The 144,179-nt window shown below is 41.2% G+C and overlaps 2 protein-coding genes and 2 pseudogenes across 15 annotated transcripts; 1 reads left to right on the forward strand and 3 right to left on the reverse strand.

The window, feature by feature from the left end:
- Positions 1–2,432: 2,432 nt before the first annotated feature.
- On the reverse strand, positions 2,433–11,755 carry LOC100056976 (TRPM8 channel-associated factor 2-like; annotated as a pseudogene).
- An 11,584-nt stretch (positions 11,756–23,339) lies between these two features.
- On the reverse strand, positions 23,340–47,271 carry LOC100057014 (TRPM8 channel-associated factor 2). 3 transcript variants are annotated; one of them, XR_011438010.1, is made up of 8 exons: positions 47,132–47,271; positions 44,083–44,719; positions 31,509–32,500; positions 30,873–30,970; positions 29,659–29,872; positions 29,122–29,361; positions 26,214–28,234; positions 23,340–25,859 (listed from the first exon to the last, which is right to left on the reverse strand). XR_011438010.1 is itself a non-coding variant. In XM_005609470.4 (8 exons), the coding sequence occupies exons 2-8, from the start codon at positions 44,703–44,705 to the stop codon at positions 25,605–25,607; spliced, it is 2,760 nt and encodes a 919-aa protein (XP_005609527.3). In that variant the 5' UTR covers positions 44,706–44,719; positions 47,132–47,271; the 3' UTR covers positions 23,340–25,604. The 3 variants fall into 3 exon arrangements, 2 of the variants coding, with proteins under 2 accessions (XP_005609527.3, XP_023495650.2); XM_005609470.4 differs by having other exon boundaries at positions 27,897–28,234; XM_023639882.2 differs by having other exon boundaries at positions 27,897–28,234; positions 44,083–44,716; positions 47,132–47,266.
- An 11,125-nt stretch (positions 47,272–58,396) lies between these two features.
- On the reverse strand, positions 58,397–106,322 carry TCAF1 (TRPM8 channel associated factor 1). 12 transcript variants are annotated; one of them, XM_023639885.2, is made up of 10 exons: positions 106,119–106,281; positions 88,011–88,078; positions 83,364–83,997; positions 69,058–70,052; positions 68,670–68,767; positions 67,391–67,604; positions 66,847–67,086; positions 65,232–65,569; positions 63,496–63,746; positions 58,397–60,878 (listed from the first exon to the last, which is right to left on the reverse strand). In XM_023639885.2, exons 3-10 carry the CDS (start codon positions 83,981–83,983, stop codon positions 60,869–60,871), a joined length of 2,766 nt encoding a protein of 921 aa, XP_023495653.1. In that variant the 5' UTR covers positions 83,984–83,997; positions 88,011–88,078; positions 106,119–106,281; the 3' UTR covers positions 58,397–60,868. The 12 variants fall into 12 exon arrangements, with proteins under 12 accessions (XP_023495653.1, XP_070121230.1, XP_070121225.1 ...); XM_070265129.1 differs by having other exon boundaries at positions 63,470–63,746; positions 106,119–106,259; XM_070265124.1 differs by lacking the exon at positions 106,119–106,281 and adding an exon at positions 93,047–93,235.
- OR2F1FP (olfactory receptor family 2 subfamily F member 1F, pseudogene) lies at positions 138,660–139,613 on the forward strand (annotated as a pseudogene).

Genomic DNA, 144,179 nt, shown 5'->3' on the forward strand with positions numbered 1-144,179 from the left:
TCTTCACCCATAAATTCATCTTGCCACTGTTGTCTTTGGGGATGCCAGACAGGGTCTGGTACTCAGCAAAGAGCTGCATGAATGGCTCCCACCCAAAGACCTCTTGGAGCTTGAGAGGGAAAGTAGGGACAGAATGAGGTATTTAGTCTACAAAATCCACCCATTCACACACACAATAAATTGCTTGCTAATGTTTAGTTATAAGGCACTTTTTAACACATTTAATTCTCATCAGTGGTTCTCTCCTTCTCCATTCCCTTATAATCTTCATTCCAGTGACTGGTGTCATACCTTACTCTGCCTCACTCTAGTCTCAGAGATGGAATCTATGCTTACACATTATTTGGTCCATAATAGGTTCTCAAGAAATGGTATTTACTTTGGTATTATTATTTCTCTCACTCCTAAGCTTAGTGGTAGATAAAGATTTCAATCTGATCTAGTGAGGATATCCTCTCATCTCAAAAGTGGAAGCCTACCATTTGAAAATACCCACACCATCCAGATGTAACGAAATTTTTATTCTTTGTTGAAGATTTGACTCCTAGTAATTCTGCCAAATTGCCTTCTGGAGACGGGCAGATATGTAAGAAGAATGCATTCTTTGTGGGTAGAGCTAGGAGAGACTCAGACAGTAGGGAGAGATGGGTGCTCAGAGGCAGGTCCTGGAAGGCCCCTCCAATGGATCATCAGGATTGTAGAACTTTAGAGCTACAAAGGACATACTCCTGGTTCATCACGTAAGAATCTATGACCCTGGAGGATCACAGCCTTGAAGACAAGTTGAAGTAGAATGTCTCAGCCAGCACCACTGTCATTCTTTCATCATTGCTCAGCTGCGATATCATGTATCCATTAGATCATTAGGAGATATCTAATAGTAATTATAATCAACCATTTATTGAACATCTACAGTGTACCAGGAGCTGTGCTGAACACTAGGGTCACAAAGATGAAAAAGGAGAAAACTCTCCTATACTGGCCTCCGATAAGAGAGAGAAGTGCTTAAGCAAATAACTGACAACGTCGTGTCATTAGAACACAAAAAGTAATGCAGGAGAGCAAGTAAATAATGTCTCAAAGGAATGTATTCAGGGAAGGTTTCCTGGAAAGGGTGACAAATGAGTTGATTTTGAAAGATGAACAGGAGTTTTCCTGGTATATAAAGAAGACAAAACCATTTTAGGGAGACAGAGCAGTGTTTGTAAATGCACAGAAACATGGAATACAGTGATGTGTTCTGAAAACTATAAACAGTTTGGATTTGCTGGCGAATGAGTAAGAGGGTGTGAGCCTGGAACTCAAGGCAGGAAGATAAGGCAGAGCCAGATAATGAAGAGTTTGGCGTTCTACCTGAAGGCAATAGGGAGTCACTAAAGGGTTTTTAGCTGAAATGTGCAGTTTATTCAGCAGTGCAGACGTAAGTCTGTTGGGATTGTAGCTAGAAGTAGAGAGACTAGTGAAGAGGCTGCTGGAATAGTTCAGATGAGAGATGCTTGGGCCTTGGGTTTTGACCATAGTGGTGGGAATGAAAGGTGGGGAGTCAGGGAGTGGCTGCCTGGCCTGGACTTGAGTCTCAGACCCCAGAGCCACAGAAGTCTAGGAGGAGAGCAGTGAAGGGAGTCTGCCCCCAGAGGCTTTGAAGTGAATTTGTATGTCAAGCTTCTGGCTAAGACTATGACTCTTTCATGCAGATGGGCAAACAGATTAGTTACTATTAAGGACAATGGTATAATCCAAAGCTATTTTGCTGCCGGAAGTAATCTCACACTCTTTGGAATTATGGAGACTGAAAATCCAGAGACAGAGTGCTGTAGTGCCCAGAATGGGCAACTGGAGTCAGGACACCGAACTTGAGTTCTAGGTCTGTCCCTTCCTATTAATTATAAGGTCAATGGCAAACTGCTTATGCTCTTTAAACTTCAGTTTCTGCCCCTGTACAATGAAGATCACGACAAGACTTCTGCAGTGTATTTCATGCAGCTGGCAAGGATAAGATGAGAAAAATGGGAGAGGTTTTTGAAAAGCTACAAAACACTGCACATGTGGTATTCTTTTATAATGAAACCAGAAGTCTTCCACATTAGGGGTTTGAGGAGGAAGATACCGTCTTGAGAAACTTGCTACCAGGTCACTCTCCCCAAAATATATCCCTGTAATGCATTGATAAAGTGAAGTAATGTCATCGTCTTTTGAGCTATAAAGATGACTCAGAAGAAACAATTGGATCTTGTATTTGACAAAGCTGAGGTTCTGCTTCAAGGTTGTCTGGCCAGAGCTGTGTTATAATTACTTTTCGCAATGACTCCACCCACTTTCATTTATTTCCCAAAAATTCTGAGGCCGAGGATTGGAGTGAGACTTGTATCGTTACCCACTGTAGACGTGTAAAACCTGAGCCACAGAGAGAAACCACCAGTCTACCAGGTCCAGGGGAAATCATGGGCCCATGGCTGGTGCGGGTGAGGAAGGAATTGTAGGGCTCCTGGGGTCACAGCTGTGGGTCCCTACCTCCCTCCATTTCTGCTCAATACCTGAGGATATGTTTCCAGAGCCATCCACATCTTCCAGGCATTCAGGGGGGTTCCCTTGTCCATGTGCATTTTGATCCTCTGCTCCCGATTTTGAGGTCCCAGAGCAGAGTGGGCCTGAGCCCTGGGAATTAGTTCAGGACCATCTCATTCACGTAGGCTGGCCAGAGGTTGCACATGGCCTCAGTGGTATGGGGATGGATAGTCCATCCGGATAGCTGCTGGTTGTGGCCCAGCTCGTGGAAGGGAGCTTAAATGCCTTTGGACCTTATGATCCCCTCATCAAGGAACTCAGGCACTGGTTGCACATGGCATGTGGTGGGGTACCCAGAAGGCATCCAACCTGAAGAAAGCGATAAGGAAGAAGAGACGAGGTGATGGATGATATTCTTTGCAGATCATATCTCCCCCACGATCCCAGAAGACCCAGAACATTTTGAGTAATCCCAGATTAAACAGAAAAGCATCTGACTTTACCTCCCTGTCCAAGTTTCTTTGCAACCTAGCTGGCATCCTTCCCAGTTTCTTAGAGTTTTACATTCTCCTCCCTACTTGACCTGAAAGTTACATGTATATGGAATGTGACTATTCATGTCATCAGTCTTTTTTTATTTTTTCATTTTTGTGTGGGTGACTGTTGGCACCTGTTTTTATGTGGGTGGTGTGCAGTGTCTGGATTTGGGACTCTGAGAGAAAACAGTATGTTTCTCCCTTCTAGAAATTAGTCTTAATCCATTTTGTGGAATCATTTTGAGAGGCTGAGGATGGCAATCAGGCTTCCTCATTTTTCTATAAATACCTACATTTTCTCCAGGTTTCTCAAGACTCAACAAGGCCTCCTTTACTCTGCTCTAAGTACCGTCCTCTGCTTCTTTTCATTGCCAGCTCTGTCTCCACTCATTTCTTACATGTTTCATGAAGCCATATGTGACTTATTTTTTCTCCATTCTTACTAGCCTGTGACTCCTTGTCTTGAAGATTTAAATAATTTATCTTTTTCACGAGAACGTGGTTTGCAGGACACTAAGTGTTATGCATCATTTCCTCTACTGATCCCAGCAAAATTTTGCTTTGTAATTTAAATTACATTTGTTCAATTGGAAAATAAATTTTCAGAGAATTCCCCCAGAGCACCCACCAGCTGAGATCTTTACGTCAGCAGCTATCCTTTCAGGATGAAGAAGAGGAAATTGTCTAGCTCCCAGCTTGGCTAGAGCCTGCATCATCTCATCCCAGAGGCAGAGTAAAGGTTCTGGGTCCTCCACAGCCCAGAGGTTTGCAGTTGGCACTGTCAAGATGATGTTCTCTGTTGCCAACTCTCCCAGGTTGCCAGGTCTCCTGGATACAGCCTCTCCACTCCTCCAGGGATGTCTTACCTAAGAAATAAGTCTGCCCACATCACTTTTCCTGGTTTTATATTACAGAACTTTGACCACAGAGAGAGACAACCTGGTAATTAATAAAGTCTTTCCTTGCCATAAAAGGAAACACAAACCCCTGTCCCTTTCCCCATCCCTCTCTCAGGTCTCCAAGGATCATGTGTCCATATTGTCCAGCCCACTTTCTGCCCTCAAGACTCACTCCCCTTTTTTCCATCACTCAGGCCCCTGTTCTCTCTTACAGCCAGCCCACTCTCCACCTCCAGACTCGCCTCTATTCTGGGACCTAAGCTGAATCCAAATCCCCCGCTCACCCAGCTTGAAGTATGGAGCAGACACAGCTCCACTGATGGTTACAGGCACAGAGCCCAGTTTAAAACCGCTGGGCACAATGATGTAGAGGAGGCCCCCCCCCCAGAGCCAGGAGATGGACATCTTTGTTGTTTCCCAGCTGCACTGGTGCATCATCACAGGGTACCGGTAGTAAGTCTCTGCTAGACTTAGGTTATTGGAGCAGCAGTTGATCAGTACCTGTCAGAGTAAGCATCCATCAGGGGAGACAAGGGAGTCATTATGGGGATGTTTGAATAGCTGTGTGTGTGGGTTTGAGTGCAGACAGGATTCCGACCTGCCTTGTCCTGAGCAGGAGTGAGAAGAGGAGCATGCCTGAGTGGTAGGTCTCACCTGGATAAGGGCAGGATGGCTTCTATTTAGCCTCTTTCTTCAGGGCACCCCTTTCTGGTCATAATGATTCTTTGCTCTCTATGGAGTTTGGGGATTTTTTTTCTTTTGTTTAAGCAAATCCAGCCCCATGTTAAATACTGACTCAGAGAAGACAGTGACTCTCTCTGGTATTTCCTGTGGGTCTCAGCTAGGAGAGGGCAGGATCTGCACCCATGTAAGTGTCTATGGAAGTGATCCCTTTATTTAGGATGGGGCTGGAGCTTGGACAGCCCATAAGGTTTGAGATGTTAGGGGAAAGAATAAAGGTCAGAAAGTGTTTGATACCGGGCAAAAGAGGAGGAGGAGATAAAGAACCTTTTGTGATTCCTTGTTCTCACCAGAACCTTGGGCTTTTCCATGATGGCTTTCCTCGTTTGTAAAGTGAGGGTGGTACCTGCCCTGTACGCCCGGTGGGGTTGTTGAGAGAATCTAAAACATTACTGAGAGAAGAAGTAAAAGTGCTAAGGAAGTGTCAGAAGTTCACTTCGTGTGGAGGTGGGCTCAGAATGCTCTACCTTCAAGTCAGCAGAGACAGCATCATCAGACAGCGTAACTTCCGCAATTTGTCCTTGAGGTAAGTAGAGTCCAGTACCCACCCAGGAACTACTGTTGTCGGAGAAGAACTGTGGAGAAGGTTGAGGTCTTCCCATCACCATGGCTCCAGCTTCACACAGGATCCCCACAGTCCCTCCCAAAGATTTTGCACCTCCTGCGCACACCTGAACTCGCCTATGCTGCCATGACTCATGTGTCCCATATCTCACTTAGAATCCCTAAACCCTACCTTCTTAAAGGTTCATGGAAAGAATGGAGGTGGCCTTCCTGAGGGGGAAGGTCCTTTGAATGCTGCTGAAGTCACCCAGTCCACCATCTCCCTATTCCTGCACCATCCTAACCCCTCTCTTCATTCCATACCTGAACTGATCTCAATGGTGATGGGAGATTCTGTGGGACATAGAAAGGACAGAGTCTGATCACAGAGCAACAGAAAGCAGTCAGTTCCCAATTTGGCCAGGTCTCTGGCCAAGGATATCGGGACAGCCTCAGAGCTGCCCCTAGTAATTGGGTTTTCCTTATTCACGAGTGGTAAGCCCTTTTGTCGGATCATTTCCGGGATGGTTTTGTGCACAGACTCATAGATGGGAATTCCCTTATATGGGATTTGAAACATGTAGGCACAGTCTTTCATTAGCCTTTCTAGCCAGCTCTGGTCTATGCCTCTTCTTTCATTGCACAGCATGGACTTGAATTGAGAGAGAGCTCTGCGGATGCGGTAGGTTATCACCCCGGGATTGTGGACTGGGAAGCAACCTGTACTGCTTTGCTGATCTGAGATGCCAAGGCCAAAGCGTGTAAGGAGCTTGTTCTTCGGACACTAAGACATACAGTTAGAATTTGGGTGTTTGTAGCCCTGCCACCAGGCCTGGCCACCAATCTGCAACCTTCCGCCTTCTGCAATAAATTCCTCCACCTTCTTGACATCCATGTTGCCGAGTGATTCACAGCAAAAGACACTCAAGTCACTGGTCAGAAGGTCTGCCCTTCTCCACTCCAGGTTATTTTTTGATAACATAGTGCCCAGTGCTTGCATTTTTTAGCTCAATCCAATTATCTCTTTCTGGTTCCTCACTAGCCAGTGCAGAGCATTGACTACAAATGGGCCCATCCTGTGATCAAGGATCAAACTCTTATGGCCACCAAGCACCACACGACCACAGCCATAATGGGCAGCTGCAAGAAAGCAGCCTAATGAGCTGTCTAGTCCCAGGGGAAAGGCCAGGGCTCCATGAACCAGCAGTTGGGTGTGTTTTCTCTCTCCACTGATGTCCAGCTCTGAGATCCCTTCCGGGAGCTGCTGCTGATCCTGACTGTGGGCCTCCCCACACCTGGAGAAGGGGCATTTCCCACCCTCCCCCCCATTAGCACCTGCAAGACAGGTGAGCGTAAAAATAGGTCAGAAGATAACACCCAAGACCTGAGGCCTTTGGGAACAAAACCTTTAAGAGGAAAGAGAGGGGACTGCTATTTTAATCTTGCGGTCTTCAAATCAGTTTTGATTATGAGTAATTAGCATCATAAAACTGTGAGATTCTACTTTAAAGACTTAATATATCTTGAAATAAAAATATAAATTCTCCCAGTGAAATTTTCCAGCATGAACTGCTGTCTCAGTCAACAATCCATTGACTATTCTGAATTATACATTGTTTATTTGAATAAAAATAGTTTAGAAAACAGCCTATCATTCCCATAGAGAGAAGACCTGCTTATAAATTTGGAAGGCTTATATTCTACAAAATGTGCTCACATACACATGCATAAATAAAAAAGGCCGTGAAATTCCCCAAATTCTCAAATTATCTTTATCAGAGCTCTAGGCTGTCTTTTGTTCTGCTTACTTTTTGCAGTTTTTAAATAAAACCTCTGGAATTATTACATAGAGGAAAACATTTATTCCATCATTTTTTATCAATTAAATCAGGTAAGAAAACATCACCATTTTTTTAAACTAGCAGATAAAATATTTCAATGTTGTATTAAATTGTATTCTACTTAGCTGTCCAAAACTTGGAGGTTGAGTAAATAGATTTTGGCATAGGTATAGTTACGATAAAAGGCAGCAATTAAAAATGAGTGAAAAAACTGAACTTACAAAAACAGTGTGTACAGGAAGATCCAAAATAATATTGAAAATATTATTGAAAGTACAGAAAAATTACTAGAAGGGTATATATTAGAATGTTATTGCAGTTAGCTCTAGGTAGGATCACTTTGGATGATTTTTGTTTCCTTTTATACTTTTTCACATGTTCTGAATTTATCTTCATAATCAGAAAAAAATAATTTCTATATATTTTTAAATGTTCATTTACTGATTTTATCAAATACTGTGAAATAACTGCTGTAAGTTATTTCTTAATTCATTTTCCACATAAAATTGAGAAAATACTTCGACAGTTTTTTGTCTTGTTCTCAAATCAACATGTAGCATTTTAGTTAAAGTATTCATTCTGCCTATAGATTTCTCTATCTGTGCAGACGTTTCACAACTGATTTTCAGGTTGGTGTCTTTGAAATAGAAAACTTACAAAAACTCCTTATAGTTGAGATTTTCTGTGAGTAAACACACATTACTACTGATACTATGAAAAAACAGATCAAGTGACATTATCAAGAGGAAGGGGTGTTGTAGTTAACAAAATATTAAGTCTAAATGATGCTCAAACCAAACTATCCCTTTCATTTCAACTCTTGATTTTTCGGGAGAGGGAGAGGCTTCCAAAATAGATAATATAGCTCAATGGTTAGGAGTTCTGACTCTGACTCTGAACAAATGTGGAGCAGAGCACTAATAAATTAGAGGTCAACTTTCTCATTCCTATTGATGTCAAGAAAGCTTTTGATAAAATTTATTCCTGATTTTAAAAAATAAAACAAAATTAAAAACTAAGTTGTAAGTTGAGGAAAACTTGCTTGTCTGAATAAAATGTAGCCATTAGAATATGCAACATCAAAACATTAGAAGCACTTCTGTTAAACCAGGAAAAAAAAACCAAGGTTTCCCTCTATTACTGCTGCTATTCATAATTTTAAGGGATGTCCTAGCTAATGAATGAAAGAAAGAAATATTATAATGAAATGAGTAAAAAATTCCATTATTTGCTACTAGATTCCATCTACCAGAAGATTTAGGAGAATCAACTGACAAACTATTATAACTAATGAAAGAGTGTTTGAATTCAATATAGACACAAAACTCAATAATTAAATCAGGAACAGATAATTATACAATGGATAATTTCATAATTCATAATGGCCAAAAAAATATAAAAGTACCAAGAATAATCCTACTACTAAGAAATGTGAAAAGACTTTCTAGTGAAATCTATAAAACTTGACAAAGAATATACAGGAACACCTGAATGACTGAAGAGACATACTTTGATGCTAGATGAATAGTTCCAATTTTTCAAGATGTTAATTATCCCTAAATAATCTCTAAATTGAGTCTAATCTTGCCCAAAGTCTCAATATATTTTAAAGGAACTTGATAAATTGGTTCTATAGTTTAATTTGCAAGAATAAATGTCCAAAAGCAAACAGGAAATTTTTGAAATTGCTGAGCAATGTAATATGGGGATATGGAGAAGAGTTTGTTTTCCTAGATGTCAAAATTCACTTCAGAGCTGGAGTAACAAAAGCAATATGGTTGGTGCAGAGTCAGACAAATAGGTCAGAGGTCCAGGGGAGATAGCTGAAGAACAGATTCATACTCATATGGAAGCATATTATACAAAAAAGTAACCTTTAAAATCAGTGAACAAAATCCTGACTTTTCAACAAATTGTACTGTCAGAATTGGCCATATGTTGAGAAAAAATATGTATGATATAATACAAAAAAATCTATATGGATTAAAGATCTAAATGTAAAATATAAAACCATAAAAGTACTAGAAGAAAATAGAGGGAGGTATTTTCACACATTTATAATGGGAAAAGACTTTTTAACAATAAAAGGTGCTATGAAGGAAAAAGACTGATAGATGTGACCACATACAAATATAAAACATGCATATAACTCCCAAAACAAATTAAAAAACAAATGGTAGAAAGAAGTATTTGCAGCATGTAACATAGACAAAAACTTACCATGTGTACTATAGAAAAAAACACTTAGTAATCAATAAGACAAAGACAAAAACCAAATAGAAAAAAATAAAAGTTGTGAACAGACAATTCAAAGAAGAAATACAAATGACCATAAACATAAAAAGAATCCTCTCCATTTGTAATCAGAGAAATACAAATTAAAATAAGAACATTTGTCACATTCCATACTGGTAAGAATGTCAAACAAAAATTAATAACACCCAGTAGTAGCGATCGTCTGGGACACTATTTTTGTTATATGTGTAAATTGATATAGCCTTTTAAAATGGCAATTTGTCAGTTTCTATTAACATCTCAAATACAAATATTTTTTAATTAGCTATTCACCTTTTTTGGACTGTATACCAAAAAACACTTGCAGTTGTATACAATGACATATAAGGATATTCATCTTGAAACTTTGAATAATAGCAGATATTAGATCCCATCAATATTTCCATGGGTATATAAGTTACACTATGGCCACCACATGGAATACTATTCATCTGTGCCAAAGAATGAGGTAGATTTATATATCCAGGGGATGTAGGCAACTGAGGAAGAACTTTGACCTATCTACTTCTTGGGATTCAAATCATAGGACCATTATAGCTCGTTCGAGTCAACCTTATGATTATGAGAAACCACATCACTTGTTCAATTTCTAAAAGATAGAAAGAATCCTACTCCACTGTAGAAGGAGGTGTCACAGGGCTGCCCCTGGTTTCATAACCACGCTGCTACTCTACTTTCATCAACTCAGAGATAATTGCATTGCCCCATTCCACTCCTGGGGAAAGAAGTATCTTAATGCAAGGATTAGACTGTGACATGTTCTCCCTGCTGTCCCTGAAGTACATTGACCCTCAATTTCATTCATTCCTTCATTCAATGTTTATTTAGTACCTACTATATGCCAGGTAGGGTACTATGTGCTAGTGATATAACTCAAACAGGCATGATTCTTCTCTCTCTTGAACTTTATAGATGTTTTCTCTACTTACAGCCATCTCTTTCTAACTGGTCAAAATTCGGGGGCACAATAGTAAATAAAACAGAAAAACATCCTGGCTTCAAGACATTTAATACCCAGTCCATAGGAGAGAACAGAGAGGATTGTTGGTGTCGCAATCCAATGTACACATCAGGATAGATGCTAAGAGGGCTGATGGCCACTGTGAGTTTATTATAACCAGCGTTTTAATATATACATAACTTACATCTGTTAAACATACACAGGTGTTCTGGATGAAGTAATTAGCGAATGCCAAGAATTCTTAGTGATTTCTCAAGGAGCCCTCCCTCGGCCTCTGTTTTGATATTATCATGTTATTGCTGTGCTTGTATATTTTTATCTCGGAGCAGGCAAGTTCTCCAAGGCAACAGCTCCTCGTGCTCCCAATATCAATATCGTGTCTCCATCTGTGCCCCCAGGCGACTGTGCCTGTCTTAGGTTGCCCCGCCCTGGGGGGTCTTACCCTTCATTGGCTGACTGGCCTTCTCACCTCTGGGTCACAGTTTGTTGGCAAGCCTTTTCCGGTGATTATTAACCCTTCCTGCGTCAGGGGCGGCTACAAGGATATTGTCCCTTATCCACCAAAGGTCATTTGTATAGTTACACTAGTAATTTGCAATGATTCTCTTCCATACCAACAAATTTCTCCTCTGCTAGACTGAAAAAAGGGGGAAATGGGGCTGCTATTTAACACAGATCAGACTCCACATAGGGACACTTACCTCATGTGGAGTGGGATCTTGGGCACGTTCTCAGAGACCTTGAACTGGCCTCTTTCTCCACAGGTGTTGGTGAAGTACACTCCAGCCACGCTGGTCACCTGGTTCCCGGGGAACCTGGACAACACCTTGTCACGGCCGTGCTGACTGGCCCAATACCAGGCCTGGCCCCCAGTGAGCAAGCCCCCTCCACGTTTCACAAACTGGGTCAGCTCTGGAGTCATGCTGTCATTGTAGGCACTGATGCAGTAAACCCCCAGGGCATCTCCCAGTTCTGGCTGACTCTGTGCCTCAACCCCAGAGCCCTGCAGGATGTTTACTAGTGATGCCAAGGACGGTTCACTCCAATGGGAGCCCCAGGGGAGGGAAAGAGCCAGCCTACTGCATTAAGAAGAAATGGGGCCAAGCCAGCATCCAGCAGGTAGCCCTCACGGGACACAACCACGAGGCGGCCTTGGCCATAGGAGGAGGGAACAATGAGGACCTGGCCCTTGACAGTCACAATCACTGGGAAGGCAGCCTCTCCAGTAAGAAGGAGTTCACTGGGGATGGGGCCTTTGGGGACATCCCAGCTTGTTACTCCATCCATGAGGGCCTTGAAAGCAGCAGTGGGAGTTGTCCCCATAGTTCTATTAGCTGCTGCAGAGGAAAGCAAAGATTCAGTATAGTAAATGAATGAACAAAAAAAGAAATCTATAGTTCCATCTGTGCAAATGTTAGCACAGTCAAAAAAGGAAAATAAAATCTTAGTATTATTATGAAAAATAGAAAAAGATAAAGGCAACAGTTACCTTCTTTCTCATAGTGTCCTGTTCAACAGAACCTATAGCTGTACTCAGGTACTTTCAAGTAGCTACCTCTCTGTTGATTTCCCAGGCTCTACAACTCTTCATATATATGATTTCTAAGGAGCTCCGCTCTCTCAATTTATTTTCATTACCCAGACATTTCTAAGGAGCTTCACTCTCTTGATTTATTTTCATTAGTCAGACATTATCTATCCCTCCTTATCTCCCAGATGTTCTCTTGGCTCTGTCCCCTGCTGGCCCAGTCTCCTCTCTTCCAGGCCCATTTTGCCCATCAGAAATTACGTTTACAGTAATTCTTCATTATGACAGCTATAAATGATCCCTATCGTTTATCCTTGGCCTGCATTTCTGTAATGAACATAAATCTTTATTTTTAATCAGCATATGGAACATTACAGTCATCTCCCCAAAGTCTGTATACAGGAAATTTAATTCATCTCTATCTTCTCAACAGTTACCTTTAGATCAAATGCGTAAGATTGTCTCTCCCATCTGCATAGGGAAGATAATATGGACCTTGAGGGGTTTTGATCTGAAGATCGATGTCAATGGTTTGCTGAGAGCCTGGCACATTATGCAACTAACAGTAAATTTCTGTGATTTTATCACTCTTTCTGGCTTCTGAAAATGATGGGAGACACCGCAGCCTCAATCATGATCACCTTCTTCCTCCCTCCTCCTTGACCATCCAGTTAGTCACCAAGCTTTGTCAAGTGTCTATCACTTTGGTCTCCATTCATATTGCCACTAACCTGCTTCAGGTTCTTAGTACTTCAGGCTTTGGTCAAACTGATCTGGAATCTTTGATTCTCATCCACTCCCGTGATAAGAAATTCTCAAGTCTTCACCACAGGTAAACTATGATCGCTTCTTTCAAACTGGTAGAGAAGGCTGCCGGAATCTCGCCTCCTCATGTTTTTTCAGCTTTATCTTCCACTACTTTCCCCAATAAAGACTCTGGTGCACATGGAAAATGTGAACATGGCCTGTGATTTCTAGTCTCTGTCCTGTAGAATCTCATTCCCTCCCTCCTTTCCCTTTTCTTTCGCCAACACTCATTATAAGAATTTAAATTACCGGAAGAAGGCAAGTGAAAAAGTTTCTGTATTTTTTCTGAGAATAAAGGCTTTTTCACAGAAGGCACTTGCCAGGGGGTCTTTAGACCCATGAGACATGGTTTGGTCCATTTTGAAGGCTGGATACGAGCAAGGGCATGGTTGAGGAGCAGGCTCTGCTGACTGCCCAGCCTGACTAAATGCCACCCTTCCCCCAGCTTCTTCCAAGTACTGAGACTGGTGAAGCGAGTTGCGGAGGAAAATTTTGATCATTTTGAGAAGCCAGTAAGTTTGGCAAAGTGTTTCAGTTTCAACACTAGCCTGGAATCTGTGAGTGACAGTAGGTGATTGCTTTTCAAAGTTAAAAGATCTGGTTGCTCCTTTGCAAGTTTAAGGAAAACCAGGAGTTTTCCATGGGATCCTTGAGTGCCTGGCATCTAGATTAGTGAATACCCTGCCCAAGCGATGCATCCTTTGATGCGTTACCAATGAGGCAGCCAGAGGCATGTGCAAAGATACTTTTATTTGGATGAGGTAATCAATTTTTTTGCCTAACAAATCCTGGAAGAGTTCAGCCTCAAAAAGAAATATTTCAGAGACAATAGTTAAGTCTTTAGACAGCTTGAGAATAAGCTGAGTTGTGCTTGGCTGGAGGAGGTCTTGGGAAAACAGAGAGGTACAGAGTAAAAGAGACATTGTGATTTCATCAGAGATTTTAGGTAAAATTGGCATCTACTTCCCTTTCATCCCAGAAGACCAGGATCCATAAAGGGAGAGAGAAAGATGCTATATCACCAATCTGGTGATGGATACCAGGTGGGGACAGGACCACTACTCCTGGTCCTATCCTCCCACTCAATATACTAGCCTGAGCTCATGAGATTAGGGGAGCAGGGGCAAGGACTCTCAACATGAACGGGCACGACTGGAGATTCAGGTTGGAGGAACAGCATATATTCCTGTTCAAAAGTAAATCATAATGTGAGTGTCTTAAAGCCAAGTAGAAGATTTTGTTACAAAGCCAAAAAATGATATTGTCTACAGACAGCCCCCATCCCGGGTATTTTCTGAAAGTTTGAGGTCACCAGTGGTTGGGGGAGGGAGAGACATGAGTGACTTTAAAAGAGGGTGGATGATGGAAGCAGTGAGACTGAAGAGGGAGATGACCTGAGACTGAGAAGATAAAGGGGCTCTGTGGGTCCCATGGGAATAGGAGCCTGTGGACAGCCTTTGGGAAGGACCTCCAGGGAGGTGGAAGGATCTGGGGCCAGGGGGTTCAGGGGACAAGAGAGGAAGGGTTTGGGTGCTATGTCTAGAGAAAATGGACACATTCACTGGGGATCCCAGTCTCTGTGAAGATGTCTTAGCTCAATGAAGCCCCAGAACCACTGCAGAGACCATGGAGTTTTAAAGAGTGTACATCTCAGCTGTGGCCATTGCAGACCAAGGACCAGAGGTGCCTTCCTGAATGTTTTTGCTTAAGTACTGAGCTAGAATTGAGAGATCCCCAGTGCTTAACAGACAGTGAATTTCCTACTAGTCTAGGAGAAAGTAGGCTTGGAGTAGAATCTAATTTGATTAAAAGAAGATACAGTATCTGACATTTCTTCTCCTTTTGAGATTGCAGAGTAAGGATCATGTGAACAAGAACAGATTGTGACCTGCCACTACCTGCGTGACACTCTGAACCAGATGAAGAATGTTAGAGCCTAAAGCACTGGCTGGATGGTGGTGCGGCCTTTGCACACTCCACATGTAATAAAAAACCAAACCACACACTAAAATATAAAAGAAAAGCAAACAAAACTCTGATTTTCCCTTGGGTGACCACTTCAAATGTTTTTCCCAAATTAAATGTGACAATTCTTTCACATTTGCAACATTTTTTGTTTTTCGATGCCTCTTCTTTGCGGCTGCCACAGCCCACCCACTGGATCCCACAGTGCTGGCAACAGAGAGCATGTCCTTTCACCTCTCCAGCCATAGTTGCTCACCCACAGTGTAACATGGCAGGGTCTCTAAATCCTTGTCAGCCCTGATGCTCTGCCTGCCTATGGCAGCCAAACAGAAAATTGGACTCTTGTCTGCTAAGACCCAAGAAGGATAAATATGGCATGAACAAAAGAAGGAGAATCAGGGCACAAAGAAAATCAGAAACAGAAAACAGACCAAGAGCAAGGAAACTCCTCTCATGAGCTTTGGACACCTGGGGGCTCCAGTTCAAACCCACACATTTACGTCTTTCACTTATACAAAAGTCCAATAGCTCCCCTCCTCTCAGTGGTACCACAAGCCCTAGGCACACAACGTCCAGGTCCAATACACAGGAAAGAACCTCAGTAACCCCTCCCTCCCCACGTGCCTGCATAGCGGGAACATTCACATTGCAGAGACCGTCAGAGAAGCTCACCTGGTCATTTTGCGACTGTAGCTCAGGCCTAGCGTGAAGGAGAAGAGTCGTCTGTGTAGAAGTGATGAGTGGATAGTCTGGAGATGCTATATATAGGGAAGAAGGTGTGATTATCTTCCAGAATATCTTTCTTCCTGCTTCCTTTTGGGAGAGTGGTGCTTGGCTGGGCACCTTCACTGAATACCTGAGTGACATTTAAGTGGTTCTCCTTGCCAGTCTCTGGGTCACTTCTCTCTGGGTCTGGGTTTGTAAAGGCAACTGAAATAATGTAGGCGCTGAGATTGTCCTAGCCTCTTCAAAGTGCCCTCTAGATGTCACCATCATGCTCTGTATGATAATAGTTCCCTGTGGTAAGCAAGGAGGGCTCTGCAAAGCTTCTGTACTGGTTATAAGAAACATGGACCAAAAAATGACAGGACGTGGAGGCAGGCTGAGGAAAGATTTTAACAAAATGAGTGAAAGCAATGAGGCCAGCAACCGTTCTGGGAGTGTCCCGTTAGAGAGTTTCCTTGAAGGAGGCTCATTCTTGAGTTTTCAAGAATTTTATTTTTTTATTATTTGCTCTTTGGACCCTGGTTAGGAAATTGGAATGGCACTACTGACCAGACGGGGCCAGACTAGACATTCTGCGTTGGGCGACTGCCCTCTAGTGAGAGGCAAAGGCAATGCACTCTGGTGCTTGGCATGGTCAATCCCTGCTGAGAAGCCTCGCAGGCCACCTGGGATCAGCGTTGATGACTTGGGAAGAGCCACAGTGCTGAAAGCCCATTCACCAGGGGCTCATCTTTGAACCTCCATTCACTGGAAGCTAGGGTGCCTCATCACTAATTTGCTGAATTTATTTGTTCCTTTTTGCTATTTGTATAGGGTGGAGCATTTCATGCCAAATGAGGGTGGGTTTTAATAGATCATGAAGAAGCCTGTCTTGTTTAAGTTTTACCTAGTTTTGGGGCCGGCCAGGTGGCACAGAGGTTAAGTGCACATGTTCTGCTTCGGCGGCCATGAGTTCACTGGTTTGGATCCAGGTGTAGACATGGCACCGCTTGGCATGCCATGCTGTGGTAGGCGTCCCACATATAAAGTAGAGGAAGATGGGCATGGATGTTAGCTCAGGGCCAGTCTTCCTCAGCGAAAAGAAGAGGATTGACAGCAGTTAGCTCAGGGCTAATCTTCCTCAAAAAAAAAGTTTGGGCTAGTTTTTATTTTATTTTATGACTGCGTCTGAAAGAATTTTTAATTCTCCTTTTTGCCAAAGTCTTGCTACTGTAGCCGGAGGGAGACGGGACAGAGAGAATGAACTCTCTGCTTGGCAAAAGATGGAGAGCAAAGTGACCACTGAGACATGTATGTCCTTAACAGTTAATATAAGAAAAAAGAATGAACACAAACTGAACTAAGCATCATCCTAGGAAGTTAGAAAATCACACTAAAATAATGCCTCCTCCAAGAAGCAGGAGAAAAGGAAAAATAAAACTGAGAGTAGATATCATTTAAGTAGAAGCAAAGAAGAAATAAACTCAAAGTTGGTTTTTTGAAAAGACAAATTTCTGGTGAGACTGATGAAGGGAAACAGAGGAGTGAGAGCAAGCACAAATAACAAACGTCAGGAGTGAGAAAGGAACAAGACGAGAGATGACGCAGTGATTAAATAATCACACAAGGGTGTTACACACAACTTGAAGCCAACACATTGGGAAAGGTCGGTAAGCAAACTATTGAAAAGCATAACTTTCAAAACTGAATTGAGAAAAAGGGTAACAATAATTCTGTAACCATCAAGGAAATTTTATCAGTAGATAAAAACTTCCTGTAAAGGAAATTCCGGACACAATGTCTGGTGAGTTCTTTCACATATTTAAGGAACACATAATTTTAATCTTATGAAACCCTTCCAAAATAAGCAAAAGAGGGGAACATTCAGTAACTTATTTTATGAAGAAGGATGTAACTTTAATATGAAAACATGTCAGGGACACTAAAAAAGGAAAATTGTATGCTAATCTAATCTGTAAATATAGATGTAAGAATCTTAAGAACAATATTAAGCTTATAAATAATAACTTACACATATCATAATGCATGTGACTAGTTGGTTTAACACCAGGATGCAACATTGGTTTAACATTAGAAAATCAATTAATGAATCCACCTGTGTTAACAGATGAAAAAAAGAAAATATGTGATTATTTCAGCAGTTGAACAAATACTTTTTATTAAACTCAAAGGTCATTCAATAAAATCTCATAGAAAATAAGGAATAAGAACAAACTTTCCTAACCTGATAACGGATATGTACAAAAACCTATGTTAAACATTACAGTGAAATGATGAAACATTGAAATATTTCCCTTTGCGATAAGGATAAAATAAGGGTACACTGTTACCATTTTTATTCAGCATTGTATTAAAGGTCCTTGCCAGCAGAGAACAATAAGAAAAAAATAAATGCAATAACAAATAAATAAACAAAGAAGCAAATAAAAAAGTGTTATAAGGGTTGGAAATAAATTTCTAAAAATTTAGCATTCACTGGTGATATGAGTATGTATGCGGGAAAAATGAAAAAGTTCTCAAAGTTTGAGAACTACAGGGTTTAGCAGTATGGCTGAAATTAATATAAAAATATTAATATTTAGCAATATTGCTGGAGTTAATATACAAAGTTAACTGCAATCCTGTACTAACAATTTACCAGTTGTGAAATGGATATATTATTTCTTTGGAATAATGGAAAAATCCACTTATATTAAAAAATATGAATGATTCAAGAATAAAGTAACATATCTAGAAGATGTTCTACATATTATGGGAGAAATTACAAACGTGTACAAAGAACCACTGGAGAGTACCAAACTAGATGTAGAGGTATGATGTTATCACAGACTGCAAAACTAACTTTTTAGAAGATGTCAATTCTCCATAAATTGATTTATATTCTTAAAAATCACTTCAAATCAAATCCCACCAGGGCTTCTTGTTGTCGTCATTGTTTGCCTACTTGTTTCAATGGAACACAATGAGCTGATCTTAAAATTTAAATGGAGGGGCTGGCTCTGTGGCCCAGTGGTCAAGTTCCCGCGCTCCGCTGCAGGAGCCCAGGGTTTGGATCCTGGGCGCCGACATGGCACCGCTCGTCAGGCCACGTAGAGGCGGCATCCCACATCCCACAACTAGAAGGACCTGCAACTAAGATATACAACTGTGTACAGGGGGAGTTTGGGGAGATAAAGCAGAAAAAAAAAAAAAAAAAGATTGGCAACAGTTGTTAGCCCAGGTGCCAATCTTTAAAAAATTTAAATGGAAGCAACAAAGAGACAATAGTTGAGTGTTCATGAAGAAAAACAAGGAAGAGCAAACATAAAGATTTATTCTTAAAATATTACAATATTGTAGCATTGGCAAAGAGATAGAAAAATAAATCAATAGGAAAAAAATAGAGAGCCTCCAAGAAGACCCCCAGACGCAGACAGTGGCCCTGCAGATGATGAGAAGGGTGAACTCCATGAACCGTGCTGTGACAACCAGGAGCCCATGTGTGCAAAAACTGAAACTGTGTTCCTAATTCACACCAGACACAAAGCTCGTTTAAATACCTAAACCTGAAAGGAAAATTATAAAACTCTTAGAAGCTAATGTAGAAAAATATCTATGGCATTTGGGTAAATAAAAAATTTAAATCGAGAGACAAATAGCAAGCAGTGATGAGGCACATGTGTGTGGTGATGGATGGTAATTAGTCTTTCGGTGGTGAACACATTGTAATCTACACAAAAATCAAAATATATGACGATGTGCACCTGAAATTTATATAACATTACAAACCAATATTACTACAATTTAAAAAACCCTTTTTTTTTCCCCAAAGCCCTCTAGTACCTAGTTGTATATTCTAGTTGTGAGTGTCTCTGTTTGTGCTCTGAGGGACGCTGCCTTAATATGACCTGAGAAGCAGTGCCATGTCCGCGCCCGGGATCCAAACCAGCAAAACGCTGGGCCGCCGAAGCAGAACACCTGGCTACTGGTTACTCAGCCACAGGGCTGGCTCCAAAAAACTTTTTTTAAAGATACAAATAGCATTAACCATGAGGAAAAGATTAATAACTTTGACTTGTAATGTTTATCAAAAATATCAGAAGAAGAATGAAAGGTCAACCCAGAGTGGGAGAAGCTATGGGCAACACACGTAACTAACCATGGTCATACATACAAAATACCATGACAGATAGGAAATGCAGTAGAAAAATGCTCAAGAAAAAAACAAATAACAAAATCTAACTGTTTAGTGAATATATGCAAAACTGCTCACCCTCATTAGTAACTAGGACAATGTAAATTAAAACCACAATAATATGCTATTATGTACTCACCACTTTGGCAAAAAAATAGGGACTGACAATATTAAGTGTTCACAAGGATCTAGAGCAATAGAATCTCCTCATACATTCAAAGTGGCACAACTTCATCTTTAACTTGCCTTTGTCTACAGCTAGTATTTACCTGGTAAAGTTGAAGCTGTGCACACTCCATGACATAGCGCTTCCGCTCCTAGGGTATCCCAGAGACACCCTAGCACATGTGCAGCAGGAGACAGGTATAAGGATGTTCATAGCAGCAAATAGGCCCTGAATGAAACAATCGAATATCTATCAACAGCAAAATAGATGAATGGAGTATAGCATATTGATACGCTGGAACGTTAGGCAGAAATAAAAATGAACTATAGCTAGCTGCATCAACACAGATGAATTTCACAAACTTAATATTGCACAAAGGAAGGAAGTCAGAAAAGATTACATAAAATCGGATTTTATTGCATTTATATAAAGTTCAAAGTCAGTTAAAACTAAACTATGTTGTTTCAGGTTGTGTACACAGGGTAGTAAAACCATAAAGGAAAGTGAAGGAATGATCAGGTTGAAAAGTCAGGTCAACGTCCACCCGGAGGTAAGAGAAGGGCTAGGATCTTGGAGGGCCATTTGGGGGTTTTCAATTATTGCAATATTCTATTCCTTAACCTTGTGGTAGTCTAATGGTTTACTTTACAATTAATATTTAAATTGTACTTATGTTTTATGTACACTTTTTGTGACTGTGATGTATTGCATAATAACAAGAATATGGTTGGGTTTTACGTTCTGACTTCAAAAAGCCCACGTTTAGTTACTAGAACACATTATAACTTGTATAGGAACCATGACAATGTTCCTAAAAAATACATTTTCTTTTCAAGTTTTAAAGTCTACATTATAACAAATGGATTATGGCAAGTACAGGTCAAAATTCTGCCTGCTTCTGAGGTGTATCTTACTGCTTCTTCCTTCAATTGTCTGGCCCTAGTGCAGATTCAAACAAATTTCCATTTTTCCTTTGAATTTGATCTTTAAAAGGCTTAAGACTATGTCCTAATGCCCAACTCCTACCTCAAGATCTCATTATTTCTGGAGGGGCCCTAAGAGGTTGGAATATTTTTGATAGAAAATTGTAATTTCCCAGTAAAGTTAATTTGAATCACTTACTGCTTTCAACTCAGAACTGCCTACACCAAGGAGTCTTGCTTCAACTAAAGGTAAAGAAAAACAGGATAGAACCTCCCTAAACACTGTCTGTTTTTCTTTGTCCTTTTCCAGCTGAACAAAGGATTTGGATATAATTGAAGGGCTTCATTGGCTTTGATCCTTCTAAGGGCAACCACCTAACCACATTCAGAAACCAATTTCCCGCCGCTGAAGAAGTAGCTAGAGCTCCCAAAAGAACATCAACTCTAATGAAGGACTGCCTCATTCTGTTCAGAATCTCTCATACTACATATGCATGTACACACACACACGCACACACACACACACACGCATATATTTGGTTGGTACCAATATATGAGACTACATTTTTACTTTATCTCTATATTTGGCCAGTTGTTTTCAGATTGATTTGCTCTATATTAGTTTGGGTCCAGCACACCAGATGTCCCACATTCTAGGGCTTGATCCCAGGTCCCATATCATTGGATGTGATATGGAATTCTCTGTGCACGTATTTGATTCCTCAGCCTTTCAACATCTTTGGGCCCAATATAGATGCTGCTGTTAGTGCTGCCAACTTCAATGAAGGCCTTCATCTTATAGCCCTAAAGCAGGGCCGAGGTCCTTGACCAGAAGTTTCAGAACAGAGATTCAAATGAAGTAAAAACCCTTGAGGTCAGAGACTCGGGTCTTAAGAGGAACAATCAGAATTCCCTGACCATGGCTCCCATTTGGTGAGGTGATTATTGACCCGGGTATGGATGAAATCCCTGATAAGTTGAGTTTTATTTCCTAATATACTTCTTACATTTTTTTGGCAGAACTCTTATTAGCTGTAACCATCTTGTGGCTGGAGAGCCTGTTGTGACTCAATTTTTGACAAGAGTTTGTAGCACTTGATGTCCTTATGTTTGTAGATTTTTTTTTATTTAACCAGAGCTCAGAAGTACCAAGTGGCAGACTTTCCTTCTCTGTGTGCTATGAGCCAAATGGAAAGGCAGCCTGTGCTGTGACCTGAAGAGCCTCTGGATACCTCCTTACTCCTTTTCCCCAGTGGGAGGTCACTAATTTATGCATGTCCCAAATGATTAGGCTGGAGAAGCCTGCCCAAAGATTGAATGGGCTACTTCAGTTGTTAAAAAGCTACTAACCTCTAGACTTCTTTCTTAGACAACGGGGTTTAAGTGAGAGGAAGGTAGTGTTTACTTTGGGAGGATATTTCTCTGTGGTTAAGATATCTCTATGGCCAAAAGCCTTGGGAAGGCTCTTGGGCTTGTTGTAACAATCATCTATTTTATAAAAGTCACAAATTTACTAAGAGGCGTTAATAAAACTTCATATGCGTAATTGACAAAGGCAATAAATCTGTTGTATACTAAGAATCTAAATCTATCTTACCAATACTGTGAGCTAAACAGATGGATTTGTTTCCACTCCAGTAAAAGCAAATTGATTTGGGAGATAGTAAAAGTGAAGCACATATTGACCAATCAGCTGCTTTTGGGGAAGAGTCACACAGATCTCTCTTTTAAACTAAAACTAGGGCAGGAACTGAGTTTGCCACAACGGGAACAATTTCAGGGTTACAGTTGATGGCCGGGAGCTGTAAGGTTTCCAAAGTGGCCACAGGAGGGAGACAAAGAGTAACATAGGTGACCACAAAATCTAGTGTGTAAGGTTCATTCAAGATAGAAATTACTATAATTCCCTTTAGCAGCGCTTGTTATTTCATTTTAGCAATATTTGCCAGAAGTAGGAGGTTTCATAGTTCCATTTTGTGTGATCAAACACTAATGCTTTAATTTGTTTGAAATTAATTGCCCATTCTCCTAATAAGTCAGTGGCTATATTGTTCTCAGGGGAGAAGTTAGAGGGAAGTTCCTTTTTATCTTCTTTAAAACTCTCAAGTAGCCATTACTGCTTCTCTAAAGTATCTGAGGGTGATTCCATTCCTTTCAAATTTATCCAATTTTCTAGGAATTTGGGTATTTCAGAAACTGGATCTAGTAACCTGTAAGAATGTATGTGGGCCCTTGTCCAGTGCTCTCAGACATGAGGATGGAAGTCGGGGTGTCCTTAAGAATGAGCAAACCCCGTGTTTAGGACAAGCTTCTAGGACTCCACCCAGCTGTTATCTTGAAGCATGGGATCTTGAAAACCTCCAGACTAGGCAGGCCAGGGGCTTGGGTTTGAAGGATGTGTGCTTGGAGGAATGACTCTTCTCATTAAGTAAGTCTGCTGTGACTAACTAGAAATAACCTGCTTGGTTTTCAGCAGTTTGGATCGGGTCATTTTGTGACTCAGTAGCCAGACACAAAGTTTCAGGCAAGCAGAGCTGCAGGCTGTGGGAGACCCAGTAACCGCAGAGTCGGGTGTGCTGGCGGAGAGTGTGGGCTCCAGAGTCCAACCTCCAAGGTTGGAAATGTGGCTTCACTACTTGCTACCTCTGTATCTCTGCTTCCTTCTCTGCAAAACGGAGATAGTTAACAGTACTTATCCTGTCGTGACCATAAATAAAAACACATAAAAGTTCCCAGCAGACAGCATTTATTGATGATGCACCAGACCAGCATTGAGATCATTGGAAGCAAATGTTCTCTGGAATATAGAATACTTTGAGTGTCCCAGTTACAATTAACTGTGAACCCAGAAACAAGCGGCAGAGCCACAGTTTCTCCTCGAGAGATGGGCTCCAGCTCCCCCTGTAGAGAGGGTGGGAAGAGTCAGGTCTCTGTCTTTGACTCTATGATAACCTACTACACCCAGCAGTATCCCTCCAGTTACCCCTCCCTAACATCCTGGTAAGGACAGCAGGTCTGGAGTTGAATCTCCTGGGGTCAAATCCTTTCTCTGCCTCGAGGGAGGCTAATCACATTCTGCGACAACTAGGAAATCAGGTACCATACCTTTTTGGAGGTTAAATTTGATATTTAATAAAAATTCAATAGTGAACATGGGCTGAATCAGAACTTTGCTGAACTCCCATTTTCTAGGTGAATTTCTTTCTAAATTGTACATCATTCAGAGACGATAAGCTCCACAAGTTTTTCATTGCTATGGGCTTCTGTCACCCCGTGATGCTTCCTCTTATTAGTCCTTTGACTTCAGAAGTTAAATATCCCTAACATGTTCGTTTCCTCAACTATGGAATGAGGATGATAATAGCCCCTACCTCAGAGGTCTGTTGTGAAGATTCTATGAGATAATGCACAGAAAATACCTCACACAATGCCTGGGACATATGCACCGCTTGCTATGTGCTAGGTATCATTACTGTTCTCTCAATCAACAAATACTCATTGCGCACAGTTTATGTGAAAAGCACCTGGCAAAGGACACCAGTGAAATAAAAGGAAATTATCCTAGAGTTGAGGGGAGGATGTGCCGATGGGATTCAGAAAAAGACATTCCCTGGGTCAGTTCTCCTCTGAGAAGCCACTCGGCTCTCAACAAAGCTCATGGGATGATATTCAAAACAACAAAAATATGGTTTAAAAGCAAGCTGGAGAAAAATGACTAGGTGTACACCCCATTAATCCCAGAGACGACTCTCCAATTAGAACTCTGCCTCTACAAAGAGTTGAGGGGGGTTGGAATGAGATTATGAGAAAGCTCAGGGGACGCTGGATGGTAGGTTAATTAACTGACTGTGGCCTATTTTGATCTGCTGCATCCAGTAATCCTGTCCCAGAGTGAAGCCCATCATGTCTGTGGACCTCTCAGAACAACTGCTGTCGAGAACTGACAGTGCCTTGTCTCCATGGCAACCAGAGGAGTTCATCGCTGTCTGTGCTAAGAACAAAGAAGTTTATGGACTTGGTAAGGGTTGCTCAAGTGACTTTTACCTTTGGTTGAAACAAAAGTACTAGAAGATGGAACTAGCCAAGAAAACCAAACCTCATTAGTTTTGTAACATCCAGTCTGAGTTTATACTATCTCTTTTGAGTTGACACCATTCCTTAGGTTAGGTTAAACCCAACAATCCTTCCAGAGGTGGGAGAAAGGATATAAGATTGGCCAGGAGCCCCACAACTATCACTGATACCATGAATGGGAGCAACACTGATATTCATTAAATACTCTTACACAAGGACTGAACACAAACCTGAAGGTAGTCAACTCCGAAGTGAGATTCAGTTTTCACGTTGTCCACACTAAACTGGACAGACAGACCACTATGAGACAGGCAAAAGCTAAAGACGACCCTTCCATGTGTATGCACGCCTGGTGCACGACATGTTCACCATCACCAAACAATAGATTTTCTACCCCAATATCATGGGTAAGAATACAGACACAAAGAGAGGTTACATGATTTTCCCATAGAACCAAAGCGGGTTCAGGGCTCTCTCCATTATACCAGCCTGTCTCTCTTGCTATTAGAAAAGCTCTCAAAGCAGAAGAAATTCAGAGCCTTGCTCAGGGCCAGCAGGGGTGAGGGACTGATTTTAGATGATAATGGTAATCCACGGTATTTAGAACTACTGGTCATCAATAGAAGCCAAGAGCCTGCAGGACCTCATGACGCCAACATGAAAAATCCTCCACTAGAGGACTAGGATGGTGAGCAAGCCTCTTGGTGAGCACAATAGTAAAGGCACAGAAACAATACAAAGAAGTACAAGGGCATTTCCCTGAGAAAGTTGGTTTCATTTTGTCTTATGACCTTGACTGCCTTCCTGAAGACAGGTTAGGAGGGAGGGTTCAGCTCAAGGCATACTAGGCCAGAAACACGGGTGGTGGAGTTGGTGAGTGGTCATTCCTCTCTCCACCCCCGCCCCTTGCTGCTCATTTTCTACTCCTTAGTATGGACATATGCCTGTATAGGGTTTTCCTGCCACTGAGGCAGACAGGCCAGGCTACCAGCCACTTCCTTCTGGACAGGCCAGCCCCAGGCCTCAAAGAACGGAGCCAGATTCTTCTGCACCTTTTCAGAGAACTTCTTGACCCATAGATTCATCTTGCTCGTCTTGTCATTGGGGATGCCAGAGAGGGTCTGATACTCAGCAAAGAGCTGGGTGAAGGGCTCCCACCCAAACGCCTCCTGGAGCTGGGAAGAGAAAGAAAGGGCAGAATGAGGTATCCAGTTCATGAAAGTAACTGTAACACACATGTTCATAAGCATATTTCATCTACAGTGATTTCTTCCCCTTAATCATTCAGTAGCTTCACTCCTCTTATTTGCCGCTATCTCCCCACCCAACCCCTGCACATATATACAACCCCATTGGCTCATTCCAGGCCTTGGCCACCCCCTGAATCTAGTAGGGGACTTCATGAGGAACCTCAGGTCTGAAAAGAGGCAAATAGTCAATAAATGATAGCTATTTTTATCTTTATTTTAAAAAAATGTATCCCCAGATCCTAAGAGTTTTCCTGGGCATCAGACACGTTTGATCCTTACTGAGATGAGAAATGCTTCCATCTTGCATTTTGAGCTGATGTTGGGAGAAGAGGACGATAGAGCTGAATTTTGATAGGTAGCTTGACAGATAACAGACATGATGTTCAAGCAAGTTGCAGCTGCAGGAAGGACACATGGGGAGGCACAGAAGCTGAAAGAGCAAGATGTCTTCACAGCAGGAAGCAGCTTGGCACACTGGAGGAAAATTATGGAGGTGAGGAAATTGGAAGACAATGAAAGTGTTAGTGAAAGTCTGAGGATGAGGGACCTTCTACATCCTGCTGAGCAGGTTTGATTGTATCCCGCATGTAAAAGAGAACATTGTGAGAGATTTAAACATGGAATATTAGGTGTGGAAGAAGGATCATGGAGGGTTGAGGCAAGGTGCTGGAACAACTGAGGAGGGTTTTGGAACAGACAAGAGAAGAAGAGTGAGGACTTTAGGCAACAGCGGGAGGAATGATGGAGAGCAGACCTCGTCAGGTAGTACAAGCAGGTGTCTGCCTGTCCTGAGACCAAGTCTCAGACTCAAGATGAGGGGTGTCTCCATAGCTTTTACAAAATGGTATTCAAGGCTCCGTGGGGAGTGGGTAAGTGGGGAGGTGGGTAGGGCAGAATTAAGGCGTTAACTTACACTTTGGTGGCAACCCACCACTTAAGCTCTGTTTCCCTGTAGCCCCTCAGGCTGACTGTATAAGAATACAGAACTGATGTAACGCAAAGTTATCTCATCAACTGGGGCTGTCTCACAATCACTCTTTAGAAAATGAACTAAAGACAATAAAACCAAAGAGAGGGTATGGAAGTGCAAAAGCCAGGGGCCTGTCATTAACTCCTGATTTTAGCTTCTGGGTCCAACATTTAAATGTGTGATATTGACAGGCTGCTTAACTCTTTAACTTTCATGCCTCTGTGAAAAGGGGGCCATACCACTCCCGCCTACAGGGTTGTGGTGGACGTCACAGGAGACCGGATAAGGAGAACAGCTTTGACAGCAGAAAACATTAACATTCAGAGCAGGATTGGGGAGGGGACCCAGATTGTGCTTATTTCACAGGAAGCAGACGTGCTTCAGGGCTTTGGCGGTTTCCCATTTGGTTCTCAGTTATTCATTTATTCGTTCTAAAAACACTTTGGGTTCAAGGGGATGATGGAAGTCTGAGAAGCTCATTAATGGACTTATCACCTACGATGCCTTCTTATAATGCAATTGTGGTAGACATGTCACTGTTAGTACAAAGGGGCAGAACACTCACTTGGCCCATGACAAGCAGGTGAGGAAAAACAAAACAAAACAGTGACCATTCCTGGAGCCCGGATTAGGGGACCAAGGACAAAACGAGTGAGAGGAAGAGCTGTGATCAACCTCAGGAGTGTCTGCTGTTCTTGACCAATACACCAACAGCCTATATTTCTCTCTGTTATTTTTTTTCATAGTACTTTTCATTTCTTCTCACTTATCACCACAAAATCAGAGGAGGCGAGTGGCACATGTGTCACATCTTCATCTTAGAGATGTATAACCTGAGAAGTACCACTACGCAGCCCAGCTTCCCATGTCCAGGGAAGGGGTGGGCCGAGGCTGGTGGGGGCAGTGAAGGAGCTGGAGAGCTCCTGGGATCCAGAATGCTACATGACAAGAGGGGTCTGGAGCCCCCATCGCCCTGAATTCCTACTCAGTACCTGTAGATATGTTTCCAGAGCTGTCCACACATTCCAATTATGCAGGGGGGCTCCCTTTCCCAGGTGTGTTGTGATCCTCTTCTCTCGTTTAGCAGGATTCAGAGCAGGGTGGGCCTGAGCCCTGGGGATGCCCAGGACCGTCTCATGAACATAGACTGACCAGAGGTTGCAAGTGGCCTCAGTGGTGTGTGGAGGGAACTCCCAACCATGCTGCTGCTGGTTGTGGCCCAGCTCGTGGATGGGGCCCCACAGACCTCTGCTTCTCATGCCTGTCTCACTGATGAGCTCCTGCACTGACTCCAGGTGGCACATGATGGGGTACCCTGAGTGCATCCAGCCTGGAAAGCAGAGGGAAGAGATGAGGCGTGGGGGAGGGTCCACCCAAACCCATCTCCCTTCATTCCCCACCCTGTGAACTTTTCCTCACCATCCTGGTTGTCCCCAATAATTCCAGAATCTCTATGTTGACTAGAAAGTAGGTGGCTTTCCTCCATTGGGTCAGAAACTCACAGTCCCTAGCCCCCTTCCAAGCTCTCACCCTGGAGTTACGCCATCTCCTCACTCTGGTCCTGAAGAACATAAATACGTTTTATGTGGTCATTCTCACTATAATTCAATGATTCCTTTTTTGTGTGTGAGTTTCCCTTGCTTGCGAGTCTGTGACATTACGTCCTGTTCCTGGGTTTGAGATCCTTGAGGCTAAGATGGTGTCATTCCTTGTTCTCCTATGTAAACCACTGTTGTCTAGATTTATGCTCTTGAACAGCGATAATCCAGTCCTTTTTTGAAGATAAGAAAACTAAGATCCTGAGGAATTTTCTCCGTGTCAGACCCTTATTTTTCTTTAGATGTCCTTCCTTCCTCCAAACCACTCAATACTTAACATAAACCTCTGTACTCCCTCTTTTCATTGCCAACTCTGACTTAGGTTCAAAGGAAACATTTCTATTTTAACCTCTTCTTGAAACAACCCTCATTGCCATCTGTGAACTCCTAGCCCAACTTTTCTGAGATTTCTCTACCATCCTGTGAAATCTCACTGTAGATGTAAATGACTTACCTTTTCACATGTAAACATCTTTGCATCCCCATCCAGGCCCATATCTTTTATATCTTTTTTCCCTTACTGGTGAAATTATGCCTTACACATACTGGACATTTAAAAAAAGGCAAAATCATAAATAAACGGTGTCCATGACTAGGAGCTTTCCCTTGGAGCACTCACCAGCTGAGATCTGCACGTCAGCAACAATCCTCTCGGGACAGTGGAGAGGGAAAGGCTGGGCCGCCAGCCTGGCTATAGCCTGCATCATCTCATCCCAGAGCCGGAGGACGGGCTGCGGGTCCTCCAGGGCCCGGAGGTTTGCAGTGGGCACCGTCAAGATGATGTTGTCTGTTGCCAGCTCTCCCCAGGGAGCTGAGCTCTCCTGGATACAGCTTCTCCACTCCTCCAGAGATGTCTTACCTGGGAATAAACATCAAAGTCCACTCACCCACTTCCCAACAACTCTTGAACTGAAAAATACAACTTGAACTCCAGGAGGAGGACACTGAAACAATGAGCCATTATCATGTGGGTCTTCATGCTATGATGTGAAGGACAGGCCTCCAGACCCTTCCGTCTCTTCTGCCCTGAAGGCTCCATGGACACAGGGTGCTCCATATCTCCTGCTTCCACTGTTACCTCCCTCCTTGCCAACCAGCCCACAACTACCACGGCATTCCCAGCTCTCCCTCGTCCCTCAGCGCTCCGGCCACTTACCTAGCTTGTAATATGGGGCAGGTATAGCCCCCTTGATGGTGACAGACATGGGGCCCAGTTTACTGCCCTTGGGCACAATGATGTAGAGAAGGCCACCCCAGAGGCAGGATACCGACCGTATGGGCTTGTCCATACAGTACTGGTGAGTCACCACAGGAGCTCGAGACAGCTTGCTGGCCATGGTCAAGTCATCGGTGTGGCAGCCAATCTGTACCTGTGAGGTGATTCCACCATGCATCAGAGGAACTGGGTCCCTGAGGTGTGTGTGTGGGGTTGTGTGTGGTGCTGTGTGGATGGAGGGTATTAGGAAAACTCCAGCTTCCCCCTTCTATGAGCTATGCAAGGAAACCTATGAAATTTTAGCACCGCAAGTCATACGGATTGAAAGGTACGTAGATTCACTTTTCCAGGGATTTACACAGCTCCACAATGGATCACCGTCAGACATACCAGGCATGACCCTGAGGCTGATACTGACTAGGGCCCCATGGTGCCTCTGTACCAGGCAGAACCCTGGGCTCTTCTACCAGGGACTAAGCCATGCGGTGATTCTGACGCTGGGAAGGAGCCAGAGAGGATGCTGGTCTACTCTTTGTGCACAGACAGGAGGCCCACGCAGAGGCAGCGGGATCTGGCCTGATGGGGAGAGACTGATCCTCTCTTCCCCCTTTGCCCAGGGCTCCCGTCAGGTCAGAAGGATGTTTCGTCTGGAGTCCTGGGCTTGCTTTTCTTAGGCTTCATTTAAGCAGGCTCCAGAAAGGAGGCTGACACGAGAGAGACCCTAACTGTGATCAGGAGTGACTCTCAGAATTGAGAATTGAGTGATTGGATCAAGTACACCTTCAGGTGTCAAGGGGAAGAGGAAAAACCCAGAAAGGCTGTGTGCTACTGGGGACAGGGGTGAGGGTCTGAATGTGTACTAGGCACTCCTCTCCTCACATGTGGTATCTCTCCACATCCCTGTCGGGAAGTAAACACTACCACGCGTGGAAATCTGAAGGCTCAGGTTTGAGTACTGGATTTGATATTAGGAGCTCTGGGACCTTCGGTCCCTGGCTTAGGATCCCTGAAATCTAGCCGCTTATCCGTGACATCTGTGAAACGTGCACAGCGATCCCTCCCTGTACTCGTGGTAGCACTGCCATGCATGAGCTGGATGAGGACGAAGTAGCCCTATGGTCTTGGGATGTTGGCAGTGGGGGTTCTGGCCTTACCTTCAGGCCAGCAGAGGCCGCAGCTTCAGACAGTGAGACTTCTGCATTGTGTCCATTTATGAGGTAGAGCCCAGTACTCACCCAGGAATCCTTGTTGCCTGAGAAAAGCCAGAGGAAGGGCTAAGTTCTTCCCCCACCTGACTCCACTCCACCAGGAGCCTCGCAGCCCCTCCCAGAGGGACAGCCCCTCCCCTGCACACCTCAACTCATCCATGCTTTTTTTTGAGGAAGATTAGCCCTGAGCTAACTACTGCCAATCCTCCTCTTTTTGCTGAGGAAGACTGGCCCTGAGCTAACATCCATGCCCATCTTCCTCTACTTTATATGTGGGACGCCTACCACAGCATGGCTTTTGCCAAGCGGTGCCATGTCGGCATCTGGGATTTGAACCGACGAACCCCGGGCCGCTGAGACGAGGAACGGGGCACTTCACCACTGTGCCACGGGGCTGGCCCGTCATCCATGCTTCTTGCACTCATCCCTTCTAAACCATAAGCAGAACCTCAAGCCCCATCTTCCTGGAGGTGCCTGATGGAGAATGGAGCTGGCCTGGCTGAGCTTCAGTGCCTGCAGTGTCCCTTGGAGCTCGCTTCCCCCAGGTTCCAATGCCCTGGGCACTCTCTCCTCGCTCCTTACCTGGGTTGCTTGCACAGATCTCCACAGTGATGGGGTGTTCAGAGGGGGTCAGACTAGAACTGCAGGTCCAGGTTCCAAGCCCCTGCACCAACTGGGAGCAGTCAGTCCCAGAGTGTGCCAGCTCTGTGGCCAGGCAGAGCACTGCAGCCTCACAGGAATCACCTGCAACTGGGTTTTCCGGGCTCACAGCAGGGAGGCCTGACAGACACAGCATCTTCCTCAGGAGTCGGTGCAAAGATATGTACGCAGGGACCCCCTCGGCAGGCATCTGCAGGAAGGCTGCACCATCTACTCCCACTTTTGCCAGCCAGCTCTTTTCCAAGGTCCTATCCCCCTGGTTCAATACAGCCTGGAATTCAGACAGTGCCTTGCGGAAATGGTAGCTCCGTGTCTCGGGGGTTGGGACAGGGAAACAGCCCGGGTGAAGGGTAGGAGCGAGGATGCTGAGTCCAAAGCAGTTGAGGATGACGTTCCCAGGGAAGCCAGCCAGAGCGGAGCGGCTTGGGTTCTGGGAGGCCCACCACCAGGCCTGGCCCCCGATCAGCAAGCCCCCACCCTCGGCCACAAACTCCTGTAGCTGCTTGGCCTCCTTGTCACTGTAAGCCACACAGCAGTAGACACACAAGTCACCAGTCAGATGGGGCTCCAGACTGCATTTCAGGCCATGCTCCGACAGAAGGGCACACAGGTTTTTTAACTTCGTGTTCACCCCAACTTTGCCTGTCTGGCCTCTGGCCAGCCAGCGCACAGCATTGAGCAGAAAGGGCCCCATCTTGGGAGCACAGAGCATGCCCTCATGGGCAGCCACAACCACCCGGCCTTGGCCATAGCGGGCAGCTGCCAGGAAGCAGCCAAGTGAGGCATCTAAGCCCAAAGGGAAGGCCAGGGCCCCGTGCACCAGCAGCTGCGAGGGGATGCCCCCCGTCTGGATGTCCAGCTCGGAGATCCCTTCCAGGAGCTGCTGCTGGTCCTGCCTGAGCTCCTCTTCACACCTGGAAAGTGACAGGAGGAACAAAGGGCTACAGTCAGTTATGAACCACTGAAAGGAGCTCACTGAACAGAGAAATCCATGTGTGAGCACAGAGATTACACAGTTCACGCCGAACTCGTCATTCTTACTAACAGCATTTGAGATTTTAGTATGTAATACACCAACTTGATGGAGTCTAAGGCAGACTTTTTCAGCTTTTAACAACTGACGGCATATCATCATTTAAGTGGCAGTGTTTGCTCTGAGTGACACATAAAACAATAGCGCTTCTTATAATCGATGTTGTCATAGTTTTGATGAAATACCAGAGACTGAGGTGGTGGCCTTATTCGCACATCTTAAAATCCACATTCACCAAATGAACACTTCCAAGTATTCTTCCCATGTTAGTCAACTGAGTGTTGGATATTTTGGCTTAAATTTCATGTCTTTTTAAATAATTAAATATATAAATGAATTAAGTTAGAAAAAATAGTCTCTTATTCCTAGAGAAAGTAGTCAGATAAATTTTTCAGGCTAATTTTCTGCAAAGGAAGGCTGTAAAAAACATCAACTAGCACTCTCCACGTGCCAGCTCTCATCTAGGAGCACATTATAGGCAAACTGCTTAACACTACACTTGAAGATTTCATACAAACACACTTTTCTTTTCTAAAATTCTCACACATGATGAGCGTTATTTACTACTTTTTATTTAGAAATGGTGAAAATGTAATAAAGTTATGGTTAGCCGTAGATAGCATACTATATGGTAATTAAAATAATTACTAGTTAATATTGGAAAATGTTAAATGGAAAAAATCTTTAAATCAGATTCCAAAATACTGTGCCCTATGTAAGCCAACTTTTGCAAAGTAAACAAACCCCCCCAAAAAACAAAAAAAAAATAAAAAGCACAAAACCAGACATAGAAACAGGATTTAAAACATATTTATCAAAACAAATTCAGAAAAGGTTTTGCATTTCAAAATGTGTTTTTTTTTTTTTTTTTTTTTACCAATTTGTAGATACTCTAAATGTCAAACAACAGGAGATTGGTTAAATAAGAGCGTTTGGATTGTGGGATGGAGAAAAGGGGCTGGTACCAAAAGAGATGTTCAAACGGGCTTTTGCCTCATTGGCTTTTTTTTTTTTTTAAATAAGGAGAATGTATAAATGTACTTCTCAGATAATTAAAAATTAAATTCAAAATGTTGAGGTAATTTCTGGAAAAACAAATAAAATGTATAATCTACAAATGCATTTGGAAAATTTAAAGAATAAAGGACACAACAAGTAAGCAAGAAAAAAATCCAAAAAAACCACAAATAAGGTATAAAAATAGAAAATATGGAACCAAGAAGGCAAGAATAAGAAATATATTTGAATTATCACTAGATGTGAATGGGTTAAATTTTTATATGAAAAGACACAGGCTCTTAGATTGGATTAACAACTTGCAGGTATAAGCTGCTTGTAAAAGACACACTTGAAACTAAATGACACAGAAGGATTAAAATGAAGAAATCAACAAAGCTATAAGTGGAAAACACAACAAAAAGAACACAGAAGTGTGATTAGTAAAATAAGATGCAACTGATTTCAGAGAGGAAAGAATTATAAACAGACAAATATTTTCTATGGGTAAAAGTTACACTTTACCAAAGATATAATTTTCATTCATTTTTATGGTCCTAAAAACAAAGTACCAAAAACAAAAACTACTACAAAGAAAACAATTTGATGAATTTGATGAATTCATAATTGCATGTGGAGATGGTAATGGATTTCTCAGCATCCAGTGGATTGATTACACCAAGTGAAAAAAAAAGGATAGAGACGATTTGAGCAGAATGACTAATAAGCTTGATTAGAACGAAAAGACAATGGTTCAATAGTTCCTAGATTCTGAGGACAAGAAAGTGAGAGCCTAGAATGCTGTACTCTGTCAATTTGTTGTATAAATATAACAGAAAAACCTAGACGTTCTCAAACATGATACGTTAAAAAAAAAACCCAGTTTTCAGAATGCACACACAGGCACAGATAAGCAACTGAGATGATCCACATCAAACTTTTAAGAGTGGCTACCTTAGTCCAGAGGCGTGAGACTGGGGAGGGTGGTGTGGGATGAAAGACAATCTGCCATTCCCCTTTATATATTCCTGTATTGTTTGTATCTTTTTCATAATAAGCTTGAATTCCTTTTGCTATACTTTTATAAAAAGATGAAATGTTTCTCAAAAGAAAAAGGAAGGAAGGAGGGCGGGGAGGGAAGACAGACGAGCAATCCTAGTAGATGGGATGCCAAGTAATTCTCAATAGACGGTTTGACAATATTATAAGGGTAATATTAATAATCTGAGATATCCATCTACCAATATTTAAGTCTTGTATAATATCTATTTACAACAATATAATGAAAGCAGCTATTATTTAATGAGGTTTAATATATGCTGGGTATTTACATATACGGATTATCTTTTAATCATTATAATAAATCTGAAAGTTACTATCCTCCCTTGGGTGATAGAGAGGCTTAGATGGGTTAGGCAATTCGCCCCTCGTTTCTTAGCTAATAACTGGCAGGGACAGGAAGCAAATCCAGGCTGGATCGTCTTTAAAGCCAGTGTTGTTGTCCACACACCAGGAATTTCTCATTCAATTACTGAGTCTTCGGATGAAGCCCACAGCTGGGTATACAGCAATCAACAGGTATCTTTCGTGCAAAAGAACCTTTAAATAGATGTCAAGCTGGGAATAATACTGCATTATGGAAAAGGAAAAGCACGTGTGCCTTCAGAGCTGAAAGTGCAGGAGAAGCCACTTTGAGAACAAAAGGCCGGGAGAGGTGGTGGTGTTTTTTCACACACCAAATCACACCTAAGCAGACAGATGATAGAGGCAATAGCTTTCTAAACGCGGCTTAAGAAACTGTCACAGCAATGATGGCAATGGCCGGAAAGTTCTGTGTGAAGTGAGCCACTGTCATTTCACCATGCACTGGCCTTGTCTATTCTATTCCTTGTGGTGGCTAACTGACTTATTTTACCTGAGCTGTTTAGTTTTTAATTTGTCTTCTTCACTCTGTCGCTATCTCATTCTGTGTCTCATTTTATTTAACGTGCATTTTTAGAAAGTTTCTTCATAGCTGGAAGCATTCTCAGGGAATCTGCTTCTGTTCACCGGGTCACTTTTTTCCCACATGTGATTGATTCTGTTGTCTTACCATACTAAATTTCTGTCTGTCTTATATTTCTCTTTTAAATTTATTATAGCATTTTTATGTAGATAATATATAGATTTTTTTCACCATTGGCATGGACAGATCTTTTGCACGTTCTGATACAGTGTGGGTGAATTCTCCTTGATATTCTTTCTAAGTTACCCAGGACCAATTTGTGTGTACACCACATCCATCCACCTTCTTAAATTATACTGAGGTCTGTATATTGCTTCTTTCCACTTTCTTATTGTCTGAGGTTCGTAGCACTTCCTGAAGGGCAAAGATCAGCTGGGGCCTACTACTGTCCTTGCTGGGGCTGGTCCCTCCACTCTTAGGGGACTTAAAGCCAGGCCTACTGCACCCAACCAGGCATGGAACGCACTTGAGGGATCCAACCCATCACACTTGCAAGATGGCAAACTCTGGTGTCTCTTCCTGCCTCCACCAAATCCTGAAGCAGCGCTCACGCTTTTACACTTGAGAGTTGTTTTCCTTAAATGTCTACTTGCCCAGTTGTTCATTATTCCACAACAGGGGAAGGCATTAATGGTAATTCTTGGAATTGTGGTTTCAACTCTTGTCTTTCAGTTGTGCGTCTGGGGTTGGGGAGTGTCAGGTGATGCTCCACACATCAGTCCCCTGTCTCTCCCACAGGCCGGTGCTCAGCATGGACAGTATCGGCATCGGAACCTCCACAGTCAGCTGTTTACTTACTATTTTTCATTCATGGGGTCTGATTTAGCACAGAAGGCAATTCTGGGATCTAGCCTCATTTCACACGATCTCTACCTGGAAACTCTCTCTGTTTATGGATCTTGAATATGAAAACAGAACGCTGCCACTTATAAGCTGGGACAAAGACCTCAGACAAAGACCTTGCCTACGGGACTGTGGTGAGGACTGATGAGACAACTCAATCTTCAAAGATACATGAACCTAAGCTACTAGTATGCATTACAGTACTTTCATATGAGCAGCTCCTAATAGGTTCTAGACCTTGTAGGCTATACTATGTGTAAGGGTAATGAGCTACTGATCTTAGATTAATGTTTTCCCCAGGCTCTTCTCTGTCTTCGTATAAAAGCAGCAAGTGGCTTGGATCTGCTTTTGCCTAGGAAAGCGACTGCAGTCTCCTCCTCAGGCATATAGACACAGGTGTGCAGTTAGTTCTTGCCCTTGAGGACAGCACGTATGAGAGGATCTTTTGTAGGATTTTAGACTGTCCCTTCCCTTGGCAGGCAGAGCAATTCCCTTGAGCTCCAGAGCCTTCAACAGGAATTTGAAGTTAGCGAACCTGCTTGGGAAGGCCAGGAGCCTTTGACCAAGATTTGTAGGGAAGAAAGTTCACTGAAAACCTCAAAGGGGATGCCCCCGTGAGGAAGGCACAAATCTGAGCTAGGGACCTGGGCTCAATATAAAGGCCTCATAGACTTTAGAGTTGATGGAGTCAGTCAGCTCCTGCTCAGTTTTCAGCTGAGGTTGAAGCGTCTGAGACTCAGCTCCCTGGGCAGCGTATTCCATAATATGAAGTTGTCTGTAGGGTTAACACTAGTATACTAGGCCGCCCTTTCTCTTGATATGGTTTTGGGTGTGTATCCATTCACATATTTACTGATTAATTTATATAGTCTACAAATACTTGTTGCTGTCTACTATGTTTTGCACACCAGGCACTAAGAAGAAAGCAGCAAACCTGACAGGTAAGATCAATGCATTCATTGGCTTCATATTCTGGTTGGCTAGACTGGCACTAGTAAGTACACAGGTGAGGTATTTACAGATGGTGATTACTGATGTTTAGGGAATAAATGGAGGAATGTGGAAAAGTGAAACTGGAAGGTTAGTCCCAGTTTCAACAGGGTCACTGGGGAAGACTCCTCTGAGGAGGGTGTCGGAGCTGAAACTGAACGTGGAGAATGAACTGGCTTTTCAAGAGCCGAGGGAAGATCCAGAATAAGAAGAGAAATTTGAAAACCGAGTCTTAAACTTTGCCATTGAGCTGCCAGTGTTATTTTATTTTTTTTAATAACTAGATTTCCAAGTATCTTAATATTTTGTAAGACAAGAAACCCAAAGTTACACCTTGTAGTCTTTGGACTAAGGGAGATTTCTGAAATACTTCAAAGATGTGAATAGCTTACCTATCAGTTATGCCCGCTTCTCAAAATACCCAAACTAGAAAATACCCAAGGACTCAACAAAAGAAAATAGTCAAATTATGGAACATCTATTGTACCAAAAATTCTCATCAAGAAGATTATGTTTAAAAACAGAAAAATGTTTTTAAGTAAATACAAAATAGCAGTAGGTAAGCACAACTAGCAAAAATAATGTTTAATGAAGAAAGACATGTAAAGGTAAAGATTTTGGGGGCATTATGAGAAATTAAAAATATTCAAATAACTTTAATGTCATATTACTATTTCAGGAAAATTTTTACAAATCAGAAAAACTGGTAACGTGGAAAAATTATTTTCATACATTACCTGGACATTCACAACACTTCTTTCAGTCACACGATCATAGACTTAAGTTAAACACCACTGTAATCTCAATACCAAAATAGTTTCTAGAACTTAACAGGCACCCAATAAATTTTAGACGAATGAAAGAATGGATATATAGACATGTACTAGAAAGAGTGAAAGAAAATCGATATGTCAAGGAAATTTGTTTCTTTATCCTTTTTGTAGCTGAATTAATAAAACAATATAAGCGACGTGAAATCAAAGAAAGACATCTTAATGTGATTTGAGGAGCATTTTTCTATTGTTTAAGGGTTTATAAAAAGGTAGAGAAGTAATGTAAAACATTTTTTTTCAGGTTATAATCATAGACAATTTGGAAATTACAGAAATGCTTAAAGATGAAATGCATATGTATATGTAATCCTATATATATGTATATGGATATGTAACCCAGTGTATATGTAATCCTATATATCAAACTATCACTAGAGACACATATAAATACTTTACTTTCTTCCAGTGTTTTATATTCCACGTATACATGCATACATGTTTTAACAGATTTGGCATCATTGGAAGATAGTTTTCTATCTTAATTTTGTCTATTATACCATGAATATTTTCTTATTCCTTTAAGTAGTCTTTGAACACATGATTTTAATGGCTGCATAAGTATTCACTCTATAGCTGGAGGACATACCATAATAATTTAAGCAGTGTTCCATTTATAGACACTTACAGTTCTCCCAGTGTTTTACTCAGTGAAAATACTATTTAAAATATTTGCTACTAAATGTGTGCCTCACAGCCCAGGTTCTCCTTCTGTCCAGTCCTTCTTCCTTCCCTTGCCCACAGGTGCTAATCCAGAGAACACTCCCTAAGAACGTCCTGCACAACAATCTCTGTGTCTGAGTTGGCTTCCTGGGGACCCCAATTCTGAGGAATTTGGCGATCTTCAGGAAAACTACATTTGCATTTCTCCTTTGACTCAGCGATTCCATGTCCAGTGATATGGCAAAAAACATGAAGACATATGCACAAAGGTATTCACTGCAGTGTATATGTAATAGTAAGACTATTAGAAAAATAAAAAAAAAATACTAGAAGCTCAAATGTCTGCCAGTAAAGAACTAACTGAATAAACTTTAATGCATCTATACATTGTAGTATAATAGAATATATAGTGCATAATCTACACACTATTACAGAGCCATATCGAGGAAATAACGTTAGGTAGAAAAAGTAAGGTGGAGAAAAATATGTGTAGTATACTACTGCCTTATCCAAGAAAGAGAAGGACACTAGTGTGTGTGTGTTTATATATAAACAAAAAATGGAGTAAAAATAAATTTTTAAAAAAGGGATAGAGGAAGGAAATTGTATGAAGGGGACAGGGATAGAACATAGGCTTCTTAAGATTTTACTTTGGATCCACATAACTATTTTACATAATTATAAAATAAAATTAATTTACAAAAGCAATTCCACACAGCAAAAGTAAAACAACCAAATGAATCTACAGGTGTATGCACTTAATGGTATAACCACAAAGAGAAGAACTATTCTAAGTGACCTTAAAGGATGACAATTTGACTTTACATATCTAATAAAACATGTCATAATGACAAAAAGAACAGAAATTAATCTTTAACTGTGCTGGTAGTAGTACTGTTATTTTACAACGGTTATGTGTGCATTGCAGGATAAAGCAAATGAGTTATTATGTTGCTTTCTTACAGAACTAGGATTTTTCATCATAGGAAAAAAAGAGACACAGATGTAAGATTGTTGAAATTAAATAAAACCTTGTAGTCCGGAATTTGAATTTGAAGTATCAGCATGAACTCTTAATGTATTTATCTTTAAAGATACCTGCTTCTTAGCTCTGCCCACTCAACAGACCTAAAAACAATGATCAATCCTGTATGAGCACCCCTAACACCCAGATTGTGGTTTCTAAATACCATTTCCCACTAAAAGAAATAAGGGCTCCTTGGGGAAATGGTTGGTCCTGGGTCTGGGGCAGGAAATGTGTAACATGAGACTGAAACTCCTTGTTATACCAAAAAACAAGGAAGCCCATTAAGGTTGGGTCAAAAAGATTCAGGATTCAACTTGAATAGGCTCATGATAACCAAACATAAGATGATTTTAGCATTGATAAAGATAATAAATGAGACACAGTTATTATGTGAGTGTCTCAATCCATGAGTTCATAATGATACTAAAAAAAAATTTTAAAACACTATGGTGACCTTTGGAAGATACCAGGGATCCAACTGAATATTTTGAAAACTGGTTAAAAAAGGAGTAGGGAGAGGGAAAATCAAGAATTTCTCCTGCCTTCCTGATATAAACTATACTACAGGGTAAGCAAATAGTTGATGAGGGGAAGTTTGCTTTATATAAAGAAGTATTCCAAATAATAAATAAAAGGAATGCTAGAATCTTAAATCCACCATTTTATAACCACGAATGAATGAATGGATCTAGGGGTAGGCAAAGATTATTAATGACGGCTAACATCACAGTCAGAGAAAAGGAAACGTTATGTTCTATCCTGTGGAAGTACACACTACCACCTATAAAGGAGGCGAAAAATGCAAACATGAATCTGATCCAGCCTCTAAATCAGGGGGTGGGAAACTCTTTCTTAGCGGGCCAGATGATAAGCATCGTAGGCCTGTGGGCCACATGTTCTCTGCAAAAACTACTCAACTCTACCATTGAAGCTCAGAAGCAGCCACAGACAATATGTGCACATTTTGGTTCCAATAAAACTTTATTTACAAAAACAGGGGGTTGGTGCATAGGCCACAGTTTGCCAATCCCTGTCACAGAATCTAGACCCAACTTCCAATTTACAAGAAATATAGGGAACAAAGGAATATATTCAATGATACCACAGGAATGCAATCAGCAAAATTCAGACTGAAGGTAACTGTTCAGGACAAAGCACCTGTTTTCTTCCACAAAAAACCAGCAAGAGATAGAAAGAGTTGGAAAGGAAACTCACATATTATATGAGACATAAAAGTCATATCAAGCAATCAAAATATTTGGGCTTTAATAAATACAAATTCCAACAAACTTTGAAGAAAAATAAGACAATCATGTAAATGAATGAAGACATTAAGGAATTATTAATTATTTTAGGTGTGATAATAGTGTCTTGCAGTTACATTTTCAAAGGAGTTTATATCTTTAGAGACACATATTGAAATACTTACAGATGGAATGATATGATGTCTGTGATTTGCTTCAAAATAACCTGGGGCGATGCAGGGGTGGGGCTACAGATGAAATTAGACTGACTATGGGCTGGCTGCGAACGAGGTTGGGTAATGGCTGCATGGGGGCTCACTGTACTATTCTCTCTACTTTTGTGTATGTTTGAAGTTTTCTATAATTAAAAGTTAAAACAGGGGCCGGCCCAGTGGCGCAGCAGTTAAGTGCACACATTCCACTTCTCAGAAGCCCAGGGTTCTCCAGTTCAGATCCTGGGTGTGGACATGGTATGGCTTGGCAAAAGCCATGCTGTGGTAGGCATCCCACATATAAAGTAGAGGAAGATGGGCATGGATGTTAGCTCAGGGCCAGTCTTCCTCAGCAAAAAAAAAAAAAAAAAAAAAAAAAAGAGGAGGATTGGCAGCAGTTAGCTCAGGGCTAATCTTCCTCAAAAAAAAAGAAAAGTTAAAACAAACACAAAATATACCTCAGATTCAGTGACAGAGGTGAAAAATGTAGGTGCAGAGGAAGAAAAACAGGTTTAGTTTGCTGACAGGAGTCCTTTCAAACAATTAAGAGGAATTAGGCTGATGGGACTTAACCTGTTTGTCCTGAGAATTAGAATCAAAGACAAGCTAGAGTGAATGAGATCCACGGTGATGTCTCTGAGCCCGCCTCACCTCCCAACCCCGCTCAGAGGGAAGGAAGTCCAAGCGCGCCAGGGCTTGGGGCTCAGGGCTCACTTAATATGGGTATACCCTTCCTTGTAGCAGACTCTTGATTTCCTCCGAGACGCCACTGCCATGAAAACTAGTCAGCCTCTCAGACCCTCTGGCAGCTCAAGTTGACCAGGTGAGCTAGTTATGGCCACCGAAATATACTAGGAAATCTAATGATCAGGGCTTCCAGAAAATATATTATTTTCTGAGTTAAAAGGGACATATTCAGCAGGTGTTATCCATTCTAGCTTATTCTGGCCTAGGTGTAATTACAGTGCTTGAAGTAGTAGTGGCAATCTTGTAACTATAAAGATAAAAGTGACACGCCACGATGGGGGGAGGTTGAGGTGGTAGAGAGACAAAGAGCGAGATAAGGACAGAGAATGAATGAATGAACCTGGGACATCAGGGAGTCACTGCCACAGGCCTGACTACCCACCTGGACTTAGGTTACACGAGAAAAGGAAACTCCTACATGGTCAGGCCACCATAGTAAGGCTTGTTACGTGTGGCCAGACACAACTAGTCACTGATTTAACAAGTTACCGCAAACCCCAAATATCCAAAATTAAACTCCTGCTCTCCACTACAAATAAGCTCCACCCACGGACGACCAGCTCTTAAAGGACCTCACCTCCTACCACCCCAGCCTTCATCCACTCAGCTCCAACCACATGGGCATCACTGACATTCCTGGAAAGGACCAAGCGGGCTTCTGCTTCAGGCGTTCACCCTTCCTCCTTGGTCTGCCTGGAATCCTCTTTCCACAGATGTCCAGCTGGCTCATCCCCTCTCTTTCAGCTCTCTTTCCAAATGACACCTGACCAGAGAAGGCCATTTGTTTGTTTGTACAAATATCTACTCCCTCCTCTTGTCTGTCACACTGTGTATTTCCCAGGCTCCCTGGCCCCCTGGCTTCTGGTGGGCTCGGCTCATGGCAGGCAGAGGTACAAGACTGAAGGCAAGAAGGAAGGAGGAGCCGATATGTGTCTTTCTCTCTTCAAGCTATATCTCTGGCAATCACTGTGTCTTCTCTGAGACTCCAGGTCCCACCAGACAGCCCCTCCATCTGGTCCCAACTCCTGCTGGACAGGCCTAGCATGGCACCAGCTTCCACCAGACAGCTGCAGCACCTGGGCTCCAGTAACACCACCACCTCCTTCTGTCCATCCTGCTGTTGCTAACCCCTCAGTTACCGTGCTGTGTCCTGTGTGGGTTTTCAGCCCTTGCACCGCCTGTTTAGTCAATTCTGTATATTAAACCCCTTCTATTTGAAACACCAACTCATCCTGACTAGGCCTGATTGATAAGCTTTCCCTGATGGTCCTAAATAAAATGTCCTCCATCCCTCCCATCAATCTATCAGCTCATCCTGCTTTACTTTCCTTACAGCTCTATCAATATTTGCTAGAGGATGTGCCTATTTGTTTCCATAACTGCCCAGTTCTCCACTGGAATATAACTGACTGGTAATCCATGGGTGGAGCTTTAAATCTAATTCATCGTGAGATGAGAAGGCATTTTGGATTCTCTACAGAGGATTGACATGAGGTACTTCTATTTCAAAAGAAATTCTTTGACTGATGGCGAAGAACAGACTGTAGGAGGCAAGAGACGAATCAGGGGGCTACTGACATGAGAAATGAGAGATGCCGATGGTTCAGACTAGGCTGACAGCAGTAGAGCTGGAGGTTAGATTCTGGACCCAACAGGCTTGGCTGATCCACTGAGTATGGCGTAGAGGAGAAAAGAGGAGTCAAGCTTTTTGGTCTGGGTACCTTATTTGTACTCTGAGGACCCAGCCCCTCTTGGGCCTCGGTGCATTTTAATTATCTTATTTTTGATTTGCGCTGGTTCCAAAAGGGAGTGGAAAATCATGTGTATTAAAATAGCAGCTCACTGAAGGGGGGATCAAATGTATTGGTGACATGGGTCAGATTCCTGGTAGGGAAACACCACTCACCTGATGTGGAGTGGGATCTTGGGCACCTTCTTAGAGACCTTGAACCGGCCTCTGTCCCCATAGGTGTCGGTGAAGTACACTCCAGCCACGCTGGTCACCTGGTTCCCGGGGAACCTGGACAACACCTTGTCACGGCCGTGCTGACTGGCCCAATACCAGGCCTGGCCCCCAATGAGCAAGCCCCCTCCACGTTTCACAAACTGGATCAGCTCTGGAGTCATGCTGTCATTGTAGGCACTGATGCAGTAAACCCCCAGGGCATCTCCCAGTTCTGGCTGACTCTGTGCCTCAACCCCAGAGGCCTGCAGGATGTTTACTAGTGATGCCAAGGATGGGTGCACTCCAACGGGAGCCCCAGGGGAGGGACAGAGCCAGCCCACTGCATTGAGAAGAAATGGGGCCAAGCCGGCATCCAGTAGGTAGCCCTCATGGGACACAACCACCAGGCGGCCTTGGCCATAGGAGGAGGCAGCAATGAGGACCTGGCCCTTGTCATTCACCATCACTGGGAAGGCAGCCTCTCCAATAAGAAGGAGTTCACTAGGGATGGGGCCTTTGGGGACATCCCAGCTTGTCACTCCATTCATGAGGGCCTCGAAAGCAGTAGCGGGAGTTGTCGCCATGGTTCAATCACCTGCTGTAGAGGAAAGCAAAGAACAGCTTGGTCACAACAGATGAAGCAATGAGTGAAAACACAAACAGCTAAATGCATTCAGACAAAAACCACTTATTGGGCCCACTGTGTGCCAAGCACTGTGGGTACAGCAAGGAACAGAACAGACAAGGTCCTCGGTTATAGGAATCTAATATTTTAGAAAGGGAAGGACAATAAATAAATAGGAAGATAAAAAGATAAGTAAAATACAGCAATTAATAATTGTTATGATAAAAAGAAAACATAGTGATGTGCTATCGAGTCACTGGAAAATTACCTCAGATGGGGTGACAGAAAAGGCCTCTTTGAGAAAGCGACATTGAAGCTGAAACCGGACATTGAAGTTGAGCCCTGAAACGCTACGGGAGAAGAGTGCTCCAACAGAGAGAAGCGCCAGGGTGCCTGGGAGAACGGAGCAGGAAGAGCAGGACCTGGAAGGGGTGAGGGAGGCCGGGGTCTGCAGGGCTGGGTAGATCAAGGTGAGAGCTGCCGTGGCGGAGTTGACTTAGTATTTTATTTCTTTGGACAAAAAGGTCAGGTGACCTTTCAAAAACAGCATTTGTTCTGACAGCTTTGACTAAATGAGCTGGCAATGCCTCCCAGTTTATCACATCTGCCTAACTGGGGAGTTTCCCACCTCTACCTGAGTAGCATTCTGTGGTTTCCCGGGGTCTTCTAAAATTTGGTGTGCCTAAAAGGAAGCTCACTGTTTCAAAGCAGCTCCTCTTGGATAAATTCCTTAAGCCGCAGTTTCCCCATTTATAAAAAGAGACCAATATATCCCTTGGACGATTGTTTTTCAAGATTAAGAGAATGCATGTAAGAGCACCCTGCCCTGGGCTGGGTACACAGTGATCACTAAGAAAATGCAAGTGCCTGTCCCTTTGCTGCTCTTTCTAGCTTCCCCAAGTGACAAGGGCCAGGCAGTAGATGCTCTGGGTGCCTGTGCCACTCCCCCTTGGCCCACCTCTGACTTTAGTGGCTGCTGTGGAGGACTTTCCGAGCCCTGGACACCTTCTTACCTCCGCAGGTGCAGAGGGGCAGCCCAGGTGGCCGTGAACTGATGCCTGGATAAGTTTCACCCAGTGGAGGTGACAGGGCTAAACGCCACACGGCTGTCCTGAGGTGCATCCTAGAGCTCCTCAGGGGGTCCTTGGAGGAACTGAGCTCCAGTTGCCCACAGCGGTAAACAGCTCGGCAACATGCCCTTCCTTCAGGGACCAGGGACTTTCCCTCATTCCTGTCTAGTCCTCTCCACTTCCTCACTCTGGTTTCTGGGCGCAGTTCCCATTAGAACAACTGCCCACACTCACGTCCTTCTACCAGGCTTTTCTTTGGGGAAGAATCTCAACCCAAACAGATACTGAAGTGTTGGCTACAATCGCCTCCTTCCTTCCTCTCTCCTGTTTGCACACCCGGTCAGCCACCTCATTTTGTCCACTTTCTTTCACCTAAGCTCTCAAACATCTGCACCTTCAGTTTACATTCATCCCTTGAGGAAAACAATCTGGCTTTAGTCGCCAGGATGCATTCTCATCTCCAATCTTCCTCAAGCCATCCTACTCACTTCTCTTTCCTCAAACTTCATCCACCCCCCCATAAGGTAAAAGCTGAGCGCCTTACTCTGGATTTGAAGGCCTCCAGGGTCTGCACTCGCCATTGTTTTCTAGACTTTTTTCCTGCTACATTCTCCACAAAATCTCTAGTAGGCTTGGTATGCCGGAGCATGCCTTGTACTTCCTGGAAAATTCCAACTCCCGTTTTTTTTCTCTTTAACTTCCCTTCCGATCTAACACCTCTTTCTTAATATTGCCCCCAGGAAGGTGAATTCACAAAAATGAGCCAACCCCAGCTGGAGCATGGAGCTTGTGGGTGAATGATCCCAGCCTTAGGATTTAGGAAAGCAGAAGGAGCAGGCGAGAGGTCAGGAAGCCTGGGGCCAAGACCTGCTAACTATCTGAGATGACAAGGGAAGTCTTTGGCTAATCTGGGTCTCCCTAGTTTTACAGGAAAAACAACCAAAAACCCAGGAGATGAGTAACATGTTCTTGGAACGCTGACTCCCAACTTTCTATAAACAGGAGTGCGCGCGCAGACACACGCACACATCTTTGTCAAATTCCTGATTCACGAAGTTCAAGGAGGCGACAGAAAAGGGTTTTCAGACAAATAGCAAACAGCGCCAAACTGGCGAAATGAAAAGAAACAAAAACCTGGACATCTCTCTCAAGAAGAGACAAACACCCCGATTCCGGGAACGTTCCCGAACACGCGTCTGACACCTCGGGGCGCACCAGTGTCACCAGGTGCTCGACCCCCACCCCCACCCCCACCCTCACCCCCACCCTCACCCCCACCCTCACCCCACGGACGCGCCGGGATTGGAAAACTCACGCTCGGGCCGCCGGGGTCCGCGGGGCTGCCTGCTGCACTGGGGCTTCCGCTGAGCGCCGGGGGCGGGGCGGGGCGGTCCCGGGGTGACCGCGCCCCGGAGCCTCCTCCCTGCGGCCCCACCCCGGTCGGCAGCACCTGGGGCCTTGGGCGGCCCGCGCTCCCGGGAGGAAATCCATCGGTCTGCGGAGCTCGGGGCCGAAACCGGTTCTCCCAGACTCTCCAACGTTTCCTGGAAGAACCTGCGAGAGGGAGCTCGGCAAAGTTGCTGTCACACTTGGTGACAAGTCTCCAGTAAACCAGATTCGGGGCAGACAAAGCCCCAACAACAACGTAACTCAAGGTCGAGGGGTTGCGGCGGCCCCGCGTGGAATCAGGCTCCCTCCCCTCCGGCCTTGGGGTGCGGCGCCCGGGAACGGCCGCTGCCGCGTCACCGCCGCCCGGCGGCTCCTGCGTTGAGGGACTGCCCCCTGGTGGTCAGCGCCAGACCATGCACCCCGTGCCGGGGAAGATGCGCCGAGGTGGGTGGAGCTCAAGCCAGAGAACTGGGTCTGGCCGGGTACATCACCGGACAGACGCGACCATGCAGGCTGGTGAAGTTACAGCTAAAGCGATAGGGTAGCTGCTGCTTGAATTTCTCCCGAAGAGAGGTGGGTTGGTGAAAATCAAGGTGGAGGAGTACGAGATTTGCCGCGAATCTGATTTTGCACAGCTTTGCACAGCAGAAACGCTGTTTTTACATGGATAGAGTTTTGTTTTGTTTTTTGGTTTTAGGAGGAGAGAGAGGATACAGGAAAGCGTAGGGAGATGAGTGTTAGGACTTGAGCGTGATTATGGAGAAGGGGGTTTTAAATCCCTTTTTTCTAAAGCCACCTTTGGGACTGCCGCTGTTTATGCATGTGAGTTATCACACTGTTTATGAAGTTATCCGATGTATCTATTGTTTTAAAAAGTTCATGACTTTCCCTTTATAAGCATTATTTAAAAGCAGCATTTATTGTCACAGCCTTACTGAACTTTAACACGGAGCAGACTCTTCATTCTCTCTTGCCTGGGGGACGGGGGATTGTCAAGGCCAGGCTCTTCACCAGGACTCCAGCCCATTCTCTTTATCAAAATAACAAGCACCTCCTCCAGGATCTTGCTGTCCAGTTCCCTCTCTTTTTGTATTTTTCTTTTCTTTTTTGTAAGGAAGATTGGCCTTGACCTAACATCTGTTGCCAATCCTCCTCTTTTTGCCTGAGGAAGACTGCCTCTTAGCTAACATCTGTGCGAATCTTCCTCCACTTTACGTGGGATGCTGCCACACTGTGGCTTGACTGGCGGTGCTAGGTCCCTGCCCGGGATCTGAGCCTGTGAACCCCTCCGGGGCGCCACAGCTGAGCAGGGAACTTAACCACTAGGCCACAGGGCCAGCCTGCTGCTTTTGTATTTTTGTTTTTTATTTCCTTCTGATTTCTTTTCTAGACTAAAAATATACTGTGGTTACACTCTGTTTCTTGCCTCTTTGTATAGAACAGGTCATTTCTTCCCTGCAATTCACCCTGTCCTTTGCCAAGAATGAGGTCCAAACCTTGGCAGTCCAGCTTCTGCTTCTTCCCCTTCCTTTCCTCCCCAAGGTCACCAGTGGACTCCTTCCCGAGTCCAGACTCCATTCTTACCTCCTTACCGTAAGCGCAGAGTTGGCAGTGCTGACTGATCCTTCATTTTCACTCCTTTCTCTTAAACTAACATAATGAGATATTGTTGCTATATTTCTCTTTGGAACTTTACCAAAATAGACTATCAGCATTTTAAAGCAGTTTGTTTTTTTCTTTGAGAATGGGGGAACCAGGAATGAAGTGCTGATATTTATTTTAATACGTTGTGAAACGCTTCTTGTTATTGGCTGAATTATGCCACCCCCAAAATTCGTATGTTGAAGTCCCAATCCTCAGCACTTCAGAATGTGACCGTATTTGGAGAGAAGATCTTTAAAGAAGTGGTTAAATTAAAATGAGGCCAATGAGGTGGGGTCCTAATCCACTATTACTGGTCCCTGTAGGAAGAGGAAGAGACACCAGGGATGCCCCTGCACGCAGAGGAAAAGTCACGTGAGGACACAGCAAGAAGGTGAGTGTCCACAAGCCAAGGAGAGGCCGCAGGAGACATCAACCCTGCTGACACCTTGATCTTGGATGTCCAGCCTCTTGAGCTATGAGAAAATAAATTTCTGTTATTTAAGCCAAAGGCAACTCAAAATTACCTAATGAATAAGTTCTAACTACCAGTAAGTTAGTGGTTAAATTAAGATACATCATACAATGGAATACTTTCCAATTGTTAAAAGAAATGAAGTAAATTTGTAAGTCCTAGTGTGGAAAAGTTCAAGTTTAACGTTTAAAATGTGTTGGTTAGTGTGCATATTATCTCATTAATATAGTTAATATGCAGACACATAGCCTCTGTGTGTGTGTGTGTAAAGGCATAGAAAATGCCTTGAAGGATGTCAGAAGAACTTGGTAACTGGAGTTGCCTCTGATAACTGATTCCAGGGCGTTTGTGAATGGAAAAAAGCACTTTTCCTTTTCATCTTCTGTAGTTCCTAACTTGTACTGTTTGTATCATTAAAAACAAAGGAAAACATAAATGTTTCTGGGAAGAAATAGTCACATACCATTTTGGCTAGGAGAAGTTAATAATATCGCAGGTTAAAATCACTAAAATTTTATTCTAGGTGATACCCCATAACTAAGAAGCAGGGCATTGGCGGCTCCAGCACAGAGTCAATCCACACCCTCGGGAAGTCCCATGTCCTACCCGCCATGGGCTGTGCTGTCCATTCCTCAATCCATCCTTCTTAGAACTGAACTCTCACCAGGTCCTACTATCTATCTCTTGAAAATCTTTTGTCCCATTTCCACACCTCTGCCCTATATCAAACCTTGGGCATCTCTCCTACTGCAATGGCCCCCACTGAGCTCACTGCACCCGCCCCATACCATTTCTAGTCCACTCTTGACGCTGCAGTTAGTGTTCATTCTGATGTCTCCAGCCCACTTAGGTCTCCAGCCTTATTTAACACTGTGGTTCCTCTTTTCTCCCAGGACTCTAGCTCCATGGATTTTCTTTAAGTTTACTCAATGTGCAACACTCCTTGCTACCAAAGGGAAATTTCCTTCTCCTAGAAAATGACTCTTTTTTCTTATCTTAGCTCAGTCATTGCTTCCCTAGAAAAGACTTTCCTAGTCTCCAGGCTACACCAAATCCTCCTCCTGACTACACCAAATCCCTCTGCTGCTTAGTTCTTATCCAAGAGGTAATTTTACATGTATTTGTGTGATCATTTGATTGATGTTGGTCTCTCTCATAGGCTCTCATGCTATGAGTGTAGAGTCTCTCCCCCTTGCCCACCATTTGGTCCTCCTCCTGGTTTCATTAGTGGCATGCAGTAAGCTTTAGTTTCTTAATAAATACATAAATATATATTAAATAAATTAACATGTATATAGTGAATGTTCAAGAGATGTCCGTTGAATTAGTGAGTAGATAACTGAGTCTTTCGGGGCCTACTGGAAACCTGTTTGGCAGAGGACCAAATGCAGTCAGGTTTCAGAAAGAAAGAGCAAGGAGAAGCCTACACAAGGGAGGTACTTTGGATAAGACCTATCAGAATTTCATACTAGGAAACAACAGAACTTCGGGAAGCAAAATGGAAGAGAGACACTGATGAAGTGGTCAGGAAAGTTCCATGTCAAATGCTGAATTCAGAGTCTCTTTTGTGTGTTTGTGCTCTTGGGTTTTAATGAGTCTTTACCTATGGCAATCTCACTCTTTATGTAAAGTACTACTATTGTTCTAGAACACTCCTGAGAGTACTTTGGTGTTGATAGAAGAAAGGGCTTCCCACAAAAGTGATTTTTCCTGGGTCAGAGAGCAGAAGCAGACCTGCCATCACGAAGGTACCTGCATTTGGGAGCAGGAGTTGACTGAAGAATGGAAACCAAACAACCAAGGGCACAGTGTAAAGGTCCATTAAAAACCTAGGAAGTGACAGATGGTGACCCACATGGGACTGACTAAAGGGTCATTGCTCCTGTGCAGACCTCAGACCCTTCCTTCCACCTAGGAGAAAACAGACTACTCCATGAGAGTCAGCACGTTCTCACTGGGCACATGTCCTATGAGGCACTCCAGGACATGGAGATGATACTACTGTCAGTAAGTCTACAGAGGAGAGGAAATGTGAGACAACTGTAGCATCAGATGGATTTATGTAAGTGCCAAAATTGACTGCAAATTAAGTGCGAGGGAACAGAAAGGAGGAAGCAATTATTTCTAATCAAGATATCAGAGATGAACTTACAGAGAAAATGACAGTAAAACAGCTCTGAAAAATATATGTGATCTTTGTGGGCAGAGAAGAGTGGAGGGCACAGAAGATGAGGCTCTATCATAATCTACAGCATGGGGACGTGAATGTGAAAAGCTTGATTAGAGAAAGACTAAATGTTGATTGTGCCTGAAACTTGTTAACAGGACTTGCACAGTGCTGGCTCTGAAAGAGGCATTTGGGCCAGGTTTTGAAGGAGTTTAGCTGTCATACTAAGGAGTCTGGATTGTAGTCTATAGTCTGGAGGAAGGTTTTTAAGAAATGCCATGTGGGAAACACTGAGATTACCTCCTCAACATTTATGTCCTACCCCACCTCCGCTGTCCTTTCTAACCAAATCCAAATTTTGCTCCGATAATCCACCTTTCCCCATTTTCAGGGGACAATGAAGTCATCTTCAGTTCCAAGGATAGATATGTATTAGCTTAAGGCAAGCATGCTAATCCATACCTTTTGCACAGCAACTTTCTGAGTTATACATAATAAATGTAAACACTATGATGGATAATTGTCCAGCATATGCAAGAGGCATATGCAGAATAACAGAATTGTGATTGTTACCAGTGGTACATCATCCATTTTTGTCAAATAAAGGGAAATCCCTGCAGTAATTCCAGTTTTTCATGAAGCAAAATGCAAGGGTTACTTCATACATATGCTTTCCAGTTATCTGCGAGCATCAACAGTCACAGGCCTCCTTCAATTATTTTTAGTTACGAGTTAAATTTAATGTGGTCCTATATATCCTTTCCTTGAGGGGCCTCAAGAATCTAGAAAGGATTAAGCACCTTCTAATTTAGGAATAGAGGTGGATGAATCCAGCTATGTGCATTTACTGGTATGAGTCACTGGGGAGGTTTACTAAGTCACTATTTAAGATGATCCAGAACAGGTGTCTACAGCTGTTTTAAGAATAAGTGCTCTGGTGGCCGTGAAAATGCTCCGCTTAGATCTCCAACTCAGGGAGCGGGTATGTAATTGACAGACGGCCCCAGGTGGTGCCCTATGGAATCCTTGGTGCCAAGGCCATGCTGCCCAGGGGCTTCTCCTGGCCCGTGATTAAGAATGGCAGAGGTACTAAGGCAGCCCCATTCTTGGAAGACACAGGACTCTTCTGATGAGTGACTTTGGCTCAAGGACTCTCTCTTGGCCTTGGCCAACTTTCTGAACCCAACATTGCAGTGTAAGCCTTTCCTTCCTCCACTCTCTGCTTCACAAGGTTAAACCTACATCACAGTCTGATGGCTCTCCCACCCTCCTCTGGGTCCCTCTCCATTTTCTCTCATAGGTGTTTCCCTTAGTCTCTTTACATCTGATCACATCTTGGCTTCTGCCTCTTGGAGGATTTGGGTCAACACAAGTACTATTATAATTTTATCTCCTTACGTTAAAATGCTCAAATGTATTTATTGAAATTGTGTTGTAGTGGGAGTAAAGGGCAAAGTAATTAACTTGAGAGTATTTGTGAAAGCCTCATCAGCTACATTTTTTATTCTTTCTTTTTTTGGTGAGGCAGATTGGCCCTGAGCTAACATCTGTGCCAATCTTTATTTTTCTGTGTGTGGGACACCACCAGCATGGCTTGATGAGTGGTGTGTCGGTCCAGGCCTGGGATCTGAACTTGCGAACCCCAGGCCCCCGAAGCAGAGTGTGCAAACTTAACCACTATGTCCCAGGCTGGCCCCTACATTTTTCATTCTTTAGTGCATGTATGATAACCTTTATTCAAATTATAGCATGGTCTATCTCCAAGGGCAAGTTCCTGCCTGCCTATTTATTTAAAGCAGTGAAGCTGGAGTTTGCTGTTCTCTTGACGTGTGGCCAGCCCCAACTCAGAGTTATACAAGCTTTTAAATTCTCTTTTGGTGTACCTGTGAAATTAACCTGGGTCTATATTTTCTTTTTGGATCCTAAGTGTGTGGAGCATATGTGGTAGGAGCCAGTAATATTCCAATCACAGGGGACGTCTTGGAACATAGCATTACCACTCCAGGGTGATCCATGCTGAAACTTTCTTCCTCCAGTAAGGAACGATAGGGGTCTTCTTACATTTCTAAATTCCTCCCATCTCCAAGTCAGATACAGACTTTGGTTTTGTACTGAAGACTTCAGTCACCAGGAGCAAGTGGAGCTGACAGCCCAAGTCTTAGAGTGGATGTCTTTCCTCTGGCTCTGAAATATCAGACCCCTCGGTAGGCACAGAACAGATCCAATTTCCTATAATTGCACCCACACCAGTGTGGTTTATGTATCTTCAGGCACAAACTCACAAGGGTTGCAGATATCAAGATGCCAGAGGGGCTAACATATGGCAATTGGGAGTCATGGAAGGCCAGTGTCTCTACAACATTCCTATAGAGAAAGAGTTTGTCAAAGTTCCTAGTCCTATGGGGCCAGTAACATTATTTTTTATTGTTTTCTGCAAATGTAAACAATTATTTCCAAACTGATTTATTCCAAAGTTCCTGTGACATCAAGGTCTTCCTTCTCAAGGCTTTCCGTTTTATATTGAGACTTGTGATCTAAAGGGTTTTTTAGTGTTGAGGTCGAATGGACATCATTCAGCTTAATGGGGGAAAGGAGGATGTGGAGTGGGAAGCCAAGAATAACTGAGTCTAAGTTTCCCACTACTCTCTACACATTTGTCCTGATGGACATCAATATATGAGACTAAAACTTTCATTGCTGTCCAAATTTAGTCAGTTGTTTCCAGATCAATTTTCTCCTTATGAATTCGGTTCCAAATTTCATTTGTTACTGGATCTATCAGAGGCCCAGAAATGAGTATATAAAAGAATAGTCATATCTCCATTCAGTACCTTTGGTAGAGGCCACAGCAGCCACTGAGAAGAGCCCCCCTTACTTTTTATAGAAAAATTTCAAGGGGGGAGAAGCTGCAAAATTTACTGTGAAATGTGCCTTCACTTTGAAGTTTGAGGAGAGAGATCCACAAGTTGTGAGTTTCTGTTAGGTCAATGGCTCCTATCAGAAGGTTAAGGTCAGAAATCTGTGATCTAGAGTTACATCTGAGAAAGTAGCTACTGACTATTACAGGGATGAAACTCATGTCTGTCATGCTGCTCTCAACAGGCTGGGTATCATTTTACTCTTTGCCTTAAATTATCTGCCTGGTTGGCTCCATCATTTTCTTCAAGAACTTGCTCAAACGTCACTTTATCAGAGCAGCTTTCCTCCCTACATAAAATAGCAAATATACCCCTTGTCTAGTCCCCTACTCCAGAACTCTCTCTTCCCCATCACTTCTTAGTTTTATACACCTTCAAGGTACTTATCATACCTGATATATGTTTGTTTTTCATTTATGTTCAAACTGGAACATAAACACTTTGATGGTAGGAGCTTTATTATGTTTATCTTATATTTCCAGATCCTATAACAGTAACTAGTGTTGTAGGTGGTTTTCAAGAAATTCTTATTAAGTAAACTTTTTAGTGACTTGATAACTAGACTGGAAGATGATGCCCAAATGTGGGATATGCATCTTACAGAAGCCAAAATTTTATGATTTTATGAATACTTAAGAAACATGTTATGAAAGATTTTTAAAAGAGGGCAGATAAAACAGGAAGGACTTTAACTTAACTTGGGAAAGTATTTTCTAGGGGCTTCATCTAGTTTTGTGCTAAGAAAAAAATATTTAAAATCTGGGTGAGGCCACAGAACTTTACTACCTTAATCTCCTATCTCACAGAGATCATAAATTCAATGGGGGAAGTTTGAGCACTGGCAAAAATGGTTTATGCTATCCCTTTCATCAAAGAACTATATATCTAATGGAGGCATCTCTCAGTTTCCGTTTTAAATTTTAATTCCATCTGTGTGGCCCAATTATAGCAGTTAGCAAGTGCACTTACACAGATTGTGGAGGTATATAGTTACTCCTCCTAGGTAAAAGCAACCTGTTACCCTAATTCCTACTTCCTCTTCCTCCTAGGAATGGCTCAGGGAATGTACGTTTCAGAAGGATTTGGGGACTTTCAGACAATAACGAAGTGACACATAAGTATTGATACAAGGTCTCGTCTTCATTTTGGATTACAACCAAGACGTCTACCAAGTCTAGGGGATCATTAGGGACCCATCCTTTCCCTGGGTACCTCTTGTGTACCTTGCAATATTCACTTTTTTCCTCAATTTTTCCATTATGCTCAGTCAAGAGAAGTGCAGATTTTAATCTTCTGTGAGAGGAACAATGGCTCTTCCTCTATTCTTTCAGAATGAGAAAGGAAAAAAAGCAGCCCCTGCGATCCAGAAACTTGTCTGATACTCTCTGCTGGGCCATGTTGTTCTCCTCTTGTACATAATTTCACAGAACACCAACCTCAGACAAAGTGACTCTGAGACCACGATAAAGTGAGACAAAAACAAGGTCTCTGGGCAGCCACAAATTACCAAACATCCCTCTCTCTTGTCTAAGGTAACTGCTGCTTTTTTTAGAAAAACCATTACACCTTTAGTCAGCCCTCCTTATAGATGAGATTTACTGAGATGATCATAGAATTGCCTTTGCGTCTTGACAGCATCCAATCCAGAACAAAGCCTTATTTCCTCAGACCCTCCCCAAATTTATCCACCCAAAGCCCAAATCCTATAATAGGTTCTTTTTAACACCCTTTTACTGCATGCTCTCAGCTGCCTGGGGTGTGAGGTTTTTCCCTGAGCTGAAATGAGAAATAAATCCAACTTGTTCTACTACAGGATGTTCCTGGCGGTCTTTGGCTGGAGGGCATTAATAACATCATCTGTTATCCCTGAGGATATCCTCTCCTCCTCATCCCATTAAAAGCCCTCCTTTATCCAGTACCAGAGATCCACTGGGCTTTATCCTAAACTCATTCCAACATCAGTGACATTGAGTCAGCTGTTTGCCCCTTGATAGTTGATCTCAGAGTTTCTTATGAGGACCTGAGATTTAAGCCTGCTTTAAGTTTGTTACCAATAAACAAGCTCATAGTGCCAACTGTCCTGTGATTAAATGTCAACAGCCTTAATTAAGGCTTATTATTGTTTCCTTTTTAACAGTTTGGGAGAGTTGCCTCTCCCATCCCTATTACCTTGATGGCGGGTAGGGAAGAGTTTATGACCTCTTTTCAGGTTCTTGGCTCCTGTTTAACGCACACACTTCACAGATCAGGACCAGGCACAGGTACAGCCTACTGTGTGTACTTGGGCCCTGGACACAGGTTGTGTTGAGGAAAGGCACATGTCTTTGCCCTGTGGGGCCTTTGCTGGACCCCTTGATCTGTTTTTACATTGTACGTTTGATCATTTTGCCCTCTTTTTTTGTCCTCCCACCCTTTCGGCACTATCTCAGATCTCAAATTATACTAAATAATTTTGGCAATCTGTGAAAGTGAGTTATATGTCAAAATTTAGGTAGTTCATGGAAAGAAATTTTTAGTACTTACACGTACATATTTCTTAAATAGTTATATATGTTTGAGTTTCTTTAGTTCAGATGAATAGAACACTTTAATGGCCCTCAGTTACATACATTTGTATTAACATAATCCTTGGCTCCTAATACTGTCATCACTGGTCAATGTATATACCTTGTTTTTAATTTACTCATTCATTTATTGTATTTATTTCTAATATAATGAACCACCAAACAAGAAGACAGAACATTGACAATAACTTAAACCACCCAAGCTTTCCAACCAAAGAAATGCTTCTTCTTTATAGCATTCAAATGCACAAGAATCCAAATGCATAAGTAGCATTTCTATTAGCTCACTTGAATTAGTGGAGTTTTTTGTGTGTGTGTAGTTAGAAGATCTCTGAAAAGTTAAGGATCACCCACCACACCTTCTCTACCACACTTGGAAGACTGACCCCAATGATGTGGGTCAAAGAAGGAAATCCTTTTCAAAATGGAAGCAAAGCAGGGGTCCAAAAGCTTTGAAGGAATATAGAACATAGGAGTGAAGTAGTCTTGAAAGAAGGGACAGGGTGTGCTACTTTCATCAGCAAAAACAGTCAACATCTAAGGCCATATCTGGTTACCTATTGGCCTGCTAGGCACATACATTAGGTGAGGTTATAACATCAGGAAGGGACATTGGTTTAGGGACTAAGTATATCAGAGATCGATCTCATGAAGGGGAGATACGACGGATTTCCAATAAATGCAGCTGTTGAAGATTAGCTGTAAGGCCGATACTCATCAGAGAGCTTGCTGGCCTTGGGACTTAGACAACAATAGAAAGTAAACTGATGCAGTAAAGAAGGGCCAGCAAGAGACTAGGAATAGCAGGACACAAGAAACCTGGGAGCCCAGAGATTTCCACTAGATAGTTGACTGTTTCTCCCAAATACAGAGAAAGAATAGCTGAAAACAGATGATGATGTTCAGGCAAAGTGCAAAGAATGTACCAAGGAGGCTGACACGTGGAGGAAAATTCTCTGACACCACCTGGCCTCATTTAAGAGTAAAACATTAAAACTGGCAAATGAATAGGAGTGCAGGAAAGCTTACGGCTCCATTATGGTCTTGAAATGCTTCCTGGGATAGGCACAAATATCACATGCCTTCTTGGAAAGAACATTAGTTGGAAATCTTCATGCAGCACCCTAGTGGGCATTCATTCACTCCACATGCATTGAAAACCTACTAGACAGTAAACTTAATCACCATGACAGACACATGGTGAGATCCGAGGCAGAAGTTGCTTTTTGTGGAACACCTGTAAAAACAAGAGAAGGTGAGGTATATTTGACTAGCTGGAGGATATTTAGTGTGGCTAGAATTAGAGAGTAATGGGGAGATACGATGAGCCTGGACACATCAGGTGGATCCAAATACCTGAGGGCCTTGTAAGCCATTTTAAGGGTTTCGGTTGGACTGCTTCTTAGTCAATATGAAACCACTGAAGGATTTTTATTTGAGTTTATTAAAAATTTTTTGAATACATGCACAAGGTAAAAAATTAAATAGTACAGGACTTAAAATCAAAAACACAGTTCCCCTCTCCCCTCCCCCGGCTTTTTAACTCTAGTCCCATTCCCTAGAGGCAAAGCATTTAACAATTGCTATTTTTAGATCTTTTGATAACTAACTTCCTAACATTAAATAATATGTTTCAACAATAATTTGACTTATTAACTTTAGATAATCTTTAATAATTCCTCATTACAAAAGATAAGGATCTAACTTACACCATCCCCACCTTTGCCTATCCTGTCCCCGATTTTTGATAGATATGTCATTTTTAATACTTCCATTGGCTTGATTTATAGCTTTGAACAGTATGCCAATCCTCTTGTTCTTGTTCCATCAACTGTAGACTTTCTTCTTTCATCCCCACTTTGAATAGGTAAGTAGCCCTCCTCTTCCTTCTACCTCTCTCCCTCCAACTAATTGTCAACCTCTTTCTGCTCTCTTTTTCCTTAACTTCTCAGGATTAATTACTTTCAATTTCAGTTCTGAATAAAAAATTTAAGCCTTTCATGTTTGTCTATCGGCTGATCAGAACACTGAACACCAATAAATAGCATCTACATTATTCTGGCTATGTAAATACTGTTTACTGAGAGCCAAGTAGAAGCTAAGATATTTTCTTCCACATACATCCAATGCCATGATGCTTGTGCCACCTGAAAGGAAACATACCTACCGCCAATGTCAAATCAAAACACATTCCATGAGCATTTTTTGTGTTTGTTTTATAATTGGACCTGAATTTCTTAACATAATTTTGTTTTGCCTTTCTTTATTGTTGACTAAAGAATGCAGGTCTTCCATATTCCCATTCAGCTTCTCAATGATACTGTGTATGGCACAGAATGCAGATTCTTCCCAGAGAGCCTGAGACTGTGCATTCTCATCTGAAATGGGTCTGCTGGATATCTGTCACTCTAGAGTGAGAGACATCTGGGTGAGATCCACTGTTTTCTGGATTCCATTTCTTCCTTTTTCCTGGTTTCCATCCTCATTTTGCTGGAGAACTTCCTCAAGGTACCTCCTCAATAAGGGTGCAAAGGAGGCAGACTTTCTGAAAACTTGCATGTCAGAAAATGTCTTTATTTTGACTTGCCTCTTGACAGTTTGGCTTGCTATGGAATTCTGGGTACACAAATTTTCTGTAAGATCTGTGAAGATATTGCTCCACTGCCATTTCAATGTTGTTAAAAAATCTGCTGTCAGTCTATTTCTCATGCCTTTTTAGTTGAGCTAATGATGGTGACCTAATTTTACCTTCTCTCGGGGTACTTTTAATGTCTTCCCTCCATCCTTAATATTCCAAAATTTCACAAGACTATGTCTAGATGTAGGTTGTACTGGGGCCCCCTGTTCTTCCGTTTTCAATCCTTTTCCTCTTCATCTCTTCACTTATATTTTCTATGTTCTCTCTTCCAGAAACTCCTAATGGTTAGATATTGATTGTCTATGTCTCTTTCCTTTCTTCATATTTTCTGCTCTATCTTTTTGCTCTCTGTCTAGGGAGATTCCCTCAACTTTATCTTCCAGCTTGTCTACTGGATATTTTTGGCAGTTTTATTTCATTTTCAAAGGGTTATTCTTATTCTCAGTTTTTCCTTTCTTGTAGCATCCTGTTTTCATCTGACAAATGCACCTCAGATCTCTCTGAAGATATGGTTAGATTTTTAAATTGTTTTTTCCATGTTAACTTTGTTTCCTCCAGAGTTTGTTGTATTTTCAATTGTCCTAATTCTAATTTGCTATTTTCCTTACGTGCTTCTCCCCTGGCCTGCCCTATCCCGCTAGATGCCCAGTGTCTGGGAATTCCTAGCTGACCGTTTGCATTTAAGAATCAGAATAAGTGAGGACTTTGATAGGAGCTGGTGTGGGTTTCCTCTGTTCTTGTATGGTTGGGTCTATTTCTTCTATTTCTCCAGTAAGCCTCTTCTAAGACTAGAAGCACTTGTGTACTGAAGGAGGGGTTTTAACTGTCAGAGAATTAGCTAATAGGCTAGGGGGGGTCACTTATTTCCACGAAAAGCGAAATTTGATTCTGCTGCACCAACTCCTACCTCCTCAGGCAGTTTGTTACACAAACAATAACAATAACAACAACAACAACATATTTTTAACTGGCAGCAACTGTAGACTGCTGTGTTCTGTGTACAAGGGTTGGGGTAGAATGGGATGGGGTTCAATTTTACAACTGGCATAATTCTTTAGTAGACAGACTTTTCAGGTGCCCAAGTCTCTTTGGGGTTATCTTGTCCTGTCTGAAGGGTGCCTTCACTTTCCTTCATTATCGTGCTTCATCTATTTTCTCTCTTCCAGAAATGTGTTGAGATCCTCTTCACTTATATCCAAATCCGTTCATGTTTCTTTGCTGAGATGTGTCAATTCTCTTTTGCATTTCTTGACTTCCGTTTCAGTGGGGCCTGGAGAGGGAGGGGAGGTAAACTTACATATTCAGTGCATCATCTTAAATTCAAAGTCCCACTGGATGCTTTTAGACAGGGGAGTGACATGGATAGCTCTACATTTTTAGAAGATCCCCGGGGCTGTACTGCTGAAAATGGATTAACAACGGCCAGAAAGGATACAAATATTATTCTAAATGACTGAGAATCTAATTTCCCCTCTGAGAACATGCACTGTCTGGGACATTGGGGAGTCAGACACTTTACGAAAATAACCCATGATTCAAAATCCAATAAGCTAGCAAAAGGCTTTCATGGTGCCCTAGAGAGAATGACTGGAACCTGAATAAGCCAGAACCTAAAAGAATTGCATGATGCTAAAGGGTCACCCCAGCACTGTCTATTGGGAAGCACTTCAGGTGCCTAGCTCAAATTCTTCCTTTGCACTGGCATTTGGGATAAACAAAGAGACTTTTTGTTGTGATAAAATTAGATAAGGGGTAAGTACAAGCAGCCAAAGCTCTGGCAGGTAGGGACATAGAGGTCCCTTTGTTTGTTGCTTGGTTTCTTCATTCACTCATTTATTTGGTTATTCAAAGCACTGTAGTTACTAATACCCATTCTGTAATCAGAATGCCTGGGTTCAAACCCCAGCTCTCCCACTTATTAGCAACGTAGCCTTAGGCAATTTACTTGATCTCCATAAAATTCAGTTCACTAATTCCTAAAATGGGAATGATAAATTTCCGTCTCATAAGATTATCGTGAAGATTAAATAAAACCATCTATAGAAAGGAACCAGTACAATACTTGGCATACTCAACACTCCATTAATTGATAGTAATTATTTTAAATGTTGAATGAATATTCAACATCTATGTTTAAAACATCTAGATGACAGATATTCAATAAGGGAAAATAATTCTAGATTGAGAAATGACATGATAAAGGAATCCAAAGAAAAACAACATCTAGGTCAAATATTATTGTCTATGCATCTACCCAACTGCCAGTAAAACAAATAAAATGATGTTTTAATATAACCAAGTAAAAAGAAGTTAGCTAAAGGAAAACTTGCTGGATGTATACAACATTAATCCTACAGCCCCAACTCACAGTTAAAACTACAAAGAAATGGGAGGTTCTGAATAAGATTACAAGAAAACTTAAGAAAATCTTTGAATGTGTTATAACTAGATGAAATCTGGGTCGGCTGTATGCAATTAGCTTGTTGCAAAGTAAAGATTTCTACATGTGTGAGGACTGAATCTGCCAAAACGAAAACTCTTGACAGTGACAGGATCTGTGTCACTATAGAAGTATAAACACCATCACTAAGCCGAATGCCCATCATTCACTAAAGACAAACACCCTCATGGAATTATTCTGGTTTCTCAAGTGACTTCCACTCTTGATTTAATTAAAGAAGGAATTTTACCTGAAAGAGAATTGAATAAAGAGACCAAACCCCAAGTAGCTTTTAAGACCCCACTGTGAATTTAGAGCCCTTCCTTTAGATTTATAAAGTGAACATACCAGAATCCTTTCAGAGGTTGGTGTATAAAGGACAGGATGGGATAGGATTAATGACACTGCCTCTGTAAATGCCATCTAAAAGCGAAGTCTAGCTTTAAAATGACATTGAGTTATTAGATAACAATAATGACAGCTAACATTTTTCTCAGTACCTACTAACTAGCACATACTATTCTAGTCACTTTTAGCTGTACTGATTTAATCCTCACAATAATCCTATGAAATAGATCCCACTTTACAGGTGAGGAAATCGATTTGCCGAGAAGTTAAGCAACTTGTCCAGCATCATACCACCAATAGGTGAAGGAACTGGGATTTGACACAGCGAGTCAGTGTGAGAGATGATGATCATAACCTCTAGGCTGTGGCAAGAGAATGAGAAGGAGCACGCTCCCTACTCTGTGCACCAGCACGAAATAAAAGTCCCTTAGAGTGGGTGCACCGTATTCACAAACCTCTTTAGAATTATCAATCTGAGTCTTCATAACTCTGTGAGGCACGGATTTTTATCCTCATCTCACACACAGAAATGGGAGTACAGACATAAAATGACTTTCCCAAGAGCTAACCCTAGCTATGGGCTCTTTCTAGCACATCAGATTGCTTTTCAAGCTCTTTGAAGACCACTCAAGACGCCAAGTATACAAGCCATCAGGGAGCTGGTCTGGTTATCGTGTTAAATTTCTGTTTCAGTTGGATTCTGTGGTCAGAGTTTTTAGAACTACTGATTAAAAATAAAAGCCCAGAGAGCCCTCAGGATGCCAGGATGAGAACTACCCTCTATGGACTATGGCCCATGATGGTTGAAGCAAGGGGTGTCATAGAAGCAGGTGCCGAAGCTCTCAGAACTGGGCCGATATAGCTCAGAGCAGAGGAACAAGACTCATCCACACAAGGCCCTGCTCCTGAGAAATTCTGATTCCCCTTTTTGCTTTGTTCTTAACCCACTTCCTAGACACAGAACTATGCAATAGGACCCAGGGCCAATGAGCTGGGGGACAAGCCTAGAACCCTAAGAGACAGAGGTCGAGGAGTGAATCCCCATCTCTGCCTACCTCCCCAAACCTCTCTACCTGCCACCTCGCTGGGCACTCCTTACATCTGTGTGAGGAGGTATAATTTCATAATATTTTCCTTCCATTCAGGCAGATAGGCCAGGCTGGTAGCCACTTCCTTCTGGATAGGCCAGGCCCAGGCCTCAAAGAAGGGAGCCAGATTCTTCTGCACTTGGTGGGAGAACATCTTCACCCACAGATTCATTTTGTCAACATTGTCTGTGGGCAAGTTGGTCTGGTTCCGATACTCAGTGAAGAGACGGATGAATGGCTCCCACCCAAAGGCCTCCTGGAGCTGGAAGAGAAAGCAGCAATAGGATGAGACACTTCATCTATAAAAAGAAGATGCAACAAACACTCTAATCAAGGAACTGAAAGCATTTAACTCTTCGGACGCTGCTTTCATATCACTGCCCCCTCTCCTGTTTACCTGCTGGCCCTACATGCTGCTCTTGCATATTCTAATCTTAAGAAGGGTCTCTGAGCTAGCACAGTGCTTGACAAAAACGGACACTCCATAAATGATGTTGCGGTCATAACTGCCATGATTATTATCAGTATTTACCACCAATTGCATTATTCATATATCTCTCTAGATTATGAAAGTGGTGATCGGATATTACACAAGGCTTCAAAACGAGCTGAAGTGAGAAAAACCTTACCTCTTTCATAGTTGCAAATTTAAACCCCAATAACTGGGGAACTCCTACTCTTATTGTGACACAATCCTCATTAATCATAGGTCTGTGTGAATTTGCAAGGCTACTAAAATTGCCTTTGGGGAAAAAGGTGAGCCCAGTAGAGGCAGAAGACTATGTAAAGTCTAGAATTAAGAGTAAGGCATAATTTTAGAAAAAGGCAGCCATCCTGAGGCCACTGGAAGCAGCCCACGTTAGGCTGTGTTATGGACCTTTAGGGTTGAGAGGGACGTTGGCAGTTCCCGAGACCAACCTCAACTTGATCTCACAGATGAGGAGCTTCTATCCCTGGGGTGAAGCAGCCCCAACGACAAGGTTAGAGTAGAGTCGCCCTGGGGGTTTCACTGTCATTCTCGTGGCAGTGGGAATGAGCAGAGAGGAACTCAGACAGGCAGAAGAACCAGAATAGAGTGCGCCTGTCCTGAGAGTGAGTTCCAGAATCCCAGGTGATGACACTCTCCACAGTGAGCTGGGAATGGATCCAGGGACTCGGGGGGACGGACGTGGGGTGCTGCATGATAATTCAAAGGCAAAGGCAACCTCCATGTCCAGGCCAGTGAGGAATCCTAGGTTGCCTACAAGGTGGAAACTGAGGCACTGCCAAGTCATGATGAGGACATGGTATACTCATCTAAGGAAAAAACATAGGTCCTATCCCATGTATTGAGTATGTGTGAGGGGTAGTTTGGTTTTAGATAGTTATTAAATAGCATAGTTTGGCTTCAATCTCAGGTCTATCTGTGTTTAAAGCCGGTGATCGTAATTATATTTATACTACATTTGCCTCCAAAATTTTTTAACCTTTCTTAGTGCTTTCTGCCTAGTCTCACGAATCTCTTCAAAATCATGGGGTGAGGGTGGGGCTGAGGCAATTAAGGCCACTTTAGAATCATGCTAAGTGATGCACTGAGAGGCATCATCACATAGGACTGTCACATGGCTTTGTCAGGGTCTCCCGAGGCCTTGTGTGGGAGACGGCCATAGTGGAAGGACTCCTGGGTCACTAGACCACCACGTAACAATGCTGCTCTGGTGAGCCCCACAGTAGGGGGTTCCCATGCTTCTCCATCCTTGCGCAGTACCTGTAAATACGTTTCCAGTGCAGTCCACGCATTCCAGTTTTTCACATTGGGACCCTTGCCCAGGTAGATTCTGACTCTTTTCTCCCGAACTGGGGGCCACAGAGCAATATTGGCACGGCCTCGAGGAATGCCCAAGACCGTTTCATGCACATAAACACACCACAGGTTGCAGGTGGCCTCTGTGGTGTGTGGTGGGAACTCCCACTCCTGCCGCTGCTGGTTGCGGCCGAGCTCATGCACGGGGCCCCACAGCCCCTTGGTTCTGATGAGTTTCTCATTGATGAGCTCTTGCACAGATTCCAGATGGCACATGATGGGGTAGCCTGCATGCATCCAGCCTGGAAAATGCAGGAGGGAGGAAGAAAGGGTTAGAGCATTCTCCATCTGTCTTACAAAATTCTTCTCTGTATTGTATCTCAAAACAACCTGTAGCCCCCGATGACTTCAGGAACCCCATAATGCTCAGAAGGGCAATCCAAACTGAGCCCCTCCTGGGCTTTCCTCCTTACCCTCCCATTCTGTAATAATGCCTTCATCCTCACTCTGACCTGAGAGTGTGGCTACAGGAAGTGATGCAGGTTATAAATAGCCATTCATGTTACTATTCAATTTTTCTATTTGTAAGAGAGTGCTTTGTGCATATGAACCTGTGTCATTATACTGTTTTCTCAAAATTAAGAACTTTCTTCTTTTATTTTTTTGTGAGGAAGATTGGCCCTGAGCTAACATCAGTGCCGATCTTCCTCTATTTTATGTGGGATGCCACCACAGTGTGACTTGACAAGTGGTGCTAGATCTGCACCCAGGATCCAAACCTGCAAACCCTGAGCCGCGGAAGCAGAGTATGCAAACTTAACCACTACGCCACGAGGCCAGGCCCCTCAAAATTAAGAACCTGTTGCGGGTGGTCCCCTCTCATTATTTAGATATGGAGTCGCCCACACTGATACTACTTTATCATGATCATCTATGGAAGCCAAGAAGATTAGGGTCTAGGAAGATGGCCATGGTTCTTTAATTTCTATATACCCCCTCATTTTTTAGGCCTCTTGACCCACTGGCAAACATTTCTTTATTCATGCCTTCTCAAAGTTGTCAAATTCCTTCTCCCAACAACTGTGACCCAGGCGGAGGCCCTCCACCATTTCCACCCACTCCTGAAGTCCCTGGTGGACATCTGTGAAGCCCAGGACTTGTTTTTCGTATCATTCCCACTGTCTGATGCCGTCTCTTGACATGCTGCCTTCAACTGTTACGTCTATTAACAAACTGCATAGATACACTTCTAGAGCCTGCTTTTTTGTCACATTTCCTTATGCTATCGAAATATCACTTTAAATGGCTTCCTTAATCTCCATTTAAAGTTCATGATACCTTACTTAACCATTCCATCATTATTGAACATTTATGTACTTTCTAATTTTTTGTGGGGGGAAGTGGCTGAGTCTTTTTTTGGTGCATGTTTTCATTTCCATTTAAATCACAAGGATTACATCTTATGTCTTACTAGAAAAATATTTTTACCCCATTGGCTGCCCACTGCATGGCTGTTGAAGGAAAAGGGAGGCCCTTAGGGGCAGCATGCACAGAGGGTTGGTTCGCCCAGAGCACCCACCAACTGAGATCTGCACATCGGCAACAATCCTCTGAGGCAGGCGCAGAGGGAAGGGCTCGGCCCCCAGCCGTGCCACAGCCTGCATCACCTCGTCCCAGAGGCGAAGCAGCGGCTCAGGATTCTCCAGGGTTCGGAGGTTTGCGGTTGGCACTGTCAGGATGATGTTGTCTGTAGCCAGCTCTCCCCAGGGACCTGGATGCTCCTGGATACGCCTCTTCCACTCCTCCTGGGATGTCTCCCCTAGGAAGAGAGGCCATGGAACTTTAAACGCACGTTCCCAAATCCCTTACACTAAAACATACAACTTGAACCCCAGGAGGAGAACATCAAGGTCATGAACAAACATATCCCCATCTCTACTCTGTGAAGTCCCCATGGATGTAGTTTGGTCTTTATTTCCTTGGCCCCAAAGCTGAATCTAAGGAAGCTGACCTTCCTTCCCTCCCCTAATCCAAACTTTCTTCTTACACCAAACAGTCCCAAGGGACCTCCTCACCCGCAGCTCTCCCCTTCCCTCGGGGTTCGCTCCACAGCTTCCACTCACCCAGCTTGTAGTACGGAGCATGCACAGCCCCCTTAACGGTGACGGGCACGGAACCCAGTTTGCTGCTCTGAGGCACAATGATATAGAGGAGGCCACCCCAGAGGCAGGTGATGGATTTCGTGGGCTTGTCCAAGCAGCACCGGTTAATCACCAGTGGGCCTCGGAACAGCTTGCTGGCCCTGGTCAGGTCATCAGTGTGGCAGCCAATCTGTACCTGGAGCAGACAGATACCCCCCCAGAGTCACCACGAGAAGAGTATGGGCAGAAGGGGAGAGTGCCCAGGAGGGGAGGACAGGAAGGGTCATGGCCACTTATGAACTGTGTGTGCCCCATGAAATTGGATCATCCCTTGAGGTTGTATGCAGCAAATCATGTGTAAAGATCCTGCTAGGGGGGTCAAACAGCTCCACAAAGGGTCATGGTGACACGGTGATGTGAGGGGCACCAGAGGTAACCCACAATCCCACAAAGGGTGCCTGGGTGTCTCTGCAACAGATGGAATCCTAGGCTGCCTATTCCACGGTGGTGATTCTGGCATTGGGAATGGAGCACTGGTATCCTGCCTTTTGGGTGCTACAAGAAAGGAGGCCCAGTGGAGGTGGTGTGACTGGCTGATGTAGTGGAGGGTTGATTCAGTCCCTCCTTTCCCCAAGGTCCCCATTCCCGGGCCGATGGAGTGACCCCTGTACTCAGTGGAATCCGGGATTGTTTCCCTGGGTGTACGCTAAACAAATTCCAGGACAGACGAAGCACAGAATGGACCCTAACCATCACAATGACCCTCAAGGGGGATAGAGCAGGAAAACTTAATTTTGTGAATAGAGTGTGTGTATGTGAAACTGACAGAGCCAAAGGTGGCCTGGGCAAGCAAGGAACAGTCTCTGGCATCCCAGGCCAGAGTCAGAGAGATCTTGTGCTACAATGGGAGATGCATCTGGGGTGGAAAGTGAACTAAGATTTATTGAATTCTCCTCCATGTCAGGGTGGCTTCCATTCGCTACCTTTCTTAGTCCTCACTCTACGACATAAATTAAAAGCACAAAACCTGAGCCAGAAGTTGGGTAGGGTGGAGTCCTCGGCTCTGAAATGTATCAGATCTACACATTTAAATCAATCACTTAGCTATTCTGCACCTTAGTTGCTTCATCCTTAAAATGAAGGGAAAAGCACATGCCCTGTATTACCAATGGGGTTTTTATGAGGATCAAATAAGACACCAACCGTGAGAGCAAGACTATACAGGTTCCATGTTATGTGGTGAGATGGGGCATGACCTTACCTTCAGGTCAGCAGAGGCAGCAGCTTCAGGCAGTGAGACTTCTATAATTTGCCTCCCAGGGATGTAGAGCCCGGTACTCATCCAGCAATATCTGGTGCCTGCCAAAAGCATAGGAAGAGCAGACTTTATCCCTACTCCGCAATTGCATCTCCACCCAGCGTTCCCAGAGCCCCTTCATGAGCTCTGCACATCTTTCCCCCTCCAAGCTGCCCTGACTTGGCTCTTGCAAACATTACCTAAAACCCCAACCCCTTTCTCCTTGAAAGCACATGGCAAAGGATGGAGATGGCCCCGTGGAGGTGATCAGATCCCTGAAATGAGGTGCTGAAGCCATCATGCCCCATTCCCCCACTTCCCACAGGCTGAGCTCCCACACCGCCTTCCGTACCTGGATTGTTGCAGTTGACCTCAACGGTGATAGGAGTTTCTGAGGGGCGCAGGTAGGGGCTGCTGTACATATCTTCAATTTCTGGGACTAACAGAGAGAGGTCGCTTCCCGAGTGGGCCAGACCAGTGGCCAGGGAGAGCATGGCACCCCTGCAGCAGTCGTTGATAACGGGGTTCTCTCGGGTTGCTACTGGGAGCCGATATCGACTCAGCAGCTTCCTCAGGAGCCGGTGCACAGACATGTAGGCAGGGATCTCTTCCGCAGGGATCTGCAGGAACGCGGCGCCATCTGGGCCCAGCTTGGCCAACCAGCCCTTTTCCACATTCCCTCTCTTCCTGCCCATTATGACCTGGAACTCGGCCAGGGTAGAGCGGAAGTGATAGGTCCTTATCCCTGCTTTCGGAGTACGAAAGGGCCCTGGATTGAGACTTTGGCTTGTGATGCTGATGCCAAAGGGATTGAGGAGGAGGTTTCCTGGGAACCGAGCCAAAGGGGACACTCCAGGGTTCTTGAAGGCCCACCACCAGGCCTGGGCGCCAACGAACAGGCCCCCACCCTCTGCTACAAACTCCTGCAGCTCTTTGACTCCCACATCACTCACGGGCTCAAAGCAATAGACACTCGCGTCACTGGTCAGGTGGGGCTCGATGCTGGTGTCTATGCCCCCCACCGCGAGCAGGCTGCTCAGTGTCCTCAGCTCTGTTTGCACCACGATCTTGCCTCGGCGGCCTCCGTCCAGCCAGCGCACAGCATTGAGCAGAAAGGGGCCCAGTTTACCAACGGTGAATAATACCTTGTGGCCAGTCACGACCACCCGGCCCCGGCCATAGCGGGCAGCTGCAATGACACAGCCATGGTAGGAATCTAACCCCAGGGGAAAGGCTAAAGCCCCATGGACTAGCAGCTGGGATGGGAAACAATCCGAGTTGCTGATGTCCAGCTCTGAAATCCCATGCAGGAGCTCCTCTCTGTCCTCGGAGAGGTCATCTTCACAACTGCAAAAGATATGTGTGTTCTGTATTAAAGGAGCGACTCTACATAAAACATTTAGAACAGCACACAGCATAGAGCAAGGGTCAGCTCTACTAATATTATGATTTTTTAGCTCTTACAGGAGAACCTGGAGAACAAAGTGGGCAGATCTGACCTCATAGGGTATGAAGTGGGAGGACAGAGTGACATTACTTCTGCTCTGCTCATTTTCAGAGTACAAATTCTCCAAAAGAAATCTTGAAGGAAGCCCTGCTGTGTTTACCCAATACTGTATCTTAAATATTCTTGGCTTAAGTGTTTATTTCAGCCTTTTAAGCATTATATAAAGAACTGAATGGGAAATCATGTTTTCATTCTTCTAAGGAGTCTTGTTTATAAATAATAAAATTTGCAGCTAATTTTCTGCAAATAAAGCCAATGGAGAGCTGAGTTTGTGGTGCCAGAGAAGAGTTACATTATCTCAAAAAGTGGGACAGGGGAGCTGACTGGCCCCAACTCAAGTGAGACTCTCCTGTTACTTGAACCCAAGAGGACTGACTGTCTACACCTAGCACTCCACCCCTTCATTGCCGGCCTAGAGGAGTGATGCATATCCATGCTGTAAGGTTTTTCTCAGCATCATCTGTTCCTGTCTGTGGGTAACAAACCCCTATAAGACCTCAGGACACCAATGAACCCAAAATGGGTGACGCAACCCTGGATAAACAGTGGGATTATTAGGTAAGGAGTAGAGTGACCTCTGTAAGTTTGAGATCCAGGGCTGGCTCGGCCCTCTTGTCAGAGGAAGCTGTGGCAACTTCATGGTCAGAAGGTAGCTGTGAGGAAACACTGAAAAGCAGGGGTCAGGTGGACAGCTTATCTGCAGTATTTGCGTCATACTCGCTGGGACTAGTAGAACTCTAATCAACTGATGGGGAAACTAGTCCTCCTAGTAGGTGCAACCTTTTCGTGAAGATAAAGGTATCACCCTACTAGACGACTCTTCAGCTCCTTGAAGCACTGACCAGTAAATCATTCCACTAGCTCTTCCTGCCCCAATTCCAGGTTTCCCAAACAAACTTGTGATTATAATCTTGCTTCTGATGATCATCTGCTAAAGAAAGTCGTCATTGGCCAGGCCAACCAGAATGTTGTAGTTTCGTGCCATTTATGTTTCTCAAGAAACACCTTGTACGGTCTATCTTTAATTTGGCGATTATAAAATAAAAAACATTCATTTTGAACATTTTAGTACTTTAAACGTACACAAAATTAAATGAAAAATGTGTTTTAATTCTTATAGTATGGAGTTCTGCTTATAAACTTCAGGCAACTAATTGTTTTACAAATGAAGTCGGTGAAGAGGTGGGCTATTATGTTTTAAATTAATACATTGGCATCAAGGCTTATACACTAGCCCGTTATGACAAGATGAGCGATACCAAATGTCAAAGTTGAGACCCAGACACTGAGTCACTAGAAGTTCCTCTAGACAATGACCCCAGGTGAGTCCTGCTCACGCTGAGCCAGGGGGGCATCCTCAGAGACATCTGTCTGTTATTTTCAACAGCCATGACATATGTGGAGGGAGATAAATAATTGTTTTGTAAGTTGAAAAAACCTGAATTGGATTTTTACTTCTCTTTCCCATTCTCCTTTGAAATGAAACAAAAGTTATTAAAATAATAATAAACCCATGATAGCACTGGATTTAGAGAAGGGTACGAGCAGCGAACTGGGACAGTGAGGAATTGATAGAAACTATAAATCAAATGAAATCAGACTGACTAGAAAGCGATGAGACTAGAAGAATGTGTAACTGCATATATGTCAAAAAGAAGATCAAGAAAATAAAAAAAAAAAAACAGGGATTATCATTTGTCCTGAGAAGACACACTTCAGTAACCAATAATGATCAATCTAGAATTTGAATGCCATTTAATACTGAAGTAAACAAGAATCACCAAATATCTGATGAAAATTAACAGCATGAAATAGAAGCACCAAACTAAGCCAAGAGAAAACCAACTTCCAAGGAACTGACAGTGGGAATTGGCAAAGAAAGTCCTAAACAAATACAGTAAACCATTGAAGAGTTTTGAGATACTATATTATCTCTCTATAGCAGGGACAGGCTGCTATAAAAAGTTACTAATTAGAATAAAAATATAATTGCCAAACAGATAATCCCAATCTTAATACATGGGCAGAAAATGAGTCTTGATGTAGATGAAGACCATGAATAAGTCAACAGGAAAATTGAGTCAAGTGATTCTTCCAAAGAGCAGTGCTCAAGGTCAAACAGATGACCATCATCAGAAAAAATGAAGCAGTAATGAAGGACAGATATGAAGATCTAACCTCCAGCAAGTAGGAGTTCCAAAAGCAACGAAAAAAGAGAAAAAAGAAGAAACAAACATAAAATTAGATGAAAACTTCCTTGCGCTGAAAAATAGATTGGAGTTCTTAGAATGAAATGACTATCTGAATGCAAAGCAGGGTAAATGAAATGCAGTACAGTATGTGGTTGATTACTGGTAAGTTAATGAACTTCAAATATAAAGACAAAGCCTTAAAGGCTGTCAGAATGAAAAAAAAACCCACAAATGACCCAGAAAGAAACAAATGCCCTAAAAACATTTTAGGCCAGTGAACATACTCTGTATGACACACAGCTGCCTAAGACTTTTCATTGGCACCATGGGGATACTGAAACAATGTCAAAGGGCTTATAAAATTTACCACTCATGAAACTTTTCCCAAAAAGTTACCTGAGGTTATGCTGTAGGTCTAAAAAAAAACAAAAATGAATACAATAGAAGAACAAATTGGCTGCACAAAACAGTAGTGGGCAAGGATACCAGTATAACTTACAACTAACGCTGAAAAACTCTGAGAAAGGTCCTGAGACACTGGATGCGACTGGTAAGAAATAATTCCAATTAGTAGAGCCATGATATTAAAAACAAAGAAACAAACAAAAATGAGGCAAAATCAAGTTGGAACCAAAATACTCGATGACTTCAACAAAATATGGGAGATAGGGGGTGAGCATGGAAAGTGCAAGAATGAGACAAATGAAGTTCTTGTTTTGAATGGAAAGGTAGATTATAAAAACCAGTTAATTCTCAACTCAGACATAAAAACATAAGTTAATTAAAAAAACAAAGGTAACAGTAAATATGGCTATTAGTATATAATAAAGGTGGTGTCTTATATTACTGGGAAAAGACAGATGTTTTCATAAACATTGGGACAACTGGATAGCCATTTGGAAAAAGATGAACTGGACCCGTTCACACAATATACAAGAAAAGATTCCAAATGCATCAGAGATATAAATTTAAAAAATGAAACCAACCAAGTACTATAATAAACCAAGAGTGAAATCTTTTCTAATCTGGCTGTGAAGAAAGGCTTTCTAACTAAGACTCAAAAGCAGATGTGATAATAGAAAAGATTGATAACTGTAACACAGCATTTTGATTACTTTAGCTTTCCACTGAGTCTTGAAATTAGGTTATATTAGTTCCTTTCCATTGCATATAATTTTAGAATCAATTTGGACTTTCACTGGGATTGCACTGAATCTACAGGTCATTTAGGAAAAAAACGGTTTCTTAAAAACATTGAGTGTTCTGATCCATCAGTGTGGTGTATTTTGCCATTTCTCTAGGTTTTATTTAATTTCTGTGTTTTCCAGTTTTTAGCACACAGGTTGTGTGAAATACTTAGTTAAATTTATCTGTTAGTATTTCATGATTTTGGGCCCTGTTTTAACTGATATTGTAGTTTTAATTTCAATGACCAATTTTTGGCTGCTAGTAGATAAAAATATAATTGATTCTTACATAGGGATCTTGTATCCTGCAATCTTGCTAAACTCAATTATTATACTAGCTTTCTTGTAGATTTTTAAGAATTTTTTACATAGATAATCATGTTTTCTGCACACATAGGTTTACTTCTTGATGTTTAATCTCGGTGCCTTTTATTTGCCTGATGGCACTGGCTAGGACCTTTAGTATAAAGTTGAATAAAAGTGGTGAGAGTAGGGACCCTTCCTCATCTTATTCTCAATCTTAGGGTATTTCACCATTAAGTATGTTCTTAGCCATAGGTTTCTCATAGATGACTCATCACGTTGAAGAAGTTTCTTTATACTTCTAGCTTATTGAAATGTTAGCAGGATTTTGTATTGAATTTTGTCAAAGACTTCATGTGTGTACATCTGTGGAATTATATGATTTTACTCATTCATTGTTAATATGGTGAATTACTCTGATGTTTGAATGTTAAACCATTCCTAGGATAAACCCTACTTATTTGGTCATGATGTATTATTCTTTCTTTATACTGTATTTTATTTATATTTTATTAAGAACTTTTCCATATGTTCATGAGGAGTATTGTTCTGTAGTTTTCTTGCAGTGTCTTTCTCTGGTTTTGGTATCAGAGAAATACTGGCTGAATAAATCAAGTTGCAAAAATGTTCCTCCTTATTTTCTGGAAGAGTTAGTGTAGGTTTAGTATTATTTGTTTCTTGAATGTGTGATAAAATTCATCAGTGAAACCATCTGGGCCTGGAATTTTCTTTATTGGGATTTTTTGTTGCATTGTTGTTGATTTCAAATAAAATTTTTACTTTGAAATTAAAAAAATATAAAAGTTGCAAATATAGTACCTACATACCCTTCACCAAGTTTCTCTAATGTTAACATGCTATATAATCACAGTACATATGTCAAAACTAAGTTAACATTGGTAAAATACTATTGACTAAACTCTGGACTTTTTACCAATTCCATCAGTTTTTTCACTAATATTTTCTAGGATCCAATCCAGATACCACATTGCATTTAGTTCTTAATTGCAATGTTTTTAATCACAGTTCAACTCATTTAACACATACATTGTTTCTTCTTGTGCCACTTTTAGTAATTTGTGCCCCTCAGGAAGGGAGGGAAAGCTCTTCTTCACAAAAGGATGCCATCCAATTCCGGGAGAAACCTAGGAGTAAACGTGCACTGAGCTGGGGTCAGCACTCGTGTCAGTTTGCTCCAGGATCACAGAAAAGAGGCATCTATTTCAGAATGTAAGGGCCGTTGGGGGAGGTTTCCTGGATGAGGTGACACTTGACAGGAATCTTTAAGAAAAGAGCAGGAGCTACTCAAGTGGTAGAAGAAACCACTTTTGTAAATACTGACTCAGGCACAGATCATTGAAAGATGCTGAAACCACTGGCTGAAAGGCTCTTGGTGAAGAGGATATGAATAGTCCCAAATTGTCACACCAGAGATTAAATTAGTTAAAAAGGGGGAAAGGGACTATTACAATAGGAAAATCTGGCACACTCCAATTTAACTACAAGGCCAATTCTAACATCACCAATAAGAGGACAAATTAACCTCATGTGCCTCCCAATTCGATACATTGTGATGAACACGTCACCTATGTAGCATTCTTGCCAAGAATGTTTGATTACAATCTCATGAGTGTAATCATGAGAAAACAATTAGACAAATCCAAACTGAGGGTGGATGCCTCAAAAATGCTAATGTCCCAAAAGATAAGAAAAGGTGGGGAACTGTTTTGGTTGGATCCTATATTTTAAAAAAAATCTAGGGGCCGGCCCTGGGACAAGTGGTTAAGTTCATACACTCTGCTTTGGCAGCCAAGGGTTTCACTGGTTCAGATCCTGGGCGCGGACATGGCACTGCTTATCAAGCCATGTTGACATGGCATCCGACATAGCACAACCATAGGCACTCACAAATGGAATACACAACTATGCATTGGGGGGCTTTGGGAAGAAGAAGAAAAAAAAAGATTGGCAACAGATGTTAGCTCAGGTGCGAATGTTTAAAAAAAGAAAATCTAAAAAAGACATTGTTGAGACAATTGGAGACATTTGAATACAGACATTAGACAACAGAATTGTACCAATTCTACATTTTGTTGATTGTGATCATTGAACCGTGGTTATGCAGGAGAATGCCCTTGTATTTAGGAGATACATGCTGAAGAATTTAGGTGTGAAGTGTCGCAATGTCTATAGGTTACTCTCAAATGGTCAGGCAAGAAAATCTGTCCTGTGGGTTTATGTAGTGTATGTGATGAAATCTAAACCCTGGTGAATCTAGGTGAAGGGTATTGGTTATCATTATGTTACTCTCCCAACTGTTCCATAAGTGTGCAAAATTTTAAATAAAAACGTGGGAAAAAATTAAGGATAACTACGAGAAAAACAGAAAAATTATGTGTCATTTCCAATTAGCAAGAATGAAAAAAGAAACTGAACCAATTGAGCAAAAGGCAGTAAAGGAAAATTTAAAAAGACGCAAAAAGAAAGTACGACAGAAAGAAATTGAGCAAGACGACAGCAACTAGAACAAACATCAATTTTCTTGATGATAAAAATGGATTACTTCCCTTGTAAATGACAGCGGTTCTCTCATTAGGTTAAAAAAATCATATTGATGTTAAGATAAATCTTTTTAAAAAGAAACAGAAAGACAGAATAAAAGAATCAACAAAGAAACAAATAAAGTAGGAATAGTAATCATAATATTAGACAAACCAGAGTTAAGATGAAAAATTTAGTTGCAAGAAAGGAGGATATTTTATACTGACAAAAATGTATAACCATAAAAAAGAATCGTGAGTTTTTAGAAACCCAAAATACAGCTTTGAAAAATATATAGTAAAAGCCAAATTCAATTCCAAAATCATACTGTGGGTATAATATAATTGTTTTAGAAATCTTTTAGGTCTAGTATATAAAAATTAAGTAATTCATGAAAAATAAAAATAATCTCGATAGTCTAAGGAATAAGTATAGAGAGATGTACGTAACAAACAGGGCTACTTACAGAATGCTTTCACAAAATGACAGTGTCATGGACATTGTTAGGTCAGAAAAAATAACGTTATTTAAAAAAAAGATAACAGCACTGCGGTTTTATTTAAAAAGCAGTCTTTATCTTTCAGAGATACACTATGGATCACGGATCATCATGGATGAAATGACGCAATGTCAGGGACTTGCATTCCCCTGGGTGGAGAAGGAGTGGGTGGCGTATGAGTTGATACCAGTGAGCCAGGAGTTGATAATTGAGGCACCTGGTGATGGGTACATGTGTGCACATTGATTTATTTTCTCTTTCTGTATATGTTTTAAGATTTCCAAAATAAGATGTTTCTAAAAGGAAACTGTCAAGTATTTAAAATGAATAGGTATATGTATATCAAACCTACGGGTTTTAGTGAAAGGATATTCACTGTATCATTATTTATAAGAGAAAAAATTAGAAAATTACCATAATGTATACTAATAGATGGATGGTTAAATGACTTACGGAACACTCCGACTGTGAAATGACATACAGCCCTTACCAAAGGATGATGCACACCTCTACAGAGGCATATGGAAACATATTCAAGATGTATTAAGTGAGAAATCAAGCTGCAGATCACTCTTCCTCTGTCTCTCCACTCCTCCAGCATTCCTACCCCAACCCCAATACATATACAGGAATGCAGACAGAAGTCAGAAAAGACACAGTCCAAACTGTTAGCAGTGATTGCCTCTGGGGAGAAGAATGAAATTAGCAGGAGGTAGAGGGAGAGGTGGAGGACGAAGATCTTTCACTTTTTACTCTGTGCATTTGCGGATTATTTCACTTTTTTCCCAAAAAGCATATACTTTGAAAATGAATAAAGGAAAATGTTCATAAAAAGGAAAAAAAAAAAACGGAATTGCGATTTAGCAATTTATCTTCTAAAGTGGCATATCTTCCCACTCGCATTCCCTCTCTAAAAGCTTCTGGTTTGTTTTGCGACAGTTAACACAATTTTACCCTACACGGCTAAGAATGTACTAAGCAGCACACAGCATGAGTTAGCTAAGCACCCCCCACTGCCTGGCCATGATCCCAACATAACATCCATGATTAGCATTCTATATATTCCTAACATACAACCAGCAGCGACCTCCAAGGATCTGTGGATCCTTGTTATAAATATGCTTATTAATATCTGCTCAAATATTTGTTTTCCAAACTACTAGGGGAGTTATATTCACGTTTATCTTCAGTAATTTGGCAGTTTTCCTGTTTCATTTGAGCTCATTTCAAGTAGATATTCAATTTTTGAAATTCTGAAGTCTTAATCACCTAGAATTCAAAAGATTCTTGGTGTGTAATATCCTTTCGCCATCTTTCAAAATGAAGGGGATATATATATATCGAGAGAAAGAGAGAGCACATCAATTAATATTGTTTGTCAATTCAGGTTTTGCAAGGGTGTTTTCAAGCCAAGGAATTTGGAGCATGTGTACATCTTAGAACATGACCATTTGTGCAACATTCAGGGATCACTGAAGACTGAAAACCAGTCTCAATGGAGCAATAGCTAAAACGAGGACACGGACCTTCTCGTCCAGCACCTTCCGTTTAGAGGCAGAAAGGGAGGTGAAAGGACATGCTACGGTCACGCCGTGCAGTTACAGGCAGAAAGGGAGGTGAAAGGACATGCTACGGTCACGCCGTGCAGTTACAGGCAGAAAGGGAGGTGAAAGGACATGCTACGGTCACGCCGTGCAGTTACAGGCAGAAAGGGAGGTGAAAGGACATGCTACGGTCACGCCGTGCAGTTACAGGCAGTAGATCCCCGGTTTCCAGGTTCTACTGAACCACAGTATCACAGCCCTCTTCCTACAACAGTTATTTTGGTTTTTGTGATTTATTCCAGGTTTGGTTATTAAAGATGTTTCTGTATTCCTAATTCTCAGATCTTCGGAAATCATTTTATTGAAATAAGAAATAATGCCTGGGATATAGAATACACTCAATAAATGTCTAAATGAATGGAGGAAGGAACAACACAGTTAGAACACTGTAACAGAAACCTGAGATCTGGGTTAAAATGAAACAAGAGGCCTTCTTATCCAAAAGAGAGAGTACACAAATTATTCTGGTTGATTCTCCTGAAACCTCCTGAAGATTGCTTATCCAACGATGTTTAATCTGCACCAAATCCTTTGTTGGTAAAGGCAATTCAGTCCCTAGTACCTGTTTTGTTAAATGTATAAAGAGGGTAAAAGGTGGCAGTCGATCATAACAATGCTGCCTCAGTTTGGTGAAAGAAGTAGGAAAAAAATACCAGTTAAAATGTCAGTAACTTACACAATTGGAACAACAGGTATGAGTGGGGCAAAGCAACATAATGACGGATGCTAGGTAATTTTCAGTGGTTGGGAATGGTACTGATGACATCATACACTTACATACCACAGTGTAGAGGCTGGATGTCAAAATAATTAAAGTATTTTAGGTACTTTGAGCATGTTTCTTGATTCATTTAATCCTCACAACCAGCCTGAAAGATGGTCATTATTAATCCCTCTTTAGAGACGAGGTTTAGAGAGGACAGCTATGGCACAAGGTTACAGAACAAACAGGAGACAGAGTGTGGCAACTGACTAAATATAAAGTCAGCCTTCTCTAAAATCTGCTTTTTCCAAGATTTACAAAATCTCTTACTAGAATCTAGAGTCCTGTAATAAGGCTGTGAGTAGTTTATGACAATAGACCCACTGTCTGTTCAAATAAAATACCTAATAGACAGAACGTGGGATTAGTCCTGCACATAAAGTACAATAGCCACTGCCCTCAGAGCTGGAGGTGTGGCAGAAGCCAGTGAGGAGAAAGCTGATGGAAGAGCAGAAATTGCTCAGGAAGCAGACTACAGGCATGTCTGGACATGGAGGCAGCTCACGACACCTTCCAGGCAGGAGGTGAGGGCAGTGACTATGAGGATCCTGCCCTGACATCTATGGCTATTCTCACCAGGCTAAGAGGAGATCATCAGGTTTTATTACTTAGGATTTTATTTTTCTGATCATAAAAGTAATAACTTGCTCTAATAAAAATTTGATTCATCTTGAAAACACCTGTAGATGGTTTCCTCTTTCAGAAGACTGAGAGGATATCAGGATCATATTTAGAATTTCATTTGACCGTCAGAAATGTGCAAGCAATAGGTTTAAAGCTATCTTAATTCATACTCACACATTCAAATAAGGGTTTAAAAATAAATAACAAGACACTTTGACAGAGTAACTAAATTCATATGGGCTTTTAATCTGAACCTCACTCAGCCTGTGATGGAAATAATCTTCCTTCTTGAATCCTAATAGAAGCATCTTGGTGTCTTGTACAGTATTACCTATCATAAGAGTGGAGAAAGATCCAAATATTCAACAGTAGGCAAGTGATTAAATAAATAAGGCATACACACTAAAATCATATGAAATGAACCTAATATAATTTTAAAGATTATATAGAATAAAAAATACTTTTGAGAATTCAAAATAGCATGTATATACTATGATGATAACTGTAAAATTATGAAAGAATGGGAAAAACAATATGCAAGATGAAAAGAGTTGTATTGTGGGTTTATGAATGAATCCTTTTTCAAATGAAAATTTAAAAAATAAAAGATCTAGCAATATTGAAAAAGTTTAAAAAGAGTATCCCATGAAGAAGAATCATAATCCAAAAATACTGGCAATACTATATACATATATATATATACACACACATACACACACATATATATGTATATCACAGATATTAGAAAGTGAAAAAAGTGACCTATTAGGAGAGTTAGAATTTTGTTTTATATTTTCTGTTTATGTAATAGAAAGTGTTGTGTTGTACACATGTGGAAGATCTTTAATATGATTTCTGAATTATTTTTTGTCTTTTAATGTTCTTGCATCTGAAGAGAGGTAATGAAATACATGCCTTATTAATAAAATTTGATAGAAAGTTTTCAAAATAAAGTTTAAAAATAAAATCATCATCTGTTATTCTACAACCCAGAGATCTACCCATTACTAACATTTTGGGCTTTTTTCTTATATATTTTCTACACACAGCTGTATTTTTTGAACAAAATTGGGAATGTTTTGAACAAGAGGTTAGCATCCTACTTTATTTCATTTAATATTACTCTCAAAAGATTTCCCCCATGTCCTTAAACATTCTTGGGAAAATATTTTAATGGTTGGTTAACAATCCATTACATAATGGTCTGTAATTTATTTAATTATTCTACTCTTCCATATAAGAAATAATGCAGAGCTGCAATCCTGATACATAAATCTGATTATATCTCTGACTGTTTCTATACCTTTTAAAGTTTTATTTTAAAAAAACTATTTTAGGGGACCAGCCCGGTGGCATAGAAGTTACGTTCACAAGTTCTGCTTTGGCAGCCTAGAGTTTGCCAGTTTGGATCACAGGTGCAGACCTAGGCAACGTTTATCAAGCCATGCTGTGTCAGCCATCCCACATATAAAGTAGAGGAAGATGCGTACGGATGTTAGCTCAGGGCCAATCTTCCTCAGTAAAAAGAGGAGGATTGGAGGCAGATGTTAGCTCAGGGCTAATCTTCCTCAAAAAAATAAAAACATTTTTAAAGGTTTATTGAGGTTTAATTTACATAAAGTTCATTCAATTTAGGTGTACAATTAATGAATTTTGACAAATATGTATGGTTTGGTGACCACCACACCACCAGGCGGGAGAAAGACAGCTTAATGTTTCCCTCCCAGCACTGGGTACTTGAGAGCTAATACTAAGAATACTGGGGGGTGAGGAGAGGTTTTTTGTTTTCTCTTTCCCTACTAATCTCAACCTATGCATTCAAGTAGTATTTCATGTGACACACACACACACACACACACACACACTAACACCCCCTCTTGCACCTTTTACTTTATTTTCTCTACTTCATCTCAGCCAATTAGCTCAGGGAAATCAGGAAAGTCACTGTCGCCATCTTCAATCCATCCACAATTCGAAAAACGACCCACCTAACATGACTAATGCTAGGACAGACCAACTTGTATATGCAAAGAGAGTCAAGAGTTGTGATGCAATCTTACCTAGTAAATAATCAGTACTGATAACCCACAATCTCCACAGTAGATTCTATATACTGCCCTTATTAGGTCTGCTTTTTTCCTCAAGCATTAGCCTTCAAGTTGATTTCACATGCACACACACACAAACGCATGCACATGCACACACATACACACACACCCCCTCCTAATTTCCCCCCAAATTCAGATTCAGTGATGATGAGAGATGATTTAGGCACAGCCAAAGAAAAAAAGGTATGGTTTTGGTAGAGAAAAACGTATTTTAAGGCAACTAAGGGGGATTAGACTGTTAAAAAAAAAAAAAAGAATTATGGCCAAGTCTTACCTTCCTGTGCCTTAGGATGAAGATTATTGGTTAACCGAAGTTTGATCAATTTGATCAATCACTATGGTTCTGAACACCTGCAGCTCTCCTCATTGCACATGTGAAATGGGAGCTGTGGGCTGCTCCAGGAGTGCCATGCCAAGGAAAGGCCACAGCTCATTCCCTCTGTCTCTATACTAACCCTGATGTGCCCTCCCAAGCTGGTCCTACCTTACTTTGTTCCCATCAGTCAGAAACATCAATGCTCTTTGCTCCAAGGATGCTGAGAGTTTCAATGGACAATACAGGGTGTGGCCTGGTGTGCTTTTTCTACTCCTGGGACTACTCTAGCTTCTAATCTCTCCCCTCATCTATCCAATCATCCATCCAACAAATGTTTACTGAGCACCAACTAACTTGCTTGATGTTCAGCACTGTATGAGGTACTGGAGCACACTGTGAATGGCACAGGCTGGGCAATGCTCTCAAAGAACTTTCAGTGTAGCCTGTCTCTGTACCCATCAACCACCTCCTTCATTCTCCATCATCAGGACTTTTGCCTCCAGAGATAAAATCCTCTCTTACTCCTAGATTTCACACATAGAACTTGTGACATCTTTCCTGTCTCAACTTCTGAATCCTCTAGTGCTTACTTCCATCCTAATCCCAGGTACCTGGACATTTCAAAACCTTTCCCACAGCTCTCTAGACTGTCTCGAGGAGTCTCTCATGTCCATTTTCCTTTTCCATACATTTCAGTTGTAAGCAACCTTCTGCTATGAAGTGTCCTGGATTAGCAATGCCAGCTCTGGGATTCAGCAACCTATTTTATTAAGACACTGGGGGACATAATGGTCACTAAGTTTCTCCCCTCAAAGAGCTAAGTGTTCTGGTCTGAGGAGGCAGCAGCAACCAGGACCCTGCCCCTCCTGTGCCTTGGGGTATCTTAAAAATCTGTTCGATTTATGGTGAATTCATGTCTGAACACCACATTCTCTTCTGTTAGCCTAGGAGTAACCTGAAGACAAGAACCGTGTCTGCTTTTTAACCTGGGACCAACTCCCCACTCACACTCACCTAACTAAGACTGGGATCTTGGGCATCTTCTTAGAGACTTTAAAGAAACTCGTGTCCCCTTTGTTGTCAGTGAAGTACACGCCGGCCACGCTGGTCACAAGGTTGCCAGGGAACGTGAACAGAACTCTTTCATCATCACCCTGGTTGGCCCAATCCCAGGCCTGGCCTCCAATGAGCAAGCCCCCTCCACGTTTCATAAACTTGACCAACTTTTCAGTCATGGTTTCATTGTAGGCATCAATACAGTAAACCCCCAGGGAGTCTTTCACTTCTGGCTCAATCTTCGCCTCTAGGCCAGAGCCCTCGAGAATTTTGGCCAGAGGTGCCAAGGATGGGTGTACACCAATGGGAGCCCCAGGGGAAGAACAAAGCCACCCCACTGCATTGAGGAGAAAGGGAGTGAGCTGGGCTTCCACCAAGTAGTCCTCGTGGGACACCACCACCAGGCGGCCTCGGCCATAGGAGGAGGCAGCAATGAGGACCTGACCCATGTCATTCACCATCACCGGGAAGGAGGCTTCTCCAATAAGAAGCAGTTCACACGGGATGGCATCTTCGGGGACATCCCAGCTTGTCACTCCATTCATAAGGGCCTCAAAGGCAGCAGAGGGAGTCGCCATGGCTGGATCAGTTTCTGCAGAGAGGAAAGCAAAGACTTAGCTTGGTGAAGAACAACAAGGAAACAAGAATAACAAAGATACGCAAAGAAACAAGTCAAGCAGTTCATTCCTCCACTAGCTGCGGCAATTCTTTCCAATATGCAGATGAGACTGACATTGTGAAACGATTCAAGCATTCATCAGGGGTGTTGGTGTCTCTCATCTGGCAGACCCCATCACCCCCTGTCCTCTTAAACTTTTATGGTCAAACTCAAAGAGCTCAACACTTTTCTGTCACAGAAGGGAACAAACATAAGTGAAGAATGAGGGCCGAATTGTGTTCCCAAAGAGAGATGTTTAATCGTAACCCCCAGTAACTACGAATACGACTTTACTTGGAGATAGAGTCTTTGCAGATATAATCAAGTTAAGATGAGGTCATACTGGATTTGAGTGCATCCTAATCTAATGACTAGTGTTCTTATAAGAGGAAATTGGGACACAGACACAGATACACAGGGGAGAATTCTATGAGAAGACGGAGGGAGAGATTAGAGTAATGTATCTGTAAGCCGAGGAATGCCAAAGATTGCTGGCAAACACCAGAAGCTAGGAAAGAGGCATGGAACAGATTCTCCTACAGAACTTGCAGAAAGAACCAACCATGCCAACACCTGGATTCCAAACTTCTAAGCCTCCAGACTCGTGAGAGAATAAAGTTCTGCCGTTGTGAGCCACCCAGTTTGTGGTAATTTGCTATGGCAGCTCCTGGAAACCAATACAGTGGTGTTACCCCCGCTCCACCCCACTCAACTCTCACATTGATCTTCTTGATCTCAACTTGGGGAACCCGGACTTTTAGTCTGAAAAGTCTGGTTCTCAGAGAAGGTTCTTTGGTCACAGTCACAGGCCATGTAAGATAAAAGCAGAAGTTCTCTGAGGCTTGAATCCAGGTCCCAGGCAACCAGAAGCAGGAGGTAACACATCACGAAATTACGGCAGACTCTTACTTGTATCTGGACACAGCGTAGAAAGTGTGTCTGTCTGTGGATGGAACTCACAAAAGTCCTCTGCTTCTTCATGAGCTCCCCGCTTAAGGACGCTCTTCAGTCTGACCTCTGCTCTACGTACTTTATCAAATAAACAGATCCCTCAAGGAAGACATGTTTTCATAATCAGGACATCGAGGGCTTGTCATCCTCACTGACCACTTGGCGGCACTGGACAACGCTGCTCTCCTGGCCCCTGAGGCTCTTACCACCTCTATGTTATGGCCCATGACAACCTCATCATCTTCAATCTCTTGAACCACTTACTTTCTATCCTTCCCTCATCTCTTCTGAAAATGCAGATAATCCTTGTTGTTTTCTTCAGCCCTTACTTCTTTTCTATTTCCCTTGTCAGAGAATATGCTCACTCTCGAGGTAATAGGGCAAAGTTTCACAAGCTCGGGCCCTGGAGTTAGGCTGTCTGGGTTTGAATTGCAGGTCTGCTGCTTATTAACTGTGAGATCGGACAACACATTTCAGACTTAGTTTCCTGATTTATTGAGTAGGGATAATAGTACTTACCACATAGTTTGTCCTGAGGATTAAAGGAAATACCACAGGTTAAGTGCCTTTCCATTATTTTATTATACATATATATATATATATATGAGTATTCAATTATTTATTATATATATGTATATATACACACACAAATACAAATATATATTTGCTTATAATTACTTGGTTAAGAGTAAACTATTTAAATTTGTGAATAGAGAATTCTTAAAAAGTAAAAATAACACTAACCTTATGTCCCATTTCACAAAACACTGGATTAAGCATTTATTGATTCTGACCTTATAGTTTTCATATTTTAGAGCCAATATTAATACGAATTTTTACTATATTTAGTTCTCAAGTATTTCTATGGGCCCTTGAAAAAGGCCTTGGCAGAGGGCTTCCCTGTGCCTTCCCCAGGCCATGGACGAAAAGGTCCTGGTCCTGACGTAAGGAATAAACTGAAGACCCCCACTCAAAGGGCACACTCTACCATTTGTAGTGGTCTCTAAAACTAAAGAAGTCTTAAATTTATTCTTTTCCTCCAAACTAGCTCCTCTGAGGTAAATGACATAAGCTCCATGTCCCTGGTTGTTAAAGAGGGTAACCTCTACCTCAGAGAACTAGTAAAAAGATACAATCAGTGAACAGCTGGTTAATCAGAGCTTGTCCCTTCCCTGCTCCTCCTGGTGTCCACAAATAACCAGGACAGCCAACCACACAGAGTCACAGTTGTGTCTCTGCTCCCTTCTCCCTCTGCTCCTTATCCAGCTGGTCACAAGTCCCGTCAATGTCGTTCACAGTTTCCAATCATGCTGCCGTTAACCTAGTTGGGGTCCTCAGTAACTCATTCTAAGTCACTAGTATCAGTTCTAGCCTTTATTATTCTAGAGCCACTGGTGGTATTATTTCCCAGAAAAGAAGTCCCCGCAGAGCTTTGCCTTTGCCCACAGGGGAAAGTCTGAGCCTCATCTTGGGGTTTAAGGTCTCCAGGGCTGGCTGTTCCTCACTCTTCCAGCGTATCTCCTGCCACCCAACCTCTCTGCAGCTGCCAGAACACCTGGCATCGCTGACATGCCCTGCTTTCATTTTAGATCCAATCTCCTTCCTGTTCCCTCTCCCACATTTTTCTATCTATTGAAATCCTATTTTTCTAAGAGAAGATAATCACAGAAGAGAAAATTTAAATGGCCAATTAGTTGAGGAAAACATGCTTAATCTCACTAATCGGGCAAATACGATGTATGAAAACATAGTGGATCTTGCCCATAAGATTGTCAAAAAAGATGGCAAAGAAGAAAGAGGAGGAGGAAGAGAAGACAATGAAGGCAGCAAATAATGTCCAATGTCCAAAAGGCTATGGGGACATGATCACAATCTACAGGAAACACTGAGAATCTGAAAGCAAGCTGATCGTGGCAACTCAGTTTCAAAGGTGTGCCTAGCCTTAGACTAGCAACTCCTCTTCTAATAACCTTTCTTACAAGAATAAGAGCAGCAGTATTAAAGACACATGTACTAGGATGCTCACCACCACACAAATGGAGATTGATAAAGGAAAATCTAGAAATGGAGATAAGTAAATGACAAAGAATGTTCCCTAGAATCATTTTTTACTCCTGTGGATGCAGGATCTCTAACCCAAAGCCACATCTATCCACAGATCCCAAGCCCCTCACAGCCCACTATTCCCATCATAAGACCCTGGGGCACAGCCCCCAGCCAGCCACTCTACACATCCTGTAAAGAGCTTCCCATCAGACCCCTTCTCTCTGGGCCTGTGTTGCCACCAGTGTTGATGCTCCAAAGACACCCACAGCGGGGAACTCACATCCTTGTAGCTCTCCCTGTACTCTGAGCTAGTCCACGGGAGAAGAAATATCTGTGGAGAGTGACAAAGGGATGGGCGGGTGGTCTGGAGATGTGAAAAGCAGGGCCCAGAGAGGACAGGAGCGCTTTTCCTGCCAAGTCTCCTCTTTCGGCCTGTCTCCTGGGCCAGACTGGAGGCCCGAGGGCAGCGGGGTTTGGCGGCGAACAGCTGGGCTCCCGTTCTCTCTGCTGGTTTTCCCCTTTCCTGCATCCTGAGTAAGACCGACACCAGTGATGTGCTTGTGGCAAGACAACTTTTGAGAAGGAGAATGAGTGAAGTGTAATAATCTGCATAGAATATCACATGTAGCTACTACAAAGGATGAGTTAAATCTATTTTGCATCTACCTAGAAGAATGTCCTAGGTATGCTTTAAGTGAAAATTTCAAATCACCATAATATGTAGGACACAAACCCATTTTTGTGTTGACAAAGACCATAACAATAAAGGTAGTCCTAGTAATTTTAGTAGTAGTAACGACAATACAGTGCCTACCAGATTCCAGGCATTATTGTAACTGCTTGCATAAATTATTTAATCTTGACAAGAAACCTATGAGGTACATACTAACACTACCCCCATTTTATAGATGGGCAAAAACAACCTGATGGCCAGAGAATCTGTCACTTGCTCAAGTCACAAAGCTGGTAAGTGGTGGATTCAGGATTCAAAACCAGGGAACCTAGTACTGGATTCCACCTAGGCACCAGAAATATAGAAGCCTGTTAAGTACCAGGAATTTATATACACAGAAAATCTACAGAGGCCACGTTTCAACCTGTTACATTGATTGCATCAGAAAGGTGAACAGGATTCCTTCTCTTTATTCAAGTCCGCATCGTTTGTACTGTTGTACATATTAGTATCACAATTAAAAATAACACAGATAATATAAATTCAATCAAGTAAACACACATTAAATGATTGCATATATAAATGATCAGATCGAGCAACTGAGCCTATCTCGCTCATCCTAAAACGTCTGCCTTCATCTCCCAACAGGTTGAACACTTGCCCACTGTAAGTTTGCCTTCCTCCTCCATGGGGCTCCTCGAACTGTGCAGCTGCGGCTGTTCCCACTTTAACCGGCTATCAGTGACTCCAAAAGGACTTTTGAACTAAATGCTTCCTCTTTCTGCCTGAATCTGTTTGCTCTCTCAGCCTGGTGAGATCAGATGGACACTGCCTGGGGGAATCACTTTTATTTCTCCTCCTAAATTCTTCATCCCTAATTCTCCTTCCATGGATCCTGCTTTCTCCTCCCATGGGCCCATTCTGGCCCTTTCTAGCTTGATGGAACCAAACACACCACTAAGGCAGAAGGCACCCCAGGCACAACCTGTAACTCAGGGAGAGAGCTTACAAAGCTTCTAGCCTGAAACCCTTTACAAAGCAGCCCCTTGGTGCCCAAACGCGGTTTTCCGTGGAAGGGAAGGTGAGCAGCAGGCCCATCTTGGATATTACATAACATCCTGCATTATAGTTTGATTTCAAATCTCCAAGGTAGGGTAAGTGTCTGAGGCCAGGGGATACATTTTCTTCTTTGGATTTCCCAGGGGAATAAACAGACACTCCATGATGTATGACTGAATGTTGGATGTGGGTTTAAGGGCAAACCGAGGATCACTTCTTCAGCAAACAGCTACCCGACCTTGTCAAACGATTAAGGTCATAGACATCCAAATCTACAGTCTTCTCCTCTTCATGTTCTTTTCTTCCATGAACCTTTGTTTTTTTTTTTTAATACATCCACTATCTTTTCCAATGTCAATCAACTTCTACTGAGCCAGAATTGGGGCAGGTTCAACCCCTTCTTTTGCATCCTGTCTTACAAATTCCCAGCTTGATCTTATTTATTTGATTTTCACTTAAAAATGGTTTAATTTATACTTTTAAAAGAATATATAATGCACGTGGAAGGATATAGGCAGTAAAATGATAATAATTCTAAAAATTAAACAAACTCCCATATACCAACCACCCAGCTGAAAAAACAGACTGGACCTTGGGAGTATTATGCTAAGTGAAGCCAGACAGAGAAAGACAAACACTGAATGATTTCACTCATATGTGGAAGATAAACACTCGGACAAGGAGAACAGATTAGCAGTTACCAGAGGGGAAGAGGGTGGGGGGAGGGCAAAAGGGGTAAAGGGGCACATATATATGGTGACGGATAAAAACCAGACTACTGGTGATGAACACGATGCAGTCTACACAGAAACTGATACATAACAATGTACACCTCAAATTTTCACAATGTTATAAACCAATATGACCTCAATAAAATAATTTGAAACTCCAAAAAACAAAAACACCCCACACCATTACTAATATCTTTGAAGGCACTCCTGTGGCCTTCGGGAATCAATCCTTCCCCATTCCCATAAAAGGAGGCACGATTCAAAATTTTGCTTTTTCCATTCCCTATTTCCATCTTACTGCACTCCCTTCTTAATTCCTGAGTTCCCCTGGGGCTGTCTGTCTCTCTCTCATTCACATTTGCTCACTTCTCTCACCACCTAACTCCCGGGAGAACAGCATAATGGAGGAACACTAGCCCAGGAATGAGAAGACCTGTTGTTGTTTTTTAAAAAAAAAACCTGGCGTTGACTCCTACTAGCTGTTGATCAGCCTGCCTCAGAGGGTGTGCTATCAAATGGACAACGTTTGAGACAGGACGTTCCCAACTCCGAGGGGCTGTTAAGACTAAGTTCTGGTGAGGGATCCCTTTCTCCCCTTTCCTCTCCAGGCCCTCACCAAGGCCACACTTTCCTCCCTAGCCCCAGAGCCACTCTGCAACGAGCATGTCGGTGACGTCAAAGGTGTAGAGGGGAGGGGGCTGGAGTGGGGGTGGGGGAGGTAGCAGGGGGAGGAGGGGGGCCTAGCGAAAAGCTGGGGTTGGCATGGAATGAATTCTCCAGGCCCGCTGGTACGAAGATCTGGATGGGGTGGCGGTACACAGACCACCGGCCCCTCTTACACATTTACACACAACACACACACACAGACACCAGTCTCGAGGGGGCCACTGCGAGAGGGCGAGGGATCTTAGTACCAGAGACGGTGTTTGCACAGATCAAAGGGCAGTAGGGCAAGTGATGCTCAGTCACCAGCTACCTGGGTGGCGCTGAGCAAGCCCTGCCTCCTCCCTGAGCTACAGCCTTCTCATCCGATAAAGCTGCGCATTAGATGATGTTTCTCTAGGTCAGGCCTGTGCGTAACTCGACTACACAAAGCAAGCAAATAAACATCAGATGTCAGACCCCGGAGAGGGAGCTATGCGGCAGGAGTGATGCAGAGCACAATCCCTAACAGGAACGCGGACGCAAACAGCGAGGGACTCCGATCCCAGATCTGGGCACTCCCAGCCTCACGGCGCCAGCTCCCGCAGGCCCGCCCGCGCCCCCTCGCGCCCCCACGGCCTCCAGCACCGCCCTCCCCCAGACCCAGGCCAAGGCCACCGTCACCGCCCCTTCTCCAGCCTGGAGGCACTCGGACAGGGCCACTCACCAGGTTGCCCTGTCACTTCCAGGGGGGACGTGAGGGGGAAGGGCTGGGTGCAGATAGGGACGCACAGTCAGGCGAGGAAGGGGCTTCCCTGCAAGCAGCGCCCCGGCGACCGAGCAGGAGCTGCGAGGAGACGGAGCGGGAAGAGAGGAGGGGCTCCCGAAGAGTCTCCTCCTCCCCACTTCCTCCCGGGCGGACTCGAGCCCGAGGGGGCGGCGCTTGGCAAGGGACAGCGCTTCTTTGTGTCGCCGGCGCTGTGGGCTGGGCATTGCGGCGGTCCCCATCCTGGCAGTGTGCATGGCGACATAAACTTGTCTGACTATTCATTTATAAGGAAAAGGCTGAATAAACTAGAGGACACATTCTATGGAATATTATTCAATTCTTACGAAGAGCTTAGATCTCCATTCAGTTGGAGGAATGTACTTGAAATATTGCTAAGGGGAAGATAAAAATTGTTGAAATTGTTGAATATATACTTTTATTTTTACAATAAAACCAGCCCTATGGATATTTGTGTTATGGTGGGAGAAGGTTAGGATACATCTCTACTTGTTAATATTGTGTAACCTGAGCAACAGCAGAGGGCAGCTTCTACATAGCTCTGCATTGTCTGCACTGTTACGTGTGTTACTTTTGTAAATTAAAAATAAGGATATTATGTATCAAACAAACAGGTAGCTAAAATTTATTCTTGTGTCCATTTCAAACCCCATTTCTTTCCTCAAGTCCTTTTCCATAATCAGTTGACAGGTGCTCCTCCCTTCTGTGAATTGTAAGTTCCTACTGTGTGTGGTGACTTCACCTGGCTCAGGCGCTAGTGCTAGCTTGTAAAATGCAGGGTAGTATGGTGGTTAGGAACCCAGACTGTCACCAGATGGCCTGCATTCAGATGTCAGTGCTACACTTTACCAGCTGAGAGACTCTGGGCAAGTTACTTAATGTCTCTGTGCCTCAGTTTTATTACCTGTAAAATGGGAATAGTAAAATTAGTACCTATATTTGAGATTTATTGTAAGGTTTAAATCAGGTGAGTGAACACTTGTAAAGTTCTTAGGTCAATGTCTGGCATCCACAGTAAGACTGTATGAGTGCTTGTTCAATAAAATAAATATTCAGGTAGTCCCAAGACTCAATACTTCATGTTTTAGGAAAATGTATACCTTTTAATCCTGATTAGGGTTTTGGTCCAAATCTAAGCCATATTTCCTCTCCCCATCTCTCTTCAACCCCCTTTCCCCAAACTGACTCCTATGAGCATCAATAGGGGCGTGTGGGTAGGTGGGCTCAGAGGCAGGGCTTACACAGAGGAAAGGCTAGGAACAAAATCAAGAGGACTTGAATTCAGGATCCTGCCCCTTCAAGGACCACCTGAGGGACTGTGAGCATGCCCTTTATCTTCTCCATGGTTCAGGGTTCACAGCTAAACAAGGAGGGCTGGTGACGTGCTTGCTAAGTCCCTTTGGGTCTGAAATGCCAAGATTAATAGCACTCCAAGGTAAAACCTCAAAATATTGAGTTTCATGAAAAAATTTAAAATTCAAAACAAAAACGCATATACTGCTTACATAAACATGAATAATGAAAGGACAAGAATATACATACGTGAGAAAGATTACGATCTAATTTACGTCTGAGGATGGGGGCATGAGATTTGATGGGAAAAAAGGTTTTGTTTCTTAGAAAGGAAGAGAGAAACACACAGAAGGAGAGAGAGCGAGAGCTGAAGAGAAGGTGGTAAACTGTCAGCATCTGATAAATCTGTTATTTTCTGTACGTATCTGCAGCTTTGAAAGACTGCATTATGAAAAATATAATCAAAAAGGGCAGGAATGTATTTGACTCTTGATGGTTAGGTTAACGGAGGAGAAGAAACGAAGCACGAAATAAACAAGAGCCAGAGTGGTAGAAATAAGCAGAATCAGAAAGAGAGATGGAGAAACCGCAGGGAATCCTCTTTGAAAGACATCTGCCCCCTCAGGCCCCAGCGATCTCAGGCCCCAAACCCGAACACTGTCTCGTCCCCGCAGGGCCTCCTCCTAGGCGCTCCCCGGGGAACCCGGCCGCTTCCTCTCCCACGCACTGTGGCCGCAGCGGACTCGGTAGGCGAGCCAGGGCCTGCCCCGTTTCCAGAAACCATCTTTGGACAAGACTCACCCGTTGTCCAGAATTTTCCACACCGGGCTACTGCAGAGGGGGAATGGACTCCTCTGCAGAGATGTGACAAGAAGACGACGAGGCCGGCAGACTCGGGATTTGAAAACCGGTGGAGGCGTTAGTGGGAAGCTTGTTGGGGGAGATGGGCTGTGGCGCATGGCGAGGTGAGGATGGAGCCGTCCCGGGAGCTGATTGGCGGCCGCGGCAGAGGGGCGGAGCTTGGCTAGCCACCCCCGGACCGCTGAGGCCCGGCTTTGTGTCTATTTCTCCGCGAAGATGTCGTCCCTCGTTAAGGATGGAGACCCGGACGCCCCGGGAGAGAGGCAGGGCAATTTGTTAAAAAATAAATCCGTGAGGCTATTTACCAACATGGGAGTGATTGATAAGTAATGATAGATCTTTATATAAAATAATACACCGTTATTTCCAAGGATGAGTTAAAGCTGTATATTTTTGCCAGGAGTTAGGCTATATATTTATATTTTTAATAAACATTTAATGTGGTAGTAAAATGGAAAGTCTGCATTTTTGTACGAAAAATTAAAAAAATATTTTTATATACTTATATAAACACAGAAATTATATGGAAGACATACATCAAACCATTAGAATCAGTTACTTCAAACAAGAAAGAGTGGATTACTTGTATTTTTCTTCATATACCTCATTAACATGTCAATAGTAATATGTATTATTTTGTGATAAAAATAGATAAATTTAATCAACTAAAAAATAGATAAAATATCCTTGCTCAATCAGCTAGTAGTGAGCCCTGTATGAATATGATTTCATATATGAATATGATTTCAAGAAACTCTATGGGGGTTTCTTGAACTTTGTTCCTAGTCTTGATTCATTTTAATCACGTAAGAGAGGGATCCAACATTTGACTTTTGACCCAGGATTTGGCTTCATGCCTGACCAGGTGTTCCCTTTAATTGGTGTCTGCTCATCTGGCTTGGTGAGCTCAACTTTGAACCTAGGGGAAAAGCCACTTGCCCCTTTTTATGTCTGGCCCCAAAAGCCTGAAAGATTTGCATGGCCTTTGTACATTCTCCTGTTTCCTCAGCCCTCACCACTCTGGCCCCTATTGGCCGGCTACCCGAGGTGAAGGTGTCCCCAGACGAAACTCTCCTCAAGAAGAAGTTATTATAAAGCTTTCTCCCTTGCCACAAAACAGTGTCCAGGCTGGTCCTTCCACGGGAATGCGGATTCAGTGGTAAAGGGGATGGAATACCACATCTGCTATTACTTCAGGGCTTCATCACAACTCCCCAAACTCGAGTAAGCATAAGTCAAGAACCACGTTTTATTCTTCTTTAGATTCTCCACTTCACGTGGGCATAAAAAGGTGCCCCTGTAATGTCCACTTGATGCGTGGATGGACACGAAAGATGAATGTGGGGTATGGAAGGCAATCCTAGGATCACCCTCAACAAAACAAACAGATTGACGGAGAAAACTAATCAAATTACCAATTTCCTGCACTGTAAGTGTTCTCCTTGTCTTCATGCTCCTTTCTTTTAACTTTCTCCCTTAAGCCTTTTGTTTTCTTCCTTTATCTCCTCAAATTTCAGTTGGTTCTATCTTCTCTCTCTCTGTTTCAGACTCTACATTACTAGTTCAGCTTTAAATCCTCTATCCTTTCTCATTTCTACTTCCCCTAGAGTTTCTCTTTTTCTTTCCAGTTGCTGCCCCAAGTAATGGAGACTGCCATGAAATCCCGAAAGCACTGAAACAATTTTTGAGATATTAAGTTCTGTAAACATTCAGAACATAGGAATGAATGAACAATTTATTAAAAATCTATACTGCAAAATACTATGCAATTCTTAAAAAGCATGAGCTCAAGTCATATGTGGAGGAATGCTCTCAATGTATATTTTCAGTGAAAAACTGATGATCCTACTTTTGTATGTTTATGTTTATCTAAGGATAGGAAAAATAAGGACATATTTAGCTACCTCAGGAAGTGGGGAGGGTTGACCAGTGAGTTTTTTCTTTAGACATTTTCTATTCTAAAAATGTTACAAAAATCATTTTCACATAAAAAACCAGGACTGTACAGTAATACCACTCTTAGGTATATACCCAATAGAAATGCATATACATATCACCAAAAGACATGTACTAGAACATTCAAAACAGCACCACCCATCATAGTCTAAAACTGGAAGCCACTCAAATGCTATCCTCTCCACTTTGTCATCCCTAGTGCCACCCCGGCACTACCTTTTACTATAGGAGTCTTAGAGAGGTTACTTTCAGATCAACAAATAACTAAGAATTTATTATTGAAAGATCTGCTTTAAAGGAAATTCTAAAGGATGTATCTCAAGAAGAAATAAAATAATCTTAGATAAATAATCTGAGATGTAAGACAAAATGGCAAGAGACTTCCAACTCCAGCATTAAGAGAATACCTTGTTTGAAACAACCCTCCAACTGAGAACAGCAACAAAAGTTTGACAAAATACAGAAAACAATGGAAGACTTAGAAGAGCAAACAACACAAGCTGGATTGAGAAGCTACAATCCCAAGGGAAGGAAAACACAGGACATGGGCTCCACATTCACTATGACTTCTTCCTTTGGGGCATTTTCCAGTTCACAATCCAGGGTAACTTAGGCCAAGAAGAAAGTGTCAGTCTTACTGGTTCCAGATTACCAAATCAACTGGAATTCAAAGGGCAAAATTTCAGACAGGAAGAAATCTCAGACAAGTGAATCTAAAATCTATGTAAAAATTCCCCTTAAGTCATTGGGTGACTTCTGTGCTACCCATGCACAGGGACAGACCCCCAAAAACTTGCAGAAAAATAGTGGGTAACATGGTAAACCAACTGAACAACCATTTCAGTAGCTGTATTGTTCTGGGAATAAAGCAGTGGAGGTCAAGCCCCACCAAAGTAGATGATTCTTATCAACACACTCTGCTTTCAGTTGAGACATGAGAAAATTCATGGCATATAAATAAGAGTGACATTTTAGGAATAGGGGCTATGCTCCTGGAAACAGAAAAAACCTGAAATGGACCACTTCTAAGAAACCTTAAATCTAACTTTTGATAATATGAAAGTAATCTGCTGATAATTTATCTGTACCCCACTCCCAGAAAATCCTCTTTAAAAAACAATAACAACAACCAGAACTTTTATAATTTTTCATTCACGATGTCTTGCATCCAATCAAACATTTAGAAGGAGGCTAAAAATCAGGATAAACTGCCAAGAACTCAAGAGAAACAATGAATAATAGACACAGACTCACAGGTGATTCAGACATTTGAGTTCTTAGACAAGGATTGACTTTAAACAACTGTAATTAATATGTTCAAAAGTAACAGAAACAAGGCTAGAGAATTTCAGTATAGGACTAAAACTCATAAAAGAGTGAAACATAAATTTTAGAAATAAAAATATAATCACTAAAATCAGGAATTCAACAGTTGGCTTTAAAAACATATTAGACTCAAATGCCCAGAAAATCTGTGAAATGTAACAAAGGTCAGTAGAAAGTTTCCAAAAATAACACAGAGGGAAAAGAAGATGATACACGAAGAGATGAAAAGATATAGAAAGAGTATAATAGAATTATGAGACATGGTAAAAAGTTATGATATGTGTAATCAGAGTCCCAGAAGAAGAGAAAAGAAAGAATGAAACAGAAGCAATATGTTAATAATTACTGACTGAAAGTTCCCAGAAAGAGATGAAAAACACCAAAACTCAGGTTGGAAAAACCCTACATTCCCCAAGCAGAATAAATACAAAGAAAACTATAATCAGGTACATCGTAGTCAAACTGCTAAAAACCAAATTCAGAGAGAAAATCTGTAAATCAGCCAGAGATAAAGGATACTTTCCTTTCAGAGGAGCAATAATACAGCTGGCTTTTCAAAAGAGATGATGGAAACCAGAACACAATGGAATGGCTAAAAAAAAAAAAGAGAAGAAGAAGATAAAATCTGCCAACTAAAAGTCTATGCACAGCAAAAAATATCCTTCAAAAATGAAGGCAAAATAAAGACCATTTTAGATAAACAAAACCTGAGAGAATCTGTTGCCAATACACTATAGGAACTACGAAAAGGCATTCTTCAGGATTAAGGAAAATTATCCAGAAAAAAGCACAGAACTGTAGAAGGAATAGAGAATACTGAAACAAATAAATACATGGGCAAATATAACTTAATATTGACTGCTTAAATTTTTTAAAAAATGTCTTGTGGGACATAAAAGCATAACAAATAAAATATACAATAACAATAGCATAGCTACAACTCAAGGATTAATGAAGATAAACTATTTTAAAGTTATTGCACTGTTTGAGCCTTACTCTTACTCTGATACCAAAGTCAGACAAAGACACTACAAGAAAAGAAAATTATAGGCCAATACCCTAGATGAACATAAATGCAAAAATCCTCAATAAAATATTACCAAACTGAATTCAACTATGCATTAAAAGGATCATACACCATGATCAAGTGGGATTTATTCCAGGGATGCAAGTATGGCTCAGTATCTCCAAATCAATAATTGTGCTACACCATATTTACAAAATGAAGGATAAAAATCATATGATCATCTCAATAGATGCAAGAAAAACATTTGACAAAATACCAAATCCTTTCATGACAAAAACTCTCAACAAATTGGATATATGATGAAAATAGCTCAACATGATAAAGGCCATATATAGGAAGCCCATAGTTAACATCATAATGAAAGGTGAAAAGCTGAAAACTTTTCTTCTAAGATCAGGGACAAGACAAGGGGTCCCACTCTCACCACTTTTTTTCAACATGGTACTAGAAATTCTAGCCAGAGCAATTAGGCAAGAAAAAGAAATAAAAAGCAACCAAAATAGTAAGAAAGAAGCTAAATTGTTTCTGTTTGCAGATGACATGATCTTATATATAAAAAGGCCTAAAGATTCTACCAAAAAATGGTTAGAACTAATAAACAAATTCAGCATGGCTGCAGGATACAAAATCAACATACAAAAATCAGTTGTGCTTCTATATACTAATAACAAAGTCTCTGAAAAGAAATTAAGAAAACAAACCCATTTACAATAGCATCAAAAACAATAAAATACTTAAAAAACCAATTTAATCAAGGAAATGAAAGATCTGTACACTGAAAACTGTAAAACGCTGATGAAAGAAATGAAGCAGTGCAGTGGTTAAGCTCACACATTCGGTATCAGTGGCCTGGGGTTCACTGGTTCAGATCCCAGGTGCAGACCTATGCACTGCTTGTCAAGCCACGCTGTGGCAGGCGTCCCACATATAGAAGTTAAGGAAGATGGGCACAGATGTTAGTTCAAAGCCAGTCTTCCTCAGCAAAGAGGAGGACTGGTGGCAGATGTTAGCTCAGGGCTAATCTTCCTCAAAAAAAAAAAAAAAAGAAAGAAAGAAATTGAAGACACAAATAAATGGAAAGACATCCTGTATTCATGGACTGGAAGAATTAATAATGTTAAAATGCCCACATTACCCAAAGCTATCTACAAGAGTCAATGCAATCCTTATTAAAATTCCAATGGCATTTTCCCCAGAAATAGAAAAAAATCCTAAATCCATATAACCCAGAAAAGACCTTGAATAGCCAAAGCAATCTTCAGCAAGAAGAATAAAATTTAGGCATCACAGTGCTTGATTTCAAACTATACTACAAAGCTATAGTAATCAATCAAAATAGTATGGTACTTGCCTAAAAACAGACACATACACCAATGGAACAAAATACGGAGCCCAGAAATGAACCCACACATTTATGTTCAACTCATCTTTGACAAAGGTGTAAAGAGCATACAATGGTGAAAGGATAGTCTCTTCAATAAATAGTGCTGGAATAGCTAGATATCCATAGGCAGAAAAATGAAATTGGACCCTTATCTCACACCATATACAAAAATCAACTAAAAATGCATTACACACTTCAACGTAAGACCTGAAACTGATAAGCTACTAGAAAAAGACATAGGAAAAAAGCTTTTCTTCTTTTTTTTTTTGAGGAAGATTAGCCCTGAGCTAACATCTGCTGCCAATCCTCCTCTTTTTGTTGAAGAAGACTGGCCCTGAGCTAACATCCATGCCCATCTTCCTCTACTTTATATGTGGGATGCCTGCCACAACATGGCCTGCCAAGCGGTGCCACATCTGCACCCGGGATCTGAACTGGCAAACCCCAGCCACCGAAGTGGGATGTGCAAACTTAACTGCTGTGCCACCGGGCCAGCCTGGAAAAAAGCTTCTTGATATTGGTCTGGGCAATAATTTTTTGGATATGACCCCAAAAGCATGGGCAACAAAAGCAAAAATAAACAAGTGGGGCTATATCAAACTAAAAAGCATCTGCACAGAAAAAGGAAACAGTCAACAGAGTTAAGGGACAGCCTATGGAATGGGAGAACCTATCTGCAAACTATATATCCAATAAGGGGTTAATATCCAAAATATATAAGGAACGCAAACTCAATAGCAAGAAAACAAATAATCCAATTAAAAGGTGAGCAAAGGACCGGAATAGACATTTCTCAAAAGAAGACATATAAAGGGCCAATAGGTATATGAAAAGATAATAAAATTCACTAATCATCAGGGAAATGAAAATCAAAACCACAGTGAGCTATCACCTCACACCTGTTAGAAGGCCTAGTATCAAAAAGACAAAAGATAACAAGTGTTGGTGAGGCTATGGAGAAATGGGAACCCCTGTACTGTTGGCGTGAATGTAAATTGGTACAGTCATTACAGAAAACACTATAGAGGTTCCTCAAAAAATTAAAAATAGAACTACCATATGATCAAGCAATCCTACTTCTAGGTACACACTGAGTGGAAATGAAATCAGTTTCTGGATATGATATCTGTACTCCCATTTTCATTGTAGCATTATTCACAGTAGCCAAGATAGGGAAATAACCTAAATGTCTATCAAATGAATGCATAAAGAAATTGTGGTGTGTATATATATATATACAATAGAATTTATTCAGCCATAAAAAAAGAAGGAAATCCTGCCATTTATGACAACATGGATGAACCCTGAGGGCATTATGCTAAATTTCAAAATAATTCAGACAGACAAAGACAAATACTGTATGATCTAACTTATACATAGAATCTAGAGAAGTCAAACTCATAGAAGCAGAGAGTAGCATGGTGGTTACTAGAAGCTGCCGGGCGGGGGAAATGAGCAAATATTGGTCAAAGGTTGCAAAGTTTCAGATAATGTAGGATGGGTAAGTTCTGGATCTCATGTATAGCATAGGGATTAAAGTTAACAATACTGTATTATATACTTGAAGTTTGCTAAGAGAGTAGATCCCAATTGTTCAGTGGGAGGAGGAGAAGAGGTAAACTATGTGAGGATATGTTAATTAGCTTGATTATGGTAAGCATTTCACAATGCATATATATATCTCTAAACACATCATACACCTTATATATTCAAGTTTTATTTGTCAATTATACCTCAATAAATGCTATGTTAAGTGTTATACAACTAGAGTATTCTTAAAAATAGTCAACCTAAAACATTAGAACATGTAACAACCAAATAAGAAGAGGAATACAATGGGGAAACAAAGAAAGAAGGAAAAAGAAAGAGGGCAGAAGAATGAAAGAGACAGATAAAACAGAAGAAATACAAAGCAAATAAGACAGTAGAAATAAATCTAACTGTACTACTAATCACAATAAATATAATTGGACTAAATTATTAAATGAAAAGTTATAATTATCAGACAATAATTTTAAAAATCAAAGATTCTTAACAATACAGATAAGTTTACAACATATATACTTAAAACATAGATTGAAAGATTTAAAGTCACAGGATGAAAGAAAGATAAAAGAGGTAAACATTAATCAAGGAAACTTTGATATGATATTTGAACAAATTAGGAATTTGAAAAAGCGTGGATAGGTAGTCATAATATTGTATCCCTACATTATGATAAAATTTTCAATTTGCTCCAATTCACTAATAACATAGCATCAAAATATATAAAGTTAAAAAAAGCAGATCTACAATGAGAAATTTCAAAGTCCACCATCATAATGAGAGACTTTAACATACGTATTTTTGTTATTGATAATTCAAGCAGATAAAAAATGGATGAAGATATGGCAGATTTGGATTGCATAATTAACATACTTGTTTTAAAGGTATATACATAGGACATTATATAATTAGAGGACCACATTAATTTCAACCTCACAAATAAAAATGATCATGTGCTAGGTTACCAAGTTAACTTCAATAAATCCAAAGGAATTGGTATCATACTTTCTTTGACGACATTACAAATTAGTTAGGCAACATTTACCACAAGATAATAAAACAATCTTCATGTGAGTGACTAGAAATTAAAATACACACTTCTAAAAAATTCATGACTCAAACAAGAAACCACAATGAAAATTACACATACTTAAAGCTATATGATACAAAATATTCATATCAAAACTTGGGAGATACTGCTAAAAAGCAGTGACACAAATTTATAACCTTAAGAGCTTACATAAGAAGAAAAGCTGAAAATTAATGAGCTAAGTATGTAACTCAAGAGTTTAGAAAATAGGGGCCAGCCCAGTGGCACAGCAGTTAAGTTCGCATGTTCTGCCCCAAGGGCCCCAGGGTTCACCAGTTCTGCTCCTGGGTGCGGACCTGCACACTGCTTGGCAAGCCATGCTGTGGTAGGCATCCCATATATAAAGTAGAGGAAGATGGGCATGTATATTAGCTCAGGGCCAGTCTTCCTTGGCAAAAAGAGGAGGATTGGCAGTAGATGTCACCTCAGGGCTAATTTTCCTCAAAAAAAAAAAAAGGAGTTTAGAAAATAAATAGCAGAAAAATTCAAAGAAGGCAGGAAGAAGTAATAAAATAAATAACAAGTAATGAAAAGAAGAGACAGTTTGTGTGTGTATATGTGAAAGAGCTAACAAAGTAGTCCAAGTTCTGGCAAACTTAATCAAAGCCAAAAAAGATAGATACATATATTAGTAAAGAAAAGGGAGTCATAATAATAGATGATTAAAATATTTAAACAGATAAAGAGAGGACATTATGAACAATTTTATTCTACAATGTTTGAATATATATATACGAAAATATATATATATGAAATGGTTAAATATCTTGGAAAATACAACTAATGAAACCTGATTCCATAAGAAAACCTAAATAGTCCTATAATCCTTAAAGTAAGTGGACCAACAAGTTTAATATCTTCTGACAAAGTAAACTCCAAACCCTGAGGGTTTTGCTGTGATTTGAGGAAATATTCAAGGACCAGATAATTCCAATCTTGCACACATTCTTCCAGAGAATAGCAATAGTGAGAATACTACTCATGTTACCTTATGAGATTTTATCAACAACAGATAATGTTAGTACCAAAAAGGATAATTACAGGCCAATCTCAACATATATAGATGCAAATATCTAGTGCTTATCTTCATGTCTATATCTATACATAGAGGTTATTGCATATTTACCAAAGAGGGTTTATTCCAGGAATGTAAAGTTGATTTAATATTAAAAATTGAATACTATACTACACCATTTTAACATATTTACAGGAAAAAATTATATGAGAAAGTCAATAACTACAGAAGCAGCATTCAATAAGACATCTACTCATAATAAAAGTGTTTACCAAAAGAAGAATCAAACTTTCTTCATGGGACAAGACATTTATAAAATAACCACTGTGAATGCAATATTTAAAGTTAATATAGTGAAACCTTTCTCTTTATTATATTAAGGATAAAACAAGATCCCCCTCCCTATTTTTATTCAATATTATACCAGAGGTCCTGGCCAATGCAGTATGACAGGAAAAAGAAATTAAAAGTCTAAGGACTGGAAAGTTACGACTGCCTGTGTAGCAAATCTGAAACACCCTATAAAGTAAATTTAGAATTATTAATGGAGTTTATCAAGTTTGATGCACTGGATTTCTATACACCAGAAACAATAAGCTACAAAATATAATTTTTATAAAAGAAAAACATTTACAATAGTAGTAAAAATACAATGTACTTAGAAATAAATGTAACAAAAATGAGCAAAAGGAAAACAATGAAAAGTATTACAAAACATTTAAAACATTAAAGGTTAGCTAAATAAATAGCATTATATACCAAGTTCCTAGGTAGAAATATTCAACATCTTAAAGAAGACATTTCACCCCAAATTGATATATAGAATTAATGCAATATCCATCACATTTCTAGCATGTTTGTTTGTTTGTTTCTTGTTTTGGAGAACTTGAAAAGTTTATTCAAATATTTATATGGGAAGTCAAAGGAGGAAAAACTGCTAAAATACTCTTGAGGAAGAAGAATAAAGAGTTGGGGGGATCTTTTTTGACGGATTTCAAGAGTTACTATAAAACTACAGTAGTTAAAAACAATTTAGTATTGGTGCAGAGTTAGACAAATGGATAATGAAAGAGAGGAGGGAGCTTAAAACAAATTCATGCAAATATGGAAAACTTGATTCATGCAGATGACCGGCGCTGGGACAATAGATTATTCATATGGAACAAACAACATAAAAATCAATTTCCAGGTGGATTAAGATGAATCGCCAAATGCAAAACTATAAAAGCTTTCAGAGGAAAACTTAGTATAATTAACTTATTATCTTGAGGAAACAATTTTTCAAGGCAAGAAACATTATAAAAGAAAATATTGATTAACTTGAAATTAAAATCCAAAAGTTAATTCACTGAGAGAGACAGATATACAGAGAAAGAAAAGCTAAGCGCCAAACTTAAAACTGATATTTGTGGCATATGCAGCTAACAAAGGATTGATTAGCATCCAGATTATATAAAGAAAGCATTCCCATGAGTCAATAAGAAAAAGAGAACCCAATATGAAAATAAGTAAAAGATAGGAACCAGAATTTCACAGAGAGAAAGCACAATAGCTCATCAGTATATGAAAAGATGGTCAACTTCATTAGTTACCAGAGAAATGCTAATTAAAATCACAATGGAACGTCATTTCATGCCGCCAGACTGGCTAAAAATAAAATTGGATAATACTAAGTTATGACAAGTCTGTGAAGCAACAGGAATTCTCATCTGTTGATGGAAGGAGTGCAAACTGGCTCAACACTTTGGGAACAGCTGGGAAATAACCTAATAAAGTTGAACATACACAGATCTTACAACCCAGTAATTCTACACCTGGGGTATACTCCAGGGAACCAGAGTGAACCTGTGCAAGTGAACCAGAAGGCATGTACAGGAATGTCAGAGGACATCACTTGTTAACATCCCCTGGAGTAGGCAACCTTTAAAATGGCCCCTAATTATCCCTAATTCCAGATATTCAAGATCTTGTGTAATCCGCTCCCTTGAGTGTGGGCTGGAACTCACTTCTAATGAATAAAAGATGGCAAAAATAATGGGATTAGGTTACAAAAAGAATCTGGCTTTCATCTTTCTCTCTGGGAGCCTTAACTCTGGGAGAAGCAAGCTGCCATGCTGTGGCTAGTGACAAAGAACTGATGTATCCAACCAAAGCTAGTGAGGCCAAGAGGCCTGCCAACTGTCATGTGAGTAAGCTTGGAAGGGGTTCCCTCCACCCCCAGCCTTGAAATGACAATAGCCCCAGCCAGCACCTTGCTTACAGCCTGTGAGAGATACCAAGTCAGAGACTCTCAGCTAAGCTCTTTCTGGATTAGGGTTTCCTTTTGTTTTGTTTTCAGCTGCTAAATATTGGAGTAATTTGTTACACCTCCACAGATAACTCATACATCTCCCAAACCACCAACACCTAAAATGTCCATCATCAGAATGGATAAATGATAGTATATTCAACCATAAACAATGAAAATGAAGGAAGCATCAACAAGGGTGAATCTCAAAAACTTAAGAATATGTGCAACAGAACGCCATTAATAGGAAAGCAAAACAATAGTGGAAGCCAAGACACATATATATGTGTTTGGAACACACACACAAATGATAAAACTATAAAGAAAACAAGGAAACGATTAACAGAAAAATTAGGAGAACTGTCACCTCTCCGGGAAGGATGGGCCTGAGCTGGGACACACAGGCACCTTCTAAGGTACTGCCACGTCCTATTTGTTGACGTAAGAGATGGTCAGGCATTCAATTCATTATTCTTTAGACCGTTCTCAGATGTTTTACATACCTTTTATTAATAATTTTTTAAAAATCAAAGCCAAAAAAAGAAAGGAAAGTATTGAAGTCAATTGACAGTTTGGACTATGACAGGATGGATGGATGAATGAATGGTCAGCTAGACAGATACATTTTGTCTTTTATGTCTACGTAGCCCTGCACTTCTTCCAAGAAGTTTCCATGATTATCCTATTCCTAAATCTTTTTCTGCTATACTTAAGGCCTTTTCCCTCCATTTTGCAAGTTGAGCCCGCTCAGTGGCCAGCTCGGGGCTGTTTACCTGGCAACTGTATCATCCAGCACTTACTGCTTCAGACCAAATGCGTCCCAAACTACACGTTCCGCCCGATCCAGGCACCCCCTCTCATCACCACCCCACCCGCACCCCGCACCTCGCACCTCCCTCCCCCACCGCCCTCTGAACCCGTGGACAGGGAGGGCACTGGGTGAGGTGAGGCCTTTCAGCTAGCGGGCTCTGCAGAGGCAAGCTACCCCCAAAGAATAAAAGAGCAAGCCCCCAGGAGGTGAGATGTCGTCGCCTCCACGGTTCCCTTTAGCTCAAATCTCAATGGCTCCCTGCAGAGCACAAGAAAATGGGGGTCATCGCCTCCTGACGAGCAAGGGTGAAAGACAATGCGGCAAATAGGAAAAAGAGACCGAGCTGCAGGGAGACACCAGAGAAGGATGCGGGAAATAAACAGCAAGCAATCCTCCGCGCAGCACGTCTGCCACCCTCCCCTCAGGGACACGCAGAGGACCGACGCCCGTCCCCACCCCTCTCCACCCTATCCAAATGCACCGACAGCGCGGACCCATCGCGCTCCGGACTGTGGCCTGTGTCACCGCCAGGCCTCTCCTGGTGCAGAATCCATCGCTGACCGCCACTCACCGTTTGCCCGCTGTTTCCTGCAGCGCGGGTTCGGGGCAGAGAGGACTGGCTAGGAGCGGGCGGCGGCAGTTTCCAAGGGGAAAGAGCTGCCCAGGCGAGAAGGGACTGGGCTGCGGATGAGGCGGGGGACGTGGAAAGTTGCAGGCTGACAAGGGGCCAGAAGGGAGCTGAGGGGAGGGCCGTCCCGGGAGCTGATTGGTGGTCGCGGCGGTGGGGGCGGAGCTTGGCCAGCCACCCCCGGCCCTCAGAGGCCCAGCTTTGCGTCGGTTTCTGCGCGATGATGCCGCCCCTCATCCGGGATGGAGACCCTGGCGCCTGCTTAGGGAGGGCAGCAAGGCAATTTATTGAAAAATAAATTTCTGAGACTATTTATGAAGTGAGAGGTTGACAAATAATTATATATTTTTATGTAAGATAATGCGCAATTATTTCCAAGGACGAGTAAATCTAGGGGTCTTAGATTTGTTTTTAATTAAAAGAATAAAGTTGCATTAAAACGGAGCATGTGATGACACTCTTTGAAGAAGAAAACAATCTTGCATTGCTCATGTAAGGTGCAGGGCTAAGAGTGAAGAAGTTGGCTATTGATACTTATCTTCATAACCACTGAATTGTTTTAAAATATCACCTGTATAGTTTTAGAAATTAAATAAAACAAGAAGGTGTTAAAAAGTTTACTAACCAATAAATAGGTGACAGATATTGGGCATGAGGGAGCGACAGAAAGTTGCGGCTCTTAAATGCCAGGACCCTGAAGCCACTGCCACACCCTCTATTTACCAGCTATGGCTGTGGTAAGAAATTACCACAGACTTAGTGGCTTGAAACAACACTCTTAATATCTAAACAGTTCTGTAAGTCAGAAGTCCAATGTGTGCCTCACTGGATAACATCAAAGTGTAGGCAGGGCTGGGTTCCTTCTGCAGGCTGGAGGGAAGAATGCATTTCTTTGCCGTTCCCAGCTTGTAAAGACTGCCCAGATTCTTTGGCTTGGGGCCTCTTGCTCCATCTTCAAAGCCAGCCACCTCATCACTTGGACCTCTACTTTTGTCGTCACACCTCCTTCTCTGCTTCTCCTCTTTCACTTATTTCTGGACGAGTTTGACCTGTTCATTACCTTTCTGCCCTGGATCCAACAGGCCTCCCTCCATTCTAAATCCTACTCCTCTTTCTATGCTCATTTCCCTTAGGTCTTTCTGTTCATCTTTTCTCTCCTGCACTATCTTCCTCTCCTGATAATTTAGTTCTTTACAGGTACAAATGTAATGGGTAAAACACCTTATACACAGAATACTTGCGTTGTCCTCTGACTACCACTTAAAAGTCTGCTGTTTTTCAGACTCGTTGAGACACATGTGACAATGTGTGGGAAAGGACAGTCTAAACTCCAAGCAGCTGTCAGTACTGGGTTCCCAACCTGCTGGGCTCCCCTCTCTCTCCTTTCCTCTCCAGGCCCTCACCCAGGCCCAGAGCCAGTCTGCAAAGAGCATGTCGGTGACGTCAGAGGAGGAGGAGGAGGGGGTTGAGGTGAGGGGAGGCAGCAGGGGGAGGAGAGAAGCAGAGCAGAACAGCCTGGCCCCCGCTGGCAAGGAATTTGCTGGCAGAGGTCTGTGTAGTCTTCGTGTGCTTGCAGGGGGGAGGAGGGTCACAGGCTGTACTGGCCCTGTTTCCTCCCAGCCCCCTAAACACACACACACACACACCCCACACACACCCCCGCAAATCCGAATGTCAAGGTCATGCTCCATCTCTGCCGCACTAACCCTTTCTGCTGCCTGCATGTCAGCATTTCTTTTTTGATAAAGGAGGCGATTGGATGAGATGTTTCACCTCTGAAACTCTGACCAATTGCACAGCAAAAACAACACCGACTAAAAATGGTGGGCTCTGCGGGTGTGTCTGGGGAGAGCGGGGGCGGCAGGCCTGTGTCCTGTTGACTGTCAGTTTCTGAGAGGAGGAGGGATATGGCAAGAGAGAAATGCAGCTGTCTTGGCAGAGAGAATGAGAAAGAGAGAAAACTCAAGGCCAAAGAAGCTGGGTCTTTTAGAAACACTGTCTACAATCCCTAAACACCCATTGACGCCCCAAGTCCGGCAGAGGCCCCACTCAGCTGCACAGACATGCCTAAATACTGGCTTTGCTTCTCAGCCTCAGAGGACCTTGTAGTCAGAAATCTGTGCCTGGGTAGCTGGGCTTGCTCATGTCTAGAGACCATTGGGAAGTGACCCCGCTGTCTGCCCTCCCATCTCAGGCCGGGCCTGGCAGGCTGGTTCCGAGGGAGCTTAAACTTGGGCAGGGAAGTGAGGAGAGGACGCGCAGCTTGCAGATTTAGAGTAAAGGAGGCGAGGGAGAAGGGAGCCGTGGCTGTGCCTGTGAACAAAATGCTGACCCTCCCCTGAGTAACAGAGAATTCTCTCTGCCTTCAGAATGGGCCACTGCCTTTTTTCCTGCCTTCGGACTCGAACTGAAAGTTCAGCTCCTCCTGGGTTTTGAGCCTATTGGCCTTCAGACTGGAATAACGCCATCAGCTCACCTGGGTCTCGGCTTGCTGGCTCACCCTGCAGATACTGAGACTTGTGGTCTCCGTAATTGTTCAAGCCAATTCCTTACAATAAATCTATCTCTATCTATCCGTCTATCTATCTATCTGTCTATCTATCTGTCTAATCCCCTTTTGGTTCTGTTTCTCTGGAGAACCCGACTAATACAGGCCCCCACCCTACCCTGGCATAATGTGCTCCTCTCAGCTGCTCCCGCCTGCACGTGGCTTTGCTTCTGGTCACTACTGTAACCCCTGAAAACAAGCCCTCACTGGGGGCTCTTCTTTATTTACAGAAGTAGAGAGTGAAGTGGGACAAGACTCACTCCTGTGTGTTTCCTCAGGCTTTTTTTTCCTGGCCACTCCTTTAAAGCTCTATGTTGTATAACAAAGGAACTTCCAGTGCGGAGGAGGGGGTGAGTACACTGAATGTAAGTAATTCTTTCTCATAGTTTGTGATAAACACCTCCAGGAAAATAAATCTGCTGTGGGAGGGCCTTTATGGCTGCTTCTCCCTCCCCATTTCTTCCTCACCTCCTCACATGTCTCTCCCTGTGCACTTTTATAGGGACTGAAATAAATTTGTTAAATGGGATTATGACAAACACAAACAGGAAGAAGAAAAATTTTAAAGCTTATGCTTGGAACATTTTGTGTTTGGAAATAAAATTTGCTCAGAGTCTGAAGTAGGAACTTTATTGAGAAATAAATATAGTCAAAACAGAAGCAGTGGGAGGATGGAAGAACACTGAAGGAAGACTGATTAAGCTGGAGAATTTGTTATTTTTAAAAAAAGAAAGGTTCAGGGCCGGTCCTGTGGCCGAGTGGTTAAGTTCGTGCACTCCACTTCTGCGGCCCAGGGTTTTCCCGTTCTGGATCCTGGGTGCGGACATGGCGCCACTCGTCAGGCCATGCTGAGGCGGCGTCCCACATAGCACAGCCAGAAGAACCTACAACTAGAATATACAACTATGTACTGGCGGGGTCTGGGGAGAAGAAGAAGAAAAGTAAGAGAAAGTTGGCAATAGATGTTAGCTCAGGTGCCAATCTCGAAAAACAAAAAAAAGAAAAGTTGTGTTATCTTCTGTTTTTAGGATGATGACTTCCTTATTTTTATGAAAACAATTTATTTATCTATTTATTTTTTAAAGATTGGCACCTGAGCTAACAACTGCTGTCAATCTTCTTTTTTTTCTTCTTCTTCTTCTTTTTTTCCCCACAGCCCCCCACTACATAGTTGTGTATTCTAGTTGTGAGTGCCTCTGGTTGTGATATGTGGGACGCCACCCCAGCATGGCCTGATGAGTGGTGCCATGTCTGTACCCAGGATCCGAACTGATGAAACCCTGGGCCTCCAAAGCAGAGCACACGAACTGAACCACTCAGCCACGTAGCCAGCCCCAAGAAAGCAATTTAGTTCATGAAGAGATGGAAAGAAAGGAAAAAAGAAAGAGGATCATACTGAACATGCTTTTTTTAATTTAAAAAGTATTTGTCTTGGTCAGTTTGGGCTGATATAACAAAACCACTATAGGCAGAGTGGCTTAAGCAACAAATTTATTCCTCACAGTTCTGGAGGCTCAGAAGTCCAAGATAGAGTTCTAGCAGATTTGGTGTCTGGTGAGAACTCTCTTGCTGGTTCATAGATGACATCTTCTCTCTGTGTCCTCAAGTGGCAGAGAGAAAGAACTCTGATTTCTTGAAATCATCTGCTTACAAGGGCACAAATCCCATTCATGAGGGCACCACCCTCATGACCTAATGAACTTCCTAAGGCTCCGCCTCCTAAAACTATCCCATTGTAGGGTATGATTTCAACGTATGAATTCTGGGGGACACAAACCTTCAGTCCATAACAGTATTAATTTTAAGTTAACTTGAATTCAACAAAGAAGCTAAAGACTCACTCAGGTAAATGTTTCTGCACAAGAACATCTGATACATTGCTAAGTATTCTACACAAGGTTTTCTCCACTTAGCTGGGTTGATCTTTATCCTCTTCTCACAGGACAGCACTTTTTTTTTTTAAAACTGAAGTACAATTGACATCTTGATTTAATAAATATTTCTTTTTGCTCTTACAACTTTCTTTACATTAATTTCATTAGATACTGATGGAAGGGAATTTTGTGATCTGGCCTCCTTCTTTCAAACTTTTTTGGAATTCCTGATGCTGCATTCTTGCAGAAATAAGCATTCATGCTAACCAACAGATTCTTGAAAGGATTTCACTTGTTTTCTTTTACAGAATTCACAAATGTTTAGTTTTCACATTAACTTAAAAAATTTTACAGGCCTTTTTTTTCCCTGATCACTCATATATAGCCTCTGAACTCTAAATCTGCAGTCTATTTCCTGCTGTCTGTCTCTGTCTATTTAAATCCCATCTAGGAAATTAAAATAGGATGGTTTGGAGAAAAAAACAATGCCCTAACATCCTTCTAAGGGAAGAAAAATAATCTATTTTAAAGCAGGATCCAAAAAAAGTCTCAACAACTCTGGCTCTGGCCTGGACACTCTTGGGGGGTTACTGTTGGAAACTCTTTGACTTACAAAAGCTACTGGTGAGGACCTGGGTGACAGGCACTAATGACAGAGAACCTGGGTACATGGGACCCCCAAATTTACCCAATTTCCTCTTTCTAGCTTCCTGCTAGGCTCCAGTTCCCTCAGATCCAGGGCCTGGATTTTAGGCATGTAACTCCTGGGCAAGTCAGATTTAGGCTGGCCATCACTATCATGAAGACGCTAGGGGTCTGGCAAAACAGAGTCAGGGGCAAGGGAGGCCTCCCAATCCACCCACCCCTCCTGAGCCAGCCAGCTGCTCTGTCCTCATCTCCTTATTTCAAGGGCCTGGATGCTGGGCAGGCAAGCCCCAGAGACGCTGGAAGCCGACCTACGCTCATGTGTTCTGAAAGGCAAGAGACTCTCAACAGACCGCTGGGTATAAGGGTAGCCTCTTTTCTCAACTGACTCACAAACCTTGAGCTAACTGCAAGTTCTGCCCCCAGCCCATCACACTCTAGGGCTTCTACCTGGGACCTGGAAGCCCTGGGGAGGTCCGGTGATGGCAATTCATGCTCTTAGTGATCCCATTCTACCTAGGAGGTACCGGGGCCTGCTCTCAACCTCTCCTGTTGCCAAAAACAAAACAAAAAAAACCCAACCCCCCATGTTTTATTTGCTTATGGATAGAAAAATTACCATCCTCACTGAGTTAGATACCCATACAGATTAATAAAAGAACATTCTTAAGAAGTGGTGCGAACTACCAACGTGACTGACCAATGGCAGGTGCAGTGGGGCTGAAGAGGTCAAACCAAACCCGGATATGTAACCACTGTGATTATGTGACGTTTTGACTTGACACTGCGTGGTATAAATGCTATTTACACCTGCTCTTTTTTCACATAAAATATCATGTGTGTCTGTGTGTGTTTTATTACATCTTCCAACTGGTCTGAAGGAATGTCACTGATTTTTTTTGAAAAAGAAATTATTAAGAGTGATGTTAGCTATTGATTTCAAATGGAGAGAGAGAACATTTATCATATTAAGGAAATATCTCTTTAAAGATATAAAATCTGCAATGGGCAAAGCATCTTATTGAATTTCTTCTTTTTTTATTGATCCAGTAGATTTCCAAATTTTAACTTCTTACATTGGTGGAATGCATGCACTTGATTATGGTAGATTCTGTTTTCATTAAGCTGTTAAAATTACTCTACTTATGCTTTATTTAGGAGTTTTGATCTATTTTTCTTTTTAAATGAGCTTTGTCTATACAGCATTCCCCACGTTTTCATTCTGTGAAACGGTGATCAGGAACATATTAGTAAGTGAACCATGCTCAAATAACTTTGGGAAATTCCTTGTTTTACCTCCCTTTTTGCAGATTCAAAGCTGTATCGGTATATTAAAGGCCCTGACAAGGTCTGCAGTAAATTATACTCATTAACTTTATTTAGTGCACCATTGTTCGTATTTGCTTAAAAATGAAACTTTTTTTTCTGGGATACCTATTAAAATGTGTGGGACAGAGTTCAGCAGAATACCAATTGAGGGACACATTGATCTGGAAATTTCTTTTCCTATATTAATTTTGCCACTTTTAGTACCAGAGCTATGTTAGTTTTATTAGTGTCTGGACATGAATAAAATTTTGTTAATATTTTGGCTTATTTATATTAAAATATCATATTTTTATGATTATAAAAGTACTACATCTCCATTATAGAAAATTGGGAAAGTACCAAAAATCGTAGAAAAAAATTTAAATCACGCATACATAATTCCATTAGAGATAACCATAGTTAACATTCCAATCAATGTTCATGTATCTCTATCTATATATCTATATATTTCTGTATGTTCAGATATTTATAAAGTTGAGATTATTTTGTGTATTGTGTACAGTTCCATGTTGTATTCTTTTCTCCATGATTTATATCTTGAACATTTTACCATGCCTTTAAACTTTTAAACATTCTTTTGTTTTGTTTTGCTTTTTGCTGAGGAAGATTTGCCCTGAGCTAGCATCTGCTGCCAATCTTCCTCTTTTTGTATGTGAGCTGCCACCACAGCATGGCCACTGACAGAAGAGTGAGGTGGTTCCACACTCAGGAACTGAACTCAGGCCACTGAAGCAGAGTGTGCCAAACTTAACCACTAGGCCGCTGGGATTGGCCCTAAACATGAACATGGTTTTTAATGGCTATATGATAGTTCAATTCATTTACTGAAATTATATTTAATTATTTTTTTCCATTTTGGAAATTAGATTATTCCAAAAGTTTGCTGCTCACAATAGTCTTATCAAAAATATCTGTTTTACTTACATCTTGATTTTCATTTTTGGTTATAGGATGGATTCCTTGAATTAGAATTAATGAGCCAAAAGATTTAACGTTCAGAGGGTTTTTCATACATAGTGTCAAATTATCCTATAGAAATGTTTTATACATTTATACTCCAAACAACTCAGTATGAGTGTCTCCATCTGGACTTCTGTTACACTGAATACCTTCTTCTTTTCTAAACTTTATATAGGCTTTTCACATGTTGACTAAAATCCTTTTTGCTACAGATTGCAACATGTGTGGCAAAATGGGTTTTTCTCTCTTGTCTTTGCTTCCAGGAGCCCAACACACACAGAGCCTACAATGAGAGAAAGGCATATTTTGAAATATAAGCCAGGATATGGGGAGGTTAGGAAGATTTACAAGCTTAAAATTAGTTATTTGCAGTTCATAAGTCCATATATCTTTTAGAGAATCCTTCCAGAGGTTGGTTTCAGTAAGAGTCCTTCTCCTTACCCTTCTCCATCTCATTGTCCAAAGGACTCCCCTTTCCCCCATCTCAGCCTCTTAGTATGCAGGGAAGCTGAATGGAGCAAGAAAAATGGCTGAAAACTAGAGCTGAAGGCTAGAAACAAAGGACTTTCTGGTGGGCAATTGGAGATAACAGGACCAGGGGCGGGGGAACAAAAGAGGGAGAAGACCCAGGAGGAGCGTTTGCTACTGATAGCAGGGGCATGCTTGAGATAAACCTTGAGAATTTGGGACTAAGGCCCTGTGCTCATGGTGGAGTTTGGGAACAGGTTGAATACAAAAAAGAAGTTGCTCCAACATCTCTGCATGGACTGGAATCTCTCACATCCTCCTGCAATAGGAAATGATTAGTCTTTCTTTGGGATTATGGGCATGTGTTGGACTGGCTAACCCGAAGGCTGTTTCTGTTGTTGTCGTGTGTTGCCTCACAATGTTTGAATACTGTCGGATCATAGAACTGAGCCAAGGGCATTGCTCCACCATGGCTGTTAAACCATTAAAAAGATAGTTTCAAGGAGCCAAAGTAGATCCTAAGAAAGTGATAGTGGTACTTAAAAAATGTGCTCTTGGGTAAAGAAGCTGCTGTGATTTCCATTCTACAGACTAAGTCTGTAATTTATAGCTGATGCTTCAATCAAAGAGTTGGGATTTTTCTCTGTGTTGTGACAGATGCCAGGGATTGGTTGTTCATCGCAGGGTGGGCGATGGGTGCTGGTGAGACAAGTCCACATCAATTAACATATTTTGGGGGAAACAAAAGCAGACTATTTTTGGAGGAAGAAGTTAGATCAATGGGTAATGTGATTGTGCTGGCCAACAAACCCAAAGAGAATGGGATTTGCTGGTTTCATTGTCAGAACCATGAACAGCAGGGCAAGCCGTCCATCCATGTGGGATGCTACCAAGTCCAGAAGGTCAAGGGTGTTTATAGGGTGCAGAAAAGGCAGTGCAGAAGTAAGGGGGAGTTTAAACTATGGAGTGAATACATTAAGCATCTAAGAGACAGGGGGCCGGCCCCATGGCATAGTGGTTGAGTTTGGTGCATTCTGCTTTGGCAGCCCAGGTTCTTGGGTTTGGATCCTGGGTGCAGACTTACACTGCTTGTCAGCTATGCTGTGGAGGCATCCCACACATAAAGTGGAGAAGGATTGGCAGGGATGTTAGCTCAGGGTTAATCTTCCTCAGCAAAAAAAAAAAAAGAGGGAGAGCGTCTGAGAGACAAAAGAATATTATGGGCAGTTAGCAGAATCTAACGGTAATTCCTGAATTGAAAGCTGTGAAAGCGATGGATCAGTGCATTATTGGGCACTAGTCTTAAAGATTTTGGAAGAGAGAGCTGGGAAAATGCATGCCAGATTTCTATCAGGGAATGGGCAAAAAATTCTAATTATGTAATGAGATTACAAAAACTTTTTTGTGTGGTAATAATAAAGGCCCTGAAAATATGGCCCAGTGCAACCAGTCACCGATAAGAGGCATTTAAAGTCAGGCATGGCTGACTAACTCTGCCTGCATAACCAGCCTGAGATCTGTCTGGGGTTCTTTTCGCTGATGTGTAATTGAAGTAGAAGAGGAGGAAGCCAAAGCCAGGGAGAATTCGAAGACTCAGCCTAGGGCTGTTGGGACTGCATCTTGGACCAAAGCTCCAGTCTCGGGAGATGCTGCACAAGCCAACAGGTTGAAGTGATAGTGGGTGGCTCTTCTCCTCTAAAGGCAGCGAGGACAAAGAGACAGCAGACTCCTCCTTGGCCAGGGGGAGGATGCAGGGAGAAAGGACACCTCAGCTTTGGTTATTCATGAAGATGGGATGGACATGAGATCACAAACTTCACTCTTCCGTGGGGATTTCACTTTAGGGTTGAAGTTAAATAAATGTCTTAATAGTCAGTTGGATGATTTTGATCCATAGATGTTGAACATTTGAATCCGAGTTCTGCCCAATTCACTGTTGCTCACACAACCTCCCTGACCTTTGGAGATTCCATCATCTCATCTGAGGGATTTGGCAGCACCTACTCCTTTAAATGGAATTACCTGGAATGTGTGACTGGTAATGCTTTGTCATGCATCTTGATGACAAAATGCATCTTTATCTCTTTGTGCAAATCTATTAGGTCCTATCAAGCACTTGGTTGTTGCCTTACAAGAAAATATGAAAGTTTGTGAAATATTTTTCTTAGGAATACTTGCTTCATTTAAAATAAATTTATACTCCACATCTCTACTTAAATGTTATTCTATATATATATAACATTTCAATTAGAATTTTTATTAAAAATTGAATTTTAGAGCAGTATCTCTTAAGAAATTTTAGCTACAATTAGGTTTACAAATTTAATTTAAAAGTCAACTGCCATGTTACTATCCATGTGAAGAACTCAGCTAAGATGACAAGATCATTAAGGCCCACCTTTATTTTTTGAGGAAGATTAGCGCTGAGCTAACTGCTTCAATCCTCCTCTTTTTGCTGAGGAAGACTGGCCCTGAGCTAACATCCATGCCCATCTTCCTCTGCTTTATATGTGGGACGCCTACCACAGCATGGCTTGCCAAGCGGTGCCACGTCCACACCCAGGATCCAAACCGGCGAACTCCAGGCTGCTGAATTGGAACATGCACACTTAACCACTAAGGGCCACCTTTGTGCATGGTTAAATTCATACATGCTCAGGCAAAAATGACTCCACCAGTTTACTCCTGTGCCTAGAAGATGGCAGGTTCTTTTCATATTAGATACTTTAAAGTGTGGAGAAATCCAACTACCGTTTTATTAGAAATATGGAGGACAAACGAATATGTAAAATGGCACCATAAGGATGCAATCAACCAGTCCAAATTGTGGGAAACTCTACAGGAGCTTAAAGTGCACAGAGAAAATGTTTTCCCTAAACCATTTAAGAGCAAGGTGCTAATATAATGCCCCTATCACACCTGAATATTAAGGAGATTCTCCTATATGAGCACCATATGACCATCCCAATCAGAAAAATTAACATCACTACCATCTAATCCTCAGACCCTTTTTAATTTTGCTAATTATCCCAATAATGGCATTAATAGCAGTAAGAGCTAGTCTAGAGTCATACGTGTTGCATTTAATTGTCATCTCTTTAGTCTTCTTCAGTCTTTCCTTCACATTATGACCTTGATACAGCAAGTTATTTTATATATCCTCAATTTTGATTTTCTTCTATATTTTCTCATGATTAATTTCAGGTTATGCATTTTGGGAGAGTATCACAGAAGTCATGCCAAGGTCTTCATTCTATTGGATACCAGGTGATTTCAACTTATCCTATTACAAATGATGTTCATGCTCATTACTTGATTAAGATGGTGTCTGCCAAGCAATTGAGAAGTTGTTTATTTAGCAAAAATCTCTAATTTAGCCCTCCTCTAATACAGTTCTCCAGTGCTGTTTTAGTTTAGTGCACCCCACCTTATAACCCCATAAACTCACTTTTCCTGAATGTGGTGGCAATGGCATAGCTAAGGCCACTGACCTGTCTTTATATTTGCACAGATTTTGTGTCACATTAGCCTTCTTATTTGATTATTCAGAACATTTCTTTCACTTTTTTTTTTTTTGAGGAAGATTAGCCCTGAGCTAACATCTGCCGCCAATCCTCCTTTTTTGCTGAGGAAGACTGGCCCTGAGCTAACGTATGTGCCCATCTTCCTCTACTTTGTATGTGGGACGCCTGCCACAGCATGGCTTGCCCAACAGTACATATGTCTGCACCCGGCATCAGAACCGGGGAAGCCCAGGCCATGGAAGTGGAACGTGCGCACTTAACTGCTGTGCCGCTGGGCCAGCCCGCTTGCCTTTTTTCTTGGTATGCAATATTACTTGTCTCTAATTTACATGTAGGAACATCGTACCATTGGTTTCCAATATGTCACTTTGAACATATGCATTAATATGCAGTAACTATATTTCTTCAGGCTCATACAACCCTTTGTATGGAAGACGACTCAGAAATCCTTTATCCTGTATTAAAAACAAAATCAAATATATATATATTAGAATTATTTTTCTAAGTGTTAAGTTTTTAGGAAATTAAATATAAAATGAAATTTTTATTTTCAGAAGAGGAGGAGAGGGAGTTGATGGGAGGAAAAGGAGAAGGTGGAATGACAAAAATAGATGGGAGAGGAAGAGCTGTGTCCACACCTGCCGTCATGAGTTGAGCCTGCACCAGGTCTGGGTGCCAAGTGTGAGTGCTGGAGGTGGATGGCCACCTCTTGCCCCTCCAACACGGGAAGCCAGTGGGTGAGTGGACTCAGCTGCAGGGATTGTGCATCTGAATGAACAGAGGGGAGGCAGAGAATTGGGGGAGTTCAGCCTGTGCTGTCATTAATTCCTTGTGTGATGATGAGCATCTTTTTTCTTCTCTGGACCTCAGTTTTCATGAAATGAAGAGAGACGATTCCCTCTCAGTACAGCAAAAGAATAAAGGAAAATATCAGGACTGTGAAATTGTGCATAAGAAATAAGGCACAAGAGTGACACAAGTGAAGTGAAGCAGAAACGGATAATCCTCAAGAAGACGTTTGTCCCCTTTGGGTTCAGAAAGAGTCTCTAACTCATAGACATACCTCCCTATGTCTCACACATTCAAAAAGACCCTCTGTTGCAACCACAGGGACCTTTATAACTGCTTCCCTCCCTGTCCCTTACTCAAGGAACTGTCCATCTGCCCTCTCACCGAGATGCCTGTTGAGCTAAACTTGCCACATTCCAGAAACTCTTAGAGGTAAAAACTCCCTCGTCTGTGCCACTGTTTTGTTTCAGGTCAGAACATGCTTAGAAGGAGACTCATCTTCAGAGAAGTGCTGAGTAGACAGATAAGCAGGCTGGAGGTTTAAAAAGTAGGAAAAGAGAGTGAAAAGGAGAATTATCATCCGTAGAAGCGTTCTTCCTTCTTTCTGGGCTCCACTGGAGGCCCGAAGGGGCTGGAGCTTTTGCTGTAGAGGCACTCCTGATTCAGTAAAATTTATAGATACAGCTTGTGGGGCTCCTATGCTTGGGAAACCCATACAGCTGGGTGGAAAGAAATTACAAAGCCATTTTAAAATCTTTTAGTCTTGTTAAAATGTGTTTTTTTCCTTTTAAAGGATCAAGTTCTTTCTTAGGCATTGGTTCTTGACACAGCTTTCTCAGTGAAGTGCTATCGCAGACACTCTGCACAGCTGGAGGTTGCTAGTTCCAACAGGTTTTCGAAAATTATCACCAAGAGGCTATCATGGAAAGAAGCATACAGGAGAAGGAAGGAGGTTGTTTTGCATTAAAATAAATAAATAAGTCCAATGTAAAAAGCTGAGTTGCCTTTTAGGAATGGAGAGAATTGGTCACGGGCTTCCCAGTGGCGTTGGGAGCACCACGCCCTCACATGCGCCAAGAGCTTCTCTTTCTGCTTCAGGCGGATGGAGCAAGGAGAAAATATTTCCTTTAGGCAAACCAGCTAAAAAACAACACAAACCAGATCTGCTCTTTCAATGAACTTTAAATGCCAAGCAAGACAAATTGACTATTGCAGTGGCAGGAGACAGGCAAGCAGTTGAGAAAGGCTGTCTAGACAGACTATTGGTATCAGAAAACTGCAAAGCAGCCTTGCTGTTTATCCACCTGGTTCACTATGTTCTGTGGACATGCTCTCACCTTCGTGCAAATTGGGGGCTCGGTTTAGGGGACTGGAGGTGAGGAAAGGTGCTATCTTTAAATTTTGAGGATTATTTGAAGGTCTCCTTCTGTGGTAGGAGATTTGAAGAATATCTAAAGGAACAAACCAAAAATTAGAGCCTAAAATTAAGTTTTTTCCAATAAGAATTTAAACATCCGTAGAAAGATAAAAATAAATCTCCCATCATTACAAGATCCAAAGAAAGCTACTCTTAACATTATTAAATACTTCCTTCCTTTTTACTTTTTTTTTTAAGATTGGCACCTGAGCTAACATCTGTTGCCAATCTTTTTTTCGTTTTCCTTCTTCTCCCCAAAGCCCTGCTGTACACAGTTGTATATTCTAGTTGGAGGTCCTTCTAGTTGTGGCATGTGGGACGCTGCCTCGGCATGGTCTGATGAGCAGTGCTATGTCCGCGCCCAGGATCTGAACCAGCAAAACCCTGGGCCCCCGAAGTGGAGTGTGCAAACTTAACCACTTGGCCACAGGGCTCGCCCCTGTTCCTTCATTTTTAAATCTCTATTTTTAAAAACATAGCTGCAAATTGTCCTTAATTAATTAAGCCATTCAACAATTTTAAAAAATTTTTACTTTGAAATAATTATAGATTCACAGGAAGTTGTCAAAAAAACGTACAGGGAATTCCTGAGTACTCTTCACCTAATTTTCCCTGATGGCAACATCTTGCAGAATTATAGTGCAGTGTTACAACCAGGAAGCAGACACTGCTATGATCCACAGAGCCGATTCGGATTTCACCAATTTTATATGCACTCATTTGTCTGTATGTATATGTATTTCTATGCTATTTTGGTACGTGTTGATTTGTGTATCCACCACAATCAAGATACAGAGCTGTTCCATCGCCACAAGGCTTGCGCTACCCCTTTGTAGCCACGTGCACCCTAATAACATATAGTTACAATGTCGGTACACTTTCTGTGTGCCAGGCACTGTTCTGGGCACTAGGAATACATCATTGCATAAGCAAAATCCCCTGCTCTATTGAGAAGAGACAGAAATAAACAATTTTTAAAAATGAATATATAACCTATGCTAGGTGATGAGTGAAAAAAGTGATACCCCAAAGAATACGTACTGTAGATTCCATTTTTATGAATTACAAGAGCAGGAAGACTAATATGAGTTGCGATAAAGAGCAGAAAGTGGTTGCTTCTGTGGGGGTATATTGTCTGGAAAGGGGTGGGAGGCACAAAAGGAGTTTCTGGAAATGTTTTGCATCATGTTTTGGGTGGAGATTATATGGATACATACAGTGTCAAAACACAGCACTCAACACTCAAATCTATACATTTTATTGTATGCAAATTATATCTCATTTTTCAAAAGTAACTGCAGTGGCAGAAACTATTTAGCTAATATTAATCCTCAAGCCACTGAGCACATTAGGTTAAAATGTTCAAAATAATCTGTTATAAGCAAATGATTAGTCATTTGGTCAATATTTATATTCTAGATTCCAGAGACTAGAACTTATCTTTTAAATGTGTCACAATGGGAAATCTCTTCATTTTGATCCTGAAAAGCAAGAAGATGTAGTTTTCACAATGTAGTATCCAGCATATGCACATTTAAAATTACAGTTTGAATGCCTTCACTCATGAGTGGACTTGAATTTTGACCTGAATTCTCCTTAGAGGATGTTCTTTGTGACCACATTCCTCCAGCCGTGAATTAAAGGATTTAGCAGAGTTGAAAATGCTGTAAAATTTGAGTTTATTTCATTCTAGTTCAGAAAATGTAGGCACATAGCTCAGACATGTGCGAAAATCAGCAATATGGAAACAAATGAATAACACTAAGCAAATTCAGATGAGATAAGAAGGTAAAGAAAGATTTCTTTGGTATTTGATGGGGTCTCATCTCCAGGACAATGGGGATAATAAAGATATTCCTTCCCTTATTCCTTTATTCATTCCTTCGTCAACTACTTATTGCGCACTTACGTATGCTATGCATTATGTAAGAGATGGTGATAGATCAGTGAATAAAACAGACTAAAATCCTTTTCCTCAAGGTGCTTATATTCTATAGGGAAGATACAGATAATAACAATCGTAAGGAAAGGATATGTTAATTTTAAGGTTTGTTAGAAGATGATAAGTCTATAGAAAAAATAAAGGAAAGGAACGTAGGAAGATCAGATGTGTGGAGGGGAAGGAGATCCTGGTTACCTCACTGAAAATATAGTGCTTGGGCAACACTTTGAAGGAAATATGGAATGAGCCACGTGGGTCTCTGGAGAAGAGAGTTCCAGTTGAGAGAGCAGCCAGGGCAAAGATGCTGAGATAGATGAATGCTAAACATGGTTAGAGAATAGTATGAGCTGGGAGAGTGAGGGGAGAAGCATCAGGAGATGAGGCCAAGCATTAGGGTGGCAGAAGTGTGTGCAGAACGCAGAACCATCCAAGATAAGAAACAAGAACTCAATAAAAGAATTTGCTGGTGAGTTCCAACTCAGTGCATAATTAAGCAACATCAATTTCTCTTCCTAAATAGACTTCAAATTCATTCACTTTTCTCCATGGCCGATACTTTGCCCTAGTCCAGTCTGCTATCAACTCTTGCCATGGACCACCATACCTTCTGACCTGGTTGGCCCCATATTCACTCCTGTATTCAACAATTCATTCTCCACACTGCAGCCGGGCATATAATCATGTCCTTTTTGGTCATTAGAGACTAAAATTTTTTATGGTCTTCCAGTTCTGGCACCTATTCAGGCTCATCTGGTAGCGCACAGCTCTGCAAAGCTTCTCTCAAAGGGCCTTTACAGAAGCACTAGCCTTTACTAGATATCAAGTTGTTGTTCATTTATCCACTTCCCAGAGCGCCCTCCTCGCATACATCAAATGAACTCCTGCTTATATTTTAGATATTAGTTCACAGGTCCATTTTTCAGGAAAAACTTCCCTGGCACCCATCACACGGATGTACAGTTTGCATATTATGGCTCTTTATTTTGCTGCCTATAATTGTGGTAGATCATTAATTTAAAGTCTGTAGATGCGCTTTCATGAGTTTCTGTTCTCAGAAATATTGGGGAGTTAAAATGGAATCTGCTAACTTCAAAATAGTGTTTGAATATTATGTTAAAATGATTTGTTATTGGAAGGATCCAAACTTTTGGCTAGATCTCTGATATAAATGCTATTATGAATAATTTGCAGAAGTCATTGTTTACTAATTCTAAAGGTTTTCGAAAAGTGTTCTTAAATGCTAACAAACTCTAAACCAGAGGTAATCAGGAAAACCCAAATGCCAAAAGAAAGGAAGTTATATTTCATTTTTTAAAAAAGGAAATAGAAAATCAAAAGGCCGTTAGGACTGGAAAGAACTAACCATGGGCGTTTTCATGATTTTAGAAATAGCGTGCCTCTACAAATCTAAGAAGCTTCCATCTGGGTTTCAAGAGCATGGGATAAAAAGCTTGAGAAGATTGAGAGAGAGGGAAATACAAAGAATTTTCCCAGAGAATAAAGGTAGCTAGAAAAGCAAACCAAATATATCTTTGCAATTAGCTCTAAAAGCTTGAGCTAGGAAAATTGACCCTGGTGGGGACAGCAGGCTGGCTTTGAAAACTGTACAGAGAGGCAATTGCTGACAGACAGCTTGACGTACTTTCCTGATTATCTATGGTGAGTCATCCTTTCACAGGGCAAAGCTGTCTCAGTGCAAATCAGGTCACAGTAGAAGAGTGAGTAGGCAGGTGCCTTGAAGTTTCAAGGGTTAATCTTTGCAATCATTCTTTGAGGGTCTTCTCTCTGTGGTTATAGCCTGGGCCAAGCTTTTTAAAGAAAAATCAGATGAATAAACAAAAAGGGAAACCTGTATTTTTCCTTTTTCTGTTATGACAGTTAAACAGAAAAGTGGAAAAAGGGGAAAAAACCCACTCATTGTACCACTCCTGTTATTTGCCAAGTTTTCATGTATCGTCATCATTCAGTGATCATAGTTGCAAGCAATAGATCAATGTTTGGCCAATTTAAGCAGAAAACACATTTATTAAGGGGTACTAAATAGCTCACAGAAGCTCCGAGAATCAGGCTTGGAGTTGACCAGTGTAGTGAAAAACGGCCAAGAATCATTCCGCAGAACTGGTTCCACAAGGACCCCACTGCAGTCCCAGATTGTGGAGTGTACCACACACACCCTCAGTGCAGTGTTACCACTATTAATTCTGGAAACTATACTCACCACTGCCTCTAGTGCCAGCCTCATCACGTTTAATTCTAGGAGGTTCCTCCATCTTTGCATCACTAGTCCTTGTACTGAATTCCAGCACAAAAGCACCAGAGTGACAGCCCGGGTCACAAGCCTGTGACCCTGTTGCAAGGGATGATGAGAACATTTTCGTTTCTCCTGAGTAAGGATACCCCAAACATAGAAGGAAGATTCAGATGCTGGGTCAAAAAAAATCGTGACAGATAGCAGATTTCACGCTCTACTCTAAGACAGCATATTTCCTTCTTTCCACGTTAACAACTCCTCCCGTTTAAGAAAGCTCTCATCTCACACAATGCGCAACTTGAATTCAACAGCTGACTTCTCAGATGGTGTCATTCGTCTCCAAGGCCAGAATTCCAGGACGGGCCCTATTCCTCCTTCAGAATCTCAAACCCCAGTCTGGATGTTCTGTAATCTTTGGACTAATGTGAAAAATATGCCATCAAGAGCACACTCTATACAAAGTAGGAGGGGAAAGGAGATGAAGGAAGAAAATGAGTCAAAAATACAAATATACACAGAACACATCAAGGAGGAAAACGTGTGAAGAGGCTGTATCCTCATTTCTGTGACTAGTCATGTGGTCACAGTGTTTGTGACTTTTCTCCAACACCCGTCCCATGATCCCTTTGCCCTCACCAGCTCCTCAGTTTGTTTCGGTTCTTCACCCAAAGGGTTCTCCAAATCTTCATTCTGAGAAAGCAGAAATGTTGACAATGGGCATTCGATATATAGAAACATAATATGATGTACCTCAGAGTCTATCTGATAAATTTCTGTTTTTCTCTTTTTCATTTTATTGGCCTTATTTTTTTTCAGGGCAGCATTTTCTCAGCCAGTGACAATCAATTAAATTACTGAGGGCCACCTAGAGGCCACAGGCATTCTTAATAGTAGCTGCTTATGAAAGAAAAGATGGTCTGGACCTATAGGAGAGAGAAAAGAGTTGTTGATGCAGGGGCAAAATAACATGAAATTCTAAACAATAAAGCCATTAGGAAAAAAACTTGTTTTTTAAAGTTGGACACTGAAAAATATTTGAGAATAAGAATATGATTTAGTATTTAATAATCATAAAGACATCCTTGAAGTTTGTCTGTAAAACAAGCCCTTTGGGGACATTTAGGCTTCTGATGTTGACTTATTTCTCTTGTGGAATGTAACATTTAGTCTCCATAGGCCTTTAGGATAATTAGTCACCATGAATGGTGATACGTAAATTAATTTGTGTAAACTTAAAACATCTATGAACAGTCATGTCTTTTGTTAATCAAAAATATCTTGATCAATCTTTATATTTTCTCTATGCATTGAAAGGTAAATAAACGATTTTGGTAGATTCCTAATTTTAAAATGATCCATTTGAGTTATTTTTGATATGACAGGTATATCAGTGAAAAGTACTACTCTCAATTTTGTATTTGGAACCTGTATATGACCGGTCTGCCTCTGGAAGAAACAGCACTAATGCTGGTCATAGATTAGAGCACTTTCTCAACCTTGGCACTGTTAATGTTTTGGGCTGTATAAGACTTGGTTGTTGGAGAACTGTCCTGTCCATTGTAGGGTGTTTAGTAGCATCCCTGGCCTCTACCCGCTAGATAACCAAATGTCCCCTGGGGGGCAAACCACCCCCAGTTGAGAACTACTGGATTAGAGCATATACAACAAAGAAGCTCACAACATATTGTTTCCCTGTTGGAGACATCCCAATGCTTCAATAGACTGTGCTACCTGAATAATGGGTTACATGGTGAAACTCGCGAATCTCAAGCATTAGACCACCTCCTTATTTCTTTTTCTGAGCAATACAAGTAAAATTACGAGTTTTGAGTTCTTATGAGGCATGGCTGGAAGCACTTTTCACATGTTAGCTCATTTAGTATTCAGTGTTACTGTGGGGGGAAGGCACTTTGCTTAGCCCTATTTTATAGAAGAGGCGCCTGAGGCACAGAGAGGTTAAGACATTTCCTTAAGGCCATGCTGCTAGTAGGGGATAGAACCAGGATTTTGGAAACTGATTTTTTGAAACATACTACTTTCTTTTGCATTACTTGTGGCTGACAGAATTTTTCCAACAGTACAAAAGGCTGCATTATAAAATATAAATCTCTTCACATCTACTGCAGCATTTTTCCAAGGCAAATACTGTATGTATGTATGTCTGCATGTATGTGTAGTCTCTTTTAACTCAGTTGGTAGTATACCATTTAAATACTTTATATCTTGCTTTTTTACTCTACAAAGTGTCTTGGAAACTATTTTGTGTTGTTAATATAGAGACGGCTACCTCATTATTTTTTACATCAGCTCTTGTTACAATTTAAAAAATTTCTAATATGAAATTTAAAAAATCTACAAAAAAGGGGCCAGCCCCGTGGCAGAGTAGTTAAGTTTGCGTGCTCCGCTTCTTTGGCCCAGGGTTTCACTGGTTCAAATCCTGGGTGTGGACATGGCATTGCTCATCAAGCCATGCTGAGGTGGCATCCCACATGCCACAACTAGAAGGATCCACAACTAAAAGTGCACAACTGTGTACCAGGGGGCTTTGAGGAGAAAAAGGAAAAATAAAATCTTTAAAAAAAATCTACGAAAGAGAAGGAATAGCAATGAATCCTCATGTGTACAACACTCAGCTTCAACAATGATCAAATCTTGGCCAATCATGTTTTATATATAACCCTACCATTTCCCCCTCCTTTAATTATTCTGAAGCAACTATTTTACATTGTACCTCTAAAAGATACAGAATTATTACATTTATAACCAAAATACTATTATTACACTTAATAAAATTTAACAATTTCTTAATATCATCAATTGTTTATTAATGTTCACATGACTACTTTTCTCTCACTTGCATCCAATTTTTTTTTATTGAGTTCATAATAGTCTACATCAATGTGAGATTTCAGTTGTACATTATTTCTTGACTATCACCACATAAGTGCTCCCCTTCACCCCTGTTCCCCCCAACCCCCCTTCCCCTGGTCACCACTGAACTGTGTTCTTTGTCCAAGTACTCGTTTATATTCCACGCATGAATGAAATCATCTGGTGTTTGTCTTTCTCAGACTGGCTTATTTTGCTTAGCATAATTCCCTCTAGGTCCTTCCATGTTGTTGAGAATGGTATGGATTTGTCTTTTTTTCTAGCTGAGTAGTATTCCACTGTATGTGTATATACCACATCTTCTTTAACCTAAATCATTGATCGATGGGCACTTGGGTTGCTTCCATGTCTTGGCTATTGTGAATAATGCTGCCATGAACATAGGGGTGCATATGTTACTTTGGATTGTTGATTTCAAATTGTTTGGGTAGATACTCAGTAGTGGGATAGCTGGGTCATATGTTAGGTCTATTAGTTTTTTGAGGAATCTCTATACTGTTTTCCATAGTGGCTGTACCAGTTTGCATTCCTACCAGCAGTGAATGAGGGTTCCCTTCTCTCCACACCCTCTCCAACATTTGTTATTTTTAGTCTTAGTGATTATAGCCATTTTAACAGGCGTAAGGTGATATCTTAGTGTAGTTTTGATTTGCATTTTTGATGATTAGTGATGTTGAACATCTTTTCATGTGTTTATTGGCTGTCTGTATATCTTTGGAAAAATGTCTCTTCATCTCCTCTGCCCACTTTTTGATCGGGTTGTTTGCTTTCTTATTGGTCAGCTGTGTGAGTTTCTTATATATTATGGAGATTAATCCCTTGTCAGATATATGATTTGCAAAATTTTCTCCCAACTGGCGGGCTGTCTCTTTGTTTTGATCCTAGTTTCTTCTGCGTTGCGGAAGTTCTTTAGTCTGATAAATTTGCACTTGTTTGTTTTTTCTTTTGTTTCCATTGTCTGAGAGGACATGGTATTTGAAAAGATTCTTTTTAGGTCAATTTCAAAGAGTGTACTACCAATATTATCTTCCAGGTGTTTTATAGTTTCAGGACATGTCTTCAAGTCTTTGGTCCATTTTGAGTTTATTTTTGTGTATGGCGTGAGATAGTGGTCTACCTTCATTCTTTTGCATGTGGCTGTCCAGTTTTCCCAACACCATTTATTGAAGAGACTCTCTTTTCTCCACTGTATGTTCTTGGCACCTTTGTCAAAGATTAGCTCTCTGCAGATGTGTGGCTTTATTTCACGGCTTTCAGTTCTGTTCCATTGATCTGTGTGACTATTTTTGTACCAGTACCATGCCATTTTGGTCACTATGGCTGTGTAGTACATTTTGAAGTCAGGGGTTGTGATACCTCCAGCTTTGTTAAAAATATTTTGTGTACTACTTTGTTGGATCAGGAGGAAACGAAATTAAAAGCAAACCAAATTGGAAGGAAAATGACTCTCCAATCTGGATCAGATTCTGTGGTCTGGTCTGTCAAGGCTGAAGACCACAGGCGGCTCCTGGGTGCTTCTCGTGAGATGACACTAAGTGCTCTGCTTTGGACTGTCTATTATCTTGTAGTCTTTTTAAACTCTAAAAATGAGTTTTATGCTTACCTTCAATTTTACCATTCCTAGCACTTTTCATGAATTTGCGTGTATCCAAATTTCTTCTGGTTATCATATTCCCTTTGTCTGACAAACTACCATGAGCATTTTTTGTAGTGTGGGTTTTCCGCAATGAATTCTGATTTTGATTATCTGATGAACTCTTATTTCTCCTTCATATTTGAAAGATATTTTCTCTAAGTCTAGAAAGTTTGGCTGACAGCTTTTTGTTTTTGTCACTGTTGTCACTCCATTGCCTTCCAGCCTGTATAGTATTGAAAAGTCTTTTAATTCATATCTTTGTTCTTCTGTATATAACATATGTGTTTTTCTCTTTCTACCTCCAAGATTTTCACTTTTTCTTTTTAAGAGGTTGGAATATGATGTCTCTTGTTATATTTATTTGTGTTTTTTTTGTTTTTGCTCGTCCTGCTTGGGGTTCTCTGAACTTTTTGTATCTGGAGTTTGATGTATTTCATTATTTATGGAAAATCTCCTCTCATTACCTCTTTAGATATTTCTTCTTTCCTCTTCTATTTCTGTTCTCCTTCTGGGAGTCTATTTGCATCTATGTTAGCTTAATATCATCTCATTGCTCTTTCATGCTCTCTTGCTTTTATTTTTTTTCATTTTTTTCAGTCTTTGTTTTTAATTTAGGGTAAAATTTGCTGACCTCTTTTCATGTTTGGTTTCTCTCATTGGTTGTGCTGAGTCCATTTCTAAGTCCATTTAAAGTAATTCTTCATCTATGTCATCGTGTTTTCCACTCCTAGACTTTCCATTTGATCCTTTTTGAAAGTTTCCATCTCTGTGTAGAATTTTTCCACAAAATTCTCTGTTCAGCTTTTCCACTAGAGCCTTAGCATATTCATCATAGTTATTCTAAATTCCATATCTGGCAGTTCAAACATCCATGTCTGATTCTAGTTTTGCAAAGTGGTTTTTCTCTTGGCAGTATTTTTGCTTTCTTGCTTTCTCTGTGATGCATAATTTTTGGGTAAAATCTGCACATTATGTTAAGGATAGTAGAGACTGAAAGTAATAAGTTTATGCTTTGAAATGGGTAAGTCTCTTCTATTAGGCCTTCAGTATGTGTGTATGTTGGGGCTGAGTCAATTATTGTAAAGGGTTGAGCTGACTTTGGGTTTTATTGTTTTATAGGTAGTCTCAGTGTGCAACCACCTCCAAATCCTTCTAGAATCACTTTGTATAAGGGTGGAAGTCTAGGTTACCAGACTTTTTTCCTCTATCATGCTGTTCTACCTTCAAATTTAGGATCTCTCTTTAAGTCTGTACCTCAGAGAGGATCTTTTCCCACACAATTGTCCTTCCCCATGACACATTAACGTTACTTGTTCTTCAGTGCTTGTTAGCTTGATGATAGGAGGTAGAGGTTTCTTTTCTGTTTTCTTGCTTCTCAGTTTAAGCTCATCCTTTGTTCCTGGGTCTCAGGGAAGTGTCTTCCTCAGTGATCCCCAGAGCACCTGCTGGGGTAGTGTTAGACATGGCCAAGAAGGCTGCCAGAATTTTCACCTATGCTAGCCATTAATAATCCCCCTGCTCACTATGGAGTCAGTGGAAACTATGTGGTGAGCCTGGCCTTGCACCCCCACCTGGCTGTAATAAGGTACTCTCCCCCTTTTAACCTTATAATTATTAAGAAAATTGAATTGGAATTTAAAAGCTCCCATAAAAGAATTCTCCAGGCCCATATAGTTTCATTGAAAAATTCTATCAAACATTCAAAGAAGAATTAACACCAGTTCTGCCCAGTATTTTCCAGAGATAGAACAGGAAGGAGCACTACCAGATCCATCTTATGAAGCTAGTATTATTCTGACACCAACATGAGAAAAGGATGACTCATGAAAAGAAAAATACAAACCCTCTTGAAAATACATGTAAAAATTCTTAACAAAGTATTAGCAAATGGAATTCATAAATATATGAAAAGAAATATACAGCATGACCAAAGTAGAGTTTGTTTCAAGAATGCAAGGCTGGTTCAATATTTGAAAATAAATGAATGTAGAGACCATATTTACAGACTAAGAAAGAAAAAAATACATGATCATATCAACTGATACAGGAAAAGCATTTGATGAAACTCAACATATATATATTCATGATAAAAATCGTCAGAAAAATAGGACTAGAGGGGATCTTCCTCAACTTGACATATTTACAAAAACCCACAGCTAACACCATACTAAATGGTAAATGAATGCTTTCCCCCTAAGATCAGGAACAAGGTGGTGATATCTGCTCTCAGAATTTTCGTTCAACATAGTGATAGACATTCTAGCGATGCAATAGGGTAGCAGAGGAAATAAAGGCATATAGGTTGGAAAAGATGAAATAAAACTGTTCCTACTTGTGTATAACATGATTGTCTACATAAAAAACCCATGAGAAATCTATGGAAAACTCCTGGAATAAGTGAATTGAGCAATGCTCCAGGATATAAGATAAATATGCAAAAATCCATTGTATTTATGTACACTAGTAATGGATATGCAAACACTAAAATTAAAAATATAATACCAATCACAAGAGTTCAAAAATGAAATAATTTGGTGTAAAACTATCAAACGTGTACAGAATTTATATGCTTAAAACTACACATTGCTAATGCAAAAACTGACAAAAGATTTAAATAAATGGAGAGACACATCATGTTCACAGACTGGAAGACTCAATATATGAAGATTTCAACTCTCCAAAAATTTGTATACAGATTTAATGCAATTTGTGTCAAAAGCCCAGAAAGGTGGGGTTTTTTTTTTTTTTTTGGTACAATAGACAAGATTATTTTAAAATGTATATGGAAGGGAAAAGGAAGTAGAATAGTTAAAACAATTTTGAAAAGGGAATATAAAATGGGGCAAAATTAATGTATCCACTTTTAGGATTTATTATATATCTACAGTAATAATGACTGTGTGGTAATAGTAGAGGGAGAAATGCGTAGATCAATGGAACACAATAGAGAACTCAGCAGAAAAACAACCCTCACATATATGCTTTACCAATTTGAGCTAAGGTCCAATGGGGGAAAGATAGACTTTTCAACAAATGGTGCTGGAGCAATTGGCCCTCCATAGGCAAAAAACCACAACTCCACCAGTCTTAGAGCTTACTAAAAAGCTAACCTAAAATGGATCATGGGCTTAAATGTAAAACTATAAATTTTTAGAAAAAACATACAGAAAAACCTTGGGATCTAAGGTAGGCAAAGAGTTCCTATACTTGACACAAAATGAATGGTCCACAAAATGAAAAATAATAAATAGGAATTCACCAATATTAAACAATTCTGCTCTGAGAAAGAATCTGTTAAGAGGAAGAAAAGTTAAGCTACAGGCTGGGAGAATATATTTGGAAACCGTATGTCAGAAAAGGGACTAGTATCTAGAATACACAAAGAACTCTCTAAGTTCAACAGTAGAAAAGCAAACAGTCCTATTAGAACTGTGGCAAGTTCTAATGGGAAAGAGACATGAAGAAACATTTTACTGAAGAAGATAGACAGTTCACAAAAAAGCACATGAAAAGATTTTCAACATCATTAACCTTTAGAAAAATGCCAATAAAAACCATCAGAAAGGCTAAAATAAAAATAGTGACAATACCAAATGCAGCTGAGGATGAAGACAAAATGGACCATCCATTTACTGCTGGTCAGCATGTATGACGATGCAGCCACTTTGGAAAATGGCTTGGTAGTTTCTTAAACAACCAAACAAAAACATAATCATGAACCACCCTACGACCCAGCCACTGCACTGTTGAACACTTATCCTAATGAAATGAACACATGCTCATGCAAAAAACTGTACATGAATGTTTATAGCAGCTTTATTTATAATAACCCCAAACCTGAAAAAACCCAGATGTCCTTCAAAATTTGAATGGCTGACCAAAAGATACTACATACCTACCGTAGAATACTTACCAGCAATTATACGGAATCAACTAAGGATATTCACAGCAACATGGATGAATCTCCAGAGACTTCTACTAGTTGAAATAGTCAACTCCCGAAGGGAAATACCATATGATTCCATTTATATAAATTCCTAAAATGCCAAAATTATAGATATGGAGAACAGATAGTGACTACCTGAGGTTAAGGAGAGGGTACGGGCCATACAGAAGTGAGAGTGGCTATGAAAGAACAACATGAGGGATTCTTGTGGTGATAGAAATGTTCTGTATCTTGACTGTATCGACGTCAATATGTTGTGATATTGTATTATCACATTATCATATATTATATCATAATTAGTTATATAATTATATTATATCATATCTTATGATATTGTAGTATAACTATGCGAGATGTTACCGTTGGGGGAAACTGGACAAAGGGTGCAAGGGTTACATCTGTATTATTTAATGCAACAGGATGTAAAATACAGTAATCTCAAAATACAAAGTTTAATTAAAAATGAAGTTTGAATACCTTCACAATGTATACATATACCAAATCATCATGTTTTACAGTTTAAATATATAGCAAATTTGTTTTCTTCAATTATACTTCAATAAACCAGAAACAAAAAGTTTGAAGAGGATTAGAAATTTCATCTTTCTGTGTTAAGGATTTCGTATGACCTTTTGTTATTTTCCATTTTTTTCCAGTAGCTACTGATACTCCCTTTACTAAATTTTTGTAGATTTGGATTTTTAAATCTGCATATGTAATGCTGTTATTTTTGGAGCTTAAATAATACCAAGAGCAATGCACTAGGATGTCCATCATTCCTGCAAGGCTCGCAGAAGTCCATTAGACTCTTTGCACATGTGTCAGGGGAGTGAAGCACATCTCTCCTATCTCTAGAAGGAGAATTAAAGGCATCTAGAGCCAAAAGGGGAGAACTGGTGTTTACATCAGATTTAGATGCAGCCCCAGGAACTGCCCCCTAGGATTGGACCATTGAGGGATCAAGTGTGGCTTCGGCTGTAGGAGAACATCCTAAAACCTCAGAAAGCTGGCTTTTCTGACTTTAGAATGACCTAAGGCTATAATGAAGATGTTGGTGGAGAAGGATGGAGGAGAACAGCCTTCCACAGGGAGAAGAAAGGCGACATGGAGGTTCTGCCCTTGCGAATTGGGAGTGGTGGCAGCAATTAACATTCTAAAGCATGGGGCTCCTAAGGGGAATCTGTCAGCCCTACATTGCCAATGCAGCTGCTGCCAAAGCTCGTTAGGTCTGTGTTTGAGCTGTTTTCAGAGATCTTGTCAACTTCCTCCCATCAGTGTCCCTAACAATCGCAATTAGTCCCAGCTGATTTATGAGCCCTGGAGCCTAAGGAATTTGGGGTACCTATTCTATATGGCCCATCACTTTGTTGGAGGGGAGAACTCTTGACCAACTTAACTTAGATGGAAGCAGACGTCTATTTTGTCAGGCACTGATTAATATTTGAGAGGCAGCAAGAACGTGTGGGAGTGTGGGTTTAGAAGAGATGGAAATAGAAATGATTTGACTTGTTAGGGACTTTGGATCAGGGATATGAAACAGGACAGGTGAATTCTTCTCAGCTTAAGTATTGTAGCAAATGTAGTAAAATAACTGTGTTTTGCAGAAGCGTGAGGCTTGGGTATAATTTCTTTGAACAGACTTCTCCAAGGTTTAGAACTGACAGAGAGAGAAAAAGACACTTAGGGAGGAAGCCCAAAAGTAAAAATCTTTAGTTTGGTATTGATATTGACTAGCAGGTGGTAGGAATGTTAGTATATTACATTTCCAGAAAAGAAAAGATAAATTGTCAATTGCTTTAAAGCCTCCAATCTCAACCATTTCCAAAGGTTTTGGTACTCACGATATTGTGATTTTCCTTTTAATAACAGATAAATTAAGATGTAAGGCAATTAATGGCTTATTCAAAGCCCTCAGAGAGTGAACTGGAGAGTGAACTCAGAGAGTGAACTGGAGCTAGGATTGAGGTCTCCTAACTCTCATCCCAGGGTTGCTTCCTTTAGACTTGGCCGTAAGGATTGTATTGTGGAGACTTGCCAGACCGACAGAATTTTACTGCAAAAGAAAACCGTAGTCTTAGCTTCAAGGAACAAGAAATATAAGAAGGTGAGAATTCACACAGTGAGACCATAATAAAGTATGTCACCACAAGTGAAATGTCACGTTGCACATGTTTGAGAAACTGAGTCTAAAATGTTGGACTTGATTAACTGAATTTCAGGTAACCAAATTAGGCCAGAAAAAGTTAACATGAACCAAAGAGAAAAAATTCTTTTTTCAGGATGTCCAACCCATCTTTGAGATATCAGCCATGCAAGGGGCCCTAGGTTCTCTGTCTCCATGCCTTAGGATGGCACAAATATTCCTGCTCAGGATGGATGCACTCAGCGTCTACGTCAACCGACTCTTCAGTCAGAGTCAGAGAAATCTTTCTCTGCATAAAAGTGCCATTTCTATGGATGGTTCAACCATGTAGAGGTATGGCTCTGAGTTACTTTGACTAGCAGGAAAGACACATATCTGCAAGTTGTGGGACCTGCCCTCATGTGTTCTGCTTCTGTATTCTGGATTTTCACTTGTCCCAGGCAAGATTGTTAAGAATCCCAATACAGAAGGTCAAATAAGTTTAAAGCTAAATGAACATATTTTCTTTATTTAAACAAAAAATCATAATTGACTAAAGTTGAACTTTCTAATTAGTTGTATTAAGTTATACAAAATGTGTTGTATTAAGAATCAGAAAATGTATTTTCTATATCCATTTCTCTGTCATAGAGAGAAGGCTTTTTGGTTCTATTTGCTGTAAGTATTAATAACTGAATAATGGGGGAAGGCACATGGAGGTACTTTTAACTAGGGTCACTAAAGGTTATCTTTAACAATGAGAAACTGGTCTTTGCTCTCCAAACCTCATACCTGATTTTCCTTATAATTTCTGTGACATTTCCCATCCCTCCCTCATTTGTAAGGGTCCCATTTTTCAGCTCTAACATGACCTATTTTAAAGGGTCTTAATAAGGTCAGGTAATTCATATTTTAAAAATCCTGTTTAGAATAATTGCATCTAAAAAATTCACAGAGGATATCTCAACATAAAAGGAATAAATTCTGATGCTGTTTCTATTTTTTTACTCTACCAAGCGTCCAAGAAGGAACTCTATGACTGTAGAAAATAAGAATATTTAGATATCAATTAATTAAAATTTAAATTATTTGAAAGTCAAGGCAAAAGACTAGAAATAAATGTACTCTTTGATGGTTTAAAAGTAATTAGCTGATATATTTGTGAAAGGTATTTAAGTATTGACAGGATATTATAGTAGAATGCTTTGCTCTAAAGCATACACATGATAGTACATACTATAATTAATATAATAAAAGATAGGGCAGGATCCAGCTAATGATTATTTAAACATTCTCCTGTCCGGGATGTGTTTAATTCTGTAAGCAATTGGACATACACATCTGTTTGTGTATTTAAGGGGTATGATTAAATTTGCGTTTTAGAATGATCATTCTGGTGGAAGCATATAGGCTGGTTTGGAGTGGGCACCAATCAGTGGGATTCAAAAGGAAGTTGTTACACTTTATCAAATGGAAGGTGATGAGGCATGTGTTAGCATACTAGCAGTGTGAATGAAGACTAAGGGAGATGGGAGATATGTAATAAAGAAATGAAAGAAGATGATTTATTCTGTGGAGTGTTGAGGAAGCTGGAAAAATTAAACGTGATGCTTTGGGAGAGTGGGAGAATTTTAGTCTACTCAAAGAAAGAAGTCAGGAAGGAATATAGTTTGTGGAGAGATGAGTTGAGCTAATTGTGAGACATTTAGGAAACATTCATTAAGCTGTTGAAGATAGCATCTGGACTTTTGTAAAGGTGTCTAGGAGATAATTGTAAAATTGAGAATGAATCATGTAGAATTGATAATAATTGTCACAATTAGAGATATGTCCACCAAGGAAGAGGTAGAAATAAGAGTACAAGTTCGAGTGCAGAACCTTAGAAAATCCTTACAGTAATGGAGCAGGAGAATTTAAAATAATTATTCAAGGATACAGACAAAGAAAATTAGTTTGGAAGAAAATAAGGGCAGAAGAGTATCACAGAATTGAGTTTGAAGGAATAAATAGTTAAATTGTTTAAATGATAAGAAATAAAGTAGAATAAAAGTCTCTGAATTTGATGATTAGAAAGTCACGCATGACCTTCAAGAGTGAAATTGCTATAGATCAGTGAAAGTGGAAACCATGTTTCCGTGGCTTAAAGGATGGATGTAATGAGGAAATAAACCCAGCAAGTGGACACCAATCATTTGAGAGTTGTGGATGTGAAAGGAAGAGAGAATTAGAATGGTAATTGTTTAAAAAGACTTCTCTCGCCAAATTGGGTATGTATATTTTTTATAAGGAGGAAAAGGAATCAGTCACGAGCAACAGAAACCCAGGATGGTAGAAAGGGAGAATAAACAAAAGAATGTGGTCAAGAGTTTGAAATGAAATGTCAACCAATCATCCTCACTAAATGATGGACACCTGCCCTAATTCAGTCGCTAGTGTAGGAACTATCGCTCTTCAACACATTTGAGTTCACCAACGACTCTTTCAGTTGGCCAATATTACCCACATTTTACAGATTAAAAATATGAAGCTAGGAGAGGTTCAGCAGCTTGCCCTAGGCCTCGGGAAGCAGAAGAGACTAGATTCAAAGCAGGAACTGTTCGTTCTGTTCTCTTGGATGTGACACTGTCATTCATTTATAGTGAGACAAGGGCTGTAGTAGAGAGATGTGTGGGTGAGTAAGGGGAGCAGAGTGAGTATTCTCCAGGCAGCTTGCACATGCAACAGAGGAACGCATGATGTGATAACTATCTGTTCTGTGTCTTTTTCTTCCACTTGAACATTATGAGCACAGGGAAGTGTCATATTCCTCCTTGAAACTCCAGCATCCAGCAAAGATGGCACTTCACAGATGTTTTCCCAGTTAATAAAAAATTAAAGATCTACTTCTTATGCAGATCTGCTAAAAAGTCAACAAAAGTTAGCAGATTTGTTTTCTCTCCTTCCTTTTTTTAAATTTATTTTATTTTATTTTTTAAATTTTTTTTAGGAAGATTAGCCGCGAGCTAACTGCTGCCAATTCTCCTCCTTTTGCTGAGGAAGACTGGCCCTGAGCTAACACCCGTGCCCATCTTCCTCCCTCCTTCCTTCTGTACTAGAAAGCCTAAGCAGCCATTTTCATACTATCTTTCTCACTGAGACCATATAAAAGGGCTAGAGTTGTTAAAACAAAAGAGCAAGTCAGAACGAGTGAAAAAAGGGTAGGAAAAAAGAAGATACAATTACCACACTTCTCCCTCTCCTTCCAAAGACTGAAAACACCAAATTGTCAAAAAGACTCATATTTTGCTGGAGTTTCAGAGCATCCAAGCTGCCCTTTAGACTTCAAATCTATTAAAGATTTCGCATACTTTTAAAAACTTTTTTAATGTCTGAAACTGCGGGAGGAGATATGAGAGGAAAGCACAACACTTGTTTCTCTCTCTCAGAGTGGAGCTCATGCTACAGCTGATACCCAAATTACTGAAGTAGTACGACCATCAAGAGTTTATAAAGTACTTTCCCCATCATTATCTACATCTAAGCTTAAATATACTTGTGAGTCATGCAAAATTATCCCATTTTGTACATACAAGTTTAAATCTCTAACCCAATCACATGTCTGGTAGGTAGTAAAAACAGAATTCATATTCAAGTTCCCTAGTTCCAGATTTTTCCATGAGACACCAGCCTATTTGCAGTATCTATTTCTGTCTTCCAATTTTTTTTTTTGTAATTTATACATTTCATCATGTTTGGTGTGGTAGATATAAGTAGGGTAGTCCTTGAACTTTGACCCATATTTGTCTTCATTGCTTATCATTTTACCTCTCATTGTCCTCTACAATTCTCTCCTGCCCTGGAAACTAAGGTAAGTTGGAAACATACAAAACTTCCAAAATTTCACTGCATTCTCTTCAGACTTTAACTGACGCCCAGAGACCAAGTACTTATAAAGGCACTAGGCTCTCTCTTATGCAGAGTAGATAGAATGCATATTGTGATCAAGCCTGTCATCTTGGCCCATACATGATCTGAAACATCTGGCTAAGGCTGCAGGTCATATGCAATATGCATTCTCTTACGAAGTTAGTCTCTTATGGTTCTTTAATTCAACAACTTCTGTTACTTTTGACTCTCTGCAGATTAATAATCCTCACATTCTTTAATGGGAACAGATAACCAGACTTGGGTGAGGGAGTTTATTCTTCTTGGCCTCTCCAATGACTGGGACACCAAAGTCACCCTCTTTGTCCTGTTCTCCATCACATACTTGGTGACAGTGCTGGGGAACTTCCTCATTGTCCTTCTGATCAGACTGGACAGCAGACTCCACACTCCCATGTATTTCTTTCTCACCAACCTCTCCCTTGTTGATGTCTCTTATGCCACAAGCATTGTTCCTCAGATGCTGGTGCATTTTCTTGCAGGACGTAAAGTAATTCCTTATGTGAGCTGTGCAGCCCAGTTGTTTTTCTCCCTGGGCTTGGGTGGGATTGAGTTTGTTCTACTGGAAGTAATGGCCTATGACCGCTATGTGGCTGTGTGTGACCCCCTGCGATACTCAGTCATCATGCATGGAGGTCTCTGCACTAGGTTGGTCATCACATCCTGGGTCAGTGGCTCCATCAACTCTCTCATGCAGAGCACCATCACCTTTCAGCTGCCCATGTGCACAAACAAGTTTATTGATCACATATCCTGTGAAATCCTAGCTGTGGTCAGACTGGCCTGTGTGGACACCTCCTCCAATGAGATCGCAATCATGGTTTCTAGCATTGTCTTACTGATGGCACCTTTCTGCCTGGTTCTCTTGTCCTACATCAAGATCATCTCCACCATCCTAAAGATCCAGTCCACAGAGGGCAGGAAGAAAGCCTTTCAGACCTGTGCCTCTCACCTCACAGTGGTTGTCCTGTGCTATGGCATGACCATTTTCACTTACATCCAGCCACATTCCAGTCCCTCTGTCCTTCAAGAGAAGTTGATCTCTATCTTCTATGCCATTTTGATGCCTGTGCTGAACCCTGTGATTTATAGTATAAGGAATAAGGAGGTGAAGGGAGCCTGGCAGAAACTACTACGACAATTATCTGGATTAACGTCAAAACTGGCAAGTTGATGAATCATGAGCATCACTTAGAGAAAAGAGCTTTGCCTGTGTGTTCTCCCACTCAACTTAGATGTGATGGGCATCAACTGCATTGCCCTGGCAACCAGGAAGGAGATGATGAAACGTGTACTGGTGATGCTGGGTAGAAGGCTGAGTGGTTGGGTTTGGGTGTGGGATGTGGGAGTACTTTTATGTGACCGCAGCATGTCCAGCAGAATTAAGCACTGCTGTAAAAGAACTTTCTACCCTTACTCAGTCTCCATTCATATGGCCTGAGAGTAATTGAAGAAAGTACCATTTACTGTTTCGATTTGTCATATTTTTTGTAATCACGGACCAATTCATGGGCCTTACCTTGGACTGCTGGTTCCTATTTATCCAGATTTTGTACAAGTTTATCGTGTTTCCATTGGGAGCAAAAGCAATTTCACATTTTAGACTGACTTAGAAAAATGTATGGTTTATGTAGCCATATACAGTTGCGCAAGTCACTATTCTGAGGAGAATGTTGCTATCAAGGCTGATTAAAATGTTTTTATGCTGGGCCCATGATATGTGGACATAATGTGTGAGTGCTGGAGGTGACTCCGTGGAGAAGCATCAGCTAAAGGTCTTATTTTACTGAAAGAATGTAACTAAAGGTGTTGTAGGCAAGTATCATTGGCCAAGGAAAAGTTACATTTCAAGCTCTTCTTGATAGTGTGTAGACAGTTGAGAGGAATTTTACTGCATATATAAGAGGTACATTTTAAATATTCAAATTATTCCATCTCTGAAAAAACTATTAACTCTTTCCCTACACTTTAGATACAAAATAAGCACATAAAATTTGAGATAATGTATAAAATATTAAGGATATAGTTAGTATAAGAAAAAGCACATTCCTCAGCTGACACCAATGAAAGACAAGACAACTTTAATATGTATCTTGGGAATCAGGATATTTTTGTCAGCTGGGCAGATGTTGCCTTCCAGTCACCATATTGAGCATTTTCCCATCCCTCTTCCTCAACACACAACAGGGCCCTAGATGATCTTTGTAAATCTGTGGAGGTGGTATAGTCTGAGAGTGGACCACATCTCTGAGAAAATGCCTAAATTAAGTAATGGTAAAGAGTGGGAAGAAATAATTGTACGTGGATGAGGACAGGGAATGAAGAGAAAGAATGTGACAGTAGCTCATCTTTTCACTCCCTTGAGAACGATTTAAAATTCTTTCCTTCCGTTGTTTCTTCAAGGCAGTTGATTTGAAGTTATTCCATTTATGAATACATTACCACAGAATCTCATGGTTTAAACAGTGTTGAAGGTTCACATCAACCAAAACTCATTTGATATTTATTTTTAAAAATTATTTTCTTGAGGTCACATTGGCTTACATCATTGTGTACATTTTAGGCGCACATTATTATATTTCAATCTCTGTATAGGCTACATCATGTTCACCACCAATAGTCTAGTTTTTATGTCACCATACATATGTGCTCTTTTACCCCTTTCAACCTCCCCGGACCCCTTCCCTCTGGTAACCACTAATCTGTTCTCTTTATATATGTATTTGTTTTTCTTCCATATATGAGTGAAATCATAAGGTGTTTGTCTTTGTTTGACTTATTTCACTTAGCATAATATCCTCAAGGTCCATTCATCTTGTTGCAAATGGCACAATTTTGTCTTCCTTTACGGCTGAGTAGTATTCCATTGTATATATATATATCACACCTTCTTTATCCATTCATCCATTGACAGGCACTTGGGTTGCTTTCACATCTCAGTTATTGTGAATAATGCTGTGATGAACATAGGAATGCGTGAATCTCTTTGAAGTCTTGATTGCATGTTTTTTGGATACATACCCAATAGTGGGATAGCAGGATCAAATGGTAAACGTATTTTAAATTTTTTGAGAAATCTTCATGTGTTTTCCAAGTATCTGCACCAGTTTGCTTTCCCAGAAGCAGTGTATGAAGGTTCCCTTTTTTCCACGTCCTCTCCAACACTTGTTATTTCTTGTCTTAATTATAGCTATTCTGACTGGTGTGAGGTGCTATGCCATTGTAGTTTTGATTTGCATTTGCCTAGTAATTAGTGATATCGAACGTCTTTTCATGTGCCTGTTGGCCATCTGTTTATCTTCTTTGGAAAAATGTCTGTTCATATCCTCTGCCCATTTTTTTATTGGGTTGTTCTTTGTTTTCTTTGTTATAACTGCAGCAGCATTGGTTTAAAACATTATATATATTTCAGGAGTACATAATTATATTTTGATTCCTGTGTAGATTATATCATGTTCACCACTCAAAGATTAATTACAATCCCTCACCACACGCATGTGCCTAATCATCCCTTTCGCCCTTCTCCCTCCCCCTTCCCCTCTGATAACGACCAATTGAATTTCTGTCTCTATGTGATTGTACGTTGTTGTTTTTATATTCTACTTATGAGTGAGATCATACAGTATTTGACTTTCTCCCTCTGACTTATTTCACTTAGCTAGTACCCTCAAGGACCATCCTTGTTGTCACAAATGGCCGGATGTCATCTTTTCTTATGGCTGGCTAGTATTCCCTTGTGTATATATACCACATTTTCTTTACCCATTTGTCCCTTGATGGGCACCTATGTTGCTTCAAAGTCTTGGCTATTGTGAATAATGCTGCAATAAACATCGGGTTGCATGTATCTTTATGCACTTGTGTTTTCATGTTCTTTGGATAAATACCCAGCAGCGGAAAAGCTGGATCGTATGATAGTTCTGTTCTTAATTTTTTGAGGAACATCCATACTGTTGTCCACAGTGGCTGCACCAGTTTGCACTCCCACCAGCAGTGTACGAGGGTTCCCTTCTCTCCACATCCTCTCCAACACTTGTTTCCTATCTTGTTAATTATAGCCATTCTGACCGGAGTGAGATGACATCTCATTGTAGTTTTGATTTGGATTTCCCTGATAGTTAATGACATTGAAGACCCTTTCATGTGCCTGTTGACCATCTGTATATCTTCTTTGAAGAAATTTCTGTGTAGATTTTTGCCCATTTTTTAATAGGGTTGTTAGATTTTTGGTTGTTGAGATGCATGAGTTCTTTTATATATTTTGGATGTTAACCCCTTGTAAGATTATCAGGTTTTCAAATATCTTCTCCTAATTGTTAGGTTGTCTTTTCATTTTGTTGATGGTTTCCTTTGCTGTGAAGAAGCTTTTTAGTTTGATGTAGTCCCAATTGTTTATTTTTTCTATTGCTTCGCTTCCCCAGTCAGACATGGTACTTGAAAATATGCTGCTAAGACTGACATCGGAGAGTGTACTGCCTATGTCTTCTGCTCTAAGTTTCCTGGTTTCAGGTCTACGTTCAAGTCTTCAGTCTATTTTGAGTTAATTTTTGTGTATGGTGTTAGATAATGGTCTACTTTCATTCTTTTGCCTGTGACTGTCCACTTTTCCTAACACCATTTGTTGAAGAGACTTTCCTTTCTCTATTGTACGTTCTTGGCTCACTTGTCAAAAATTAGCTGTCCATAGATGTGTGGGTTTATTTCTGGGCGCTCTATTCTGTTCCATTGATCTGTGTGTTTGCTTTTGTGCCAGTACCATGCTGTTTTGGTTACAATAACTTTGTAGAATATTTTGAAATCAGGGAGTGTGATACCTCCAACTTTGTTCTTTCTTCTCAGGATTCCTTTGGCTATTTGGCGTGTTTTGTTGTTTCAATAAATTTTAGGATGCTTTGTCCTATTTCTGTGAAAAATGTTATTGGAACTTTGAAAAGGATTGCAATGAATCTGTAGATTTCTTTAAGAAGTATGGACGTTTTAACTATGTTCTTTCTTCCAATCCAGAAGCGTGAAATATGTTTCCATATCTTTGTGTCTTCTTCAGTTTCTTTCAACAATGTCTTATAGTTTTCAGTATACAGATCTTTCACCTCTTTGGTTAAGTTTATTCCCAGGTATTTTATTCTTTTTTTTTTTGCAATTGTAAATGGGATTGTATTCTTAATTTCTCTTTCAGCTACTTCGTTTTTAGTGTACAGAGAAGCAACTGATTTTTGTATGTTGATTTTGTATCCTGCAGCTTTACTGTATTCGTTCATTATTTCTAAAAGTTTTTTTAGTGGATTCCTTAAGCTTTCTATACATAAAATCATGTCATCTGCAAATAGTGACAGTTTCACTTCTTCCTTTCCAATTTGGATCTCTTTTAATTCTTTTTCTTGCCTAATTTCTCTAGCTAAGACTTCCAATACTATGTTAAGTAAGAGTGGTGAAAGTGGGCATCCGTGTCTGGTTCCTGTTCTTAGAAGGATAGCTTTCAGTTTTTCTCCACTGAGAATATTAGCTGTGGATTTGTCATATATGGACTTTTTTTTTTTTTTTGCTAAGGTGCTTTCCTTCTATATCCATTTTATTCAGAGTTTTTCTCATAAATGGGTGCTATCTCATCAAATGCTTTCTCTGCATCTATTGAGATGATCATCTGCTTTTTATTCTTCATTTTGTTAATGTGGTGTATCACATTGATTGATTTGTGGACGTTGAACCATCCCTGCATCCCTGGAATAAATCCCACTTGATC

This window comes from Equus caballus, chromosome 4, assembly GCF_041296265.1.
Source record: "Equus caballus isolate H_3958 breed thoroughbred chromosome 4, TB-T2T, whole genome shotgun sequence".
NCBI classification, from domain to species: domain Eukaryota; kingdom Metazoa; phylum Chordata; class Mammalia; order Perissodactyla; family Equidae; genus Equus; species Equus caballus.

What these genes read in the sequence shown, in the direction of transcription:
- LOC100057014 (XM_005609470.4), bottom strand. Translation starts at nt 44,705, where the DNA reads ATGGCGACAACTCCCGCTACTGCTTTCGAGGCCCTCATGAATGGAGTG. An exon ending in CGGCCTCTGCTGGCCTGAAG is followed by an intron (nt 29,873 to 30,872) that starts GTAAGGCCAGAA and finishes ATCACCTCACAG; the next exon opens with GTACAGATTGGCTGCCACAC. An exon ending in CTCTGGAAACATATCTACAG is followed by an intron (nt 25,860 to 27,896) that starts GTACTGAGTAGG and finishes TTCTCTTCCCAG; the next exon opens with CTCCAGGAGGCGTTTGGGTG.
- TCAF1 (XM_070265124.1), bottom strand. Translation starts at nt 93,204, where the DNA reads ATGCGCCACAGCCCATCTCCCCCAACAAGCTTCCCACTAACGCCTCCA. An exon ending in TGGAAAATTCTGGACAACGG is followed by an intron (nt 88,079 to 93,046) that starts GTGAGTCTTGTC and finishes TCTGGTGCCTAG; the next exon opens with GTGGAATCCAGTACTAGGTT. An exon ending in CACTGGAAACGTATTTACAG is followed by an intron (nt 63,747 to 65,231) that starts GTACTGCGCAAG and finishes TTTCTCTTCCAG; the next exon opens with CTCCAGGAGGCCTTTGGGTG.